This window comes from Chiloscyllium plagiosum, unplaced genomic scaffold (genome assembly GCF_037043375.1).
Source record: "Chiloscyllium plagiosum isolate Xiang-an unplaced genomic scaffold, Cpla_swu_hap1 HiC_scaffold_33, whole genome shotgun sequence".
Taxonomy (NCBI): Eukaryota; Metazoa; Chordata; class Chondrichthyes; order Orectolobiformes; family Hemiscylliidae; genus Chiloscyllium; species Chiloscyllium plagiosum.
The window spans coordinates 13875351-14019529 of record NW_028270171.1 but is presented as its reverse complement, the minus strand read 5'-3'; the positions used below and the strand labels follow the sequence as shown (position 1 = coordinate 14019529).

The 144179-nt window shown below is 42.6% G+C and overlaps 3 protein-coding genes across 4 annotated transcripts in view; 2 read left to right on the top strand and 1 right to left on the bottom strand.

Annotated features, from left to right (window-relative positions):
* Window positions 1–47369: 47369 nt before the first annotated feature.
* Window positions 47370–107153, top strand: LOC148141229 (uncharacterized). Of its 2 annotated transcripts, XM_087978297.1 has the most exons (4): window positions 47370–47500; window positions 51619–51801; window positions 92440–93657; window positions 95652–107153. In XM_087978297.1, the coding sequence occupies exons 3-4, from the start codon at window positions 93234–93236 to the stop codon at window positions 96539–96541; spliced, it is 1314 nt and encodes a 437-aa protein (XP_087834423.1). In that variant the 5' UTR covers window positions 47370–47500; window positions 51619–51801; window positions 92440–93233; the 3' UTR covers window positions 96542–107153. The 2 variants fall into 2 exon arrangements, with proteins under 2 accessions (XP_087834423.1, XP_087834421.1); XM_087978295.1 differs by lacking the exons at window positions 47370–47500; window positions 51619–51801 and adding an exon at window positions 74058–74222.
* Window positions 107154–112181: 5028 nt separating this feature from the next.
* Window positions 112182–129752, bottom strand: LOC122542236 (galectin-2-like). Its single transcript, XM_043679763.2, has 4 exons — window positions 129674–129752; window positions 114719–114795; window positions 113827–113998; window positions 112182–113177 (listed from the first exon to the last, which is right to left on the bottom strand). The coding sequence occupies exons 1-4, from the start codon at window positions 129677–129679 to the stop codon at window positions 113031–113033; spliced, it is 402 nt and encodes a 133-aa protein (XP_043535698.1). The 5' UTR covers window positions 129680–129752; the 3' UTR covers window positions 112182–113030.
* Window positions 129753–142202: 12450 nt separating this feature from the next.
* LOC122542235 (ADP-ribosylation factor-binding protein GGA1) overlaps window positions 142203–144179 on the top strand; it is a 58423-nt gene continuing 56446 nt past the window's right edge. Inside the window, exon 1 of the mRNA XM_043679761.2 lies at window positions 142203–142251. Coding sequence (XP_043535696.2) covers window positions 142209–142251 — 43 coding nt within the window. The 5' untranslated portion in view covers window positions 142203–142208. The remainder of the gene's footprint in view (window positions 142252–144179) is intronic.

The window sequence follows — 144179 nt, the reverse complement described above, 5'->3', positions numbered from 1 at the left end:
GTGAAAGAAAGTGAGTTTTTTTTTAAACCAAACAGGTTGAGTCCCATTCTGCTAATCCTCCCAACACAAACTAATAGCAGGAGATAAAATATTCCTGACCCGCTGTGTGCTGGAAACAAAACTGGTGCCTCTATCATCATTATCCATCACTCAATGCCTGCAACATGCGCATAAAAACGTACGTTGCTACAGCAATTCAGATTCCTTGTTGGGGGTGGGGGCTGATTGACTCAGTTGCCTAGCACATTGGAGTTGTTTCCCTGTTCTGGCCAAGGGAAGGATTCAGGAGCTGCCTTCTTGCTTTACTCCTAGTGGAAATCAGCAGACTCTGAGTTGGACTTCCCTTCAGGCAGAGTCGCACTAAATATAATCATGAAAGCTCTGAACATTAAAGCTAGCAAAAACAAAAATCATCACAAATTTTCAACTGATTCAAGAATACTTGTTACAATTGGGTGAGGAGGAGATGGACCATCTCCCGTCTTTTTAACCTCCTTGGTCTGCTGCAACAATAATTTTTAAATTCTTTTAACACGCAGCTATACTTGCTTCAATGAAACCTTGTTTATTTTTGCAAAAGTAAAGAAGCCAATTACAAGGTTTTCTTAAAGAAAAGAAAGCTAAATTTCAATATTTATTAATCCTAACAAAAATTTTACATCGAATATACGCACGAGCATAGGTATGATGTTTAAAAAGGGGAATGTCTAGTCTAAATCTGAAGATCAAGAAAAAGTTTAAACAAAGTATTTAGAATCCTGTAGTGGTAAATTTAATCTGAGACTAGAGTTGTTTAACCAAAGACTTCTGTACTCAGCAGGAGTGAAACTAGTGGTGATCTTGGGGTCCTGGATAAATACATGTTTCTCTGATTTGCTTTACAATGGATTTTGTCTTACAAGATGCTGAGCGATAAAAAAAAGGACAGAGAGCACGAGAGACAGAGACAACCAGTCTTCCAGTTCTACTGTTTTGAATTCACCATCCTTCTCTCTGCCCTGCCCAAAAACAGTTGCCTGAAATACAATTCATTCTATTCCCATGTCTGTTTTCATTGGGCATTTTCCCCAGCTGAATAATCTGCAGGCCACTTTTATCTCAATATGTGGATCCACCAGAAAGTTGTAAATTAAACAGGCGATACCAATGTGAGTCACTGGTTTAGTTAGTTCTAATGACATAGGAACAGGCAAATTAAGAGCAGAAGGAAACCATTTGAACACCATTCAATGACATCATGGCTGATTTTGGAATTCTAAATTCCCATCTAGCTCCAATAATCTTTGATCCCCCTCCCAATAAGAATCGATCTCGCTCCGCCTTAAAAGTATTCAATAACCCTGCGTCCACTGCCTTCTTAAGCAGGGAGTTGCAAAATCACACACTCCACAATAGAAAGAATGTCTCCTCATCTCTGATCTATAGGGTGACCTCGAATTTTTAATTCTAGTCCTGAGTCTTGATATTAATAGTTTCATGAAGTGGCTCAACTTGGTGTCAGGTGATCACTCCAGCCACCTTCGTCAGTATCTTTCCTTTTTGAAACAACATTTTACCCCATAAAAGGTCTCTAAGTGTTAAAAATCAGATGACTTGTGATAACCCAGACAAGGCCCTAATTAATCACTAATTAATCTCTCTTGTGAAGGTCAGGGGAGCCTGAGTTCCCTTTGTAACAGGGCAACAGCCTGCCCAGCTAAAACTCATCAACTAAGCCCTTTATAAAGCAGACCCAAGACTCCTGTGACATAGTGGTCATGACCCTGCTTCTGGACTAGGAGTCTGGGTTCAAGTTCCACCTGCTTCAGAGGTGTGTAATAATATTTCTGAACAGGTTGATTAGAAAAAGTCAAACATTGCAGGCCCAGGTGATTTTGGTGGTGGCAGAGTTGCCCATTTGTGTGTGATAGCACACTGGAGTATAAGAAAAGAAATAAAGCAGATCCAGAGATGGGTCTGCAGAACTCACTGTCCTGGGTAGGGCCTGGCCTATGTAGCCCTCAGGTAGTGGCTCTATTTTGGTATTCAACAATGAATGGTGTTCATTTCCAGTCAGCTCTCCTGAGTTATTACTTGACTCTAAATGTTGGTTTCTCAAGTTTGAGAAAAATTCTACAGGGTTACCATGACAAATCAACATTACTTGCAGGAGATTTGCTCTCTGTGAGATTCCATAATTACCTTTTACAATTAATGTCAGACTCTATTGCTAGAGAGGGGAATGGAAACTAGTATTAATGTTTTACATTGGCACTCTGTTGAGATTCCATGGTAAGAAAGGGTGTAATTCTGCCACGAAAATTATTGCTAGCTTCCACACAACTTTGCTGATCACTGTGTGCCAAGGTATGCATGGCTTAGATGTTTAAATTGGAATTGTCTTTGGTTTGAAGTTCAATATTCTGTTAGCCAAAACCACCAGAAATGATAGAGTTTGAAATAATCCTGTGGTTAACGAGTGAGTAAATATTTTAGAGAATTTGTTCTTGACATTGGGCGTTGCTAACAAGGTCAGCATTTATCACCCATCCAAGTTATACTTGAGAATTTCAATACTAGGCCATTTCAGACAGGAGTTGAAAATTACCATAAATCATAGCATATACGTTGACCCTGTGTTAAGAACTGTTCTGGCCCCAAAAATCACATTCATGCATAGACTTAGTAAATAAGTCAGCCCCTCTTTTCAGCCATAATGTGTTATCTACTCTTAAGAGTAGTCAGCTCAAACTTCTCATTCCAAAAATGAAGGTTCTCCTTTCTGGTACCTTATAACAGGGTACAATGCAAGGCTGTGTTGCAAAGGCATTTAAAGCACACCCACTCTTTGTACAGGTCAGGGATAACAACCGCTATCAGTCAGGTCAAAGGAACATAGGAGCAGGAGTAGGCCATTCAGCCCCTCAAGCCTGTCGCGGCTCGTTTTTATACTGTTTGTAAGTCGCACACCACTCCTCCATTTTCGAAGGGGATTTTTGGGTCCTTGAAGGCTAACTTATCCGTAGTTATTTGTAGTAATCACACTGGCATGAGACTGAAAACATACATAAAGTTAGTGAGGATAATACAAGTGTACCAGTTGTGAGTTTCTGAGAATCTTCTGATGCCAGCATTTGCTTTCAGCCATTTTAAAATCAAAACACATTCAAATATCTCGAATGCTGCTGGGAATGTGAATTCACATTTACAGGTTATTGGTCAATGATCATCGCCACTACACTTTCGTAAGCTCCCATCCAATTTTCTTCTTCTAGTTCAATCCATTAAGTACTAAATTGAATCCTGCTTTAGAATGACCTCACATAAAAGCTTCACTGTGATAGAAGCCTTTCAATTCATTAGTCTGGGCTGCACTGGAACTCAAATCCTGAAAGTGAAAGGTTTTTCTGTTAATCCATTCTGTGAAGGACAATTGCAACTGCTTGATGAATGAATTTGAAGTCCTCATCAGTAGAAAACAAAGCTGATCAAGATGAGCTGCACAAACGGCAGTTAAGTCATACACAACTTGAGTATTGCTGAATAAAGACACATTTTATCCAAGCTCTTCATAGAGTCATCCAGCATGGAAACAGACCCTTCAGTCCAACCAGTCCATGCCGAACATAATCCCAAACTAAACTAGTCCCACCTGCCTGCTCCTGGCCCATATCCCTCCAAACCTTTCCTTAATTAAATTAATTAAAATACATTCTAAACATTGTAATTGTACCCACATCCACCACTTCCTCAGGAAGTTCATTCCACGTGCGAACCACCCTCTGTGTAAAAAAAAAAAATTGCTTGTCATGTCTTTTTCAAAATCTCTCTCCTCTCACCTTAATAATGTGCTCCTGGTCTTCAAGGTTTGAACTGGCGAAATCAAATCTAGTGGATCTTCATCTGAATCTCTCTTGCCCATAGTCCAATACTACAAGCATGAAAAGGGGGTGCTTTAACTTCTAGTAGTCAGTAGAGTAAAGATTGTATGCACAAGACAATTGAAATTTAGCATTTGTAAATGTTCCACAGGTATTTCTTGTTTCTTCACTAGTGTAGACAAGATGGCTTGAATGGCCTCTTTCTTTGCCACTGTATTTCTACAGGTTTTAATATATTGTGAGTAGGGAAGGAACTAAATCTGTCTTGGACATATGCAGTCCTGGCCAGTTTTGAGAAGATTGGTAGCTCAGGTTGAGGTCGGGATGTAGGTTTGCTCTCTGAGTTGGAAGGTTTGTTTTCAGATGTTTCGTCACCATACTAGGTAACATCTTCAGTGAGCTTCTGTATGAGGCACTGGTGGTGTAGCCCGTTTTCTATTTATATGTTTGGGCTACACCACCAGTGCCTCATGCAGAGGCTCACTGAAGATGTTACCTAGTATGGTGACGAAACGTCTGAAAATGAACCCTCCAGCTCAGCAAGTAAACCTACATCCAATATACAGTTTTGATTTTACTCCATGACACACTTGTAACAGCTCACCCAATTTTATTCTCCATTGTCTTGAGGGTTAGTAGTATATAGAGGACAGAGAAACAGGAAGACAAAAAGTTTTAAATGGCCACTTGGCAGGACAAAACTTGAATATTACTGAAAAAGCAGAGACATGCTTTCCCAACAACTTCTTTGGCAATCATATTCGGATTGATGACCAATCAGCCCTTTCCTCCTGCAGTATAAGTTGTTGTGATGGTCTGAAGTTTGGAGTTCTTGCAAAGCTCATGATGATGGGAGGACAAAATGCTTTGGCAACTTTCTCCTTCAGAAAAATGAAACCCTCGGAGGATTGCATTATTTGAGTAAGGGTGGGGGATATCTGTGTGAAGTCTCCTGCATTCTGACATGATCGATGCGGGTGAGAATAAACATGGTAATTGAGGTACTTGGTGTAGAAGGATGAATGCATATTTAGCTTCTTATCTTGTTGTTAATGCTCTGATTTTTGTTCCTCACTCAGTAAAGGGACTCCATGACCCAATCGAATGGTTTCAAGAATTTGATGAAGTCACTTTCGTGATGACTGAAGTTGTTTGTAAACACACCCATTACATCTAAAAAAAATCAAGAAAGCAAATTTTAAGAAAAGAAAATGAGTGACATACTTTGCAAGCTAATAAATTGTATTTATGACCCAACCCAATTCACAGCCAGTGAATCCCTCATGAAATATTACAATGTTGGCTAACACTGCAGCGAATTTCCGTACATCAAGCTCCCACAAAGAAATGACCTGATAATCATTTCTTTACTGATGATGGTTGAGAAATAGTGTTGGAGGATCTTTGAATATTGTCCTTTGAAATATTTTGCATCCACCTGAGAGGGCAAATAGGGACCCAGGTTTAACATCTTAGCTAAAAGATGACACCTGTCATTATGCTGCACTCTCCTCGTAACGGCATTGATGTGTCTGTCCTGTGTTACACTCTTGAGTTTCTAAAGTGGTGCTTGAACCACAACCTTGTGGCCTAGAAGTGTGAGTTTCATCACTAAGTCAAGCTGACACCTACACAGCTCACTGGGCACAGAAAGTCCGCCCATAACACACGTAAGGAATGAGAGTGCCTCCTTCAGTGTTATCTGATAAGCATAGCACTGTTCAAAGTACTTTTCCTGTCAGTTATCAGATAACCAAAATGTCTAGCTACATTCAACACATTCACTGTTAACTTACAATGACCCTTAAATGCTGAGAACTTTTAAAGACAATAATATCCAACTATTGAATATTATTGGTGGAATGAACTAACTCATGAGTTAAGCTCAGTTAGGTTAAAATAAATGAAAACTTATCATAGTCTATAAACTCTCCTACAGACTCTGCGCATATGTATCTATCTGTATGTATATGTGTATGTCTTTGTACATCTGTGCATCTGTGTGTATATGTATGCATGTCTGTATGCATGTGTGTGTATTTGTATTTGGCTGTGTGCATGTGTGTAATGTGTATAGATGTGTGGTGTGTATATGTGTGTGAGTACATGTTTATGACCATGTGCATAGGTATGCATTTGCATGTCTGTCATTCTGTCTTTGTACAATTGTGTGCATGCATGTCATATGTATGTTTGTGTGTGTGTAAATGTGTATGTGTGCATGTTTGTGTGAGGTGCGTGTGTAAATGTATGTGTCTGTGTGCATATGTGTGTGTGTGTCTTATCTGTTAATGTGAATGTTTGTGTGCATGTATGTGTGTCTCTGGTCAGCTGATTTACATATTATTATGAAGGACACAACCTGATCAAAAATCTTTAGCATCATTGACATTATTTTATAATCTGGATTGTGACCAATTACTGTCTAGTTGTTTGGCAGGAATTTTGAATGAGGAATGTATATTGCAGGGTCGGATTGAGTATACCTTTAATCTAAGCATGGAAATCTATTCTTCACTTTGTTTATGGCTCCCACGTTTTGACAGAGATGTCATCAGCCAATCCCAGCGTACGAAAAGGAGACCAGCCTCCAGCAAAGAGATGAGGTGGACAGGGAGGAATACAGAGAGAGGCAGAAGGATACAATTCCCACAGGCTGAGGTTACTTCGAAAGTCCCACCTTCTCACCCCTCACCTGAGAGATGGTGACTCTCAGGTTAATACCACCAACAGTCTGATGAGAGAGCAGCCATCTAGGATGATGGTGCCTTTACCTTTACCTATTTAAATCACTACAATGGGTGTCCCCAACATTGCTGCTTGATGCTGAGTTGCAGAACTTTGACCCTGTTGCAAGGGAGGAACAGCAGTGATACATTTCTGACTGAGGAGGATATCCTGTGCAATTTTTTTTTAAAGTATATTCATTCACAGAATGTGGATGTCAGCATTTATTACCAACCCCTAATTGTCCAGAGCCAACCATATTGCTGTGGGTCTGGAGTCACATGTAGGCCAAATCAAGTATGGACAGCAGTTTCTTTCCCTCAAAGACATTCGTGAACCAGTTGGGTTTTCCAATAATTGATGATTGCTACACGGTCATCACTAGATTTCCAATTACAGATTTTTTGATTTACTAAATTCATACACCACTATTTGCCAGGTGGGATTTGAACACGTGCCCCCAGAACATTACCTCTGAACATTACGCCCAGAACATTATACTCTGGCTTAATAGTCGAGCAATAGGGCATTGCCTGCCCCACCTGCAACTACATTGATTCCTGGTTCATCACCATCTTCAGTTTGAAATGTTTTTGCTTGCATTTGAATCCATCTATAGCCTGGCCCCTCTCTATTCTGGCGCCTGACCCTCTGAAGTATCTGAGCTTCTCATATTGTGCCCTTGTGAGTGGCATTCCCAAAAACCTGTGCAGTCACTTGGAGGTTGCATACATGCTGATTGGCATGCCAACATATTGGTGGCCAGTTCCCATCAACTAGGGCCACACCATTAGATATCAAGAGCATAAACTCAGTAATCCCCTCTGTTACTACTTTATTTTCCTCCTTTAGTTATTCTTTATAATCTAGCTCTTTGACCAGGATTTTGACTGTATACTCTGATATCATCTTTTATGATTTAGTGTCTTTTTTTTACCATACTCCTATCAACAGCTTTGGGTTATTTTGCTACACTAAAGGTGATATATTAATAATCATTGTTATTGGGGAACTAGCAGGTGATGATGCTCCTACATGTATCCACAGCCCTTGTCATTCAAGATGGTTAAGGTCACAGGTTTGGAAGGTGCTGTCAATTGAGCCTTGGTGAGTAGGTGGTACACAATGCAATCACGGCATGGAGGGAATGATTACTTAAGGTGGTGGATGGGGTGTCGATCAAACTGACTGCTTGGTTCTGGATGTCGTTAAGCTTTCTGAATGTTGATGAGAGCACCACAGGCCATTGTAGGCAATTGCAGAGTGTTCTGTGACACTCTAGACTTGTATCTTGCAGGTGGTGGACAGGCTTTGAGGAGTCTCAAGGGGTGAGCCCAACATTGCAGAATTTCCGGTTTGCTCCAATAGCCTTGCTACTTATAAAGTTTAAATTCTGCCTAACTACAATGTCTGATTGTCATGATTTGGAGGTGCCAGTGTTGGACTGGGGTGTACAAAGTTAAAAATCACATAACACCAGGTTATAGTCCAACAAGTTTGATTGGAAGCACTAGCTTTTGGAGTGCTGTTCCTTCATCAGGTGGTTGTGGAGTATAAGACCGTAGGACACAGAATTTATAGCATAAGTTTACAGTGTGATGTAACTGAAATTATATATCCCAGAAATCCCAGAACTTAAAGTCACATTCTCAAGTGAACTTTAACAACAGGTGCGATGTTTACCCAGATAATGCAATGAAGGTGTGAGGTGCCCTGTGTGAGGCTGTCTGTGCTTCAATGTTCAGACTGATTCTAATCTAAAAAAGGGGTTTACAGAATCTTACATGGATTCATGCAGTTTTTGAGCAAAATAAAACGTTAATTCTGCAAGTGCAAATTCACCCCACAAACTTATATGTGTGTGTGTGTGTTGGAGGGAGGTGGGAGGGGAGGGGGAATTGGAGGCCAGAACTGAAACCAACATGCCCATTCTAAAAGATGAGAGACTTCACAAACAATCCAGGTATTTTCAATATATAATTTCAGTTGTAACTTTATTATCACTGTGAGCTTTTTGTTAATAAATCTGGCAATAGAACCTAAATAACAATAAAACGAATATTTTTCTATTTCCTTCCAAAACTTTAAAAGAGTCCAGAACATAACTGAATTAACTCCACAGAGGACGTTATCCTGTCACCAGGTTACCCTTTATTTACACGTGGAGAGTACATAATACTGATCCAGCTCCATCAGAGCCAGCTCTCAGAGTGACACTCGGACACTCCTGTTTTTTTCAGGTTTCCCTCCAAAACACAGAAACCAAAAGCAGCAGTACACACTGGATGTGGGTAGATATGATTCCCTACAGTATGGAAACAGACCCTTCAGCCCAACAAGTCCACACTGACCCTCCAAAGAATAACCCATCCTGACCCCTACCTTATATTTACGCCTGAACGCTATGGGCAATTTAGCATGGCCAATTCACCTGTTTATGTCTGTCAGCTAGGGCCCCAATCTGAGAACTCATATTCAATGAGGCCCACCTGGCTGACCTCATTACAATCACTACAATAATAAGTGCAGAAATTAAATAGCAATGTTTTTCTGTTCAATTCTTGGTCCCACAAATAATGAGCATTGTCCAACATGGCCAAAGCCAAGAAAAGTATGTGCTGTGAAATTCTGTAAGATTTAACACAGGCACAGATCAATACTGCACCAGTCAGAATATGTATTACATTATTCCAAATGTATATTCAGGTTTCATTCCTTGATAGAGCATCCACCTCTTGCAAGTACCCCTCCAAGCCACTCACCTTCCTGACTTGGAAATATATCATCGTTCTTTCACTGTTTCTGGGTAAGAATCTGAGAACTCCCTTCCTAACATCATTTGTGGGTCAAACTACAGCACACAGACTGCAGTGGCGCAAAAAGGCAAATAGCAATAGACAATAAACATTGGCCCAGGCAGCAATGTCCACATCCTATGAGTGAATTTAAGAAAAGAGTTATCTAGTTTAGCTGCTGTTCACATAAAACATGAGGATATAATCTCAAAACATGACAATTGCTTTCAGCATAGAGTCATAGAGATGTACAGCAATAGACCAGTGAGCCTGACATTGGTGATGGGCAAGTTGTTGGAGGGAATTCTGAGGGACAGGATGTACATGTATTTGGAAAGGCAAGGTCTGATTAGGGATAGTCAACATGGCTTTGTGCGTGGGAAATCATGTCTCACAAACTTGATTGACTTTTTTGAGGAAGTAACAAAGAGGACTGATGGGTGCAGAGAGGTAGATGTGATCCATATGGACTTCAGTAAGGCGTTCGACAAGGTTCCCCATGGGAGACTGATTAGCAAGGTTAGATCTCACGGAATACGGGAGAACTAGCCAGTTGGATACAGAAATGTCTCAAAGGGAGAAGACAGAGGGTGGTGGTGGAGGGTTGTTTTTCAGACTGGAATCCTGTGATCAGTGAAGTGCCACAAGGATCGGTGCTGGGTCCTCTACTTTTTGTCATTTACATAAATGATTTGGGTGCGAGCATAAGAGGTACAGTTAGCAAGTTTGCAGATGACACCAAAATTGGAGGTGTAGTGGACAATGAAGAGGGTTACCTCAGATTATAACAGGATCTTGACCAGATGGGCCAATGGGCAGAGAAGTGGCAGATGGAGTTTTATTCAGATAAATGCGAGGTGCTGCATTTTGGGAAAGCAAACTTTAGCAGGACACTTAATGGTAAAGTCCTAGGGAGTGTTGCTGAACAAAGAGACCTTGGAATGCAGGTTCATAGCTCCTTGAAAGTGGAGCCGCAGGTAGATAGGATAGTGAAGAAGGCGATTGGTATGCTTTCTTTTATTGGTCAGAGTATTGAGTACAGGAGTTGGAAGGTCGTGTTGCAGCTGTACAGGACATTGGTTAGAATGTTGGAATATTGCGTGCAATTATGGTCTCCTTCCTATTGGAAAGATGTTGTGAAACATGAAAGCGTTCAGAAAAGATTTACAAGGATGTTGCCAGGGTTGGAGGATCTGAGCTATAGGGACAGGCTGAACAGGAAGGGGCTGTTTTCCCTGGAGCATCAGAGGCTGAGGGGTGACCTTATAGAGGTTTATAAAATCATGAGGGGCATCGATAGGGTAAATAGACAAAGTCTTTTCCCTGGGGTCGGGGAGTCCAGAACTAGAGGGCGTAGGTTTAGGGTGAGAGTGGAAAGATATAAAAGAGACCTAAGGGGCAACATTTTCATACAGAGGGTGGTACATGTATGGAATGAGCTGCCAGAGGAAGTGGTGGGGGCTGCTACAATTGCAACATTTCAAAGGCATTTGGATGGGTATATGAATAGGAAGGGTTTGGAGGGAGATGGGCTGTGTGCTGGCAGGTGGGACTAGATTGGGTTGGGATATCTGGTCGGCATGGACAGGTTGGACCAAAGGGTCTGTTTCCAAACTGTACATTAATGCATCTTTCTGAAGGACACATAGGGGTGGGGCAAGAGACATTGGTTGCGCTCAAATTCTAAGAACAAATTTGAAAACTGGTGCTTTTGGAAAGGACTCACTCAAACTTTCACCCAGCGACAATAACTGAGGAAACTGGTCACAGTTTCTGATCCCCATAGCTGTCCTAATGCAACAGTGTGACTCCACACAAAAACAGCAGGGTGTTTGGCTCTGATGGATCAGCATGCTATCCTGCCAAAGTTCAGGAAACAAGGCCACATTTGGAATAGTGCACACACTTCTTATCCGTCTATCAAAAAATGGACATAGACATGCTGGTGAAACTGCAAAAAAGATGTATCAAGGATGACACTGGGGCAGAGATACTTTGGCTGTCAGGAATAATTGAACAGGTTGGAGCTTCTTTACTTTGGAAAAAAGACTTCGAGTTAACCTGACAGCTTCCATTAAAACTATGACTGGATTGGCTGCTTTCAACATGAAGGGAATGGGCCCATTCGTTGGAGAATCTGAAACGAGGTGCTATATATACAAGATTGTCACTCCACAGGACTTTCTTTACTTGGAGAGCAGTTAGAATATAAAGCCACAAGAAGTGGTTGAGGTGAAATGGCATAGATGATTTCAAAAGAAAACCAGGCCAGCACATTAAGAAACAGGAACAATATGGGGGCAGTGAGCACTTGGGTGGAGTGCACAACACCATCACTGGTGAGTTGGGATAATTGGCCTCTTTCTGTGCCACATGTTCTGGGTACCTGGGCTGGAGATTCAAATGGCATGTGGAACCTATAAAATCATAACGCCATTATGGGCCATCTCATGTGATGTTGCTATGATACAGTCCATCCAGGCCAAGTCCAGGTTAGATGCAGAAAAATTGTTTCCTCTTGTAGGAGAATCTAGGATAAGAGGTCATAATCTCAGAATAACAGGTGCACATTTAAGACAAAGATGAGGAGCAATTTATTCTCTCAGAGGGGGGGTCAATCTGTGGAATTCTTTACTACAACGGTGTGTTAAGGCCAGCTCATTAAGTATATTCAAGAAGGCAGCCTAGTGGCTCATTGCTTCACACTGCTGCCTCACAGCGCTGGGGACCCGGGTTCGATTCCCACCTTGGGTGACCGCCTGGGTGGAGTTTGCACATGCTCCCCGGGTGGGTTTCCTCCGGGTGCTCCGGTTTCCTCCCATCATCCAAAGATGTGGGGGTTAGGTAGATTGGATACACTAAATTGCTCATGGTGTTCAGGGATGTGCAGGCTTGGTAGGTTAGCCATGGGAAATGCAGAGTTACGGGTTTTGGATGAGATGGTTTTCAGAGGGTCAGTTCTCAATAGGCTGAATGATCTGCTTCCACACTGTGGGGATTCTATAAATAAGACTGACAGATTTCCAATCGGTAAGGGAATCAAGGATTATGAGGAAAAGTCAGGAAAGTGGAGTTAAGGATTATCAGATCAGCCACGATCTCATTTGAATGGCAAAGCAGATTCGGTGGGTTGAATGGCCTGGTTCTACTCCTACGTCTTATGGTCTTAAGTTTCTGTGACAATGTACACTTTTACCTTCATGTGTAGTTTGGAGCAATGGAGAATGAAGATAGAGGCTCCAAAATCTTTTCCATCACGTGGCCAACCAAGACTCTATTATTCTTAGTAACCACCGCTGCTGTGTGTGGGAAGTATTTGCTTGTTGATATTCAACTTGTTTGGGTGCGTTATGAACACATCCTCCTTACCTGGTCTAGCCTTGTGTGACTCCAGAAATGGGCGATAAATACCGTCCTAGTCAGCAATGCCCACTTCCCGTGAACAAATATTTTAAAGAGGTCCTGGAATGGGACGTGAAGCTAGTGCTTTAGGCTCAGAGGTAGGATCACTACCCACTGCATCACAAGATGCAACAAGAGGGAAGGAGTGAATAAAAGGTATTGTCCACACAGAAAAAGTTTGCTTAGACTAAAAAAGGAATTCCTGCTTCACGGAACCGATGATAAAGGGTAACTATTCCTGGGAGAGTGTGAACCTTTGTATGCCTTGATAATTAAAAATAAGCCTAAAAGCTTAGCGGACGTGTACCAATGGAATGTAAGTCTCGACTGGACTGCATCAGCAGTGGTGCATGAATGAACAGGGACAGGCTGATTTAGGCCAGTGCTGATGCGTGTACTATGTAGCAGGATCTTCAACTGTACTCTTGTGACTTAGCAGTTGGATTGAAGGTCAACTGCTAAACATTCTTGAGGTAAGTATGTTTCTGGTTTTGCTCCTGTCATCAATTAAAAACTCTTTCTAGCATCCGTCAGCAGTGGCAGAATTGCGAGTTTCATGAGAACTCCTAACTTTAAATTAATCTGATGTGTCCAATTATTTACTTGCCAGGCTTGATGTTTACCAGCTTGAAGAATCAATGATGTAGAAGATCCCTCTAGTATGTCAGCCTCAGTGGCTGTTCCTCATGTGTGAGACAGTGAGAGTAAATGTACCATTAAACCATTGACTTGCTCAAGGCCGTAGAGATCTTTCCATTCACTTGAGGTGATGGGCATCCAGAAAATCCAATGTCAACAGGGGAGCTTCATATGGCGCATGTTTAGTTAATGAGTTGAGAAGCGGGGTCTGCCACAGTGTCACGTATGAAGTAGTTATCAAGAGTTGTCGTAGCCAAGATGTTATGCCTCTGCTTGTCATGGTGATCATAGAAATATAGAATCTGTCCAGCATGGAAACAGGCCATTTGGCCCAGACTGAGCCTCTGAAGAGGGTCAAACCCACCCAAACCCATTCTCCTAACCTATTATTCTACATTTACCCCTGATCAATTCACCTAATCTATACATCCCTGAACACTATGGGCAATTTAGCATGGCCAATTCACCCAATTTGCACATCTTTGGATTGTGAGAGGAAACTGGAGCACATGTGGGAAACCCACACAGAGATGGGCAGAATGTGCAAATGCCACACATTCACCGGAGGCTGGAATCAAACTCAGGTCCCTTGCGCAATGAGGCAGCAGTGCTAACCACCGAGCCACCGTGCCATCCCTGCAAGCCAGCCCATAGATGACGCCACCATTTGCTCCTCAAGCCTTTCAACTATGGATCTGAGTAACCTCCAGAGACTTTACTGGGCAACACACACACCAACCGAGTCTTAACAGAAGTGTGACATTCTGAAGAAGAGTCATATCAGACTTGAAACGTGAACTCTGTTTCTCTCTCCGAAGATGCTGCTGAGCTTTTACAGCTCTGTTTCAGGTTTCCAGTATTGCTGCAATTTGCCTTTGTTCTTCACATCTGAGTTACTCATGGAGAGGGCATGGAGGTGGGTCAAGTCAATGACTGGAAGAAGGGGAATTCAGAAAATGTTGGGAACTCTTATTCACATTCCCTGTGGCAGCTATTTACTGGACTTAGAGTGATAGAGGCATACAGTATGAAAGCAGCTCAATGCACTGCCTTCTCAATAACAGTCAGTGTTGAGCATCATCAAGAGGCTAAAGGTAAATGACAGTCACTAATAAATCCCACACAAAATTCAGAGAAATTTATTTACAATTAAATCTGGAATATGGAACGTACTTCCCCAGAGATTAGTTTTCCTTCACTCTTTCAGAGGATGTAAGATCACCTGTTTGTGCAGGCAATCCCAAATCCATGACAAAATTAAGAAATTTTGAAATTAAGAAAATTATGGCCTCTCGTTGATGCTCAACACTAATGGTTATTGAGAAAGCAGTGCACTGAGCTACTTCCTTTAACTGCTGTCTCATGGAATCATAGAATCCGACAGTGTGGAGGTAGGCTATTTGACTAGGCAGAAGTGGGTACTGCAGATGCTGGAGATTACAGTCAAGATTAGAGTGGTGCTGGAAAAGCACAGCAGGTCAGGCAGCATCTGAGGAGCAGGAAAAACGAAATTTTGGGCAAAAGTCCTTCATCAGGATGGTCATTCTCCGTAATTTCAATCTCCATCCATTGTTCCAGTAACCCCTTTATTGTGAGTGGGTTAACAATTCTTTATGGCAGCAGCAAGAAGACAGGAAGATGAATAAAACTAAATATTTGTCACGGCAATAAGTGGCTATGCTTAATATTTAGCTGACATGCAAACGTTCTTATAATTATTAATGCTTTATCCTGTTACGGAGACTTTGCCATTAACCTTCAGCTGCTTAAATTAACTTAAGGATAGTTTATATGTGTGTACAGTGCCCATAATGAAGCGAAGGGGGAAGCCTGCAATTTTTAATCATGCACTTTAGTAAGATTTATCAGTGAGGCTGCTCTATTAACGGTGAGAAATCGCAGCACTCCTGGGCTGGCTGAAGCCTTAAATCACTTTAATTGTAAATAGTGTGACAGGATCCAGAGTCTGTAGCTGCACAGGAACTGACTCTGGAGTGTGTTGCTCTCTTTCTCTCTTGTTCTCCGTGGGAACCAAGCTCTTCTCTGGGCAAACAACCACCTCGCAAACTTCTTTTTACAGTGCAGCTGCAAACCTTCAGAGGATTTTTGATAAACTTTCTGACTGGAGTTGTTGGCGTGTGATGCTGTCTCATCATTTTCCAAGTTCTGAACAGGCCTCTGGTATCGTGAGACAAAGCAGAAAAAAAAGGCCATTTGGCCTGTTGTGTCTATGCAATCCCTGGGTTGGGGGAGTCCAGAACTAGAGGGCATAGTTTAGGGTGAGAGGGGAAAGATATAAAAGGGACCTACGGGGCAACGTTTTCACACAGAGGGTGGTACGTGTATGGAATGAGCTGCCAGAAGATGTGATGGAGGCTGGTACAATTGCAACATTTAAAAGCCATTTAGATGGGTATATGAAAAGGAAGGGCTTGGAGGGATATGGGCCGGATGCTGGCAGGTGGGACTAGATTGGGTTGGGATATCTGATCGGCATGGACGGGTTGGACTGAAAGGTCTGTTTTCATGCTGTACATCTCTATGACTCTATGACTCCAAGAGCTCTCCAATCATTTTGTTTTTCCCTCATCGTTGACATGCAATTTTTTTTCTTCCTTCGTGTAGTTATCCAATACAGGTAATTCTCCTATAACGCCGTAGTTGCGTTCCAGCAAAGCTTTGCTTAATAGAAAATCATTTATTGGAAATAATGGGACCTATGGGAAAAGTGGGGTCAGGAGCAGACCTGCATAAAATATCACTCACAATCACTCAAAAGTCATGCAAACGTCTAATGCAGAGTGCAGCACAGCCTGAATGAAGGTTGAAATCATATTTATTAATGAAACAAAAGTAAATTTAACACAACACATTTTTAGAAATGTAAGAAAGCTGCTCTTTATGTAGCACCTCTCACAGAAAGCTGCCCTGATGGCAGCTGACTTTGGTGCATTGGCATGAAGACAGGTACTGACATCGCCCATGGACAGAATGGTGTGAAGACTTTGGTGCGGATGTTGGTGCATGCGCAGAATGGCACAAAGACTGGCACCAACATTGCCCATGTGCAGAACAGGGCGGGCACCGGCTCATGCGCTGAAGGAAGCCCGCAAACCAATCCCTGCTGGAATCGGGCTGTTGTGAACGGAGGTAAGCATTCTTGAAAATACCATTTCTGAATTCTTATAGCTAAATCATGCAGCTGAAAAGCGCTTTATCCCAGAACAACCTGTATCGTTTGGAAAATTACTAATGAATCTGCTTGCTACACCCTTTCAAGTGCTGTAGCCGAAAGTGCCTTCCAAACCTCCAGTGAGGTACTTGATTGGCAGACCATCCAGTGCCTTCAACGTTCACTTACACCATCACCGACACTCAGTGGTAGCAGTTGTACATCTACAAGATGCACTGAAACAATTCACTGGCAGCACCTTCCAAACCCACAAGCTCAAAGGCAGCAGATATACAGGAACATCACCAGCGACAGGTTTTCCTTCAAGCCACTCACGATCCTGATTTAGAAATATATCACCACTCCTTCAGTGTCACCGGGTCAAAATCCCAAAACTCCTTCTTTTCAAGCACTATGTGATAAAGTTCAAAAGGACAGCTCACTACAACGTTCTCAAAAGAATGAGAAATGCGTCATGAATGCTGGGCTTGCGAGCCATACTCATAACCCAAGAATGTATTAAAAATTCCACAATTGTGGCAGCAAGGTTCATGAAAAAAAAATCTTTCCTCATTTCCCCATTGGTTCCTTTGCCAATTATCTCTAATCCGTGTCCTCTGGTTATCTTCCTGTCTGCCAGTGTATATAATTCCTTCTTATTTAAAGTTTGTGAGAAGATTTGTAACTCGGGTGTTCGTTGTTGTGTTCTTTTCGCCGAGCTGGGAATTTGTGTTGCAGACGTTTCATCCCCTGTCTAGGTGACATCCTCAGTGCTTGGGAGCCTCCTGTGAAGCGCTTCTGTGATGTTCCCTCCGGCATTTATAATGGTTTGTCTCTGCCGCTTCTGGTTGTCAGTTCCAGCTGTCCGCTGCAGTGGCCGGTACATTGGGTTCAGGTCGATGTGTTTGTTGATAGAATCTGTGGATGAGTGCCATGCCTCTAGGAATTCCCTGGCTGTTCTCTGTTTGGCTTGTCCTATAATAGTAGTGTTGTCCCAGTCGAACTCATGTTGCTTGTTATCTGCGTGTGTGGTTATTAAGGATAGCTGGTCCTTTTTATTTACTCTACCAAAACCGTGCATTACTTTGAACTCTTTGATCAAAAGCAATTCTTAAACAGCTCTGCCCTAAAGAGAAAAACCTTAGCTTCAGTAATGACCCTAATTACCCATCCAGTCTCCACTGTCTCCAGAAAGCAGCCCATTGGTGTTGCTTTGGAGATGAATGTCAGCAGCGTGGTCTCCACTGGTTGCACACTCTGGTGCTGGTGGCTGCAAATTGTAAGCATATCGCCTTCCCCCTGCAGGGATATCTTGGAGTGTTTAGAAGATGAAGAGGTTCAGGCATCAGATCAGAGAGTTAAAAGAGAGCAAACATTCTCACTGCAGAAACAAGGGCAGATGTAAGTCTCAAGCCTGGGTTGCCATTCAGTAAGACCATTGCTGATCAACCATTAACCAGGTTCCGACACTATGCAATATCCCATTCGCCTCCTGTCCAAAAATTCAATGATCTTAGACAATGACTGGACATCTACAATCCTCTGGGGTGAAAAATTCCAAACTTTCACAAGTTCACTTTTGAGTGAACGAGAAGATTTTAGATTTTTAGGAGATTTCTGCAACAAAGGGGCTGAACAGACAAGATACAGGGAGGATGTTCCCACTGAGTCATAGAGATGTACATTACTGAAATTCATCCATGCCGAGCAGATATCCTAAATTAATCTAGTCCCATTTGCCAGCATTTGGCCCATATCCCTCTCAACCCATTGTTTCATGTACCCATACAGATGCCTTTTAAACGCTGTAATTGCGCCAGCCTCCACCACCTCCTCTGGCAGCTCATTCCATACACTCACCATCCTCTGTGTGATAAAGTTGTTCCAGTCCAGAAAGAGGGGCCACAGTCTTAGGATATAGGGAAGGCTGCGATGAGGTAAGATTTCTTCACTCAAAAGGGAGTGAACATACAGATTTCTATACCACAGAAAGTTGTGGAGGCCAAGTCACTGAATGTATTTAAGAAAAGCATTGGTAGTTTTGTCAATTTTAAAGACATTAAAGGTGTGGGAAGAAAAATGAAATATGGCATTTAGTTAGTGGATCTGTCATGATCATGTTGAATGGAAGACCTGGCTTGATAGGCCAAATGGCATATACCTGCTCATAGGTTTACGTTTAAAAGATATGTAGATGGAGGACAAAGATATAGAGTCATACATCACGGAAGCAGACCCTTCGGTCAAACCAATCCATGCCAACCAGGTATCACAAACGTAACTAGCTCCCTTTGCCTGTGTTTGGAACCTTTCCTATCGACAGTCCTGTCCAACTGCTCTTTAAATGTTGTAATTCACTTGCGTCGATCCCTTCCTCTGGCAGCTCATTCCATACATGCACCACCCTCTGTGTGAAAATATTGCCGCTCAGGTCCCTTTCAAATATTTCCTCTACATTTGTATAGCTTCTTTCACATCCTCAGGAACATTGTAAAGGTGCTTCAAAGCCAGTAGTGGAGTTACTGTTGGGATGTAGACAAACATTATAGCTGAATCGTGCATAGCAAACTCCCACATGGAAGGTCAGTTGCCTGTGGCCATGTCAGTTGTCGGATAGATGTTTGCCCAAGAGAACTGTGCCGCACTTCACATAATACCATGGGATCCTTTACAACCAATGGAATTACACGCCCAAGTTTTAGAACTGTCATCGTAAAGGCAAGAACCTCCAATGGTGCAGATCAATCATCAACGGCAGAATTAAGAAGAATTTGATTCTCACAGATGATCGCAAGTTTTGGAACTCTCTTCCTTAAAGAACAGTGCAAGCAGAGTATTTGAGGGCAGAGGTCAATAGATCCTTGACATGGAATGGGGTGAAAGGTTATCAGAGGTGGATAGAGTAATCAGATCAGCCATGATCTTATTGAATGTGTGACAGGATCGCAAGGCCGAGTGGTCTATTCCTGCTCCTAATCTGCAGGCCCAAAAGCCCTTCATTGGCCGTAAAACATTTTGTGAGGCTGTGAAAGGTACGACATAAATGCAGCTTATTTTACTTGTCAGACAAATGAATTCCTTTCTCATCCATAATGTGGGGGTGCAGACTGCTGAATAAATTTAAATCACTCTGCTGATTCATTTACAAAATATATTCAATTGTGTGGGCTACAACTAATTTAGCCTCCATCGCTGCAAACTCTCCATACATTGTACCCTTGTCTCAGCATTTCTCTCTCTCTCTCTCTCTCTCTGAAAGGCACAGGTGCAAGAATCTGTGGCATTTTGAAGAAACATTCTTGTCAAATCTTGCTTGGGAATCTCTGCTTGAATGGACAGTGGCAGCAAGTTCAATAATAACTTAAAAAGTTGGAGGACTTCTAAAACTAAAATATTTACAGGACTGTGAGGAAGGGAGAGTGTGACTAATTGGAGACTTCCACTGAAGAGCCAGTACAAGCACAATGAACCAAATGGCTGCATTCCTGGCTGCATCATTCTATGGTCTGTTTATTTTTTGAAGATGTGGAGGAATTTCTTCAGCTGGAAGGTGGTGAACCTGTGGAACTCATTGCCACAGAGGGCTACGAAAGCCAAGTCATTAAGCGTATTTAAGACAGATCTTAATTAGTAATGGAATCAAATGTTACGGGGAGAAGGCAAGAGAACAAGATCGAGAAACGTATCAGCCATGATCAAATGGTGGAGCAGACTCGATGGGCTGAATGGCCTAACTCTGCTCCTCTATCATATGGTATTCTGGATGGAAGGCAGCTGGACAAAACATGAACATGATACAGAAAGATAGATTAAAAGACAAAATATTCAAGAAACACCAATTCATCAAGTCACAGCTGTGTGGTAACATCACCAGAGTAGGAATATGAATTCAAATCGCACGGCTAGCACCTGGTGGAATTTAAATTCAATTAATAAAATCTGCAAAAACTGAACTATTGTCAGTAAAAATGTCCACAAAATCATCATCCATTGTTGTTAAAAACCCATCTGGTTCACTAATGCCCTTCGGTTGAGGAAAGCTGCCGTCCTCACCCGGTCTGGGCTAAATGTGACTCCAGGCCTGCAGCAATGTGGCTGACTTTTTACTGCCTTCTGAAATAGCCAAAGCCACTGAGTTCAATTAGGTATGAGAAATAAAGTCTGGCCTCGCCAGTGACACCCACATCCCCTGAAAGAAATGGCTTGAGAAGGTGAGTGAGTTTGTGGGCGAGTCTAAGGAGGCACTGTTTTAAAATGGACAATTGCCCTTTTAGGGCAGACATGAAGTTTTTTTTAAATTTTCTGAAGGCTGTGTGATTCTGGAACTCTCTGCTTCAAAAGGCAAGGTTGTTAAAAAAGATAAAGTGAAAGTATGTAGTGAATAGTGCTGAACATCGTGCAATCATCAGCAAGCATCCTATTTCTGATGGACAGAAGGTCATTGGTGAAGCAACTGAAGATGTTGGGCCTAGGACACTGTCCTGAGGAACTCGTGCAGAGATGTCCTGGAGCTGAGATGACTGGCCTCCAACATTCACAACCATCTTTCTATTTCTGAGGAAATGTCACTGGACCCAAAATATCAATTCTGATTTCTCTCCATAATGTCACTGAGTTTTTCTAGCAATTTCTGTTTTTGTACTTTATTCCTACATGCCAGATATGACTGCAACCTGTGGAGAGTTGGCTTCTGATACCCATGGATTCCAACTTTGCGAGGGCTCCTTGATGTCACATTGGGTCAAACTCTCATCTCACCTCAGAATTCAGAACTTTTGACCACACTTAAACCAAGGCTGTAATGAGTTCAGAGGCTGAGTGGCCATGGCAGAACACAAACTGGGTTAGGGATGACAGTCTATATTCTTGATCCAAATAAAGGCAAAGGGAAGTGAGAGAGTGTGAAATGTGAGATATCTATTTTACGAATAAGATAAAAAGGTTGAGATAAAGAGAGGTGCATGCCTGAATAAATTCCTAAATTACATAAATGTATTCAGTGACTTGCATCCCACACAAGTGCTGTAATTATAATTTTCAATGTGTAATTCAGTAGTGAGAATGCATCTGTTCCCAGCAGTTAGTGCAGAGGCGGTTTGCCAGTATTATAATATTTATTCCTATTTGTGTAAATACTTCATCGTAAGAAGACAAAGACAAGAGCAATGTTAATAAAAAAGGAACAAGCATTTGAATGAGGCTCTAAGGGGGTTCTTAAAACTCTTACTTCAGTTGAATGAGTGATCACATCAATGAGGATTGCCATTTATACTATTGACTTCAAGCGCTGTGTATTCAGATTCTACTCCAAAGATATTATAGAATCCCTACAGTGTGGAAGCAGGCCATTCAGCCCATTGGGTTCACACCGACTCTCCGAACAGCATCACACCCAGAAACATGCCCCTACCCTGTCCCTGTAACCCTGCATTTCCAATGGCTAATGCAACTAATCTGTACATCCCTGGACATCATAGGCAATTTAGCATGGCCAATCCACCTAACCTGTACATCCCTGGACACCATCGGCAATTTAGCATGGACAATCCACCTAACCTGTACATCCCTGGACACCATCGGCAATTTAGCATGGCCAATCCACCTAACCTGTACATCCCTGGACACCATCGGCAATTTAGCATGGCCAATCCACCTAACCTGTACAACCCTGGACACCATGGGCAATTTAGCATGGCCAATCCACCTAACCTGTACATCCCTGGACACCATGGGCAATTTAGCATGGCCAATCCACCTAACCTGTACAACCCTGGACACCATCGGCAATTTAGCATGGACAATCCACCTAACCTGTACATCCCTGGACACCATCGGCAATTTAGCATGGCCAATCCACCTAACATGTACATCCCTGGACACCATCGGCAATTTAGCATGGCCAATCCACCTAACCTGTACAACCCTGGACACCATGGGCAATTTAGCATGGCCAATCCACCTAACCTGTACATCCCTGGACACCATGAGCAATTTAGCATGGCCAATCCACCTAACCTGTACATCCCTGGACACCATGGGCAATTTAGCATGGCCAATCCACCTAACCTGTACATCCCTGGACGCCATGAGCAATTTAGCATGGCCAATCCACCTAACCTGTACATCCCTGGACGCCATGGGCAATTTAGCATGGCCAATCCACCTAACCTGTACATCCCTGGACACCATGGGCAATTTAGCATGGCCAATCCACCTAACCTGTACATCCCTGGACACCATCGGCAATTTAGCATGGCCAATCCACCTAACCTGTACATCCCTGGACACCATCGGCAATTTAGCATAGCCAATCCACCTAACCTGTACATCCCTGGACACCATCAGCAATTTAGCATGGCCAATCCACCTAACCTGTACATCCCTGGACACCATGGGCAATTTAGCATGGCCAATCCACCTAACCTGTACATCCCTGGACACCATGGTCAATTTAGCATGGCCAATCCACCTAACCTGTACATCCCTGGACACCATCGGCAATTTAGCATAGCCAATCCACCTAACCTGTACATCCCTGGACACCATCAGCAATTTAGCATGGCCAATCCACCTAACCTGTACATCCCTGGACACCATCGGCAATTTAGCATGGCCAATCCACCTAACCTGTACATCCCTGGACACCATCGGCAATTTAGCATGGCCAATCCACCTAACCTGTACAACCCTGGACACCATGGGCAATTTAGCATGGCCAATCCACCTAACCTGTACATCCCTGGACACCATGGGCAATTTAGCATGGCCAATCCACCTAACCTGTACATCCCTGGACACCATGAGCAATTTAGCATGGCCAATCCACCTAACCTGTACATCCCTGGACACCATGGGCAATTTAGCATGGCCAATCCACCTAACCTGTACATCCCTGGACGCCATGAGCAATTTAGCATGGCCAATCCACCTAACCTGTACATCCCTGGACGCCATGGGCAATTTAGCATGGCCAATCCACCTAACCTGTACATCCCTGGACACCATGGGCAATTTAGCATGGCCAATCCACCTAACCTGTACATCCCTGGACACCATCGGCAATTTAGCATGGCCAATCCACCTAACCTGTACATCCCTGGAGACCATCGGCAATTTAGCATGGCCAATCCACCTAACCTGTACATCCCTGGACACCATGGTCAATTTAGCATGGCCAATCCACCTAACCTGTACATCCCTGGACACCATCGGCAATTTAGCATAGCCAATCCACCTAACCTGTACATCCCTGGACACCATCGGCAATTTAGCATAGCCAATCCACCTAACCTGTACATCCCTGGACACCATCGGCAATTTAGCATGGTCAATCCACCTAACCTGTACATCCCTGGACACCATCGGCAATTTAGCATGGCCAATCCACCTAACCTGTACATCCCTGGACACCATGGGCAATTTAGCATGGCCAATCCACCTAACCTGTACATCCCTGGACACCATAGGCAATTTAGCATGGCCAATCCACCTAACCTGTACATCCCTGGACACCATAGGCAATTTAGCATGGCCAATCCACCTAACATGTACATCCCTGGACACCATCAGCAATTTAGCATGGCCAACCCACCTAACCTGTACAACCCTGGACACCATGACCAATTTAGCATGGCCAATCCACCTAACCTGTACATCCCTGGACACCATCGGCAATTTAGCATGGCCAATCCACCTAACCTGTACATCCCTGGACACCATAGGCAATTTAGCATGGCCAATCCACCTAACCTGTACATCCCTGGACACCATGGGCAATTTAGCATGGCCAATCCACCTAACCTGTACATCCCTGGACACCATGAGCAATTTAGCATGGCCAATCCACCTAACCTGTACATCCCTGAACACCATGGGCAATTTAGCATGGCCAATCCACCTAACCTGTACATCCCTGGACGCCATGAGCAATTTAGCATGGCCAATCCACCTAACCTGTACATCCCTGGACGCCATGGGCAATTTAGCATGGCCAATCCACCTAACCTGTACATCCCTGGACACCATCGGCAATTTAGCATAGCCAATCCACCTAACCTGTACATCCCTGGACACCATCGGCAATTTAGCATGGCCAATCCACCTAACCTGTACATCCCTGGACACCATCGGCAATTTAGCATGGCCAATCCACCTAACCTGTACATCCCTGGACACCATCGGCAATTTAGCATGGCCAATCCACCTAACCTGTACATCCCTGGACACCATGGGCAATTTAGCATGGCCAATCCACCTAACCTGTACATCCCTGGACACCATAGGCAATTTAGCATGGCCAATCCACCTAACCTGTACATCCCTGGACACCATAGGCAATTTAGCATGGCCAATCCACCTAACATGTACATCCCTGGACACCATCAGCAATTTAGCATGGCCAACCCACCTAACCTGTACATCCCTGGACACCATGACCAATTTAGCATGGCCAATCCACCTAACCTGTACATCCCTGGACACCATCGGCAATTTAGCATGGCCAATCCACCTAACCTGTACATCCCTGGACACCATAGGCAATTTAGCATGGCCAATCCACCTAACCTGTACATCCCTGGACACGATGGGCAATTTAGCATGGCCAATCCACCTAACCTGTACATCCCTGGACACCATGGGCAATTTAGCATAGCCAATCCACCTAACCTGTACATCCCTGGACACCACAGGCAATTTAGCATGGCCAATCCACCTAACCTGTACATCCCTGGACACCACAGGCAATTTAGCATGGCCAATCCACCTAACATGTACATCCCTGGACACCATCGGCAATTTAGCATGGCCAATCCACCTAACCTGTACATCCCTGGACACCATGAGCAATTTAGCATGGCCAATCCACCTAACCTGTACATCCCTGGACACTATCGGCAATTTAGCATGGCCAATCCACCTAACCTGTACATCCCTGGACACCATGGGCAATTTAGCATGGCCAATCCACCTAACCTGTACATCCCTGGACACCTTGGGCAAATTAGCATGGCCAATCCACCCAACCTGTACATCCCTGGACACCATGAGCAATTTAGCATTGCCAATCCACCTAACCTGTACATCCCTGGACACCATGGGCAATTTAGCATGGCCAATCCACCTAACCTGTACATCCCTGGACACCATGGGCAAATTAGCATGGCCAATCCACCCAACCTGTACATCCCTGGACGCCATGGGCAATTTAGCATGGCCTATCCACCTAACCAGTACATCCCTGGACACCATAGGCAATTTAGCATGGCCAATCCCCCTACCCTGTACATCCCTGGACACCATAGGCAATTTAGCATGGCCAAATCACCTAACCCGTACATCCCTGGACACGATGGGCAATTTAGCATGGCCAATCCACCTAACCTGTACATCCCTGGACACCATAGGCAATTTAGCATGGCCAATCCACCTAACCTGTACATCCCTGGACACCATAGGCAATTTAGCATGGCCAATCCACCTAACATGTACATCCCTGGACACCATCAGCAATTTAGCATGGCCAACCCACCTAACCTGTACATCCCTGGACACCATGACCAATTTAGCATGGCCAATCCACCTAACCTGTACATCCCTGGACACCATCGGCAATTTAGCATGGCCAATCCACCTAACCTGTACATCCCTGGACACCATAGGCAATTTAGCATGGCCAATCCACCTAACCTGTACATCCCTGGACACGATGGGCAATTTAGCATGGCCAATCCACCTAACCTGTACATCCCTGGACACCATGGGCAATTTAGCATAGCCAATCCACCTAACCTGTACATCCCTGGACACCACAGGCAATTTAGCATGGCCAATCCACCTAACCTGTACATCCCTGGACACCACAGGCAATTTAGCATGGCCAATCCACCTAACATGTACATCCCTGGACACCATCGGCAATTTAGCATGGCCAATCCACCTAACCTGTACATCCCTGGACACCATGAGCAATTTAGCATGGCCAATCCACCTAACCTGTACATCCCTGGACACTATCGGCAATTTAGCATGGCCAATCCACCTAACCTGTACATCGCTGGACACCATGGGCAATTTAGCATGGCCAATCCACCTAACCTGTACATCCCTGGACACCTTGGGCAAATTAGCATGGCCAATCCACCCAACCTGTACATCCCTGGACACCATGAGCAATTTAGCATTGCCAATCCACCTAACCTGTACATCCCTGGACACCATGGGCAATTTAGCATGGCCAATCCACCTAACCTGTACATCCCTGGACACCATGGGCAAATTAGCATGGCCAATCCACCCAACCTGTACATCCCTGGACGCCATGGGCAATTTAGCATGGCCTATCCACCTAACCAGTACATCCCTGGACACCATAGGCAATTTAGCATGGCCAATCCCCCTACCCTGTACATCCCTGGACACCATAGGCAATTTAGCATGGCCAAATCACCTAACCCGTACATCCCTGGACACGATGGGCAATTTAGCATGGCCAATCCACCTAACCTGTACATCCCTGGACACCATGGGCAATTTAGCATGGCCAATCCACCTAACCTGTACATCCCTGGACACCATGGGCAATTTAACATGGCCAATCCACCCTAACCTGTACATCCCTGGACACCATGGGCAATTTAGCATGGCCAATCCACTAACCTGTACATCCCTGGACACCATGGGCAATTTAGCATGGCCAATTCACCTAACCTGTACAGCTTTAGACTTGGGAGGAAACCAGAGCACCGGGAGGAAACATCATGTACTTTGATTCATTTTGGCGACAGTTACGGCTAAGCAAGCCAATAAAGAATGAGCAACCATCCTTAGCCTCGTGAAATGCAGGGTTAAGGGATAGGGAAGGGGGATAGATCTGGGTGGGATGCCCTGAGGGTTGGTGTTGTCTTATTGGGGCGAATGGATTCTGTTCATTCTGTTCTATGTTGATGTTCTACGATGGCCCAACATTCTGTGAAAGAACAAAAACTAAATTAACCAATGGCATTTAGATGGTGACTTCACTTGAAAAGGAGAATTTAATTGGCTGTTTGTTGTTTTGAGTTCTCCCATTGCCCTGGTCAATACTTAACCAAAATCCCAGTGATTATCCAGGAGTTCACCTCATTTGCTACTTCTTGGCTCTTGCTGTGAATCATGACTGCTATCTTGTATTTGCTCTTTGAGGTATTTGCTCTGTAGTCATAAAGTCCTCCCTTGTATTTGATCTTTCATACTTAATTAGCATTTCACACTCCTAATGTAACTCCTTCCTGCCACTCTACTTTATGTAGGATATCTTGAGGATAGACAAGTCCCCCGGGCCTGACGGATATATCCTAGGATTATGTGGGAAGCAAGAGAGGAAATTGCAGTACCGTTGGCAATGATCTTTTCATCTTCACTGTCAACGGGGGTGGTACCAGAGTACTGGAGAGTGGCGAATATTGTGCCCCTGTTCAAAAAAGGGAATAGGGATAACCCCGGGAATTACAGGCCAGTTAGTCTTACTTCGGTGGTAGGCAAAGTAATGGAAAGGGTACTGAGGGATAGGATTTATGAATATCTGGAAAGACACTGCTTGATTAGGGACAGCCAGCACGGATTTGTGAAGGGTAGGTCTTGCCTTACAAGTCTTATTGAATTCTTTGAGGAGGTGACCAAGCACGTGGATGAGGGTAGAGCAGTGGATGTAGTATACATGGATTTTAGTAAGGCATTTGATAAGGTTCCCCATGGTAGGCTTATGCGGAAAGTCAGGAGGCATGGGATAGAGGGAAATTTGGCCAGTTGGATAGAAAACTGGCTAACCGGTCGAAGTCAGAGAGTGGTGGTAGATGGCAAATATTCAGCCTGGAGCCCAGTTACAATTGGAGTTCCGCAGGGATCAGTTCTGGGTCCTCTGCTGTTTGTAATTTTTTAAATGACTTGGATGAGGGAGTCGAAGGATGGGTCAGTAAATTTGCAGACAATACGAAGATTGGTGGAGTTGTGGATAGTGAGGAGGGCTGTTGTCGGCTGCAAAGGGACTAGGATATGATGCAGAGCTGGGCTGAGGAGTGGCAGATGGAGTTCAACCCTGCCAAGTGTGAGGTTGTCCATTTTGGAAAGACAAATAAGAATGCGGAATACAGGGTTCACGGTAGGGTTCTTAGTGAGGTGGAGGAACAGAGGGATCTTGGGGTCTATGTTCATAGATCTTTGAAAGTTGCCACTCAGGTGGATAGAGCTTGTAAGAAGGCCTATGGTGTATTAGCGTTCATTAGCAGAGGGATTGAATTCAAGAGTCGTGAAGTGATGTTGCAACTGTACAGGACTTTGGTTAGGCCACATTTGGAGTACTGTGTGCAGTTCTGGTCGCCTCACTTTAGGAAAGAGGTGGAAGCTTTGGAGAGGGTGCAGAGAAGATTTACCAGGATGTTGCCTGGAATGGAGAATAAGTCATACGAGGATAGGTTGAGAGTGCTAGGCCTTTTCTCGTTGGAACGGCAAAGAATGAGGGGTGACTTGATAGAGGTTTATAAGATGATCAGAGGAATAGATAGAGTAGACAGTCAGACACTTTTTCCCCGGGTGCAACAGAGTGTTACAAGGGGACATAAATTTAAGGTGAAGGGTGGAAGGTATAGGGGAGATGTCAGGGGTGGGTTCTTTACCCAGAGAGTGGTGGGGGCATGGAATGCGCTGCCTGTGGGAGTGGTAGAGTCAGAATCTTTGGTGACCTTTAAGCGGCAATTGGATAGGTACATGGATGGGTGCTTAAGCTAGGACAAATGTTTGGCACAACATCGTGGGCCGAAGGGCCTGTTCTGTGCTGTATTGTTCTATGTTCTATGTTCTATGTTCTATGTACTTCTCTACATACTTGTCCCTGACACAGAAACCATTCCATTGCTCTCGCAACATTTTACGTGGATGCTTTCTAACACTAGCATCTGTCTGAGAGAGAGAGCTTGGCCATGGCTAATAGAGTAAACTGTTTAGAGGATTCCTCCAGAAAGCATTATTAACACAGCACGAAAAGGTCCCATAAGGCATTTGGATCAAAAATGTTCGCTGTGTCTTTTTGTGTGAGCAGCCCCCTGAAGCCATTGAGTCGTTGGACAGAGCTTCACATTAGCCAGAAAAATGACTCCTTTCAACATTGCTGCCAGGGTTCAGTGTAACTTCACAGGCACAGATCCCCCAGGCAGAACTGTGCACAAGGTTAAGGAAAGTATTCATGAGCAAAGATCAATCAGAGAGATAACCTCTGGGGAACTTGCCCTATGAACTGAGGGGCACCTGTTGGTAGCTTAGTGCAGGAAAAGCCAATCCCTACCTTAGCCTGAGCCAAGCACCGAAAATCTGCATCATCTCAGGCCTGCTTCTTTTAAACAAAGGTTACTGTCCATTCGATGGACCCAGCACACATGCTGTTTTTGTAGTCAAGCTTTCCTTAATATAAGTCACTAGCAGCTATAGGTTAAGGGGTGCCATCCTTCAGCAAGAATGTCTGAGATTCATCAACTCTTGCTGCCTGCCACAGGCAAATAATTACAGGTTGACAATAAACCAGTTCTACTATGCCATACTGACACCCTCCTTGTCCATCAGAACCTGGAGTGGGTCTCAAACCTGAAGCCTCTGTCTCAGAAATGTACAATACTATCAGCCTTACCCCTCCTCTCTGGCTTTTCAACAGCATTGCAAAGAATTACCAGTAGGTGTTGACTGTGACTCCAATCTTACCTTTGAATCATGAGGTTGTAGGTTCAATATTAACTCCAGGGAAATGCAAAATTCTAGCCTGATACTCCAGTGTAATATTGAGGGAGTGCTGCATTGTTGGTAACATTTTTCTCTCTTGCTTGAGTTATTAAACTGAGGCCAATGTCCCTCCTCAGGTGGATGTAAATGATCCCAAGTCAATATTTCCAACAGGAACAGGAATGTTCTCACTGGAGTACTGATCTTTTCCAAACCAAATATTCTTACCCCTCAACCAACATCACTAAAACCATCTAGTCGGTATATTGTTATTGTTCATGGGAGCTTGCTATGTGTGAATGGCTCTCTTCAACATTAATTCATAAGCAGGAAAGGTTATTGGGATCCTAAATGATGCTATAAAAATGCAAGTCTTCCTTTTGTGTCAAGACACTCAGAATCTTTGCTGTATCAAGTGATACCAGGTACAAAGTTCTTGAAGGGCATACTGTGGCTTTCTGGTGACCACACAATTAGAAAATGTCCAAAAGGCTACCACTGGAATGTGATGCCTCCCATGGACAATTGGCTGAAAGACACTTACTGCCCCAGACTCCTACCAGAAAGATGGTAAAGTATCTGAAGCCTGAGCACCTGAAACAAAGCAATAAAAATACAAACAGCTTTTAAAGAATAACCCTCAATTTTCACCTAAAGGGGTTTTTGAATATATCAAGAATGAGAGAATAGCTAGGGAAACAGTAGGGCACATCAGGAACTGTGGATGTAATGTGTGTTTGTGTACCCAGTCAATCTGGAAACTGTTTTCAATGATTATTTTGTGTTGGTCTTCAATGAAAAAGGTGAATACAGGTGTAGACATCAGGTTAGAGAACTATGAAATATTGAAAGTTACCATAGAGAGAGAAAGAGAGAGAGGAGGTATTAGAGGGTTTAACAGCCTTAAAAGTGATTAAATCCGCAGACATTATAGAGAAGAGAAAAGAAGAGAAGAGAAGAGACATTTTCGGCTCTGACTGTAATTTTCAAGCTGCCTGAGGACTGGACGACCACTAATGTTGTCCCATTATTTAAAAAAGGGGGAAGATAGGATAGACCGGAAATCAGGGGTCAGTCAGTCTACCCCTCTGTTGGGGAAATTATTAGAAAGAATTCTAAAGGACAGAATATATCATTTGAGATACACAGATTAATCAGGGAGTTGTTAAGCGAAGGGCATGTTTGACAAATTTAGTCAAATGTTTTGAGCAGGTAGGCAGAAGTGTTGATGAATGTAATGTAATCAATATGGTCCACATGGACTTTAACAAGGCTCTTAATAAGATCCCTCATAGTAGACTGGTCAAAAAGGTAAGATTCCATAAGATCTAAAGTAAGGATGCACATTGGATCCAAAATTAGCTGAGAGGCAAAGGGCAATGGTAGAGGAATATCCATGTGACTGGGAGTCTATTTCCGGTGGAGTTCTGCAGGGCTTAGTGCTGGGGCCCTTGCTGTTTGTGGTGTAACATTAATGATTTGCAGATAAAACCAAAATTGAAAGGGTGGTAAATAATGAGGAGGATATCCATAAACTGCAGCAGGATGTCAACGGACTGGTCAGCTGGGCGAAGCAGTGGCAAATGGAATTCAACATGGAAACGTGTGAACATCTGGGGAGAGCTAAGAAGGCAAGGGATATACATCGTGAATGAAAGGACCCTGGAGAGTACTGAAGATCAGAGAGACAGTACCGTGCCTATCCACAGTACCCTATAGGTAGCAGGGCAGATCGATAAAGTGGTTAAGAAGGCACGCTTGCCTTTTTCAGCTGAAACATAGAATACGAGAGCAGGGAAGTTATGCTGGAACTGTATAAGATATACAGTTATGCTCTATAGTTCTGGTCACAACATTATAGGAAGGACGCAATTGAAGAAGATTTAACAGGATAATGCCTAGGCCTGAGCTATGAGGAAAGATTGCATAAGATGGAGTAGTTTCCCTTGGAGCAGCAGGGGTTGAGATGGGATGCGATAGAAGTCTAAAAGATTATGAGCAGCATTGATAGGGTGGATAGGAAGACACTTATTCCATTTGTAGAGGAGTCAAAAAAAACAGGTAGTATAGAGTTAAGGTAAGTAGAGGCCATCAGGAGAACAATCGGAGGGTGGTGGGAGTCTGGAACTCATTGCCTGAAATGATGGTGGGGTTAGAGATTCTTGCAGCATTGAAACAGTATTTAAAGATTAATTAGCATTGCCATGATGTCCGGGGCTGTGGAGCAAAAGCTGAAAAGTGAGATTCTTGGAGTCAGATCTTTGTTGACTAGCATAGGCATGATGGACTGAATGGACTTCTTCTCTGTTATAAACCCGTGAGAACACTGAAGTCAGGACAGGCAATCGTTAAAATTCATGCACATTGCTGGCAGTTGGAGGTGAACAGCCTTCACTGACGATAAATGACAGGCCTGCCTTTGGCCAAGGTTACTCTTTGACACCGGAACTCACTGCACAAACAAAAAAACGTCAGTGTAAGCCCAAAAGATAAATATTTAAAATAAATCTATTCCATACAGCAATGCAAATGCACTCCAGGCAGACTTGATTACACTCAGCACCTCCACTGTGTGTAAGCTAATGCCTACCTAGTAGGCCCAGGCTCATTTCAACTCAGCTTTGTTGATCATTTTTAGGTTTTTCTGTGGGAAATTTGAAGATTTATTATAGTTTTCTTTCTCAGCCCTTCCCTAGGGGCACTGACCTTTGCTAATTAGGTTTGTCAACTTCAGGTGGACATATTCCTGGAGGAGGTGTAAGGGCATGACTTGCTGTCTCTAATCTCCCCGCTGGGCCACAATCATGTCAATGGCCACCCAACATGACCATCTTCAAAGTGCCCTGTGTTCCCTGCCAATAGGAAATGGGGGGAGATAATGACCTAATGGTATTATCATTGGACTGTTAGTCCAGAGATCCAGGTAATGTTCTGGGGATCTGGGTTCGAATCCCGCCACAGCAGATGGTGGAGTTTGAATTCAACAAAAAAAAATCTGGAATCAAGAGTCTAATGATGACCATGAATCCATTGTTGGAAAAACCCATCTGATTCACTAATGTCCTTCAGGGAAAGAAACTGCCATCCTGACCTGGTGTGGCCTACATGTGACTCCAGACCCACAGCAATATGGTTGATTCTTAGCTGCCCTCTGGGCAATTAGGGATGGGCAATAAATGTGGGCATAGCCAGCGATGTCCTTATCCCATCAATGAATAAAAAATGGGAAAGCGAGGTAACGCTTACATTTTGATTGGATGATTCTTGATTGTCAATCAATTCGTCATTTGCCGACTCCCCAACACATTTAAGATCATTTAATCGACAGAAAGCTTTTTGATTTTGTTTCAGTTTAGCCTCTAATTTGTGAAGCCTACAGGGAAATTCTGAAGAGTTGGCAACTATAATGTTGAGGCTAATTCTTTAGTACCTTCTCTAAGTGACTATAATTGTAGTTAGAAGGGTGATCTCTCCAAAATCCCAGCATTCACAGAGCACCTTTCTAGGCATCCCAAGGTGCTTTACAAGAACAATATGAAAAATATTTTGACATCAAGCCATGATGAAGAAACCTTGGTAATGTTCTGGGGACTCACGCAGCATGCCACCTGTGCCTCGGTAGTCCACTGCAAATGGGAAGACAGGACCCAGGTTTAAATCTTGCTATTGCAGGTGGTGGAGTTTGAGTTTAATAAAAGTCTGGAATTAAGGGTCTAATATTAACCATGAAACCACTGCCAATTGTCAGAAAAACCCATCTGGCTCATTAATGTCCTTTAGGGAAAGAAAATATTATCCTTACCTGGTCTGGCCTACATCTGACTCCAAACTCACAGCAATGTGTTTGACTCTTAACTGCCCTCTGGGCAATTAGGGATGGGCAATAAATGTTGGCCTGCCAAAGTCACGCACATCCCATGAGTGATTTAAAAAAAGGTTGAAGGAGTGTTTACCCAAACCATTAACTTTGCTTTCTTTCTCCATAGATGCTGCCAGACCAGCTGAGTTTCTCCAGCAATTTATGCTTTTGTTTCAAAAAAAGGTTGGTTTGAAGGAGCATTTTTGAGGGTAGACGTCTGGATGGATATATAAATAAGAAGGATTTTGAGGGATTTGGGCCAAATGCTGGCAAATGGGACGAGATTAATTTAGGATATTTGGTTGGCATGAATGAGTTGGACTGAAGGGTCTGTTTCCCTGTTGTACATCTCTGTGACTCTATGGGGGTGGCATGGTGGCTAGCACTGCTGCCTTACAGCACCAAAGACCTAGATTCAAATCCAGCTTCAGATGTCTGTGTGGAGTTTGTACATTCTCCCGGTGTCTGCGTAGGTTTCCTCTGGGTGCTCCGTCTTCCTCCCAAAGATGTGCAGGTTAGGGTGAATTGGCCATGCTAAATTGCCCATAGTGTTCAGGGTTACTAGCTTTTGGAGTGCCGCTCCTTCATTAGGTGGACAACCACCTGGACAACCACCTGATGAAGGAGCGATGCTCCAAAAGCTAGTGTGCTTCCAATTAAACCTGTTGGACTATAACCCGGTGTTGTGTGATTTTTAACTTTGTACACCCCGTCGTATCTGGGTGGAGGGAGAAAGAGGGGGTGAGGGGGGAAGGTGAAGCTTGAGTGTGTCAAGGGGGGGGGGGGGGGGGTGGGAAGAGGAACCGATTACAATTTGGTTAATGGGAGAGTCTTCACTCTGCCTTCTGACACCAGGAAATATGGCGATTGACTGAAATAGATGAGTGCGCACAGTAACATTTTTTACAAAGTACTTTAAAAGAACGGTCACATTGGAACAGCCAGTTTCCAGCTGGAGGAACTGAAGGCCTGGCCACCTATGGAGAGACAAAATTCGGGATGTGTAAGTATTTGGAATTGGAGGAGCATGGAGAACTCCGAGGCTTGTAGGGCTAGAAGAGGTTGCAGGAATCTGGTGAGGGGGTGAATCATGATGGGATTCCAACACAAAAGCTGAAAACCTTAACATCTGGGCATTGCAGCACGGACTGAGAGCAGTCAGCCAAAGCCCGAATGATGGATGAAGAGGTCTGCAGTCTAACTATAATGATGAATTACGTCAAAGAAAAGTTTAAGCAGGGGGGACCAGCAAAAAAAAATACGTTCCTTAAAGACCTCACATCGCAAGCAAACGCCTTAAAAACAGCAGAACTTTCGCTGAGAATTCAACCCAGCAAAACAATTCTCTCAAACTCTGAACTTCAATTAGCAGAAAGTATTCAAACTATTTTTCTCCAGCCGAGTCCTGCTCCCATGGGATCACACGTAAATCTGTTTCTAATAATGCCAGGCCCCTCTGTCTCTAAAAAAAGTGATGGCCTTCAGCTGAGTGCAGATTGTTGTGACTGAGAACTCTGAATGTTCCCAGCCTAATGCAATTCACCCGAAGGGATTGGAGACTTAACAATTACAAAATGCTTCACCTAAATTGCTGTCCTCTCTAATGCAGCCCTTGTTTGGATACAACTGTAAATTTGGTCATACAAGGGTCGGCAGGCTGGGAGATTTGAGATAATTTGGAAAAAGAAAAGGGCTAGAGGAAGATGAGGAGGCTTTTGTTTTAGTGAGAATTACAACCTGGAAAGTCAATGTGACGCAGTCGGTAGCATTCCTACCTCTGAGCCAGGGGTTCCAGGTTGCTAAAGGAGATTGATAAAAAGGACAAAGTGCAGAAATTTCCTCATGTGGGGCAATCTAGAACAAGAGGTTATAGTTTTAGGATAAGGGATAATAGATTTAAAATAGAGATGAGGAAGACTTACTCATCTCAAACAGTCATGAGGCTGGGGAATTCACTACCCGAGATTGTGGTGAATGTTGGGGCGTTGAGTAAATTTAAGGAGGAGATAGATTTTTAATGAGTAATGAGTTAAAGGGTTATGGGTAGCAGACACGAAAAGGGAGTTGAGGCTGAGACAAGATCAGCCATGATTGTGTTAAATGGAGGAGCAAACTGGACAGGCTGAATGGTCTATTCCTGCACAAGTTCTTATGTTATATTCTTATGTTGAAATCCTGCCTCAAGGCCCAAGAAAGGTGTTCTGTAACATAACCAAATTGGACAGTAATCAATCTGTAAACCCGCATGATATACCTATGGCTGATGGCAACAGCAGGAGAATTTCCTGGTCAGCCAGAACCGTGCAATATATGCAACTTAACAACCTCATCCATGTTAAAAAAAACTGTGTAAAGATTTATGCCATAAGCATCATTCTCATTTCAAAGGGCTGTCTTACACACAGATACACACACACGTACACTCAAACACATACACAATTACACAGGTGTGCGCGTGAACACACACAAACAGGTACACTCAGGAACATACACAAACATACAGGTGTGCACGCGCACACACATACACAAACACATAGGTGCGTGCGCACACACACACACAGGTACACTCAGGCACATACACAAACACACAGGTGTGCGCACACACACAATCTCTCTTTCTCTGAGGATAATACAAGCAGATTCAGTACCATGCAGAATTTGAAAAAAAGTACCAGGACGCTGTCAGTCTGATTCTAAACCATCCCCTTGTACCAACATGACAAGTCCAAAATTTGGGAACAAAAGGCCATTGCAAAATAAGTACATTTTCATCAAGTGGAGGACTGTGCAGAGTTCAAAGCCTTACAAGCGTATCTGAAAGAATGATAGCCTGTGACACACAGTACCAGAACAGAGGGATAAACTAATCTGAAACAGACTGGAACTGGGTCAGGGCCTGTCGCAGGGTGACTGTTACAAATAATTTAATACGATTTGCCTGAATCCCAAGCATCTCAATAAAATTCCACCAGCTTTCCCATAAAAGGTGAGGAGCTCTATGGAATGAAGGGTTTGTTCTCATTAAAGACACAATTTCCTGCCTGCTTTCTTGGGCTGTGTTACAATTGGTCTCAACCCAATTCGATTCTGAATGGGATACCCACAACTTGCAACACCCCTCCCCCTCCAACCACCACCACCATTGCCCAACTAATTACATTCCCAGGTGAGGGGGGAGGTGGGGGGGGGGGGTGGGGGGGGGGGGGGGGGTGAAGACTGGCTCCCTTTAATTCAACCCTTTTCTCTGCTGCTCACAGGAAGTTAATTTTAAATTAAAGGACCCCTTTCCTGGTAGACACTGTTTCCCAAAGCAAATGTATTTATGTTTTAAAAGGAGCTAAATTAACCAGGTTTCCTTTGGTTAAGGGAGACATTGTTTGCTCCTAAATGTGATGAAAGATAATAAAATGTGACTCGTACACAAAATTTGAAATGTGAATTGAAACACGAAAACTAGTCTATCCAGCTCTTCAGTCCTGCTCCACCATTTATTATGATCATGGCTGATCCTCTCTTTTAATGCCATATTCCCATTTTCTCTCCACATCTCATGATGCTTTTAATATCTAAATAATTATCAGCCTCTTTTAGATTTGCCCAGCATCCCAACCTCCTTCTGTGATGGTGAATTTCATGACAGGCCACACTCTTGAGTGAAGAAATTCTTCCTCATCTCAGTCCTAAATGGTCTACTCCATATCCTGAGACTGCATTCTCTGGTTCTACAATCCCCAGTCAGGGGAAACATCATTCTAGCATTTGGTCTGTCCAGCCCTGTTAGAATTTTACATTTCAATCAGATTCCCTCTCATCCTCCCAAACTCTAGTGAATGCAGATCGAGTCAAACCAATATCTGCTCATAGAAGCAACCATGCCACCACCAATATCAAGTTAGTGAACCTCTGCTGCACTCCCTCTACGGCAAGGGTAGCCTGTCTTAGGGAGGGAGACCAAAGCTGCACATATGGCGGCTCAGTGGTCAGCACTGCTGCCTCACAACGCCAGGGACCCACATTCAGTTCCACCCTCGGGTGACTACGTGGGGTTTGGACATTCTCCATGTGTCTGTGGGGTTTCCTCAAGGTGCTTCAGTTTCCTCCTATGATCCAAAGATGTGCAAGTTGGGAGGATTGGCCATGCTAAATTGTCATATTGTCCAGGGATAGCCATGGGAAATAGATACAGTAGGCGGTAGGTTTGGGTGAGATGCTCTTTGTAGGGTCAGTTTAGACTCAAAGGGCCGAATGGCCTGCTTCCTCACTGTAGGGATTCTATGACAATCCTTCAGGTGTGGCCTCACCAAGGCCCTGTATAAATGTAGCAAGACTTCAGAATTTAAATCTTCTTACAATGAAGGCCAACATACCATTTGCCTTCTTAGTTGCTTCCTACACGTGTTTACTTTCATTGACTGGTGTACAAGGTACACCTAGACCCCTTTGTACATCCACACTTTCCAAATATATCTCAATTTAAATAATAATCTGCCTTTCTGTTTTTCACATGGAAGTATATAACTTTGCGTTTAGCACATCATACTGCATCTGCCATGTCTTTGCCCACACAATCATATTGTCTAGATCACCGTGAAGCTTCCTTACATCCTCCTCACAAATAATAATTCCAACAAGTTCTGTGACATCAGCAAAGTAAAAGGTGCAATGTAAATGCAATATACAAATGAGGGAGGGATTCTTATGGGCTTGCAGCCTATACAGCTGAAGGTCTGGTTCGCAATAGTGGAGTCTGACCTGCTCTTTTAGCCATTGTTTTTACTTGGCTGATCCAGTTCAATAACTGGTCAATAGTAATGCCCAAGGTGTTGACAGTGGGGCATTCAATGATAGTAATACTTTTGAATGTCAAGGGCCAATGGGAGGTCAGGATTCTCTCTCATTACCTGGCATTTGTCTGTTGTGAATGTTACTTGCCACTGGGTCACCCCAAGCCCGGACATTGTCTAGGCCTTGCTGTATTTGGACATGAATTGCTTCACTATCTGAGGAGTTAGTGTCAAGATAACCAGAGATGAACAAGAGGTTGAAGCTGGAGGAATACAAAGCCCTCAAAGGTTTCTAGACCTGGAGGAGATTCTCCCTCAAACTCTCTGACTCCATGTTACTCATTTCCTGGGGCAGTTGGAGGCTTTTCAAACCCAACTGCCTCCTAACTACAACTTGCTGATCCATTTCATTTTCTCTCATTCCCTCCTCATGGAAGATTATGTGGTGCATTACGGGGCTGTCTCTTCACCTGAATCTTTCAAAATGAAAAACACAAAGTAATCACATTGTATGGCCTCTATATTTCAGCATAACTGCTTCTGAGAGGCCTCCTGATAGTGGTCTCTTCCTTAGTGATGAGGATATTCTCCTTTTCATTGTGTTTATCTTTTCTTCCCATATCACAATATCCCTCTTCCAGACACTAAGACAGCCCAGGGTTTGGGAGTGACGTTGTGATCAATAATTATATGTTTGATTCTAACAGTCTGGCAATTGACTTACACTCACTGAGGGAACTCAAAGAAAAGTAAATAAAGCCATAGAGAGATGGAAGCCTGGCCTGAAGCATGGAGCAGACATTTTAAATAATTGTATAAAGTACTCTGAAATATCTACACAGAGGCCAAAATCCCTTCACTAAGTCACCCTTTATTTACATGTGCATGATACACTGGCTGTGGCCAGCCAGCTTGGAGTCAATCCCCTGAACTGAGGAGATTCTAAACTCCATTTATATGTATTTTTTTCTATTTTCTTTTTTCCAACCTTGACACTAATGCCAAACAGCAGTATTGCTTATTTTCCCCAGTACACGTGTCTGTGGAGGTGTAAGACAACCCCTGCTTATATATATATATATATATATAAATATATATTAACCCCCACACTACTGCCAAACAGTAGTAGTGCTTATTTTTCCCAGCACCCATGTTGTGTGTGTCCAGGTGTAGGACAGGGAAACAAATGAGTGCAGAAAATCTTATTCATTTTCCACCAGCAGGAAGAAAAGCACTCAAGTAGCCAGTGACTAGCAGTGCCCTGCTCATCAGAGGGCAATGTCTAAGTGATTAACAAAGTGAAGGAGGGTGGAGGGATTAAATCAAAATAGAGTTGGAGGGAGGGAAATAGACTACTCCACACTCCATCGTGCTCACTTCTCCCTGAAAACCTCGAGGATGTTGGTAGACACCACATGCTCCTTCTCCAGGGACACCTGAGCCCGAACATAACTGCAGAAGAGGGGCAGGCAATTAGCCGGCTGCATGGTCCTATTAATGGCCTAGGCAAAAGTGAGGACTGCAGATGCTGGTAACCAGAGTTTAGATCAGAGTGGTGCTGGAAAAGCACAGCAGGTCAGGCTATATCTGAGGAGCAGGAAAATCGGCGTTTTGGGCAAAAGCTCTTCATCAGGAATAGATAGCCAGCCTGACCAGGCCCAGGAGCAGACCCACGAGGAGATCCTCTGACCTACCCTCCCCCCCCCCCCCCCCCATCCACACCAGGTGCTCAAAGATCAGGAACTTGGGGCTGAAATGCAACCAAAAAAAAATTCTTAAGCAAACTAAAAAGAGAGTGCAAACACGCACCCCCATATATACATAGTGCACGGACTCCACAGCACCAGAGAACAAGCAGTTGGGATGGGAGTCTGTGAACCACCGCAATCTGTGGTTGCAGGGGACCACCGCGTGCTGCACCCACCACCCCAGATTCCCAAGACAGCCCGCTACTGGGGACCCCTGTTTATACATTTTTTTGTTTTTCTTTTCTCCATGTTGTGTGTGTGCAGATGTGAGATACAGTGAAAGACAACGGATATACAAATCTTTATTCATTTTCCACCCGCCAGGAGGAAAGGAAAAACCCGAATGGCCAGTGACAAGGTGTGCCCTTCTCATCAAAGGGCAATGCTGTATGATCAAACAGTGAAGGAGTGGGCAGGGATTAAATCAAAATAGAGTTGGAGGGGGTAGTAAAGCACTCCACTCCCTGTGGTGCACCACCTCTCCCTTAAATTCTCGAGGATGTTGGTAGACACCACGTGCTCCTTCTCCAGGGACACCCGGGCTCTGACATACCCGCGGAAGAGGGGCAGGCAATCAGCCGTAATGACCCCCTCTATGGCCCACTGTCTGGACCTGTTTATGGCAAGTTTGGCCAGGCCCAGGAGCAGACCCACGAGGAGATCCTCTGACCTACCCTCCCTCCTCCACACCAGGTGCCCAAAGATCAGGAGCGTGGGGCTGAAGTGCAACCAAAAACAAAGGAGAAGGTTCTCTAGAAAACTAAAAAAGGAGTGCAACCCACCACACCCCATATATACATGGTCCAAGGACTCCACAGCACCACAGAACAAGCAGTTGGGCTGGGAGTCCGTGAACCACCGCAGCCTGCGGTTGCAGGGGACTCCTGCATGCAGCACCCTCCACCCGCTGATCCCCGAGAGAAAGGGGGAGACGCCTACATCGAGAGCCTGCTATTGGGGACCCCTTATTTATTTTTTTCTTTTACGGTTCCTTACACTACTGCATGACAGAGGTAGTGCCTATTTTTCCACGTCGTGTGTGTGTGTGTGTGCAGGTGTCGGACACAGTGAGAAACAACAAGTGTGTAAAGTTTTATTTATATTCCACCACCAGGAAGAAAGGAAACACCCGAGTTGCCAGTGACAAGCAGCTGCATGACCGAACAGTGAAGGAGAGGGCAGGGATTAAATCAAACTAGAGTTGGAGGGGGAAATAATACACTTCACTCCCTGCAGTGCCCACCTCTCCCAGAAAACGTGAGGGTGTTGGTGGACACTGCATGTTCCTTCTCCAGGGACACCCAGTCTCAGACATAACCCCATGTAGAGAGCCTGATACCGGTGACCCCATTTATATTGTTTTTCTTTTTTTTTACTTCACCCATGTTGTGTGTGTGCAGGTGTGAGACACAGTGAAAGACACAAGGTGTACAAATCTTTATTCAATTTACACCACCAGGAAGAAAGAAAACATCAGGGTGGCCAGAGACAAGCAGCACCCTTCTCAGAGGGCAATGCTGAGTAACCAAACAGTGAAGGGGAGGGCAGGGATTAAATCAAAATAGAGTTGGAGTGAGAAATAAAGCACTCCACTCCCTGCGGTGCACCACCTCTCCCTAAAAATTTTGAGGGTGTTGGTGGACACCGCGTGCTCCCTCTCCAGGGACACCCGGGCTCTAATGTAACCGCGGAAGAGGGGCAGGCAATCGGCCCTAACGACCCCCTCTACAGCCCGCTGCCTGGACCTGTTTATGGCCAGTTTGGCCAGGCCCAGGAGCAGACCCACAAGGAGGACTCCCAGTTTATAATTTTTTTAGGGACCTCCGGTTTATATTATTTTTCTATTTTTTTCCTTAACCCCAACATTACCGCCTAGCTGCGGCAGTGCTTATATTTTCCCCAGCACCCATGTTGTGTGTGTGCAGGTGTGAGACACAGTGAAAGACAACAGGTGTACAAATCTTTATTCAATTTCCACCACCAAGAAGAAAGGAAACACCAGGGTGGCCAGTGATAAGCAATGTCCTTCTCATCAAAAGGCAATGTTGCATGATCAAAAAAGTGAGGGGCAGGGTAGGGATTAAGTCAGGGTAGAGTTAGGTGGGGGGGGGGGGGGGGGGGGGGAATAGAGCACTCCCCACTGTTTTATTTAAGGAAGAGAATATCCTAGACCAAGAGCACTTTTCCCCATCGTACAGTCACTGTGGACAGCCAGCTCAGAGTCAGTCCCCAGAACTGAGGAGATTCTAAATGTCCAGTTAATTTTTTTTTGCTTTTCTTCTTCTTTCATTTGTTACCCATGTTGCGTGTGTGCAGGTGTGAGACATGGTGAAAGACAACAGGTGTACAAATCTTTAGCCAATTTCCAATATCAGGAAGAAAGGAAACACCGGAGTGGTCAGTGACAAGCATTGCTCTTTTCATCAAAGGGCAGTGCTGTGTGATCAAAAAAGTGAGGGGAAGGGTAGGGATTAAGTCAGGGTAGAACTGGAGGGGGAAATAGAGCATGCCCCTCTGTTGATATTGGCCTGTCCGAGTTTCCTGACTTGCCCAGGTTAATAACCCCAATCAAGGATCTGATAGTCAACAAGGTCCACCTGATTCCAATCACTACATACTGATACACCTAGAAACTATTGTCATTTCTGCACAGTTCTCTGATGGGAATGATACAACAGTAGGGACATCTATGCCCATTCCTCCATCAAAAGACCTGAGGAGAATGGCCTTGGAGTAATTTTCCCTCCAATTCCATCTCTCTTTCTGTGCAAAGGAAGTAAATTCATGGCTTCTGTTAATCTCGTTATTGTAGAACTCACTCTGCTTAGTCTTAGCACCAATTACACAGCTGTTTTATTGAGGTTTCAAGGCAGCTTCCCTACTAACCTTATAACTGAGACATGGCTTCTTGATGTATGAATAGCTGTGTATTTCCCAGTGTGTGTTTCTGGCAGTCTGTTTGACCTCTGCCTACAATTTTTCATGTATTTTTCCTTATGCATATGTCTGTATGAATAAAAGATTCTCTCACAGAATGTAGGTGCCAATAGCAAGGTCAGCATTTGCTGCCCATCCCTAATTCCCCCTGCAAAATTAATTGCATTTTGTAATGGTTCACCAATGTCCCTTTAATGTCACCCTTATAGTGTGGCCTACATATGACTCCAGAACCACAGCAATGTGGCTGACACTTAACTGCTTCTGAGCAATTAGGGATGGGCAATAAATGCTGGCCTAGTCAGTAGCACCCGCATCCCATGAATGAATTTTTTAAAAATAGAGCTGAATATCTTACTTGGCTGTTTCTGGGGCAGTTAACAGTCAAACATAGTGGGCGGCACGGTGGCACAGCAGTTAGCACTGCTGCCTCACAGCGCCGGAGACCCGGGTTCAATTCCCGCCTCAGGTGACTGACTGTGTGGAGTTTGCACGTTCTCCCCGTGTCTGTGTGGGTTTCCTCCGGGTGCTCCGGTTTCCTCCCACAGTCCAAAGATGTGCAGGGTCAGGTGAATTGGCCATGCTAAATTGACCGTAGTGTTAGGTAAGGGGTAAATGTAGGGGTATGGGTGGGTTTCGCTTCGGCGGGTCGGTGTGGACTTGTTGGGCCAAAGGGCCTGTTTCCACACTGTAATCTAATCTAATATTGTTGTTAATATGGAGTAACATAGAGTTAAGGATAGATCTACTTCCCTAAAGATATGAGTGAACAAGATGTGTCTTTTTACAATAAACCAATGGTTTCAATATCACTATTACTGATATCATTATTTTTTGGATGTGTGCAGATTGGTTTAATCCTTTGAATTGAAATTCTTCAGCTGCTATGGTGGGATTTGAACTCATCTCTCTGGAGTCTAGATTAGTGTGATGCTGGGAAAGCACAACAGGTCAGGCAGCATCCAAGGAACAGGAAAATCGATGTTTCGGGCAAAAGCCCTTCATCGATTTTCCTGCTCCTCGGATGCTGCCTGACCTGCTGTGCTTTTCCAGCACCACTCTAATCTAGACTCTGATCTCCAGCATCTGCAGTCCTCACTTTTGCCTCATCTCTCTGGATCATTAGTCTCGACCTTTGGATGCTTCTGTTCCCAGAGGCTATGTGTTTTTGTGTGTGATTCTGTCAGTCCAATTATCGACTGGATGCCTGCTTTTCTCTTTTTTTATGCGTACATGTTTGCTTCTGAATTTTATGTATGTGTGTGAACTTGTATTTGTGTGTGAATCTAACTGTGTATGTGGCCTTTAGTCTGTCAATGGTCTCTACTGTTTTCTGTTTCTTTTTTCCTATCACTTTTCCTTTGACGCTTTTTTTGTTGTGTTTTTCTCTCTCTATCCCATTCTCTCTCCCTTTGAATCTCGCAATGTTTAACTTCTCCCAAAGTTTTCTCTGTAACCATCACCCTCTATTTCTCCTTTTACATATTTTTCTTTCTTTCTTCTTGTTTCTCATTTCCTTTCCTTCTTTCTATTACTATCTTTATGGAGCAGTGGATAGTGTCCCTAGCTCTGAACCAGAAGCTCTAAGTTCAAATCCCATCGGAGGACTTGATGACTATGGCAGTTGTGTCATAATATTGCATGTTTCTGACTTGTTCATGGGTTGTGGGAAACTCTGGTTGGGCCAGCATTTATTACCCATCCATGGTTGCCCTTGAGGAGGTGATGATGAGCTGCCTTCTGAACTGCTCAGTCTAGGTGCTGTAGGTTGACCCACAATGCTGTAAGGGATGGAGTTCCAGGATATTTAACCTAGCCAGATGTCACATGACACCAGGTTGTAGTCCAACAGGTTTATTTGAAATCATAAGCCTTCGGCGTGCTGGTCCTTCATCATGTGAAATCCAATGTCAGCACCTCCTCATTTTTACCCAGCAACAGCGAAGGTACAGCAATCTTTTTCTAAGTCAGGATGATGTGCAGCTTGGAGCAGATCTTGCAGGTGGTAATGTTCCCACATACCTGCTTCCCTTGTCCTTCTTGATGTGAGAGGTCCTGGGTGCTGCCAAAAGAGCCTTGTTGAGTTAAAACAGTATATCTTGTAGATGGTACACATTGCTGCCAATGTGCATCATTGATGAAGGGAGTAGGTGTTGAAAGGCCAGATGCCTTACCAATCCAGTGGGTTCTGGATGATATTGAGCTTTTTGAGTATTGTTGGAGCTGCATTCATCTAGGCAGGTGGGGAGTATTCTATCAACACTCCTGACTTGTGCCTTGTAGATTATGGACAGGCTTTGGTAAGTCAAGTGAGTTACTCACTGCAGTATTCCTAGGCTCTGACCTGCTCTTTCAGCCGTTCTATTTACTTGGCTGATCCAGTTCTGTTTCTGATCAATAGTAACCTCCAGGATGTTGACAGTGGGGCATTCAGTGATGGTTAGACCTCTGAATGTCAAGGGGCAATGGACGATCAGGATTCTCTCTCATTGCCTGACATTTGTCTGTTGTGAATGTTACTTGCCATATGTCACCTCAAAGCTGTCTATTGTCCATGTCGTGCTGCATTTGGGCATAGATTGCTTCAGTGTCTGAGGAGTTGCAAATGATGCATAACCTTGTGCGATCATTGGTGAACCATTCCCACTTCTGACCTAATGATGGATGGAAGGTCATTGATGAAGCAGTTGAAGATGGTCAAGCTTACGGCATTGATGATTTTGAGGTAATGACACTGGAAAAATAATCCAGAGGCACGAGCTAATGCTCTGTGAAAATTGGGTCAAATCCCACTCGGAGAGCTGGTGGAATTTGAATCAACTAATAAATTTGAAACTGAAAGCTAGACTCGATAATGATCACCATGAAACCAGCATTGATTCTTTAAAAACGCTTCTGGTTCAGTCATGCCCATTACAGAAGGAAGTTTGTCCTCCTTATCTGGTCTCCAGGCCCACTGCAATGAGATTGACCCGTAGCTGCCTTCTGGGCAATTAGGGATGGGCAATAAATGTTGGCATTGCCATTGGCGCCATGATCCTATGAAAGAATTAAAAAAAAAGGAAGTTTCAAAGGCAGTGTAGGAGGCAGCAATGATGGTAATTCAGATTCACTAAGACCACAAGACTCCCACATTGAAGAGCTGGTAAAAATAAATAATTCACCAGGATGTTATTGGCACTGAGACGGGTATGGAATCTGACTGCTGCTGTCTTCTGCCAATCTACAACCAGCCAGTCTGTGGCCTCCACATTGGCAACAGTCTGCTTCATGGAGCAAGTAGCAGACTCTACTTTGCTGCCCTTGTCAAGTTTCCAGCAGCTGTCAAGACAGATCTGTACCATTAACTGTTTTAGTTGGCAAGTTGAATTGGAACCTTCATCTGTGGTCTGAATATTAACTTTGTGCTTCTATCTGGCAGCCAGCAACATTCAGAAAGGACGATGCTGCCAGGCCTACCCTTCTGGACTTATCTTGACATGACATTCCAAACAAGTGTTGGAAATATCATTTGTAATGTATGCCAACTGCCAGTAACACTTTGATAACATTGCACATGACTGCCTGATGCAAAGGCTTTATTAAAAATTTGTTCTTGGGAAGTATACATTGCTGGCAAGGTCACTAGATATCACCCAACCCACCCTCAGTGCTGTAAGGGAGCGTGTTCCTGAATTTTGACCCAGTGACATTGAAGGAACAGTGATATAGTTCCAGGGACAGTCAATGGCTTAGAGGGAACTTTGCAGGCAGAAGTGTTCCCATGTATATGCTGCCCTTATCATTTTAGCAGGTGGAGGTCTCACACTTGGAAGGTGTTGTCTAAGGAGTCTGGTGAGTTGCTGAAGCACATCGTATAGATTGCCCACATTTCTGCCATGGTATGCTAGTTGTGGGGGGAATGTTTAAATTGTTGAATGGGGTACCAGTCTAGCAGGTTGCATTGTCTTTGATTGTGTCAGGTTTCTTGAGTGTTGTTAGAGCTGTTCTCATCTAGTCATGTGGGGAATATTCCATCACACTCCTGACTTGTGCCTTGTACACGGTGGACAGGATTTAGGGAGGCAGGAGTGGCTTTTTCAATTTACAGTCTACTGTTCAAATCTCTCTATGGTTTGCTCATCTCTATCTCTGAAACCTCCTCCATTCCCACAGCCATCCGAGATATCTGCACAACTCTGGTATCATTAGGATCCCTGATACTTCTTCACTCCATTAGCAATGCATTCATATGCCCATGCTCTAAACACTGGAGTTCTTTCTCTCTCTTCGAGACCCCATCCCTGCCTCTCCCTTTGACTTTATGATGACCCTAAATGTCTGCATCTTTGACCAAGCTTGATCAAGTTATGGGGGACTTCAAGTCCCATTCCAGAGACTTGGGTAGAGCTGACATCTCAGTGCAGGAGTGTGGGAGTGTTGTAGGTGTTGCCTTTGGATGTAACATTCAACCAATGTCATTTCTTGGGTGGCCATAAAAGTTCCAATTATACAATTCAAAGAATTGCAGTGGAGTTCACCTTTGCAATTAATGATTGTGACAGTACAGGAAGAGGCCACAGTGCCTGTGTCAACTCTATGCGTAAGCTAATCCCCACTCTTTCCCCATGTGTTAAGTTATTTTTTCCTGGGATCCTTATGCACTTGATGCAACTGCAATACGTCAACTTCTGTGAACAACAACCAAATTTTATTAACAAATACAGTACAAGCTGTGGAGAAACTCTTAACCCCCTTGTGAAGCACGCCGAGCGGTCTCCCAGAACAAAGGAAACATTCCTTCCTTTATACAAAATCTTTACATTACAGTCAATAATGCCCACAAGACAACCCCCAGCCAGTCCTTCACAGTCACATGCCACTCAAGACACAATGCAGTGACCTGACCATCTCCTGAAACAATATAATGTAAATCATCCCTTAATGGTCAAATCTGTTGCAAATCTTTTTTTTAACTACAGGGAGTAGTCAAAATTCCAACTGTAATGTTCTTATTGATTTTGAAAAGAATGATGATGCAATTGTAAATTATCTCTGAATAGTAGGAAATGGCCATGTAAACAGCTCTGAATGGCAAGGGGTGGGAATGTAAATTCCTTACAATCTAACTGTAATCAGAGGCACCCCACCATGGCCTCGGGACATCCAATTTCCTGCAGGTCAGCAGAGAAAATTAATACTTTAATATCTCACATGGCCCTGGGCAACAATCATCCTTTCACCAATATCCTGAAGAAAACATTGCCATCATTATGTAATTTCTGTTTATGGGATCCAACTCCATTCAAACTGTTAGCCACGTTTCCTGCCTCACAGCACAAAGAATAATTCATTGGTGATGAAACACTTTGGGATGTCCTGAAGCAAACGCCCAGTCTGCCTTTCTACCCATGGTCCAGCCATTCTATACCCATATCCTTACAAACAGTACTGAAACCGGTAACCAATGTCACTATTACTGATATTGAAAAAGGAAATGTTTGCATTTATATAGTGCCTTTTCCAAGCACCAGATGACTCAAAGCACTTTACAGGCAATTAATACTTTTGAGGTGGAGCCAGTGTTGTAATTAGGAAACACAGCAGCCACGTTGTGTACAGCAAGTTCTCACAAACAGCGTGCGATAATAACCAGATCACCTATAAGTTTGATTGATAGATACATATCTGCCAAAGAAGATTCCATTGAGCTAGATGATTATTCATGATCTAGAATAGAGCAGGCTCAAGGGGTTGAATGGCCTATTCCTATCCCTATGTACCCCTGCTCTTCTCCAAAATACTGCTGTATGGGAACATTTCTGTCTACCTGGCCTTCTGATTAATGTCTCACATAAAAGGCAGCGCCGTATTCTCTTTGGACCACACTGGAGTCACAGCCTTGCATTTCATAACTCTCGGCCTGGAGTGGAACTTGAATCCAGATCTTTCTGACAGGATTCCCGACAGAACCAGGGGCAATGTCCATCAGGGAGACAAGCCAGTAGAGCTGGAAAACTCCCTGCGTCAGTGTCAGCCTAGACAATAGTCAGTACTATTCCAAAATATCATCATCTTTGCCACTCCATACCTCATTGCGGTTATTCCAGACAAAACATACATCCTCCACAAAAGGAGCCACACTACCAATTTAATGAGGTGTTACATAACTGGGAAGATTGTTTTCTTGGCTGCTCCATGGTTTCAGATAGCATCATAAATCACCAAAGCTTTTCTCTTGCAGTTTATGATAATCCTGCGATTAGATTACAGCTTTCAACCCTCTCCCTAGTGGCTATTGTAAAGTAATAAATACCTCATTGCGTTTCATGAGTGAAAAAGTAAAACTGCCTCAGCAGTATAGGCAGCTTTAAAGCAAAGGCAGGTTGGTGGGGTGTCTGATGTGTGTGTGTGTGTGTGTGTGGAAGTTGAATTGGTTTCATGCCCAATCAGATCTCTAACACAGGTCTTCCGGGTATTGTATTTCCATTTATTTTTATTGCTGCATTTATCTTGTGGAGGTCTGACCCTCCTGTGAAATGTGAGCTTCTGACCCTGTGGACAGCGGATCTGTGAGTCTGCTGTGATCTAAACTTCCCTTGATGCTCAGAGGATAGGTTTTAGCTTCCATCATGCCATCATGACTGTCATATTGTCAGAAAGTAGTTCCTGGCCGATTGTAGAAATGCCAAAACTCCCATCCCTCTATTCTGATTCCACCAAAACCCTGTCCCGCTCCCAATCTCTGCGACATGCACCAGACCTTTGACCTTCCATGATCTCTGCATTCCTGAAATTCTGTCTTTGTTGTGCAATCCCCTATTTCCTTCTCTCCATCATTGCCAGCTGTGCCTTCAGATGCCTTGGCCCTAATCTATGGAATTTTCTCCCTAAACCTCTCTCCTTCTGAGATCATTCTCTTAGATGTCCCTTCAAACTAACCTCTTTGGCCAAGATTTGCTCACTTGTCTTAACATCTCCCTAATGTAGCTCAGCACCAAAGTCTGTATGATCATACCCTCAAGAAGTGTGTAGGTTTTATACAATTGGCAGATTTTGTCTCCATGATCAACTGTGGCTTAACTGGCAGCCCTTTTATTACCAAACACTAATATACTGTACAAACGTACAAGAAATAAGAGTACGCCACCTGCCATTCAATAAAATCATGAGTGATCTGCTCTTAACCTCAACTCTTTATTCCTGCATATTCCCAGATAATCTTACATTCTCTTGGCAATCAAGTATCTATCTACCTCTGCTCTAAAAATCTTTAGAGATTCTGCATCAACTGCCTTATGAGGAAGAGAATTCTAAAAACTCACAATCCTCTGAGAGAAAAACTTTTCCTCAACTCTGTCTTAAATAGCTGTCCCCTTATTTTTCAACCCCAGTTTAGATCCCTAACTCTAGATTCTCCTACAAGAGGAAACATGCTTTGCACATCCACCCAGTCGGAACCCCTTTAGGATCTTCGATGTTTCAACTAAGTCACATCTAACACTTCTAAACTCCAGAGGATGCAGACCTAACCTGTCTATAGCCTTTCCACGTAAGACAACCTGCTTTCAGGACTGGAGTGTAACAATCAGGGTTGAAGCGCCAGCGCAGCATGGAGGGAGTGCTATATTGTTGGAGGTACCGTCTTTCAGATAAGGCACTGAATTGTGGCCTGCCTTGATTGAGTAGACATGAAGATTCCATGGCATTATTTTGAAGAAAACAAGAGGATTCTAACTAGAATCCCAGCCTATAATTCTTTCTCAATCAACATTGCAAAACATTGGGTTATCTGTTCAGCATCATTTGCTGTTTGTGGGAGCTTGCTGTCCATTAATTGGCGACTGCACTTCCTACATTACAACTGTGACTACAATTCAAAAAGCACTTCAGTATCTGTAAAGTAGTCATTTGAGATGCCCAGTGGTCCTGAAGAGTGTTTTCTAAATGCAAGTCTTTCTTTTCTTATTTAGAATTAGAAAATTGATGGATATGAGGACTGGATGGTAAAGTGGATTCGAAATCCAACATTGTTGCATTATGATAAAAGCAAACACCGCGGATGCTGGACATTTGAAATGAGCACAGAGAATACTGGAGAAACTCAGCGGGTCTGGCAGCATCCATGGAGACAGAAAGATCATTAACGTTTCAAGGTCTAATCTAACTCCCTCAGAATTTATTTTATGTCTCACAGTCAGTGTGCAGTACATATTTAACAGGCATTTTTTGTTTAATTCAGTAAGAAGATTTGGGGCTCCTCTGGTTAGGCCACTTCTTTCCCATCCTTAATTGTTCACAGGGCAGTTAAGAATCAAAATCATTGCTATGAGTCTGAAGTTACATGTAGGCCAGGTAGGGATGGCAGTTTCCTTCCCTAAAAGGTATGACTGAATCAGGAGGAATTTTCTGGCAAGTGACAATGGTTTCATTGACTCCCAATTCCAAATTTCTTTTACTGAATTCAAATTCTACCATCTGCCATGGCAGGATTCAAACCTAGGTTCCCAGAGCATTACCTGGGTCTCTGGCTTAATAATCTAGTTATAATATCATTAAGGCCATCACATGCTCCCATGTTCTGACATCCTATCTGATTGGCCATGCTTCATACCCATATCCTTACAGTACCCCAGTTCATGATATTATCTCTGCATCATTGCATATGGCCTGAAAGTATAAAAGTCTCGGAGTCCACCTTACATCAGGCCACTTGAAACATGGCATGCTACTTTTTGTAACTGAATGTCCTAGTGTTAACCCAATCACTGAAATGCCTGTGCAGATGTATTAGCATATATTAGTAATAAAGGTTGTTGTGTTTTTCAATGCTACATTATCTATATCCTGGTTCTTATGTTATGAGGGATAATGCAATCATTGCTATATTGGGTAAAAATGCCGTACTAGAGGCAAAACCGACATCAAAGTTCAGCCATGATCATATTGAAAGGGAAGCAGCCTCAACAGGCCGAATAGTCTATTCCTGCTCCCATTTCTCATGTTCTCAAAAAGGCTCTGTCAGACTATCAACAACTCAGTTTCTGGTCAATGGTGAATAAACCACATACTTTCATGTTAAATGGCTACAACTGAGCTCAGGGTTGCTTGTCCATGAATGGAGACTCAAATGTTATGGTGACTCCCAGTAAATGTTCAATGGGTCTGACCCGAAGTTAAAAATGACAGACGGGGAAGGCATGGTGAAGCCACTACAATTGGTTATCAGACATGTGTATGAGGCATGGCCAATCAGGGAACATGGCTCCGTATGGCCATTAGCCATACAAGTCTCCTCATTCCGAAATGACAAGAGACAAAAGTGAGAGCAGCGGGATCAAAGAAAGATCAGAAGGTATATTCCACAGAGAATTTACACAGTCCTTAAAATGAACTTATTATGCAATTTCAAAAGGACAAATATTACTCGGAGATCTAATTACTGTCTAAAGAAACAACTGCCATGACACACAATGGATTTATTCATCATACTGTGGGACCAGTAACAGTCATAAAAATAAAGTATTGCAAATGCTGGGGGTTTGAAATAAAAACAGAAAGTGCTGGAGAAACTCAGCAGGTCTGGTAGCATCTGTGGAGAGAGAAACATAGATTTAACACATTGCGTCCCATTTGTTCAAAGGTCACCCTTTATTTTTGAACAGGGACAACTGCTTCAAGATTCTCCTGCAAGAGGAAACCTCCTCTTTATATCCCCGCTGTTAAGACTTCTCAGGAATCTGACATCAAATCACCTCTCCAAAACATCCATTTTCATTCTGAGACTTGACTTTTGCATAGAGACAGGAGGCACCAAAGACATGCCCAAAAAAACTGTACAGGAGGCCATTCAGCCCATTATGCTTATACCAGCTTTTTAGGGAAGTATCTAATTTGTCCTTCACACCTGCTCTTTGATCTTATTGTAGGATAGAAGATTGCTCATGGTATGGATAAAATTAATCCAAAACAATCCATTTTAACTGGAAGACTAAGTAAACTTGCATTTATACAGCACCTTTCACAACGGCAGGACTTTCGAAAGCACCGCACAGTCCAAGAAGTACTTTCTAAAGTGTAGTCACTTTTGCACCAGAGGAAAGTTTGGAAATAGAACAATGGGATGTGGATTCAAATGAGTGAAAAGGGAATTTTCTAGACTATTAATTCAGCATAGTGAATAATGCATTGAGTGCAACTCCAGGAGATGTAACAGAAGCAAACACTCAACAACCATATAAGAAATAACTGAATGTTGAACTTATGGAGAGAGTAGAGTAATATTTAATGAATTGGTCAAATGCCACAGAAGGAGGTCATTTGGCCGATCATGTCTCCAAGTGGGCATTGCCTAGTGCCATTCCCCACATTCTTACTGTCCATCATTATTCCTGTGCTGATTATGATCAAATTCAATGCCTCAATTGAACCTATCTCTATCATGCCCACATGCATTTGATTCCAGATCCCAAGCTGCATGAAAATCTGTCTCCTCCCTAATAGGTCCCTTGCTATTTAGTCCTCAGTAGGCACAATAACTCATTAGAAATCCCAAAAGCTTGGCTCCAGAAACTGCATCACAGTGCGGGTACAGAGTACATTTGTTTGATGTCTTGTGTTTGAAAACAATTCCTTTCCTTCATAATATTTCCTATTTCCAAAGGTGGAGCTTGTACATTTGAGGAATACTTGGCTGGTGAGTCAGGAAGGGAGGACAAAAGGAGGTTGGGGCTGAGGAAAAGCCAATTCCTTGATGAATTTTCAGCCAGAACAATTAACTTTTGCTGCCCTCTGACCTCTAACTGCAACTTGCATGGCCATCATCAATCCTCTCCCTTGCACATGGGTAGATGGTTTATAAACAGCCCGTGAGTAGGAATGCTCCTGTAAAAGTAATATTTACTTTGGCAAAGATTGTGCCTCTATAAAATCTAATGGAAAACTACTAATTTATGACAATATTGAGGCTGGGGATCCTTCATTACAGCTGCTATTTTTGGAAGGTGCGGTATTGATTTTCCTGCTTTGTCTGCCTCTTGCAATCTCCTGGATGACTGCTGTGAAACAGATTTAGCCTTCAGGCACATAGCTTTACAAGCTAATTTGGGGCTCATCAAGGGAAGTAATTGGTGGCAACAAGAGCAGGTCAGAGGTTGGGAAATCTGCGGCATGTAACTTACCTCCTTTACTCCCTAAAGCCTGTCCATCATTAATAAAGCACAAGTCAGGAATGCGATGGAATACTCCCCACTTGCCTGAATGAGCGCTGCTGCAAAAACATTCAAAAACTTGACACCCTCCAGGATGAAGCAGCCCAATTGGCACCCCATCCACCACTTCAACCTTTGCTTTATTCACCAGGGAAGCACAGTGGCAGCAATGTGTACCATCTACAAGATGCACAGCAGCAACTCGTTAGATGGCATCTTCCAAATTGATAGCCTCAGCATCAAGAAGGACAAGGGCAGCAAATACATGGGAACAATAGCTTGACATCATCCAGGATTTTGAATCATCCATGACAAAGCAGCCCATTTGTTTGGCACCATACAACATCCACCACCGATGCTTGGGAGCAGCAGTGTATATTATCTATATAGAGTCATAGAAGTGTACAGCATGGAAACAGACCCTTTGGTCTGACTCGTCCATGCCGACCATATATCCTAAATTAATCTAGTCCCATTTGCCAGCACTTGGCCATATCCCTCTAAACCCTTCTATTCATATACCCACCCAGATGCCTTTTAAATGTTGTATTTGTACCAGCCTCCACCACTTCCTCTGGCAGCTCATTCCATACACGCACCACCCTATGTGTGAAAATGTTGCCCCTTTCAAATCTTTCCCCTGTGACCCTAAACTTATACCCTCTAGTTCTGGACTCCCCCAAATCAGGGAAAAGACTTTGTCTATTTACTCTATCCATGATGCACGACAGAAATTCTCCAAGGCTGCTTTAGACAGCTCTTTCCAAATCCATAGAAGGACAGGGGCAGCAAATACACTTGAACATCATCACCTGTAAGTTCCCATCAAAGCCACTTACCATCCCAACTTTGAAATATAATGCCTTTCCTTCAATGTCACTGGGGCAAAATCCTGGAACTGGGGCCTTGGTGTGAAACAGGGCCTTAGCCTAAATACTTTATTTCTTGGAAAATTCACATTGCAGCAATTATTCAGGCTTCAGTATTTGTTCAGATGAGAGTTCAAGTCTGAATCTAAGCATTTGGAGTGCCCTCATTCCTGTTAGTTATAAAAGTTAAATATTTCAGGACATTTGGAGGAGGGAATCCACGAACTGTAATAATTTTAAGGTAACATCATGATCCAAATTTGCTGCCATGGGTCCTGACCACACAAATTGAGCAATGTAAATTCACATTGACTCCTGGAGCAATGTTGGTTGACATAGCTGCCTCTTTGGGTCAAGTGCCAATGCTCTTCTTCCTCATAGTGAATATTTTTCTTCTAAGTGGAATTTTCTCACACTCTGTGTTCCCTTTACTCTTCCTTTCCACCTTCATGGCCTCATAAACACGGACATGGATAAGTCAAGCAATTTTTGGCCCATTTTCAGAGATAGCATACCACAGTTATTTGCATGAATGCATTGTTACCCATTTTATAGTTTTCGACAAATATCAGTCACAGCTTTCCAGAGGAAACAGGAAACAGTCTCTGCTCGAGGAACAATAGATCATTTAACTTAATGGAGGAGCCTTCACATTGCTCTCTCTTCAAAGAGTCCATGAAATAAATCTGTAGCACGATGCAAGCATCCAAAAAGGAAACAACTGTAATACTGCAAGCTTGTGGAGACTGAACCAAAATTTCTGCACTGGCTTTTAGATTAGATTAGATTACTTACAGTGTGGAAACAGGCCCTTCGGCCCAACAAGTCCACACCGCCCCGCCGAAGCGCAACCCACCCATACCCCTACATTTACCCCTTACCTAACACTACGGGCAATTTAGCATGGCCAATTCACCTGACCTGCACATCTTTGTGACTGTGGGAGGAAACCGGAGCACCCGGAGGAAACCCACGCAGACACGGGGAGAACGTGCAAACTCCACACAGTCAGTCGCCTTAGGCGGGAATTGAACCCGGGTCTCTGGCGCTGTGAGGCAGCAGTGCTAACTACTGAGCCACCATGCCGCCCCGTTGTTGCTGTTAGTAACTCCCTTAAAGACAGAGTAGGCATATTATATCTAAGAAAATATTTGAAGGTGGAAACAGGATAGAACAGTCCTTTTGAGATAAGTGAGAGCTTCACCTTGAGGATAAAGAGATTGTAGATAGAGATAGATGGGTTGAGTGAGTTGATGGAAATCTGGTAGGTGGAGTATAATGTGGGAAAACATGAAGCAGGCTTCTTTATTCTGGATGGTATGGAGCTTCTTGTTGAAGCTGAATTCATCCAGGCCTGTGGAGAATATTCAATCATACTCCTGACTTGTACCTTGTAAATAATGGAGACACTTTGGGGTTGAGAACCTCTGACCTTCTCTGGAGTCGTGAAGATTCAGTGATAGTAATCCTTTGACTTCCACTTACCTGAATAATTGTAGGTGCTACAAAACTCAAAATGCTCAACACTGTCCAGGACCATGCAGACCTATTTGATCAGTACTCCAACTGTCATCTTAAACATGCACTCCATACCCAACATGGCAGCAGTGTGGACCACCTACAAAACGCTTATCAGTGACTTGCCACATCATCTTCCAACCCACAACCTTCACAAAACAGAAAGACAAAGGTAGAAAATACATTTAGAAGCCTCACGACCTAGAGGCATGCCCTCAAGCCACAAGACAGTTCCAACTTAGAAACTTATCTCCACACCTTCACCGTAGTTAACACTCCTGGAATCCCTCCGTAACAACACTATGGAAGAAGCTTTGTGCATACAGACTGCGGCGGTTCAAGAGGCAGCTCATTACCACCTGCTTTAGGGAAATTACGGATGAGCAAAATGCTCACCAAGCCAGTGATACCTATATCCCAAGAATGGAAGATAAAAGTGTCCTGCAGCATGATGTGCATGCCCATTGAGCTCCAGTAAATATCTATGCTACAGCAAGACAATTGGATAGCATCACTCCATCATATAATTAGATACACTTAGAATCATAAGAGATGTACAGCATGGAAACAGGCCTTTGTCCATGCCGACCAGGTATCTGAAATTAATCTAGTCCCATTTGCCAAAATTTGGCCCTTATCCCTCTAAAACCTTTAGGTCCCTTTTAAATCTTTCCCCTCTCACCTTAAGCCTATGGCCTCTAGTTTTGGACTTCCCTACCCTGGGGAAAAGACCTTGACTATTCACCTTATCCATGCTCCATAAATTAGCATGCATAAACTGGAATCAAACAGGATGCAAGATGCAAAACCTGGCCATTCAGCTCAACCAATCCATGCTGGTTAAGTTCCACTCATGCCTTCTCCAATGTTTTCTCATCTCAATCTAGGATTGAAATCCTCTATTCCCTTCTCCCTCCTAGGTTTGGCAAGTTTCCTTCTAAATGTATCCATACTTCAGTTCACAGACAGGCCCCAGGTTGAGAACAGGTTCCATTCTGGACTCCGATCGCAAGTTGATTTGTATGCAAGTCAGAACACAATGCAGAACAATGTAAAGCAGCTGTTCATAAGTATGAGAACTGTTCCTATGTCAGGTCTTTAAAATTACAAGCACACATGGGATTGCGTTTGTAAGTATGGACACTTTTAAGACGGACATTCGTAAATCAGGGACCCGCTGTTGCTACATTTCTACCACTCCCTGTGCTAACGGGTTCAACCCAAAGAGTGCTGAGAATGTAAGAAACATTTCTTTCTCATTCTCTGTCAGATTTCTTGATTACTAATTTATGTATCAGTTCTGAAGAAGAGTCATGTTGGACTTGAAACATTAAATCCATTCTCTCTCCACAGAAGCAGCCAGACCTGTTGACTTTCTCCAAAGCTTATTGCTTTCATTTCAGATCTCCAGCATCCACAGTATTTTGCTTTCATATCATTACATTATCTTATACTCTCACAAATGATGTGGTTCAGTATGTCAGCCCTCACTTACATAGAGAGAAAGAAGGAATTGACAGATCAAAGTTGTTCTTTTACCTAGAAAAGAAATCTCGAGATGTAAGCTGTCTTGGGGGTGCCTACTGGACATTCTTCAAGAAAGGCAAGCAGTGTAAGAATTGATTATGGGGATTCTGGGGGTTTCAGAGGAGGGCGTATAAGACAGATTCAGTACAGATAGCTGATAGTGAATGGGTCTTGTTAATTGAATCTCTCATGTTCAGAAGGAAAAGCTGTCTATCTGTGACGCTGTTCAGTCAAATCAAACACATGGCATATGTCTAACTGCAGCCAGATGGAAGACAAGAAGGAGGCAAATCCCAAAACTAACTACACTTGGTCCATCAGTAAGGGAAAGGGGGCAGTGGGTGAGTTCTGTGCAGGTTGTAACTGTAGAACTACTACAGATCATAGAATTTGACAGCAACCTATTTTGCTAATCAACCTGTTAAGAGATGTTATTACATTCCTCTTGAACAGGTGGGACCTGAACCTCAGCCTCCTAACTCAAACGTAAGAATATTACCATTGCATCACAAGAGCCCCAATTTGACAGCAATTAAGAAATAGGCCATTAGACCAAATGATCTAAAATCAGTAACTTGTTTATCATTCAGATAACTCCATTATCTAACTCAATCAATTTATTTCTTTATCCCTCATGTAACTAACTGGCCTGAATTATTTTACTGAGCACAGTTTGGATGAACAATTAAATCAGCATTGTTAATTGAGGTGGGTCATGATTATTGAAGTTATGCAGACCCACAGCCGCCCTGAGCTGCCTCATCGAGATCTATTGCCAAGTTGAGTAACTTAGTTCAGGAATGGGAATATATCTCTGGGCGCAAGTTGTGACATTTCCAAGAACTTATGATACTATAAACAGAAACAGTGATTAACCGAACCTGTAAAATGAACCCTGTCAAAAGCCTGTGCACTTTCCAAGTCTGCTGAAACTCAGAGATACTCCCAGACAGGATACACGAAAATGCTCATGAATTAGGCTATCCCAGCTGTCTTTTATCTACTCTCTCTCTCTCACACACACACACACATTCCCTTTCTCTGTCACAGCCTTTCCTGTATCTTCCCTAACTTTTGAAACTACTGGTCACTGATCCTCTGAAGTTTACTCCTTGATCCTCTATAGTACCAAATACACCGTCTCACGTATGATTCTGCCAATCTGCATGCTCACCATGTAAAGTAACTTGAAAAACAATTCATGTTTATGTAGAGCTTTTAATGGGATAAAGCTTCTCAAGGTGCTTTGCAGGCACATTACAAAATTAAATTTAACTTTCTTTTATTCAGTCATGGGACACGGATACCACTGGTTAAGCCAATCCCAATTGCCCAAAGGGCAGTTAAGATCACCAACTTTGGAGCCACATGTAGAGTAGCAGATTTCCCTTCCCAATGTGGAGGTGGTGGTGTAGTGGTAATGGCACTGGGACAGTATTCCAGGCTAGTGCTGATGGATTTGTAATCCTACCATGGCAGATGGTGATTTTTGAATTTAGTTAAAATAAATGCTCGTCTAATGGTGACCATGTAACCGTCACATTATTTAACAATGTCCTTTAGAGAAGGAAATCTCCCATACTCACCCAGTCTGGCCAATAAGTGACTCCAGACTCACAGCAATATGGTTCCGTCTTAACTGCCTTCTGAAATGAATAGCAGGCCAAGAACAATTAGGGATGGGCAACAAATGTCAGCCTTATCAGTGACACCCACATCCCATGTAAGAATAAAGAAATTAATTCTTCTTCAGAGCCTTATTAAATTTGAAACAATAATGTGGCTTAATTTCATTGTACAATTATTTAACTCTTTGATTCCTGCTCCTTTTGAGCTGGGAGATGCGCTAAAACCAGTTCACAGTATTAATCCTTTTGGGGTGCGAAAACAAGTTAAAATCCAAAGAGTTATGTCATGGACAGTGACCACAGTCCAGAAATTTGCTGCCATTTGAAGCCTGCATCCATTCACATTAGTCAGAGATGCTTGACCTTTGACCTATTCAGATGATTATCAGGTGCCAGCATTATCTGAGGGAGAGCTCCACATTCAAACATTAAGCACTGGTGTCTGACATTCCATGTAGATCTCATAGGCTGATAATGAGGGTTGACTGGTTTGAATCAGTGGACTCTGAATATTTGACACTAACAGTCCTTTAAATCCACGTGGTGTAATGCTGTCCCTATTCTGAAGAAGATTGTTCATTTCAACAGAGATGAACATGTTGGATCATGCACCTTTCCAAGAATGTGCAGCCAAGCTAATCTTGCAAAACACCTTTATCGTGTTCCTCCCTCCCCACCTTCCCAGGCCCACCCTTTGCCAGTTTTACATGAAGTCATTGAACACATAAAATCCTCGCTAGAACAGTTTTACTGGTAGTTGGCATCCTCTGACATCTCACCCAAATGAACATTCATAAATGGAAGAGACAGTAGTAATGTTAGCAGGCCATTGTATCTTGGGGTGGTGAGGGAACGGAAGTTATTCTGCTCAAATCTACCTTCACTGTAGAGATTGCTGGCTAGTGATCATAAGTGGGAGCTTTGATTCATCACATTTTTTCTTGGCTGATTTCATGTTTTTTTTCATCTTAAATCAGTATCGCCAGTTGGATACTTCTTCAGTTCAACCCACAACACTATGAGTATGGCAAGGAGGCCAAATCCACCCCCAATGAGAATTGGGTTCAAACTCCACTGACATCAATCTGTTCCTCTGTGCCTACCTGGTCAACTGTGCTGCATGCACTCCCTCCCCAGGGATTTGCTTTGGTAACATACAAATTAACCTATATTTTGTAATCTGGAATTATGATTAGTGATGGGAGAAGCTCCAATTTCTTCTCAAATTATGGCTGACCAGAAATCTCTCCTGCTCTCATCACCTGTCATTGGTGTGTGATGGAAGGATTAGCAGGTTGAAACTCAAGTTGTTTGGCTGCTTGGGAATCAAATTGTAGGGCAGGATTAGAAACCAGAGCCACGTGTTCAGAGGCAGGAACAGTACCCACTGCACCTCAAGACCACCCCTAGTTGGATTATAGTAAAATCCCAACAAAGATCTGAGCAAGGTGGTCACATCTGAACACAGATTATTAAATATTCAATATCTGAACTATTAAATAATTTTATAAAACTCTTCTCTATATATGCTAAACTATTATTATACTATATAAAACACTGTTTTATATCATTCCTGTGTATTAGTTATGATATTTTAGATACAGGAACAAAAGGGAGGCAAGAACATAGAACATAGAAGGAGGGGGAGTGACGTTTTTGATAAGGGATAGCATTACAGCTGTACTGAGGGAGTTTATTCCTGGAAATACATCCAGGGAAATTATTTGGGTGGAACTGAGAAATAAGAAAGGGATGATCACCTTATTGGGATTGTATTATAGACCCCCCAGAGGGAATTTGAGAAACAAATCTGTCAGGAGATCTCAGTTATCTGTAAGAATAATAGGGTGGTTATGGTAGGGGATTTTAACTTTCCAAGCATAGACTGGGACTGCCATTGTGTTAAGAATTTAGATGGAGAGGAATTTGTTAAGAGTGTACAAGAAAATTTTCTGATTCAGTATGCGGGTGTAACTACTAGAAAAGGTGCAAAACTTGACCTACTCTTGGGAAATAAGGCAGGTGTGACTGAGGTGTCAGTTGGGGAGCACTTTGGGGCCAGCAACCATATTCTATTAGTTTCAAAATAGTGATGGAAAAGGATAGACAAGATCTAAAACTTGAAGTTCTAAATTGGAGGAAGGCCAATTTTGATGGTATTAAGACAAGAACTTTCAAAAGCTGATTGGGGGCAGATGTTCACAGGTAAAGGGATGGCTAGAAAAATGGGAAGCCTTCAGAAATGAGGTAACAGCAGTCTAGAGAAAGTATATTCCTGTTAGGGTGAAAGGAAAGGCTGGTAGGTATAGGGAATGCTGGATGACCAAGGAAATTTAGGGTTTGGTTAAAAAAAAGAAGGAAGCATATGTCAGGTATAGACAGGACAGATCGAGTGAATCCTTAGAAGAGTATGAAAGCAATAGGAGTATACTTAAGAGAGAAATCAGGAGGGCAAAAAGGGGACATGAGATAGCTTTGGCAAATAGAGTCAAGGAGAATCTGAAGGGTTTTTACAAATACATTAAGGACAAAAGGGTAACAAGGGAGAGAATAGGGCCCATCAAAGATCAGCAAGGCGGCCTTTGTGTGGAACCGCAGGAGATGGCGGAGAAACTAAACGAGTATTTTGCATCAGTGTTTACTGTGGAGAAGGACATGGAAGATATAGAATGTAGAGAAATAGATGGTGATATCCTGAAAAATGTCCATATTACAGAGGAGGAATTGCTGGATGTCTTGAAACGCATAAAAGTGGATAAATCCCCAGGACCTGATCAAGTGTATCCGAGAACTCTGTGGAAAGCTAGGAAGTGATTGCTGGGCCTCTTACTGAGATATTTGTATCATCAATAGTCACAGGTGAGGTGCCAGAAGAATGGAGGTTGACTAACGTAGTGCCACTGTTGAAGAAAGGTGGTAAGGACAAGCTAGGGAACTAGACCAGTGAGTCTGACATCGGTGGTGGGCAAGTTGTTGGAGGGAATCCTGAGGGACAGGATGTACATGTATTTGGAAAGGCAAGGACTGATTATGGACAGTCAACATGGCTTTGTGCATGGGACATCATGTCTCACAAACTTGAAGAAGTAACAAAGAGGATTGATGAGGGCAGAGCAGTATATGTGATCTATATGGACTTCAGTAAGGCATTTGACAAGGTTCCCCATGAGGGACTGGTTAGCAAGGTTTGATCTCATGGAATACAGGGAGAACTAACCATTTGGATACAGAACTGGCTCAAAGGTAGAAGACAGAGGGTGGTGGTGGAGGGTTGTTTTTCAGACTGGAGGCCTGTGACCAGTGGAGTGCCACAAGGTTCGGTGCTGGGTCCACTACATTTTGTCATTTTTATAAATGATTTGGATGTGATTGAAGGAGGTATAGTTCATTAGTTTGCAGACGATACCAAAATTGGAGGTATAGTGGAGAGCAAAGAAGGTTACCTCGGATTACAATGAGATCTTGATCAGATGGGCCAATGGGCTGAGAAGTGGCAGATGGAGAATAATGTAGATAAATGTGAGGTGCTGCATTTTGGGAAAGCAAATCTTAGCAGGACTTATACACTTAATGGTGAGGTCCTAGGGAGCGTTGCTGAACAAAGAGACCTTGGAGTGCAGGTTCATTGCTCCTTGAAAGTGGAGTCGCAGGTAGATAGGTTAGTGAAGAAGACGTTTGGTATGCTTTCCTTTATTGGTCAGAGTATTGAGTACAGGGGTTGGGAGGTCATGTTGCGGCTGTACAGGACATTGGTTAGGCCACTATTGGAATATTGCATGCAATTCTGGTCTCCTTCCTGTCGGAAAGATGTTATGAAACATAAAAGGGTTCAGAAAAGATTTACAAGGATGTTGCCAGGGTTGGAGGATTTGAGCTATAGGGAGAGGTTGAATAGGCTAGGGCTGTTTTCCCTGGAGCATCGGAGGCTGAGGGATGACCTTATAGAGGTTTATAAAATCATGAGGGACAAAGTCTTCTCCTTGGGGTGGGGAGGTCCAGAACTAGAGGTCATAGATTTAGGGTGAGAGGGGAAAGATATAAAAGAGACATAAGGGGCAACTTTTTCATGCAGAGGATGGTATGTGTATGGAATGAGCTGCCAGAGGAAGTCGTGGAGGCTAATACAACTGCAACATTTAAAAGGCATCTGGATGGATATATGAATAGGAAGGGTTTTTAGGGATATGGGTCAGGTGCTGGCAGGTGGGACCAGATTGGGTTGGGATAGCTGGTCGGTTTGGACAAGTTGAACTGAAAGGTCTGTTTCCGTGCTGTACATCTCTATGGCTCTATGCCACTTTGCATTTGTCTTAACATCAACATTGAGTAAAAACGAAGTCACTGGGGTACATTGAACTCTTCATGCTGTGGTATTCAATACAAGATATTGCAGACGGGGAATAATTTAAAATTGAGCAGCAAGTACAGTTCAGGCAATAGCTGTACAGAGAATAAAGCTGAGAGGGTTAACTTTTCAGATCTTTCATCAGAATGTAGCAGAGATTTTAACTTTGTTTACCTTCCAATAGATTATCTCAATACCAGTCACATACAGGAATCTTCATTAACTTCTTTCTCTTTCCCCTGGTCATTGTAATTCCTCTTTGACCACCCAAGGCAGTTAACTCACGTAAATGTTCCTCACCTAGCACTCAATATAGGATGGTTAAAAAATTTAGAACTAGTGTATTAGAGAATCTACGTAATGTGTTAATTTGTTGAAACCAATAAGGAAAGGAATCTTTAGTGCTGAACAAAAAGGGAAATGTTGAAGGTATTTGCCATGCACTCATCAGGACAGAATCACAAGACTGCCACATTTCGACGGGAACATCAATTTATATTGCGTGAGAAGTCAAGGTACATATGTAGGACCCTTTACAAACAGAAAGAACATGTTTTATCTTTTTCAACTAAAGAAATGCTTGGGGGAAAAGCATTCGCTGTTGCTTTTACCATGACAGCATCTTGATAATCAGGGTCAACCTGCCTGGTATAAATTTAAACAAGTCTTGCAGTTCACAGTTCCGTGATACATTCTCCACAGTAGTGCCTCTACCAAACAGTGCCCTCTTCTCACGCAGTATAAATTGTTGTTCACTTTGAGATTCTGTACTTTTGTGATTCTGTCCTGACGAGCAATGGGCCGAGGAGTGCATTTATATGAGGTACTGCATTTTGGAAAGGCAAATCAGGACAGCACTTATACACTTAATGGTAAAGTCTTGAGGAGTGTTGCTGAACAAAGAGACCTTGGAGTGCACATCATAATTCCTTGAAAATGAGTCGCAGTTAGATAGGATAGTGAAGAAGGCGTTTGAGATGCGTGCCTTTATTGGTCAGTACATTGAGTATTGGATTTGGGAGATCATGTTGTGGCTGTAAGACGTTAGGTCACTTTGGAAGTCTAGGTTCAGTTCTGGTCTCCCTACTATAGGAAGGATGTTGTGAAACTTGAAAGGGTTTAGAAAAGATTGACAATGATCCTGCCAGGGTTGGTGGGTTTGAGCTATAGGGAAAGGCTGAGTAGGCTGGGGCTATTAGGGGTGACCTTATAGAGGTTTATAAAACCATGAGGGGCATAGATAGGGTAAATAGACAAGGTCTTTTCCCTGGGGTGGGGAGTCCAAAACTAGAGGGCATAGGTTTAAGGTGAGAGGGGAAAGATTTAAAAGGGACCTAAGGGACAACTTTTTTCACACAGAGGTGTTGTGTGTATGGAATGAGTTGCCAGAGGAAGTGGTGGAGCCTGGTACAACTAAACAGTTAAAAGGCAGCTGGATGGGGAAATAATTAGGAAAGGTTTAGAAGGATATGAGCCAAATTCTGGCAAATGGGACTAAATTTATTTAAGGTATCTGGTCGGCATGGACGAGTTGGACCGAAGAGTCTGTTTCCGTGTTGTACATCTCTATGACTCTGAGTGCAGGACAAAAAATTTCAACAACATGTCCCTTTTGACAGTAACACTTAAGTTGTGTACCACCAGGAATTTTAAAAAAATAATTTACAGGATGTGAACATCTCTGGTAAAGCCAAGATTTATTGCCAGTCTCTAATTGTACTTCAAAAGGGGCTCTGCTTTCTTGAGGCACTGCTGTACCTATAATGTGGATACACCCATTCTACCGAAAGGGAGTAAATTCCAGGATTTTGACCCAGTGATATTGAAAGAACATTGATATAATTCCAAGTAAGGATTGTGAATGGATTGGAAGAAAACTTGCAGACAGTGGCGTTCTTATGGGTGAGTTGCTTTTTGATCTTCTAAATGATAGACATAATTGGTGCGAAAGGTACTGGCAAAGGAGCAAAATGTGGCAGCGTGTCTTGTATTCAGTTCATAGTGTAGCCATCTTACCCCTATGGTGGAGGGAATAAATGTTCAAAGTGGTGGATAAAGAGCCAAATAAGTGGACTGCTTGTTCTTGATGTGTTTTGGTATATCGGGCTTTGGATTCCAGTCAATGGTGGCTTGTGTCACCAAACCTGATTTCTATTCTGAGTCTAATGGCTTGTCTAATTATTAGTGGTACAGGATAAACCACTGTTGATTTGTAACAAGAGGCACTTATCAAATTGTGGTTTAGCTTTTTCTAATCAACCTGTTCAGGATTACTATTACACACCTCTGGAGCATTTGGGCCTTGAACCCATGTTCCAGTGTCTCGGTTGCAGGGATACTACCACTGCACTGCGTGAGCCACCAAGTTGGTGGTTTATTGTTTGATATCAATAGGTACAATTAACTTTGACTGGTTAAGCATCAATACAACAATCAAGAGTTAAAGATGACACATCCCTGTCCATCAGGATGTCATGCAAGACAGCCCAAATCTCCATTCCAAAACTGTGTTATATCATTAGATTGGGTGGAACTAATGCATTAAATCCAACAGTTTTGGGCCTTTTCCATGTTTTGGAACTGAGAAGTATACCATCATGCTTCTGACTTGTGCCATGTAGATGATGAACAGCTTTTAAGGACTCAGGAGGTGAGTGACGTGCCTCAGAGTTCCCAGCTTCTGACATGCTGTTTTAGTCCCAGCATTTATGTGCTTAGTCTAATTTAGTTTCCAGTTGAGGTTAATCCTCATGATGTTAGTGATGGGGCATTTAGAAAAAGTAATGCTGTTGAATGTCAAGGGAAGATGGTCAGATTCTCTCTTGTCGCAGATGCTCGTTGCTGGCTTTGTGTGATGTAAAGGTTACTTAAATAGAATTGAAAAGTAGGAAGGTTATGTTAGACTTCTCCAGCAGCTGAGGTAAACTACTCTGTGATCAGTCTTGGTCTCAACATTATGTAAAAGACAAAGAGGCACTGAAGAAGTTGTAAAAAGATATTAATATGGACCATACCAAAACTGAGAAGATATCTCTATAAGGAAATTTAAACTAAGCTGGGCAGGAGGGTCATCTAAATTAGTAATGATTTGGAGATGCCGGTGTTGGACTGGGGTGTACAAAGTTAAAACTCACACAACCACCTGATGAAGGAGCAGCACTCCAAAAGCTAGTGCTTCCAAATAAACCTATAGCATTATAACCTGGTATTGGGTGAGTTTTAACTAAATTAGTAAGTAATTGATAAGGTAGTCATACAGAAAGTGCTTCCACTTGTGGGGAAGACCAAGATTAGGGGTCATAATCATAAAAAAATCTACTGACAAAACCAATAAGGAAATCAAGAGAATCTTACTTACCCAGAGAATGATTAGAATTGTTGAATACACCATGCTACAAAGTAGTTGAAGTGTGTGGCAGAAACGCATTTAGGGGAAACTAGATAAACACATGACGGAGAAGAGAATAGAAAGCTTGCTTTGAAGGATTTGATTAAGGGGAAGGTTTGTGGGAAATTTAAACATGTAAGAATCCATCTAGTTCACTAAAGTCTTTTAGGGAAGGAAATCTGCCATCCTTACCTGGTCTGGCCTACTTACGACTCCAGGCACACAGCAATAGAATTGACTCTTAACTGTTCTCTGAAATGGCAAAGCAGACCACTTGGGTCAAGGGTAGTTAGCGTTGGGTAACAAATGCTGGACTTGCCAGCGAAATTCACATGCCAGGAAAACAGTTTTAAAACTCTCTAGGTCAGTATTTTAGATTATTGACCCACTTTATGGATTTGCTAACCTGGAAATACCATTCTTTCCCGAATCAGTCATTTCTTTCTCTAAGCATAAATCTGTTGTGGCAGGTGGGATTAAACCCCACCAAAAGGGTTCAGTGGAAAATAATCATCTCCCATTAGAGGAGAACTGACAATCACTGACCAAAATTGCACCACACTTTGCAGCAATATCTGAAGTGGGAAACAAGAAATTAATAACTACAAGGCTTGAATTATGTTGTTTTGATTGTATCAGCATGTTGAAGTTTGAAGATGTGTCTGAGCTGGCCAGTCACTGAGTGGGTGTGTTCAGTGATTGGAGAGAAGGGGAGAGACAGAAAATCTCAGTCGACCTGACACTACCTGTAAATTCTAATTGCTTGCCTAATGTTTTCCAGATATGGAACAGGGGATTCCTTGCAGGGGTTAGAATAGGAGAAACTCCCTGGCCAAATATTTTCTCTACCTATTTATCTTAGCCTCTCCCAAAAGAAGTGTCTCTTGCCAGGAATGTAGCTTGTTTTTTAACAGATACAATTATTAAGGGGCGACCCCACCACCCCAAACCCAACATCACCGTGCCCCTCAAACACCCAACATACATTTAATCAAAATGTGCGATGCGGATTATGTGGTTGTGAAATCAGGTTTTATTTTTGCTTAAATAAAACAAAGAACAGCAGATGCTGGAGCTTTGAAGCAAGAACTGAAATTGCTGGAGAAGCAAAGCAGGTATGTGTTTATCTAGTTTTTGAGTCCATTGAATCTTCATCAGAACTGTTGACATGGTGACAGGATACCAGCCTCTGTGGAGTTATTTCAATATTAGGTGAGGGGTGAGAAATGTGTGTTTTTAATCAAAGCAAGTGGATGCATTCGGTATTTTTGCCTCTAAAACAAAATGTCCTGGGTTCAATTTCCACTCCGGAAACACCGGCACAGTAGCTCAGTGGTTAGCCTGCTGCTCACAGCACCAGGGATCCAGGTTTGATTCCTGCCTTGGGTGACTGTCTGTATGGAGTTTGCACATTCTCCCTGTAGCTGCATGGGTTTCCTCCAGGTGTTCTGGTTTCCTCCCACTCTAACTCAGCACCGCCTTCCTAACCTGCAATCTTCTTCCTGACCTCTCCGCCCCCACCCCAGTCTGACCTATCACCCTCACCTTGACCTCTTTCCACCTATCACATTTCCGACGCCCCTCCCCCAAGTCCCTCCTCCCTACCTTTTATCTTAGCCTGCTGGACAAACTTTCCTCATTCCTGAAGAAGGGCTTATGCCCGAAACGTCGATTTTCCTGTTCCCTGGATGCTGCCTGACCTGCTGCGATTTTCCAGCAACACATTTTCAGCTCTGATCTCCAGCATCTGCAGACCTCACTTTCTTCCCACTGTCTAGGCAGGCTAGGTGAATTGGCCATGCTAAATTGCCCATAGTGTTAGGTGCATTAATAAGGGATAAGTGTAGGGAAATGGGTCTGGGTGGGTTACTCTTCGGTTTGTATCTTCGGTTTGATTAAGTTGTATCTACACCCAGTGCTATACTGTCAGAGGTGTCATTTTTTGAATGAAATCTTTAATTAAATGCCTTTCTTGTCTGCTCTTCTGGGTGAACATAAAAGGTTTTTATGAAATAAAAACAGAAATTGCTGGAAAATCTCAGCAGGCCTGGCAGCATCTGTGGTGAGAAATCAGTGTTAATGTTTCAGTTCCAGTGACCCTTCTTCCGAAAAGATTTTTAAGGACAGACTTGTGAGTTTTTCTGTGCATTCTGCCAATACCTATCCCTCAATGATCAATGCCGACTGTCTGCTTGTTGTCCCATTGCTGTTTGTGGGAGCTTGCTGTGCACAAATTACAGGAAGGGTATCCCAGAATTTCACACAGCCAATGAAATCCATTTGCAAGTGACATCACTATTGCCATATAGGAAACATGACAATCTCTCCATTGAAATAATGCCACCGAGAGGGTAAAAACAGCTTAACAACTCATCCAAAAACAATTAGCACCAACAACAACAAAACACTTCTTCAGTACTGCACTGGATTATCAGCTTGGATTTTATTAAGTGAAGTTTCCGCCTTCCAACCCGGAAGCAGGAATGCTGTGAAGATACAATTTAAAGTAATAGGCCATTCAGCCCCTTGAGTCTGCTCCTCCATTTTGTTTTTTATTCATTAATGGGATGTGGGTTTCACTGGCTAGGCCAGCATTTATTGCCCAGCCCTAATAGCCAATAGGGCAGTTAAGAGTCTGGCATCACACGTATGCCAGACTAGGTAAGGATGGTAGATTTCCTTCCCTGAAAAACATCAGTGAACCATAGATTGTTACACAATTGATGATACTTTAGTTTTGATGATACCAGACTGGGACCGACTCTATGATTTAGATTTAACAACTGGGTTTGACAACCATAATGAGGTCTGAACTCATGCTGCCAGCATCAGCTTGGTCTTCAAACCTAGTCCAGTGACATTATCACTAAACCACCACCAGCCCACTTACTGATCAATTGATGGAAATGTGTTGCTGGAAAAGCGCAGCAGGTCAGGCAGCATCTAGGGAACAGGAGAATCGACGTTTCGGGCATTAGCCCTTCCTCAGGATTCCTGAGGAAGGGCTAATGCCCGAAACGTCGATTCTCCTGTTCCCTAGATGCTGCCTGACCTGCTGCGCTTTTCCAGCAACACATTTCCATCTCTGATCTCCAGCATCTGCAGACCTCACTTTCTCCTACTGATCAATTGAGACCAGTACAAGGAGTCCATAACAAATACCTGACTTAAAAATGCTCATATTTACCAACGTGATCCCATTCAGGGGTATAATTTCAAAGATCCAATGTATGAACAGTTCCCGTATTGAAAAATGGATGTTTTATATTGTGCTATATTCAATTCTGATTTGCGGACAAATTGATTTGTGAACAGAGACCAGAATGGAATGGAACCAGTTCACAACCTGGGAACTGACACACTGGAAGGTCTTCTGGTGGAGTGAATAATGTCCTTAACTCTGGGACTGAAGCTGCAAATTCAAGGCCCACTTCAGGACTTTGTAGAATAAGGGTACGGTCTGACTGTGTCATATAGAAAGGAGACATCATTATAGGAGGTGATGCAACATAATGTAATGTAATGTTGCACCCTTGACGATATCACAGTAGGATGCTTTGGAAATAAAGATGTTTTCCTTACCTTAGCAGGCACTGTAAATATTCTGTAACAGCGCAGTAATATTATAGATATTTTTAATCAATCTGTTCAGACATGTCATGATACAGCTCTAGAACTTGAACCCAGCTGCCATGGCCTAGAGGCCAGGACACCACCATCCGACTGTAAGGTAGACTTTAAGTCCATGGAAGTTCAGTTCATAGTATGGCTATACATGTTGATTCTCAGACTTTAAATCCTTCCAAAATACCACAATAGGCAGTAAGAGCAGGGTGTCTCCTTGGCAGCCATCTTGAAGAAGGCAATGCAGATATTTTGCACATAAGTGTGGATTAATCAAATGGGAATCCATGGACACCAACACCTACTAAGGGGTAGGTACCTGAGAAGTGAAAGAGAAATAAATTGAACCATTAGCAATGGCTTGGCATGCCAGTAAGATCATAAGAAATAGGAACAGGAGTAAGCTGTTCAACCTCTCGAGCCTGCTCCACTATTCACTATTCATGGCTGAACCAACATTTCTTGCGTCCACGTTCCTGCCCTTTTCCCATAACACTTTATTTCCCCTTCTGATCAAGAATCTATATCCACCTTAAACATATACGAAGGCACTGCCCTCACAACTCTCTATGGCAAGGAGTTTCAAAGACTTAGAACCCTTTGAAAAGGTGACGAAGGAGGTTGATGAGGGGAAAGCGGTAGATGTGGTATATATGGATTTTAGTAAGGCGTTTGATAAGGTTCCCCATGGTAGGCTACTGCAGAAAATACGGAGATATGGCATTGACGGTGAGTTGGAGGTTTGGATTAGGAATTGGCTGGATGGAAGAAGACAGAGGGTAGTAGTTGATGGCAAAGTTTCTTCATGGAGTGCCGTCACTAGCGGTGTTCCGCAAGGATCTGTTTTGGGACCATTGCTGTTTGTCATTTTTATAAATGACCTGGAAGAGGGGTTAGAAGGTTGGGTGAGCAAGTTTGCGGATGATACGAAAGTCGGAGGAGTTGTTGACAGTGAGGAAGGATGTGGCAGGTTACAGCAGGATATAGAGAAGCTGCAGAGCTGGGCAGAAAGGTGGCAAGTGGAATTCAATGTAGCTAAGTGTGAGGTGATTCACTTTGGGAGGAATAACAAAAAGATGGGGTACTGGGCTAATGGTCGGATACTTGGTAGTGTGGATGAGCAGAGGGATCTTGGTGTCCATGTACACAGATCTCTGAAAGTTGCCACCCAGGTAAATAGTGCGGTGAGGAAGGCATATGGCGTACTGGCTTTTATTGGTAGAGGAATTGAGTTCTGGAGTCCTGAGGTCATGATGCAGTTGTATAAGACTCTGGTGCGGCCGCATCTGGAATATTGTGTGCAGTTTTGGTCGCCATACTATAGGAAGGATGTGGAGGCACTGGAACGGGTGCAGAGGAGGTTTACCAGGATGTTGCCTGGTATGGAAGGAAGATCGTATGAGGAAAGACTGAGACACTTGGGGCTGTTTTCATTAGAGAAAAGAAGGTTTAGGGGTGACTTGATTGAGGTGTACAAGATGATTAGGGGGTTAGATAGGGTTGACAGTGTGAACCTTTTCCCGCGTATGGAGTCGGGTATTACAAGGGGGCATAGCTTTAAATTAAGGGGGGGTAGATATAGGACTAAAGTTAGGGGTAGGTTCTTCACTCAGCGAGTCGTAAGTTCATGGAATGCCCTGCCAGTAGCAGTGGTGGACTCTCCCTCTTTATGGGCATTTAAGCGGGCATTGGATAGGTATATGGAGGATAGTGGGTTAGTATAGGTTAGGTGGGCTTGGATCGGCGCAACATCGAGGGCCAAAGGGCCTGTACTGCGCTGTATTCTTCTATGTTCTATGTTCTATGTTGACAGGAAAAAATTCTTATCTTTTTCTTTGATTGGTGCCCCTTTATTCTGACACTATGCCGTCTGGTCCTAGACTCTGCCTCAGAAAAACATCCTCTAGCATTCACCCTGTCAACTTCCTTAAGCGTCCTATATACTTCAATGAGATCATCTCTCGTTCTTCTAAACTCCAATGAGTCCCAACCTGTTTGGACTTTGCTCATCAGAAAATCTCTCCCTATCAGGGACCAACCTAGTGAATCTTCTTTGTACTGCCTCCAATGAAATTATCTTTCCTTAAATAATAGTCAACTCCTTCTGTTTTAACATTTGATGAATTATGAAATTAGTGTAATTTCTGTTTTATTTTTGGAAAATAAAATGATTGCAAATGACAAACATTGATCCACTGCAAGGGAGCGAGAACCACTCTAGTCGTTTCCCATTGGGCAATATTGCTATCAATCAAGAGTCGTCTGTTGCTCTTCCCCCTTCTCTCTCCCTCTCGCTGCTGTAACAAGTAAACGTCAAGTGAAGTTCCAGCAGCGAAACGAGGTCAGTTTCAAAGGAGCAACAAAAAGTTTAGGTCTCGCAGGGAGACTGGAGACAGATAGCTGAAGATAAGTTCACGTCTTTCAATAAAGATGTGTAGCTGTTAACGCAAGCTGCAACAGACTAATTGGTAAGTTATTTGCTGTACCGTATATAAAATTCATGGTGATGAATTTTAGCTCAGTGCCAAATTGTAGACTCTTGTCAATCTTTCGAGAGTGAAAATCGAACAAAACAGTTGTTTAACATGTTTGAAGCATAAAAAGAGACGCCAAAGTTGTTGGAAGTTTTTATCTTTTAATACATGTAGTAACAGAGGTGTTTCAGCAACAAATTGAAATGTCTGAACAGCATTTCATAATCATTATTAAAATGTGCTATTGCTTTCCCCAATCTAAACATGCTCTGTTAAATGGCTTTTAAATTCCTGGAGTGAGAATGAGAGGCTGCAATTTGAATCTCAAGCCTGGCATTGTTCACTCCGCAAGCAAATTCCTAATGTGAGGAATTCCAGTGTGAAACCCTCATCAGACCTGACTAAAGCGACCTGTTCACACATCTCTGCTGCAGATTTCGGCTCTTCCTGTTTTTAAGTATCTTTTTGGTTTCAAAAACAAAGCCTTCTGAACAGAAGTTTGAATTATTTTGCACTCGTATTTGTGTCCCTTGATGGATCAAATTTGCGACACAGCCGGTGAATTAGTTCTTTGAACAAAGTAAGTCCCCTCAATTATCGCTTTTTTTTTAAAAAAAGGGGGAAATTAATCCTCCCTCCCTAACGGTAATAGATCGAACTCTTGAAAGAATCATTTGGGTTGCCTTTATAAACCAGTTTAATATGAACCGGCCGCTCTGTTATATTTATTTGCTGTTTCAACAGTCTCTTAAACTGATTTTCTTTTAAAAATATATAATTTATTTCACTAGCTTTGTGAAAGGAAGGGACTTGAGAACTATAATAGTATATTCTCCTATTAGCAGGTATTTTGAGAGTTTGGTTACTTTGTCATATGGAAAATAATAAATTTCCTTTGTTCAAAATGAAATGTGATGACAGAGATGAATGAATGACTGTTGGTGATTTAGAAATTGATAGTTTATTCAGCAGGTCACAACCCATGGGCTATGATCATTATTAACTCTGAAATTAGATTTGAGCACAAACATTGCCTGAAGTACTCATTATAGAATATAATTGTCAACTGTGGGTCAGTTAGGAGCCTTTGATCCAGTTGTGGCTTCAAGTCCCATTCCACAGTCTGGAGCATGTCTAGACTGATGCACCAGTGTAATACTGAGGGAGTGCTGCACTGTCAGAGGGGACCACTTTCCAGTGAGTCTAAAAGGTCTTCTACACCAATTCCGTTCTGTGAAAACTGACATTGTCTGTTTTGTAGATAAAAGATCTTGTGATGCTTCTTTTGAAGCAGATGGTCTCCCTCCTGTCCTGGCATTGTTTGCCATTCAATCAACATCATTCAAAATCACATGATCAATTTGTGTCTGTGTGTGTGTAAGTGAGATCTTGCTGTGTATAAATTGATTGCTGTCTGACCTACAGTGTGGCAATAATTTAATTAATTAGCTAATAAAGTGGGTTGGGATGTCCTGTATATTTGGAAGGCTTCTATATAGATGCAATTTCATTTTTGCGATCTAAACCCTTATAATTACTCTAATGTTTCCATATGGCAGCCATGTAGTGAGTTTGCCTGTTTATGGATGTATGGAAAGAGTTAATTAATTGTGGAGTCATTAATGTCGATTTATAATGTAGCAGTCAGTAGTTAAGTCAAATTGAAGGTTGCTGCCCAGTGGTTAATTGCATACAAATGTCATGTACTGTGCAGCCTTATTTGAATATTGGTTCAGTCCAAACAGAGATCTGGCATTTAGGAGTCTGACTGTGAGGAATCAGGCTGGAGAGGTTGCATTAATCTGATTAGCCATTTCTATTCTGTGTAGGTTTATGCAAGTGAAGCTTTCTGTCTGTGTTGCATTAAGTTGTGCAGGATTGCTTTGCAGCAGGACAACTTTGGGCTCCTTACTGGTAAATCTAGTTCAAATCCTAGTCTGGACTCATATTTCTGCAGCTCCTTCCCCTAGAGTGTATGTGTATTGGAGGTTTTTTTGGTCAGATTGACAGAAAGGAAACTCTATGTCAGAAGGGCTGGGGTTAGGTAGGCTCTTCCTGTCCTGCTCGATGTGCCTCCTGGTGGAGCAACAGTGGAACAGCCTAGAAAGCAGCTGCTGGTTTAACCATCTTCTAAAGTAAAGAAATGATATGCATGCAGTTACCAGACACAGGAAGAAGTAAAATTGAAGGGAAAAAAAACTAGCATCAGAAATTCGAAATGACGATTTTACTGGCATTTTCTGCTGAAATATTATACTATCTGTTTTATGAGCATATAGATCAAGTCTGGCCCGCTGCTCACCATGTTGTATAAAGAATCCTTACCACAGACATCTTGCTGAAAGATAACACCAGGGATTTTGCTGCCATTATCCTCCATTTAGGTTGGGATCTTCAGGATGCCCGAAACGTCGATTCTCCTGCTCCTTGGATGCTGCCTGACCTGCTGCGATTTTCCAGCAACACATTTTCAGCTCTGATCTCCAGCATCTGCAGTCCTCACTTTCTCCATCTTCAGGCTATGACTAGTATAATGTGGTAAAAGAAACCTTCTCAAAGAGGCTTTTGTTTTAAACAAGATTTTGTTTGTTGCATGATAACAACTAGGTACAAGTTTGGTGTGGAAGGTTGGTTATCTCAGTTAGCTGGACAGCTGGTTTGTGATGTCAAGTGATTCCAACAGTTCCTGCACCAGCTGAGGTCACCATAAAGATCCTGCCTTCTCAACTTTGCCTGGTGATCCTCAGGCTAAACCATCACTAGTCAGTTTGCTCTAATAAGAGTACAACCCTATGGTCCTCTGGGACCATGGCAACTTTACCTTACGATTTGGTGTAGATTGTGTTACTAAGACTATAAGGAGAGCTTGATAGTCGGTCTTGTCTCCTTCGGGATCCAGAGCTGTCTTCTCACTAAAGTCTGTTTGCACACTCCATACTGGCCATGCTTAATGCGCTCCTCAGTATTAACTCTTACTGAGCTGAACCCACCTTATACAATATGCCAGTTGGCAGCTTTAAAACCTAAGATGTACCCATTTTTGTTAGGCAGGAGCATTAAGTGTAAATAGATGTAGATACAGATCATCAACAGTTCGTTGAATGTCAGAACAGTCCAAAGGTCTGAACTGCCTTCTCCATTTTCTATCTCTGTTTTTGCTCCTTAACACCCAGCTATTTGACCAAGCTTTTTGTCATCTACTCATTGTCAGTTCATTGTCAAGCCTTATTTGATAAAGGTAAAGTTGCCATAGTCTTACCAAACCATAGGGCTGTGCTCTCAATAGAGAGACAATTGGTGATGGTTTAACCTGAGGGTCACCATGTCTCAGATGAGGGGAAGATGCTGAGAAGGAGGGTCCTTCATGGTAACCTCCGCTAGTACAGGAATTGAACCCACATTGTTGGCATCACTGTGCATTGCAAACAAGCCATCCAGCCAACTAAGCTAACCATAACCCCCATCCTCCACTTCTTGGCTGGTAATGATCCCATGAAGTACTGTTGGAGCATTTGTCTATATTGTACATAAAGGTCACTAGTCAGGGGCACAGATTTAATGTAATTGGTAGTAAGGTTCGAAGAAAATTTCAGTAATTTGGTTATTCAGAGGGTAAAGGCTGGACCTCACTCCCTAACGGAGCTGTCGAGGCAAAACTTCTCATCAGTTTATTTAAAAATAACACTTAGGTACGCACTTAAAGCACCATAAACCTCAGGGCTATGGACCAAAACGTAAAATAGGATTCAGGTGAATTGCTTTTGCAATGAGTATGAACACAGTAGCCGAAGAGTGTGGCACTAGAAAAACACAGTAAATCAGGCAGCATCTGAGGAGCAGAAGAATCGATGTTTCAGGCCTATGCCCTTCATCAGGAATTCCTGACTCTGGCTCTTCAGCATCTGCAGTCCTCGCTTTCTCCATGGACACAATAGGCCAAATAGCCTCCATGCATGTCATAAATCTTTATATGTTCCTGTGGCTGTTCCTATTTTAAAGGTGCTGCATAAATGCAACTGCCTATTATCATTCCTGTTCTGCTGAATCAATGTTTTTTCAACAACCTGTACGATGATGAAAGTCTTGCATGTGGCATACACACTCTTACTTCCAGCACCATAATTTTCTGTCAGCATTTCTAATGCAAGAACTCCATGTTGACATTCACAATTGCAAAATTGCCACATCAACATTTGCCTTTCATGTTGTAATGTCAGGTTTCCTGACATTGGATGGCACTGCTGTATCTCTTGTTTGCCACATTCGTGAATAACATGCACCAGGGTTAGAAAACCTTTTTGTTTTGGATCTGACTAATATGAAGTCATTAAGTAGAGGAGAGTAGGTTTTATTTATCATTTCTACCATATACAACAAATACAGTGAAAACTGACACAGCGTTCTTCCAGGACTAAGGTGCTACATGGACAGCACAAACTACACGATCATACAAAGGGTGGCATAGAGTGCATAAGAAGAGCAAAACATGAATATTACAGTGTAATAAAACATTGTTCCAGCAGCAATTCAAAGTTGTGCAAAGAATTTCAGATGGAAAAGAGTCCGATCATGCAGTGGTGTAAAGGAATGGGTCCCTTCACTATGACAATACTCCGAGTGGCTACCTTCACTGCACTGACAATTCTTCTCCTTTGACTACCACTCATTGCCATTTATGTTTGCTGCGTGAGCTGCTGGCACAATATAGTAAATCTCCTTTGATTCCATACAATATCTCATCATCCCACCTTGGATTGATAGGCAGGGTTTTAATTGCTCCCCAACATCACAAGCCATCTGCCTCTCTCTCTCTGCACGAAACAGCAAATGAAACTGCAGAGGCTGTCAGCCTGTAACTCTGTGTCCAAATCAGTGCTCTCTAAGAAAACAATATGAAGCAGACAGAAGCTGACAGCCTCCAAGTAAGCACGAAAGTGAATGAATGCTAAGAAAGCAAGTTAAGAGCCATAAGATGACTTGAGGCTGATGCTCTATCAACGCAAAGGTGTGTGGATGAGAGGTCAAGGAGGATTGTAGCCATGGAGCATGCTAGAAGAAGCAATGATGTGATAGCCGGGGCAGGTTTTCGGTGAGCTGCAGCTGCTGGCTACCATCGATTTAAACTTGTCTGGAATTTGCGCCATCTCATTCCTTAGTGAGGAAGAGAAGAGTTGGAAGTGGGGTGTAAATGGTCCAAGCTAGGGTTTTAATGGGTTGCAAATGCATGGAAATAAGGCTTTCACCATTCTTTGGCAAGATTCTAAAGTTGCCATTTAAGGTTTGATGGGAAAAATGAGGAACATTTTGTCGTTGTCAAGAATCTGATTTAATATTTTCATTCTCATTGTTGTTGTCACCATGGCTCTGGCCACACCAGAGAGGGGAATAATGCAAACTCGCACTGCAAATCTTGGTTGCTTAATGCATGATAATGTTCTTCCTCATGTTACCTCTGGTACTTTTACTCATCACCCTAAATCTGTGCCCTCTAGTTAGAGATTCCAACCATTAGATGCCACTTTTCTAAATATAATTAATCCTTTAAAGACTATCAAGTAGCTTTTTGTTTATTGCTGCTCAAAGGCAAACAGTCTCAGTTCTGTCCCCGTAACTGTAGTCTCTCATCATTGGAACCATTCTGATAAATATTTGGACCACTCTGGCAGTGTTGACGTGTTCACTCAACGAGGAGTGAATATCAAATAATGTTTGACACCAAACCATATAAGGCAGTGTTTCGACAGCTACCCAAAAGCTTGGTCATAGAGCACAGTTTTCATGGATGCATCTTAAGGAGGGAGCAAGAACTTAAGACACAGAGGACTCAGGAGTTTCTCAGAAATAGACTTCAGAATGTGGAGTTGCCAGTGATGGAGACATTAAAATGAGGGGGGAGCACAAAAGAATTGGCTGGAACAATTGCAACATTTAAGAGGCATTTGGATGGGTATATGAATAGGAAGGGTTTGGAGGGATATGGGCCGGGTGCTGGCAGGTGGGACTAAATTGGGTTGGGATATCTGGTTGGCATGAACAGGTTGGACCGAAGGATCTGTTTCCATGCTGTACATCTCTGACTCTATGTAGGCATGCAGAGACCACAACAGTTGTGAAGGCCCAAGGAGGTTACAGAAATAGAGAGGGGCAGGGAATTGTGCAGGTTGGGGAGAAGGTTGAAATGTAGACAAGCATTTTAAATTTGCCAGCGTAGGTCAGAGCATACAGGAGTCAAGGGAGGTGGACATTTTTGTATCAGAGGCATGTTAACTAAATGAGAAATCTGATACAGCATGCTCGGCAATCCCTTGAGGTCTGTGAACTCATGATCGACTTCTAAACGATGGACTGCCCTGTGAAATGGCAATATGAATGATCCAGAGAGTTTTATTCAGCTCCCACATTATAATGCTGAACTGACTGCTAACATGCTGATCACAGAACTGATATTATAAAAGAAACAAATATTGGGCTGTAAATCTACAATCAGTGAGGTAATTCTTTAGACAATTTTCATTAAATCAGCTTAAACCCATGATCACGAACACTGTTAAGGACACCTGCTGAATGCATATGGAGATTCCCGTTTACGACCGAATATCTTTTTCTTTATTCACTTATGGGACATGGGCAGCACTGGCTGGCCAGCATTTATTGCCCAGCCCTAATTGCCTTTGAAATGAGTGGCTTGCTAGGCCATTTCAACGGGCAGTTGAGAGTCAACCACATTGCTGTGAATCTGGAGTCACATGGAGGCCAGACCAGGTGTGGATGGCAGATTTCCATCCCTGAAAAGGACATTAGTGAACCAAATGGACTTTTCTGACAATGGTTTTGTGATCATCGGTAATTCCAGATTATTATTGAATTCAAATTCCACCAACTGCCAGTGGCAGGAATCTAACCCTGGACCCCTTAACATTAGCTGGATTAATGTTTCTGGATTAATAGTCCAGCAACAATACCACTAGGCCATCACCTCCCCCTTTTAGCTCGGCAGTTTAAATCTCTGCACTTGAAAGGTTAGCTGTTTTATCCTATCTGAACACTAGGAAGAACAAGGTGAGGACCATAAGAAATAGGAACAGGCCCCTCAAATGTGCTCCACCATTGAATAGGATCATGACTGATCCAACATGCCTCATGTTCAATTTCCTGCCTTTTCCTGATAACCCATGATTCCCCTACTGATTAAAAATCTACCCATCTCAACCTTAAATATACCCAAGGTCTCTGCTCCCACATATCTCTGTGGCAAGGTGTTCCAATGACTCTCCACCATCCAAGAGAAGAAATTCCTCCTTGTCTCAGTTTTAAATTGGTGTCTCTTTATTCTGAGACTATGCCCTCTGGTCCTAGACTCTGCTATGAGGGGAAACGTGCTATCAGCATTTACCCTGTCAAGCCCTTTAAGAATTGTATATGTTTCAATGAGATCACCTCTCATTCTTCTAAACTCCAGTGAGTGCTAATTTGTTTAGCTTCTGCTCATAAGTCAGTCCCACCCTACCAGTGATCATCCTAGTGATCTTTTCCTGAACTGCCTCCAATGAAATTATACTTTCCCCTTAAATAAGGGGTCCAAAACTGCTCACAATACTCCAGATGTGATCTGGTACAGTTGCAGTAAGACTTCCCAATTCTATACTCTAAAACATTTGAAATAAGAGTCAACATTCCATTAGCCTTCCTGATTACTTTTTAACCCATGTGCTAGGTTTCTGTGTTTCATGCACAAGAGCATCGTAGGCGAGTGATGACCTTTCTAGAGGTTTATAAAATCATGAGCGGCATGGTTAGTGTAAATAGACAAGGTCTTTTCTCCAGGGTGGGGGATTCCAAAACTAGAGGGCACAGGTTTATGGTGAGAGGGGGAAAGATTTAAAGAGGGACCAGAGGGTAACGTTTTCACACAGAAGGTGGTCCATATATGGAATGAGCTGCCAGAGGAAGTGGTGGAGGCTGGTACAATTGCAACATTTAAGAGGCATCTTATTGTATATATGAATAGGGAGGGTTTAGAGGGGTATGGGCAAATGGGTGGCAGATGGGACTAGATTTATCTAGGATATCTGGTAGGCATGGGTGAGTTGGACCGAAGGGTCTGTTTCTGTGCTGCCTATCTCTTTGACTAAGTCCTCCCAAGTCCATTTGCGTTGCAGCTTTCTTCAGCTTTTCTCCATTTGTACATTTATATGGTTTCAAGCACTTCACGTTTTATTCAATGAATACTAATGCAATTCTCAGCAACCTCCCATATTCTATCCTCTAAACTTGAAGTCATCCAAAACTCTGCTTTCCTGTGTCCTTCTTCCCATTGAGGTGCATTCATCTATCACCCCTGTGTTCTATGACCTACAACAGGCAATGTTTCAATTTCAAAACTCTATTTCCAATTCCCTCCATGTCTTCACCCTATCCTATAAACATAATCCCTCCAGCCTTAGGGAAATCTGTGATCCTAGAATTCTGGCATCTTGAGCGTCCCCACTTTTGAGCTGTCCAACACTGGTCGCGCCTTCAGCTGCCTGAGGGTATTTGTTCAGGAATTTGTTCTTCAGGTCACCCCTGTCGATGAAAAGTGAAGTAAGAGAGTAAAGCTGTTCCCATTATTTGACATTACAAGGGAAAGGGTTGTCAATTAGGGATACCTGACGACGAGCCTAATCTTCCTGGTGCTAATGCCCTGGAATTTGCTGCATACAAGTGTGTGGGAAACAGTGATAATCAGTTGAAAACATAATTAGATTTATGCCTGAGAGAATCTGCAAGGCTAAGGGAGTGAAGCAGGGGAATGAGACTGATTTATTGGATTGCTCCACAGAGAGCTAGCATAGACTTGAAAGGCCAAATGGCCTCCTTCTGTGCGGGAATGACTCTATGAAATAAAGAGGCCTGTAACCTGGACCACCAATCTAATTCTGTCTATTTTACTTCAAGTTACAAACCCAAATCCTTCCCACTGTGTTTAAGTTTGAACAATGCTTCAACTGTACATTCACATCTGACACAGAATGGAAAAGTAACTTTGACAATATAAACATTTCACTTCCACTCATTGTGTCATCCATCTCCTTCTCCATCATCCCATTATCTTATTTCTCTTCTCAGCTTGAGTCCTCATTTTTCTTCCAATTAATCTGGCCAATTGACCTGCCCCAAAATCTTGCATCAAAAATGTTGTTCTCCATGTTTTTCCTGTCCTCTTTCTGTCCCTGGTTAAGAACTGAATTGCAAAACAAATTGAAATTAGTGACTCTTTTGAAAGCAAACATTAGTGAGAGTCCATGGAAATGAGATTCCAGGTCTGTGATGGATATTCATATCCGTCATGGGTCAAAGGTCACCTGCCACATTGCATGACCTCATTCCTGAAACCTTCAAGGCATGAACATTCTGATGGCCTGTTATTCTCCAACAAACCCCCTGCCCCCAGCTCCCTAAAATAAAATTCAATCTGAGAATGTGTCCCCATCTGGAAAGGTTTATTTTGTCTGAGTTAGTGTATAAGACTGTAAAACTCAGTCAGAGTTCCTGTCAAGGCTGCAGAACAACGGAGTTTGTTCTCATGATCTCACCAACCACTAAAGTTTGAGTTGGATGATGACTAATTTTTTTATGGCTTTGACAATTCCATTCTAGACTGCAGTTCACCTCACTCCCCCTGTAACCATTTCCTTTATAACCAGGACTCCAACTCCTCTCTGCATTATTTTACAGGACATTGGTGAGGCCTCTTCTGCAGTACTGTGTCCAGTTTTGGTTGCCCTGATAAGAGGATATTGTTAAGTTAGAGGGAGTTCAGAAAAGATTTATCAGGATATTGCTGGGAATGGAAGGTTTGAGTTATAAGGAGACTGGGACTTTTTTCACTGAAGCGTAGGAAGTTGAGGGGTGACCTTATTGAGGTTTATAAAATCATGAGGGGCATAGATAAGGTGAATGACAGGTGTCTTTTCCCTAGAGATGGGGATTTCAAGACTAGGGGGTATATTTCTAAGGTGAGAAGAGAAAGATTTTATAAAGACATGAGGGGTAACGTCTTTACACTATGGGTTGTTCATGTGTAGAATGAACTTCCAGAGGAAGTGGTGGATGTGGGTACCCTTATAACATTTGGATAAGTAATGAATAAGAAATATTTTGAGAGATATAGGCCAAGTGCAGGCAGGTGGGACTGGTTTAGTTTGGGATTATGGTTGGCATGGACTGAGTAGACCTAAGATTCTGGGTCCACGTTAAGTCCTACAATGATATTAGGAGAGTTGGACACGCTGCTGCATGGCTGTCATGATTCCTGGCCTCATCTTTTTTTAGTCCTTCCTTTTCTTGTTGCGGTCAATGGACAAATTAGCATCTTGGTCAGCATCTGTTGTCAATATGACCAGGACAATCTTGTCCACAGGCAGTGCTGTAAACAGCGGTTTAACTACAATTGGGTAGCTATTATAATGCATAGAAGGAAAAGGTTCCATTTGAGATGGCATATTTCACAACCATCAAATGTCCCGAAGTGCTTTAGTCGAGGACGTGTAGTCACTGTCGTAACGCAAGAAGTGCAGCCACCAGTTTGCACGCAGTAAGCTCCCACCAGTGAATGATGACCAACTCAGTTTGGTTTTTTGTGATGTTGATTGAGAGATAAATATTATCCAGGACACTGGAAAAGGAGTAGTGGTGGGGGTGCACTGCTCTTCTCTAGAAATAGTTCCACGTAAATCTTCTGCAACATTCCCGAGCAGGTAGAGGTGCATCAGTTCAATGTCTCACCTTTAAGATGACACCCCACCAACAATGCAGCACTCCCATAGTACTGCATTGTGGCCTTCATTATTTTGTCTTCACACCATGGAACCTTGTAACTCAGAGTTAAGAGTGCAGCCCACTGAGTCGCACTCCAGGGGGTTGAATTGGAATTACGTTATTATCATTGAGGTTTCAATAAAGTTTAATGGCAGTTATGAAGGACCGAATGGCTGTCTTCTCCTATATTTTCTGTGTTTTTCTTCTATGTGAGAGGGTTTGATAGAATGGATAGAGAGGGAATGTTTCCATTTGTGGAATGAAAGCATAACAAGAGGTCACTGATATGTTATTCACCAAGAAATCTATTCTTATTCATTCTTAAGATATGTGTAATATTATTCTTGTGTTATCAAAATGTAACACAAACAAGGTACATGGATTCTTTTATGTGAAGATCTCTGGACTCATTTACAGTTGAACAAATATATATTATTTATTATATATATGTAGCCTATGCCTTAAGAGCTGCATGCAGAGAACCTGTAACTGTGGAATAACATCCAGGCATTTGGCTCATTTGCAAGTTGAGCTTTCAAAAACAACATTCACTCAATACTTTAGGGAGAGATGGGCACTGTAAGGGATACAGAGCTTTACCTCCCCCTCCAACTTCATTTTCGTTTAGTCCCTTCCCTCTCTCCCTACCTCCCCTTCACTTTTCATGGTTTGTATTGTCCTTAATGGACTTGGCATATAAATATCTAATTGGCTACATGTTTTTTTTTATTGGTGGTAGTTAGCTTTTAAGAAGAGAAACAAAAAAAAGAGTCCCAGTGACTTTGGTGTCAGCAAAGTCACTCCGTTGTGTGTGATAACTTCTGGGTATAAAAAGTGGGGAAAAAATGCAAAGCAAATGAAGCATTAAAGGCAACATCACTCTTAAGGTAACATCATGAATATGAGTGTCACTGGTGGGGCTAGTATTTTTTGTCTATCTCTAATTGCCCCTGAAAAGATCGTGGTGAGCAGTCCATGTTATGGTGATGCGCACGCTGCTGTTGGAGATGCGGTTCCAGGATTTGACACTGAAGGAATGGTGATGTTTCCACCTAAGGATGATGTGTGGTCTGGAGGGAAACTTGCAGATGGTGCTGTTCCGATCTATCTGCTTCCCTCTTCCTCTATGTGATGAAGGTCACAGGTTTGGAAGATGCTGTTGAAGGAGCCTTGGTGAGATGCTACAGTGCACCTTGTAGGTAGTATACATCGCTGTAACTGAGCATCAAGGATGGAGGGAGTGAATGGTTAAAAGTTGGTAGACAATGTGCCAATCAAGTGGGCTGCTTCGCCCCTAGATGAACTCCTTCTTGAGTGTTGTTGGAGCTGTGCCCATCAGACAAGTGGCGAGTATCCTGTCACATACCTGAATTGTACAAATAAGGAATTCAGATGAAATGTTTTTACCCTAGGAGCAGTGAGATCATGGAACTCATTATTGAAGAGAGTGGTTGAAAGCAATAACACGCATTTAAGCTGATGGCTGATAAGCCAATGACAGTTCATCTATAACATGATGGTTGTGTTCTTGCGCAATCCTGTGTTATAGAAAAATCACACTTTAGAAACAGCGCTTGAAATGTTGGCAGTAATCGCATTACAGCCAACACACATTTTACACATTTGTGTTATAGAAAGAGCAACCCCAATCCATCAATCACATTACAGTGAATTCGCATTGATAAAGCATGCTTTATAACAGAATGCCCTGTAGTGGGTTGTGTTACTAGATTTGGTTGAGAAAGACAGGATGAGGTTTGAGTGGAGAATGAAGGCCATCATGGACTGGTTGGGTCAAATGGCCTTGTTTCTGAGCCAGCTCTCCTACATATGAACTGATTGGAGTGTGAAATCACAGTACAGTTATAACTTTTGCCTATCCCAACCTGGTTTCTGAGTAAAGAAATAACTCCAGCCATTTACACAACTTATAGATGTTCCATAATAAAATCTAGTAGTTATATGAAGGAGACATTGAGCCAGAATAAAGAGTTATCCATGTTAATTAACAGTGTGGGAGAGAAAATAGCTTTCAAAGAGTAGAGATGGACAAGGCTCCAGGGAGAGTTGGATAGTGATCTTGAGACTGCATTCAATCAGCAAGATCTAGTTGGCAAAAAACTCTTATCATTAATGGAATGGAGGCATATTAGAGTTCTGAAGTCTGCAGCTTTGGTGTGGGCCATGAATATTGACCTCTAAGACCCCATGGTGAACAAAATTAGGAGAAAGGTCATTGACACATCGAAAAAAATTGTGCCTTTTTCATTTTCCTGGAAATGAAAGTTTGTTTAACCGGATGAGGATGGTTGTAGGTGGGAGGCTGTGTAAGAAAACCTCCAGGTAATATCCAACCATACTGGGCATAGGGGAGGAGGTGAATGGTACTGGTGGTTGTAGCTGAAAGGTGAAGGACATGTTGTTACAAGTCCTGCAATGCTGGGAATAACCTGACTGCAGTGAGATCATTGTACATAATAGCATTATAGAATGTTTTCCCACAGCAAATTGGTGTCAATAGGCACCTTAAAGTAATAGTCACAGTATGAGGAAAGCATAACACAAGGGAATATTACAGCAATGTAATTACTTTTTTAATATGGAATATGTATATTTTATACAGTGTGATAGTTTCTGGGCAGAACAGTGTCATAGAGCTGTTAAGCACAGAAACAGACCAATTGGTCCAACTTGTCCATGCCAACCCCAGATATCCTCAATTAATCCAGTCCCATTTGCCAGCATTTGGCCCATATCTCTCTAAACGCTTCCGATTCATGTATCAATCTAGATGCCTTTTAAATGTTGTAATTGTACTAGGCTCCACCATTTCCTCTGGCAGCTTATTCTATACACACACCACCCTCTGCGCTAAAACGTTGCCCCTTAGGACTCTTTTATATCTTTCCCTTCTCACCTTAAACCTATGCCCTCTAGTTTTGGACTCCCCTCTCCTGGGAAAAATACCTTGGTTATTCACTCTATCCATGCCCCTCATGATTTTATAAACCAGTATAAAGTCACCCTCAGCCTCCAACGCTCCAGGGAAAATAGCCCCAGCCTATTCAGCTTCTCCCTACAGCTTAAACCTTCCAACCCGGGCAGCATCCTAAGTCTTTTCTGCACTTTTCAAGTTTCACAACCTATAGCTGGGAGATCAGAATTGAACGTGGTATTCCAAAATGCCCCATGCAGCCGCAGCATGACATTCCAATTCGTATACTCAATTCACTGACCAATAAGGGCAAACAAATCAAACCATGAGGAGATATTTCTTCATCCAGACAGTGGTGAGCTGGTGGAATTCTCTGCCACAGAAACCAGTTGAGGCCAAATCATTTAACGTTTTCAGGAACAAGTTAGATGTACTTCTTACAACTAAAGGGATTAAAGGTTATGGGGAGAAAGTGGGAACAGGGGACTGACTTGGATGACCAGCCATGATCATATTGAATGGCCTTCTCCTGCTCCTATTTTCTATGTTTTTAGTTTAGTGAAACAATCCTAATTTAATTATTAAATGTTGCACAGGCAGTATTTTATTACTGCCAGCAGAATTTGATGGTTGAATTGAAGTCTTCAGGTCACTGTCATCCCTCTGCTAGTTCAGAATAACAAGGTGTCGACTGTTTTCTGCTTTTCTTATGATGCAGCCAGGATGGTGAGGTCAGGGCTGATGTGATTATCAGTGAATAAAGGTGATTGATGTAGAATGATAAATTGCATTGCATTGGATTTGTTAATGCGTTGTGGGTGTTACTGACTAGGTTCAGCATTTTTCTTTTTGGTCACAGCTTTATCAGGTGCATCAGAAGGCTAATGAACCATGGAAGTTGAAATAACTGTACAGAGGCCAGTCTTATTTATTTCCACATCCATAATTAACCTGGAAAGTGCAATGGTGAGCTGCCTTCTCCAGTTGCTACAGTCCTCAGGGTGTAGGAGTACTTATAGTGCTGTGAGAAATGGAGTTTCAGGAATTTGACCCAGCAACAATGAGGAAGTGAAGATATAGTCTGAAGTCAAGATAGCGTGTGACTTGGAGGAGGACTTGAAGCTATTAGTGTTCCTATATATCTGCTGGTCTTGTTCTTCTAGATGGTAGTGGTCGTGGGTTGGAAAGCGCTGTAGAAGGAATGGGCGGAAACTAGACATCTGGTAGCCATAAACCCAAAGTCATTAACGGATGCAGGATTGAGCTTGACTGTGTCACTTCCTTACCATGTGATAGCCTAGTTTCAGCTGTGGTTCAATGGGGATTATTCTCACCTCTACATTCTGCGTTCAAGCCCCATTTCCAGGGCTTGAGTACAAAGGAGAAATGCTGGTGCTTCTAATGTAGGATTGAGAGAGTGCAGCTCTATCAAAGGGGTTATCTTCCAGATGCGATGTTAAACAGAGGTTTTCTCTGTTTGTTCAGAAGGGTGTAAAATATTTCATGCCACTATTTCAAAGATGAGCAGGGATTTAATTTCTTGGTGTCTTGGTCCTCAATCAACTTGATGAGAACAGATTATCTGGTGCTTACCATAGAAATGTGTGATCTGCACTCTTAGGAATGCACAGCAATTGAACATAACTATATATGGAGGATAGTAAAAGAGGACAGCTTGGAGCACTGTCATTCTGGCTCCATGCGAATAAAGGAAGAATACAAAAGATTCTGGAGATCTGAAATATAACAGAAAATTGCTGGAGAAACTCAGCAGGTCTGGCAGCATATGTAGAGTAAAACAGAGTTAATGTTTCAAGTCTAAAGAAGATTCCTATAGATGTGAAATGTTAATCCTGCTTTCTCTGCCGATGCTGCCAGATCTGCTGAGTTTCTCCAACAATTTTCTGTTTCCATTCAAGCTGCTTGTGATCTGACATCATTATGTCATAACTCCATACTCCGCACGTACTGAGTAGTGATACTTACCATAACGATATATTCAACCTTTTCTTCTACAATGACCGCATTGCTAATCATGGGAGCTTACTGGTTCCTGCATTTCCTACATGAAAACCATGACCACGTTTTGGAGTTGCTCTGTTGTCTGCAAAGTGGACTTCAGATGTCCAGCGGTCAAGGTAATCACAAAAATGTTTTTGTGTTCCCTTCCAAAAACCTCCAGATGTGTCCAAGTGAGTGGCACTCTCACTTTGTGAGTCAGAGTGTTCAGGGACGACAGTTCCTTCTGCAGGAAGTTGAGTACAAAATCTCAAATGAAATGTTTCCTAAGACCAGGCTAAAATTTTTCACAAGTTTGAACCTGTCTGAAGAGCAAGGGTGGTGCCTTGAAAGGCAGAGGTGAGAAAGGTACAACTTTGGCTCCTTCACAACTTCCCTATTTCAAGAGTCGAGTTAGGTTGTTATCCTTGGGTTTCTCTTTTTTGCTTTCTGTTGCAACAACCTGCATTTATATAGCACATTTAACAAGGTAAGTCATCCACATGATCCATATAGGAATGACATTTGACCAAGTCACATGAGGAAATATAAGGACAGATGACCAAATCGTTTGGTCAACTGACAGATTTAAGGAGCATCGTAATTCACACGTGAGGGCCTTGGCAACTAAAGGCAGGGCCACCACTGATGTGATTAAAATCAGTTTGAAACACTGAGAACAGCTTGCATATTCATGTTTATCAGTTCCTGCTCATCAGGCTTGGGAACTTTTCCAGTCCCCTGCTTAATGCCAGCAGTCTTGTCAATCATCCCAGGAGAAGGCTTGCCAAACAGCCAGAGTAGGGATGAGGCCTTAATCAGAACTCAAGTCCCCACTAATACATGAACCTCTTTTTAAAAAAAAATTGACTTGGCAGACGTATTTTCAGAATCCCCACACTCCTCCTTATATCATTGGCTCTTTTTCATGAACTTTCAAGATTGCAATTTTGTGTTTTCCTCTTTGAGGAATAGTGGAGAGGTTAGGGATTGATTCTCAGATTGATTATCAGCCTAAAGTGTACCACATTGTGACCCCTTCCATCCTGGGATAGGACTTGAACCTGGACTTTCTCACCTTGATGTAGGGATGCTACCACTGTACTGCAAGACTTCCCACGTTACTGGCTCTGAAAGCATTTAAAATAAGCAAAACTCAAACCCTCAGTGTTAATGAATATTCTCTGATCACAGACACAATTCAGAGAAGACGGACGGTTTTGTCTCTCTCCATTCTGGAGCTATAGATAGAGACGCTGGAGGCTCCAACATTCTTCTCAACACACGGCTGATTCAGGAACCTCTTCTGCCCTTACTGCCTGTCGTCGATGTGTTGGGAAGAATTTACAGATTGACCAAAATAGGGTTATGTATCATTTTATGAACTTCCTTTGTCCATCAAGTCCTGCAATGAGGCTCAAACTCAACATCTGGCTCAAATGCAGTGATGTTGCACACTGCACCACAATGTTACTTCCCATTTACTTGTCCTCTCCCATCCATTTTATTTATACCATCGTTTTTCCCTCTGACTTTCCTTTACTCTTCTGTCACAATCTTCCTCGTTGCAGGGTCCACAAGTTGGTACAGTGCCCTCTAACCAGCAGCCGTCATTGTTCTCTTGTACGGGATCAGTCAGTGAATGCTGATGTCTGAGATAAGAAAGCGTTTCAGGTAACACTGCCAATCCAAATACCCATCTCGCCCCTCAAGTGGGCATTAAAGACCCTATTTCCCTAATTAAGTAACTCACACTGAATGTTCTGCCCAGTGGCCGGGATAAATCTTTATCCCTCAAGCAACATCACTAAAACAGATTTATTACCTGATGGTGATTTGTGGGACTTTGCTGTGCACTAGTCATCTGCCATGTTTCAAAAACAAAATAAGAATTAGGACCCCTGGAACTTGCCAGACTATTCCTAAGTTTACAGCAGTTAGAATATTTAAACATTCTTCATTAGATGTCAAGTGATATTGAGGGGGTGGTGAGAGTAGGGAAGGACCTTATGGTTGTGAAACGTCTTCAAGTTTAAAAAGGGCTTTAAAACCTTTATTTCAGACAAGAAAGAAAATTACTTTGAATATTGCTGAAAAAGGATACTGGTTACCAAAAGGCCTTGCATTCACCAGGACATTTATAAGAATGCCAAGTTTCACATCAATCAAAACAATTTATACAACAGAAGGACAGGTGCTGACTCGTTGGCAGATCAACTCTGGCCAAGGCAATGTCATGGAGAAAGCAACACGAAACTAATGGCACCCCAAGCTCCCATGTAATTCAGAAAAAAAAGATCAGGCTTGAACGTATTCCTTTTGTTTGCGGAGAATGGGCTCCTGTATGTGAATGTGTGTCGCTTGTAAATGTAAATGCATTAGGAAATTCAGGTACTTAATACCCCAGAGGTGATTTGCATTTAATTTTCTAGTTTGTTGATAGTGATAGTGAGCCCATGTTTTCTGTTTCATTTCCAGGCCCTTTGAAGTCTAAAGTCGGAGCTGCCCAAAGATTTGCCTCTTTAATTGATGATTGCTTCCTTCAGTGCACACTGACAGCTTAAATTGACTGAATCTCCATCTTTACGCTGACAACTTCTGAATCTCCTAACAATGAAATATTACTCTTTGCAGTTCCTGCCTAAACCTCCATCCAGGAAGTTGTGTCCTGCAGAACAGCCCTAGACAGTAAACTATCTTCTGAAAATCCAATGGTGAATTTAATTTTTAATTAATGCAAGAGTCAGATAACAGACTATTACGTCACACCCCTCCACAAGCCACAAGGCCAAAAGTGTTAACAGCCAACCCAGACCATATTTAACATCAGAAACTATGTGAAGTTAGGAGAGAAAATAAAATCTCTGTATGACCACCCTGATGATCACATGCTTTTTTATATTAAAAGTAAACCACTTCAAAAATATATAGAAAATATTTTCTGTCGAACTGCGTATTCCTGCTCACGGAATCAGTCTTCAAGTCAAGAATAGTGTAAAATTCTTTTGTTTTTAAAAAAAACAGTACAAATGATTTGAATTTTAAAAAATTTTCATGCCTATTTCTGTGCCAAAAAAAAAATAATGGGAAAATTAGTTAATGTGCAGTTTTATTTGCCATCCTTGTATTACATTCCTGTATTAAGGTTCAGGTTGTACTGATGTATCTGATTTTGTACAAGTCCATCTGTTGTGCAACAAACTCCATCAGCCTTCTATCTCCACACTTTTCTTCAAGTCGATTAAAGTTGTAGGGATACCAAGGATTCAAAAATGAGTTTAGGGAAGTTGCCGGTCCTCAAGAACCTGGTCTCCAACTCTCATAGCAAGCGTAGGTTCAAGTCCGAGCTGACCCCTGACATGATTAGCTCGCCATTGGGCGACTTCCGTCACACAATGCACGTAGGCCGAGGTGGAGATGTGTTTGGTGACACTTCCTTCCTCAGTGACCATGGAGGGGAGAAGGCGCGAGAGACTGCTAAGTCCAACCCGCTCGTCCGAGCACTGAGGAATGTCAGGAAGTCACCGATGAGGAGCCGCAATAGTAGCCGAGAGATGTCGCCTCCACCAGCAGTGTCCCCAATCATTAAGAATGCTGTCTCCCTGCCACATCTGTTAGAGACAAAGAATGGGTCAGTGGAGCGACTGAATTTCAAAAGCGTGGTGTCAAGTCCAGGAGTGATGGATGGATCATATGGTAAATTCCAATTAACTATTTATTCTTCCTTAGTTTTCTTCCATTCTCTTTTCTTTCTTCTATGATAAATACCAGAGGTTAAAATATTGGATTGACAAAATTCACTCAGATACAGTCAGTTTTATCTTTCGTTCACACATCAAAAATTCTCACCACATTTGTTCCCTCATCCACTCAAGTGCTCTCCAATTATATATATTCTCTAATTAACCTATTCAGCCATATTGCTACAGACCTCTGTAGCAGGTGGGACTTGAACCCGGGTTTCCTGTCTAAGAGGCATGGATGCTACCATTGCACCACAAGAGCCCTTATTGTCCCCCAATTATTTTTATTTATATTTGAAACTATTATCACATCACCAAACAGCTTTTTCCCACCTCTAACTCACCCATGGTATTTTTCATCTATTAACCACCAACAGTATAATTACCCATGTTTTCCAATTGTTCCCAAATTATCCTTAGATAAACAGAACCTACAGGATAATAACACTTAACTTGCTCAATGCTCTCTCTTCAACCTCTTCTGTGTCCTCTCAAGCTCTCCTTTTATCATTTGTATTTCCCTGATCCTTTACCCTCCACCTCTAATCGCTTTTCCCTTCTCTGTATTCCACCTGACCCTCTACCCGCTTCCCCTCCCTCTTAACCTCTATCACTCCCTCTTCCTTCTGCACTTTTTAAAAAACTTATATTTTCATTAGACTGGGCCTTTGGATTGTTATAATAAAAGTAAGAACAGTAGATGCTGGAAATCCAAAACAAAAATAATTGCTAGAGAGCTCAGCAGGACTGGCAGCATCCGTGGAGACAGAATTATTGTTTCGAGTCCAGTGGCCCTCCTTCAGAACAGTTCTGAACGTATACCACATTGCCATCTCTCCTGACCACCCTATACTGCCAGAAATACCCTCTCCCCTCTGCTGTTCCATCATTTAAAATCAGTGAAACACATACTGGCATTTTAACAGTCCAACTCACTTGTACGTTTCAAAATGAAGGTGCCATGTGACCAGTACCTTCATTTCCAAGTATACTGTTTTTTATTCCCCATTTGTTCCCATTTTAGCTCCATTGACTCCTCTTCATCTCTTGGTCAGAAGATTATCTCACTGGCTTGGCTGACACCCCATGTCACATCAGCAGAATTGTTGACCTCTTGAGATAGCTTTAAGCCAGAGCTAGATAAGTTTGTGATTATTAAGGGGATCAAGGGTTACAGGGAGAGGGCTGAAGAAGTGGGAGTTAAGAAACATATCAGTAATGATCGAATGGTGGAGCAGACTCAGTGGACCGAATGCACTGCAAAAACTCACCAAGCATCCTCCAACAGCATCTTCCAAGCTCCCGATCCATCTAGAAGGACAAGGGCAGCAGATATATGGGAACACCGCCAACTTCAAGTTTCCCTCCAAGTCACTCACCAACCTGACTTGGAAACATAGTGTCGTTCCTTTACTGTCACTGGGTCAATATCCTAGAATTCCCTCCCTAATGGTATTGTGGATTAATCCTCAGCCGGTGGACTGTAGTGGTTCAAGAAGGCAGAACACCACCACCTTCTTAAGGGCAACTAGGGATGGGCAATAAATGCTGCCCAGCCAGCGATGCCCACATACCATAAATGATTTTTTTTAAAAAAAAGGGTTAATTCTGCTCCTATACCATATGGTAATCGTTTCCCATTTTCGGGCCAGTTTTAGCGTATTGCACCCATAGGTCTTAGCGAGTTTTGAGAATACTTGTAGCTCAGATTGAGGTTCTGGGTGTAGGTTTGCTCGCTGTATGAAGGAAATGAACCTTCCAACTCAGCGAGCAAACCTACATCCAATACCTTACGGTGTAATCTCAACTCCAGTCTGCCTCTACACCCTTCTCAGCTGTTGCAAACAAGGTTGGGCACATGTTGACCCTAACCAACTCTTTAAAGTTAGCATGTGTTTGTATTCTGGATAAGTCTTCCTGACCAAACTCTTGCCTGTTCTTGTTCAGGATTGGAATCGGGATTCTGCACCCTTCCGAGGTGGTCCAGGTTGGACAAGCCGAAGGAGAGCCCCGCCGCAGCAAAATCGGAGAGACGGATGGACAACTTGGACGCGGCGGACTTCGAGCTTCCCCGCAATGACTCCTTGCTGTCCTTCAGCCTGGACCTGGGGCCCTCCCTGATGGCCGAGGTGCTGGGGGTCATGGTCAAGGAGAGCCCCGGGAGCTCGGCAAAGGCCGCGTCTCCGGTGAGATTTGACCTGGGAGGTTCTTTCGGACAGGCAGCACCTCAGGGAAACGACAGCGCTCACGGGAAGGGGGAGAGGGGCTTGTCAGTCGCGGCACGGAAGGGCACTTACCAGCAGAAGGGCGGTGCGGACCTGCACCCCGAGGATCTGAACGGCTTGGGGGGGCCGCAGGACTTTACTTCGGAGCGCCATGTTCTCCGGCATTGCGGCGGCGGAGGCGCCATCGGTTATCCGGATTCAAACGACGCTCGTGGCACGAGGGGCGGCGCCGGCGGCAGCCTGCGAGCGGGCACGCGGCAGCTCGCGCCGCGGGAGGCGGTTGGCGCTCGCGAGGGCAGCCCGCCAACGGACAGCGGCGCCCCCGGCCGCCATTTTGTCGCCGCGCCGTCGACGGAATCGTGGCGGTACCGGGCCGCCGAGGAGGCGGACAGCATTGACAGCAGCAGCAGCAGCAGTAGCAGCCCGGGCAGCTGGAGGAAGCCGTCGCCGTCGACCGGGCAACGTGTGCCAGCGGACGGCGAGGAGAGAGGTGAGGTGTACGGGGAGGAGTACAGGGAGAGGCGCCTGTCCCCGGCACAGGGAATGGCCTTCAGCCCCCTGAAGACTGAGGCCTTTGCCTTTGCGGATGAAGATGATGAGATCCGGGTTTAATTTCTCAGCCCCGACAATAGAGACTCTATGTTATCCATTCATTATTACTGTAGATGGACATATTTTTAAACGGGCATATTTCCTTGTTGTCTTTACAGATGATGCGGAGGCGCGGTGTTGGAGTGGGGTGGACAAGGTCAGAAGTCACAGGACTCAAGGTTACAGTCCAATAGGTTTATTTGAAATCACAAGCTATGTCAGTTGAAGGAGCAACGCTTGGAAAGCTTGTGATTTCAAATAAACCTGTTGGACTATAACCTGGTGTCGTGTGACCTCTGCCTTTACACATAATTCAGAGAAGGCACCTGAAAAGCCATTCTCAAATTGCAAGGAGCCCCAATGGGTGATGGCATACCTGACATAATGGGAGAGTTCTTGGATTGTGCAAAATTAGTTGTCCACAATGCCAAACTCAGTATTGTTGGAGGGAGGTGGGGGGGAAGTGAAGAAGGTACGAGGATGAGATAGGAATTGCTTTAGGTGACTCACCACAAGATGTATCAGTGTTGACTGGGCGGGTTATTCAGGACCAATGTCCCAACACTTGGTCAAACGTTCCAGTCTCACGTGGCCACTCTGCCATGTGGGTCAGCTGGCACAGTGTGGCCCACCCAGTGTTCTGCACACAGGAGAGTTCGAATGCGGGGGATCGGAGCAGAGTGAGAAAGAACCAGATTCACACAAAAACGATGCTGCGGATGCTGGGAATCTGAAACAAACTGAGAAAGTGCGGGAGAAACTCAGCAGGTCTGTCAACATCCGTGGAGAGAGTTAATTGTTCAAGGCCAGTATGACTTTTCATCAGAAATTGCTGGAGAAATTCAGCGGGTCTGGCAGCATCTGTGGAGAGAAAGCAGAATTAAATGTTTCTGGTCCAGTGACCCTTCTACAAAACAGGGTCTTCTGAAGAAGGGTCATTAGATCCAAAACATTAACTCTACTTTCTCTCCACAGATACTACCAGTCTGGCTGTGGTTTTCCAACAATTTCTGATTTCCAACATCCGTGGGGTTTTTTTCACTTTTCATCAGAATGCAACATTCAAGATTCTGTTCTGAGGGCTCGGTGAATAGAAAGCAGATGTTCCCCCAAGCTGAAAGTTCAGTAACAAGGGGGTACAAACTTAGGTGAAAAGTAAGAAGGTTTACAGGAGATTTGAGGAAAAACTTCAATGTAGAGGATTGTGTGAATCTGGAATGCACTGCCTAGGAAGGTTGTAGAGGCGGGAAACCTCGCAATTTTTAAAAGTACTTGAATGAGCACTTGTAACACCATAACATTCAAGATGATGGGTCTAGTGTGGGAAAAGGGATTAGTATAAATTTAGTGCATTTTTGGCGATAACAAATTTAATGGCCTCTTCTGTACCATATGATTCCATGAATGCCAAAACAATCATTAAACATGCATATATCACAGTATGTTGGCTGTTGGGACGATTTTCAGGTGCAATAAATGAGTTTGCCATTGACCAGAAAGTGAACTGAAACATTCATTTAAATACTGTAGCTACAAGAGCAGATCATAGACTGGGAATTCTGCAGTGGATAACCCACCTCCTATCTTCCCAAAGCCTGTCTACAAGGCACAATTCAGAGGGTGATGGAATAATCTCCACTTGCATGGATGAGTGCAGCTCCAACATCCACCATCCAGGACAAAAGCAGCTTGCTTGATTGATACCACATTTATCACTTTCCGCATTAACTCCCTTCACCATCGATGATCAGTAGTAGTGTATACTATCTACAAGATGCACTGCAACAATTCAGCAAGATCCTTAGATAGAACTTTCCAAAGCCACGACCATTTCCATATAGAGGGACAAGAACAACAGAGACAAGGGAACACCACCACTTGCAAGTTCCCGTCCAAGCCACTCACTATCTTGACTTCGAAATATATTGCTGTTCCTTCACTGTCGCTGAGTTAAAATCCTGGAATTCCCTCTAAGGACATTGTGGGTGTACCTACAGCACATAGACTGCAGTGGTTCATTCACCGAGTCCATTCATTGTTGGAAACACCTCAATAAGCTCATCCCTTAATCACTGATGAGGAAATACAGCCTTTGGCAATGTAACTTACCCTTTCTATTCTGACTCTTCTAATCACAGTATCTATCCGTCTATGCCGCTCCTGCCGACCCGGAGTCTATTACTTTTCTTGGACCAATGTAATTACCTGCGGCACCACTACCTGTGACTTGATGTAACCAGTATAAAGTTAGAGCCATCTAGTGACCAAAACCAGCAACCACTCTGTGACAGTTGACATGGAAAAACTGAAAGGATGATATTGGCAGTGTGTAATCAAAAACCTAGTAAGGTTTATGGAAAAGAAATTTGGCCCCGACACGAGATGTTCCATTAGTTATGTGTTTTTCTTTTTTTTTAGTTTGAATGTCATTCTTCCATGATCGAGATTGGTAAGAATATTCTAATAATTGTTTACAGGGCTCCTCCCAACAGCAGGAACTTGTCTCCTCTTGGTCCTGTAACTTTTTATATCAATGATCCATACAGCCTGATAACCAGGGACAGTAAGGGCTAACAGTCTGCCAGTTCAATTTGCTATCTTCCATCAAGCATAACAAGATCCCTATCAGCTCGATGTCTAATATATGTAATTCTCTGTGTCTGACTATATTGCAGTATCTGGATGCATTGCATGTCTGATCTAGTCTCTAAACATTTTTCTCTCTCTCCTACCTCTTTTATGTCTCCTCTGTCCCTCTCTTCCTTCACCCTCCTTGCTCACACTCCATATTTATTTCTCTCCCATCTCCTTGTTTTTCTCTATTCTCCCTTTCTTGCTGTCTCTCTTTCTCTCTGTCTCCTTTTCCCACTCCTTTCTCCCCAATCCCACTCTCTCTCCTCTTCCCTCACACACCCCCCCTTCCCCAAGGCGCACTCTCTCTTTCTCTCTCTCTCTCTCCAACATGCTGCTCCTCTCCGACTGCCCTTGCCCTCTAACTCCTCCCCCTCCCTTTGGCCCCTCTCTCCACTTGCCCCTTGTCTCTCTCCTTTTTTTTCCCCCCCCTTGCCCTCCTGTCCCTCTCTGCCTCCTCCCTTCCCTCATGCTTTTCTTTGCCACCCTTTCATGGATACTGTGGCAAATTTGACTATTTCAACCCTGCCACCCCCACACTGCAGCCAAGAAGGAGTGGTGAGGTGAGTGTTACCCAAACTGAAATTATCAGTTTATTCTCTCTAAGCTATTCACAGTCGCCTGCATACACCAAAAATGTCCTTTTATCTGTTGCCTTGTCTGTCTGCCAACAACACTTCTTGCTACAATCACTATCTCATCATCAAGTCTCTATCTGCATGAGAGAATGGAGGAGATTTTTTTGAGTGGATCTTGATACTCAACTGAGGTCATTCCTGCCTTTGAGATCATTGTTCTGAAAATGTATCAAAACAACAAAAAAATTACTTTGGCAAGATCAAGGGAATAAAATCCTGGAACTATGAAGTGGAAACAGGGAGAGTGGATTCATCAGCATCTGGAGGGCAAGAACAAGAATTCGGGTGCTTTGGGTGACTAACACACTTTGAAACAAAGTGCTTGTAATTATCAGATTCCCATTCGATTTGTCTGTTTTCAAATTCGCCATTGGGTCAAAGAAAATCGAGATTTGTATTGTGATTCAGCGCAAAAAGAGACCAGTCAGCCCATCATAGCCATTCTAGCTGTTCATTCAGTGTGTTGAAGTTCACTCAGGGCATCTGAGTTACTGTGGCAACGATGGTGGCAAAGTGATGGCAAAGGCTTCAGTTTTCTCTCTGTCACTTGGCCAACCGAGAATCCCTCCCTTCTTGCTGCCTGCTCATGGCAGGTGTTTGAAGGATCTTCGGGTTGACACTAAATCTAGTTTGGCTGTATTTCCTTGAAACTTAAGTTCCGGAGTGGGGCATGAAATTGGAGCTGTTGGTCCAGAGGCCTTCTCAACAAGATCTTCCTTGCTCTTTGGTAAAACTAAGCCTTTTTTCCTACTGATTCTCTATAGTACTGTCAACCTTGCCCTTCAAGAGTTTTTCCATATCCTTTTTTTTTATTTTATTGAATTTGCTTCCTGTACTTTCGTTGTCTGCACATTCTGGATTTTCTATTCATTCATGGGATGTTGGTGTTGCTGGCTAAACCAGCATTCATTACCCATACCTAATTGCTGTACTCTCAATTGCTATAAAATTCAGTTGGTTTATTAATGTCCTTTTAGAGAAGGAAATCTGACATCCTGCCTGGTCTGGCCTACATGTAACTCCAGACAACAATGTACTTGACTCTTAACCACCCTCTCAAATGACTATCAAGATGATAAGATCAGGGCCATTAGGGATGGGGAAAAAATTATGGCCTTGCCATTGATGCCCATATACCTTAAGCAAATTGACTGTAGGGTGCGTTAGGATGTGTTGAAGATGAATGATGCTGTATAAATTCCAGTTCTCCTTTACTGGTTAAGTAAGAAATTGAAACACTGATAGGAAAGCTTAATTTCAACCTCACTAAAGGTCAGTTTTCGCGAATTACAGTTACACTGAACTGTGTATAAAAGCTGTATCAGAACTTACTGAGTGAGCTCTTTGATTGTCATGAGGAGTTGGCTTAATGTTGAGCTATTAATAACTAATTACATACCATTCCTCTCTGTGCTATTGTCTCCTTAAAAACTGTTTGTGGGGAACCTCGGTTATCCAGACAAGGTGGGTGGGCATTCAGTTAATCAATTAAATGCCTTTCCTCTGGAGCTCGGAGTTTTTAAAAGTCTGCACCCCATTCAGGAGATTGCAGCAGCACAAAGCGCGCGAGCCCACGGCCAACACCTCTGCCGCCCGCAAGCAGTCGAACACCTCTCCCTGGCCCCCGCCTCCCGCCCTCCAACACCGACCCCTGCCCGCCCCATCCCCGTCCAGCACTGCCCCCGCCCCCTCATCCCCATCCAGCACTGCCCCCTCCCCCTCTCCAGGGCAGCCGGACTGGTCACCTACAATAAGACTGCTGTTGCTGCCTTTGTGGGGTAAGTCTCCAAATAGTGCATGCGCGCACACACTTTTTACTGCAACTTTCTGACAGGTTCCACCTCTGCCCTGTACAGGACAATGATGGAGAGATTATCTTGGTAGGGGGGATTTAGGGTACATTCTCTGTAGGACTCCAGGGAAATTATGGAGAGAGAGAGAAAGGGCGGGCAGTCAGTCATTTAATCACTGTAAACAAACGACGCAATCACGGCTGGAAACACATTTTTGATGGAATGTCTCTATCAGGACCGCAAGATCTTCGCATAATCCAATTTTCAGATAATTGGTATGTGGATAATTGAGGTGTCCCCGTGTACAATGGAACCTCAAGTATCTTTGAAACATCAAAAAGTGCTTTGCAGGAGTGCTCCAGAGGCCTGAGCTCTAGAAATGAGTTCAAATCTTAGTACAACTGATGAAATTTAAATTTAATGTAATAAATTTAGAATTGAGGTAAATTTCAGAGTTGGAGTAACCATTAAACAAGTACATTTTTGTACAAACTCCCTCTAGTTCACTTTTGATGTCTTTCAAGGGAGGAAATCTGTCAATCTTAACTGGTCTGACTACCTGTAACACCAAAAGCCACAACAACATTTAACTGCCCTCTGTAGTGGCCTAGCTGGCCACTCAGTTTCATTAACATCTACAGGGACACTGTACCTACACCACATGGATTCCACAACTTCAAGAAATGGCTCCTTTTTGAGGGGCAGTTAGGGATGGACAACAAATGCCTGGCATGCTAGTGTTGCTTACATCCCTTAAATGAATAAAGATGAAGCATTAGAACAAGTTAGTCCAAGGGGTGGTTTTTAAGGAGGCTAACAAGTTTGAGAGTGAATTCTGAAGGTGTGGACACCAATGGGAGACACTAGCTGATTTTTGTTTACATGAGAACCTAAAAAGAACATTGCCTAATCGGTCCTTCAAGCCTACTCTGCCGTTCGGTAAGGTCACGGTAGATGTGATTGTATCCTCTGACTGCACTTTCTTGCTTGGTCCCACATCCTGCACTGCTTTGTCAATCCAGCTCAGCCCTAGATTCAACAGCCTTAAATATAATCAATGACCAGCCTTCTGTGCTTTCTGGGGCAGGGAATTCCAAATACCAATAATCCTTTGGAACAAAATTCTTCCTCATCTCTGACCTAAATGGGAGACCCCTTACGTCGAGATTCTCTCCCCTAATTTGTGACTCTCCCACAACATCTCTTCACACCTCCCCTGAAGACCTCTCAGAATCTTTACACGTTCAATAAGATCACCTCTGATTGGTCTAAATTCCAATGTAGATCCAACCTTTTGTCATGAGGCATCATGTCTGTTAAAATTGCTTATCTGCTGGTATTCTGTGAATTATTCATCAAAGGTTAGTGATGAGTTGATACACAATCTCTTGTAGATATTTTCTTATTAGCCTGTTCAAGCATCTCTTGAGCAGGTGCTGCACAATGCTGGCTAACCTACTTGGTCTTTTCCTGCATTTGCTGTACCACCCCTCTTTGTGGGTTTGATTAGTTAAATATGGAGTGCCAGCACCACCTGGAGTTCTAATGAAGTAACTACAGGGGAGGAACCCTGGCTTTAAATATTTAAACAAGAACTGAGGATACTTAAGATCTGAAATAAAAACAAGTTGATGGAGAAACTCAGCAGGTCTGGTAGCATCCGTGAATTCAGAAACAAAGTTAAGATTTGGAGTCCAGTGGCCCAGATGCTATCAGACCTGGTGAATTTTTCCAACAATTTCAGTTATTGTTCTTGGATTAAATATCCCTGATTATCAACATCACTGTCATAGTAAAGCCACTTTTTTGCAATTATTAATTTTATTCTCATATTCCACCATGTCACTCATCCATGCCATTTTCAAAAACTCAATATGTAAATTCCAGCACCAAGATTTTGTGGGTGGGGTTGATGTGTGTTGATTATGGCAAGGACCAGAGCACATTTCGTCATTTACCGCGGGGGATGATGTTGCACTGTAGCAATCACAAGGTTCAAGCTGACCAGGAACCCCCCCAACTCTTATAACCTACCTGTGGTGTATCAAAACAAATTGCAGATTGATACCCAACCTGTTTGGCTCCATTGTGACACACGTTCCATGAACACGGACCATCTGGCCCAGAAATACAGGTGCTACCCACTGCCACAAGACCTTCATTATTCCAGTTGCAGACAGAATACATATTCTCCATGAAATTAGTTCTCCTTTATTTTATTAGTAATTCTACTTCTACACAGTGTGTTGGAATAGTTGAATGCTACTTCTGTGGAAATGACATCCATTTGAACAACAGTGGTTCCTAATCTCAGGGTTGTTATACAGAAAGTGAAAGGGATGAACTGTATGGTTGCAACGCTTAATTAATCTCCCATATCCCTGCACTCATCAAATTCTGGACTCTTGATTATTCTATGGTAATGCCTACAGCTGTCTGAGTGTCAAAATGTGGAATCCCTTCCCGCCGCCTAGACTTGTTTACCTCCTTTAAGGTACTCCTTATAACCCACATCATTAACCATATTTTTGGTCACCTGTCCAAGTATCACCTCTTGTGCCATGGTGAGAACCTTTTGATAAATCAAGTCTTTTTGAAGCGCCTTGGAGAGATTTGGCTACATGAACAGTGCTACAAGAAGGGCTAATGCCCGAAACGTCGATTCTCCTGTTCCCTAGATGCTGCCTGACCTGCGCTTTTCCAGCAACACATTTCCATCTCTGATCTCCAGCATCTGCAGACCTCACTTTCTCTACATAGATGCAGCTTGTTGTTGCCTGTGATTTGGGCTTTGAATGGAACTGGGGCAAGAGGTGTTGAAGGATCTACACAGGAGCTGAATTTCATTGCCACAGTGTGATACAGCACAGAAAGAGACCATTTGGTCCAAATAGTCCACACTGACTATATTCTCAAACCAAACTAGTCCCATTTACCTGTGTTTGGTCCATATCTCTCTAAACCTTTTCTACCCACGTACTTATCAAAATGTGTTTTTTTTAATGTTGTAATGTACCTGCATCCACCACTTCCTCTGGCAGTTCATTCCACATTCCACCCATTCTCTGTGTAAAAACGTTGCCACCCTTTTTTTCACCTCTCACCTTAAAAACATGCCCCCTAATTTTGAATTCCCCCACCGTAGGGAAAAGATCCTTGTTATTCATCTTATCTATGCCCCATATGATTTCATAAATTTCTGTAAGGTCACCTCAACCTCTTGCATTCTAGTGAAAAAGGTCCTAGCCTATCTTTAACTCAAACCTTGCATTCCCAGCAACTTCCTAGTAAACCTTTTCCGAACCCTCTTCAATATAATAGTATCCTTCCTATAACAGGGCAATCAGAACTGGACACTATACTGTAGAATCTCGACATGACATCCCAACTCTTATACTTGAGGCTCTCAGCAATGGAGGCAAGCATCTAAATGCTTTCTTAACCACCTGTGACACAAATATCCAAAAATAATGTATTTGAACTCCTTGGTGTCTGTTCTTCAACACTATCCACCACCCTACCATTGATTGTATAAGTCCTTGTTTGTTTTACCAAAATGCAACACCCCGCATTTAGCCAAATTGAGCTCCATTTGCTGCTACTCAGCCCATTCACCCAATTGATCAAGATCTTTTTGTAATCTTTGATAGCCTGTTCACTGTACCACCGATTTTTGCCTCCTAACCATGTCGCCTAAATTCTCATCCTGATTTTTTATATAAATGACAAACAAATGTGGACCCAGTATCGATCCCTGTGGAACACTGCTGGTTACAGGCCTCCAGTCCAAAAAAAACAACCCTCCACCACCACCCTCTGTCTCCTACCATCAAGTTAATTTTGTATCCAGTTGGCAAGTTTTCCCTGAACCCCATGTGATCTAACTTTTCTAGTTAGTCTACCATATGGAACCTTGTCAAAGACTTTACTAAATTCTATGTAAACGATGTCTACTGCTCTGCCCTCATCTATCTTTTTGGGTTACTACTTCAAAATACTCAGGTTTGTGAGACACTATTTCCCTCACATAAAGCCATCTGACAATCCTTAATCAGTGCTTGCCTCTCTAAATGCATGTACATACTATCTATTAGAATCACCTCCAACAACTTACCCACCACTGAAGTCAGACTCTCTGGTCTGAAGTTCCCATACTTCTCCTTAAGTCCTTCTTAAATAAAGGCACAACCTTAGCAAACCTTCAGTCCTATAGCATCTCATTCCGGTTTCAATGAGCCGAATGACCTAATTCTACTCCAATGTCTTATCGCCTCATAGACTGAGCATCAGTGTTGAGTTTGTTGTATTGATGGAAGCAGTCTTGTATCCAAAGAGGGGCTGCTGAAAGGATAGTCCTTCCCAAGAAGTAGACACTATAACATGTTTCTTCATGTCCAGGACTGTGTGTATGGCTTTATGGAGACCATTTAATGCCTAAGAATTTCCAATACCAATGTGTTCTGCTGTCCATTTTCTTTTCCTCCTTGCTACTTGTTCTAGCACAAAGATTCCTCTGCCTAGTAAAGATAAACTTCAATCTTGACTAAAGGGGCCTGAGCCATGGAGGTGTTGCATGACTAATTCTCTCATCCCTCATTGCTGTTCCAAGATAGGTTTTAGGCAAACCCTATTGTTCCCTCAGCATGCACAATTGCTCCAGTGCAATTGTTGTGGTTTTGATCACTTTGGCTTTCAGTGCATTAAGCATAGAAGGTGCTCAAAGGACTTCATGGTGAGGGTGGTAAAAGTGATAGAATCTAGGTGATTATGAGGAGTGGTCAGAGCATATTTGAAAGCAGGACTTCAAAAAGGGATGGGATTTGTAGGCTAGTTTTATAGCGTGTGGTTCTGGATGTCTGCAGAAGCATGGATTGAGGCTAAAAGAACATTTTGGGGAAAACATCCCAGCATAACAACTCCACTACCATTTCTAGGTTTTTATAATGTGGCAAGTAGTACGCCTTGGGTCAACTTACTTTGAAACATTTTGCAAAAGGTGAAGTGATGGATTTCACAACAACTCAAAATAGAATTCATACATTTGTGGGTCTCAGACCCTTCTACCTAACATTCAAACATCCCACATTTGTATAGATTTGCATTAGACTAAATCAAACTCAGCTCAGCAATGGGGACATGAGAAATGAAGAGCATTTTAGAAGTATAAAATGGATCTACTTCAGACTGGGATTCACCTCCGGATCTTCTGATCAGATGCCAAATACTCTAAATTAGGTGAAGGAAGGACCACTGCCTTTCTCATTAGCTTTGCAAAGCTCCAGTTAGATACCACTTCATGTCTACACTATAGTTGCAAAGAACAACACTACAATCTGCCATTCCCAGTAATCTACTTAGCAACCTTATTTTGATCTAATTGTGTACAATGTATTCTTAACTGTGTGTGATATGTATGTTTTAATAACGGGTCTGATTGATGTGATATTGGCTATGATTATTGATATGTGAATACAACCAGTATCCTGTAAACAAACCAATACAGGTCTATATTTAAATCTTTTACCTTGTGCATTTATTACTCTTCATCTATAATAAAACTTTTATTCTTTCTTTTGTGTGTTAGTGCTTTTGTTTGTATTTTTGCCCCAAAGATTCCACCTTAGAAAACAATATTCAGCCTTAGTTTTTTGGTTCACAGAGAGAGGTAGTCATCCAGTTGCTGAACCATTCCACCATTCATAGAATATAAAACATAGGTAGAGATGGTCAAGAGCATTAAGTTCCTAGGAGTGATAATCATCAACAATCTGTTCTGGTTCACCCACATTAAGGCAATGGTAAAGAAAGCACAACACGATCTCTGCTTCCTCAGGAGGCTAAGGAAATTTGGTATGTCCACAAGGACTGTTACCAATTTTGATAGAATACTTTCAATAAATACATCTATCTGGATGTATCACAGCATAGTATGGCCACTGATCTGCCCAAGACCACAAGAAACGACAAGAGAGTTGTGAACACAGCCCACTCTATCAGGCAATCTGGCCTTCCATTCATCTATACTCCCTGCTGCCGCAGGAAAGCAGCCAACATTGTCAAAGACCCCTCCCATTCCGGTTATACTGTCTTCCATCAGGCAGAAGATAGAGAAGTTTGAAAGCACATGAATAGATTCAGGAACACCTTCCCCACTATTATTAGACTTTTGAATGGACCTCTCAAATGTCGTCCTCTGCACCTTCTCTGTGGCTGTAACACTGCATTTGGCACTCTGTTCTGCTACCCTGATGCACTTTGTATACGATCTGCCAGGATAGCATGCAAAGCAACACTTTTTGCTGAATCTCAGTACACATGACAGCAGTAAATCAGTCAATCATAGGAACAGCCCCATCGACCCACCATGTCTCAGCTGACCATTATGCCATTCTATTCCAATCTTTCAGCCTGCACATGGTCTGTATCCCCTTATTCCCTGCTTGTTCATGTGTCTGTCTAAATGGCTTGAAAACATCACTATCACATCTGCTTTTACCATCTCCACCATCAATGCATTTCCAGGCATCTCCGCTGTCAGTGCGTTTCCAAGTACCTCCCATCTGTGTAAAGAAGTTGCTTCACACATTTGCTTTAAACTTGCCCCCACTCACTTAAACCTTTATCCTGTAGTGTTTGAGATTTCCACCAGGGATTTAAAAAAAACTCCTGACTATTTGCCCTATCCATACCTGTCATAATTTTATATACTTCTATCAAGTCATCCCTCAGCCTCCAGAGTTCTAGCAAAAACAATCCAAGTTTCTCCAACCTCTCCTTATAGCTAATACGCTCCAATCCAGGCACCATGCTGATAAACCTCTTTTGTACTCTATCCAAAGTCTCCACATCCTTCCTATAGTTTGGGGACCAGATCTGAACGTAATATTCCAAATGTGGCATCAGTAAAATTTTATGCAGGTGCAACATGACTTTCCAACTTTTGTACGCAATGCCCTGCAGAGGTTGTCAAGAACGCCATACACCTTTTTTCCCACCTTATCCAGTTGCGTTGTCACTTTCAGGAAGCTATGGACTTGCACCCCATGATCCCTCTATATATCAATTCAATATTGTAGTACCCTGGGGAGTGTTGAACAGAGAGACCCAGAGGTTTAAGTACATAGTTCCTTGAAAGCGACATCACACGTAGACAGGGCGATGAAGAAGATATTTGGCATGCTTGCCTTCATTGGTCAGGGCATTGAGTATAGGAGTTGGGATGTTGTGTCATAGCTGTACAAGACATTGGTGAGGCCACTTTTGGTTAGTACTGCACACTCATTAAATTGGAAAGTGCACAAACAATTTACGAGGATGTTACCAGGACTGAAGGGTTTGAGTTACAAAGATAGGTTGCGACTTTGTTCCCTGGGGTGTAGGAAGTTGAGGGGTGACCTTATAGAGATTTCTAAAATCAGGTGAGGCACAGATCAGGTGAATAGCAAAAGTCTTTTCCACAGGGTAGGGGACTTCAAAATTAGAGGGGATAGCTTTAAAGTGAAAGGAGAAAAATTTAGAAGGAACTGTGGGGCAATCTTTCCTGTGGCAGTTTATTCCACATACAAACCATCTTCTGTGTGAAAGTGACAGAGGTGGGTATAATTACAACATTTAAAAGATATTTCGACAGGTACATAAATAGGAAAGGTTGAGAGGGATATGAGATTAGTTTAGTTTGTGAAACCTGGTCAGTATGGATGAGTTGGACCGAAGGGTCTATTTCCTTGCTGTATGACTAACACAGTTTTAAAAACATATGCCCCTCTGAGAGAAAAAAAAATCATCTCTGGTTTAAATGGGTGATCCTTGATTTTTAAACACTCTCCTAGTTCTAGATTCTCCCACATCCTCCCCACGATCAAGTCACCTCTTATTCTTCTGATCTCTAGCAAGGACAAGATTAGCCTGTCCAACCTTTTCTATTATGACAACCCACCCATTCCAGATATTACTCTGGTAAAATAAAACAAACTGCCGATGCTGAAAATTTGAAAACAAAACAAATTGCTGGACAAAGTGACCAAACAGGTAGATGAGAGTAAACCGGTTGATGTGGTGTATATGGATTTCAGCAAAGCTTTCGAAAAGGTTCCCCACAGTAGGCTATTATACAAAATGCGGAGGAATGGGATTGTGGGAGACATAGCAGTTTGGATCAGTAATTGGCTTGCTGAAAGAAAACAGATGTTGTAGTTGATGGAACATGTTCATCTTGGTGTCCAGTTACTAGCGGCGTACCGCAAGGGTCGGTGTTGGGTCCACTGCTGTTCGTCATTTTTATAAATGACCTGGATGAGGGCTTAGAAGGGTGGGTTAGTAAATTTGCGGACGACACTAAGGTCGGTGGAGTTGTGGATAATGACGAAGGATGTAATAGGTTGCAGAGAGACATAAATAGGATGCAGAGCTGGGCTGAGAGGTGGCAAATGGAGTTTAATGTGGACGAGTGTGAGGTGATACACTTTGGACGGAGTAATCGGAATGCAAAGTACTGGGCTAATGGTAAGATTCTTGGGAGTGCAGATGAGCAGAGAGGTCTCAGTGTCCATGTACACAGATCCATGAAAGTTGCCACCCAGATTGACAGGGTTGTTAAGAAGGCATACAGTGTTTTGGCCTTTATTAATAGAGGGATTGAGTTCCGGAACCAGGAGGTTGTGCTGCAGCTGTACAAAGCTCTGGTACGGCCACACTTGGAGTATTGTGTACAGTTCTGGTCACCACATTATAAGAAGGATGTGGAAGCTTTGGAAAGGGTGCAGAGGAGATTTACTAGGATGTTGACTGATATAGAAGGAATGTCTTACGAGGAAAGGCTGAGGGCCTTGAGGCTGTTCTCATTAGAGAGAAGAAGGTTGAGAGGTGACTTAATAGAGACACACAAGATAATCAGAGGGTTAGATAGGGTGGACAGGGAGAGCCTTTTTCCAAGTATGGGAACAGCAAACACGAGGGGACACAACTTTAAAGTGAGGGGAGATAGGTATAAGAGATGTCAGAGGTAATTTCTTTACTTAAAGAGTAGAAAGGGTATGGAATGCTTTGCCTGCAACGGTAGTAGATTCGCCAAGTTTAAGTGCATTAAAGTCGTTATTGGACAGGCATATGGACGTACATGGAATAGTGTAGGTGGGATGGGCTTCAGATTAGTGTGACAGGGCAGCGTAACATCGAGGGCTGAAGGGCCTGTACTGCACTGTAATGTTCTACGTTCTATATGTTCTATGTTTTATGAAACTCAAGTTTGGCAGCATTTGTGGAGAGGAAGCAGGGTTAACATTTTTCTGAAGAAGGGTTACTGGACTTGAAATGTTAACTCATCTCTCTCCACAAGTGCTGATAGACCTGCTGAGTTTCTCCAGCAATTTCTGTTTATGTTTTATTAACTCTGGTAAACTTTCTCAGAATAGCCTCTAAAGCATTGACATTCTGCCTTAAATAAGGTTTGTAAAGGACTATATATTTGCTGTGACACTGATTTGCACTTCCTCCAACAGTGATTATTAATGTTGATTCATGAATATATAACACCCTTGAAAGGGACAGGGACAACTTCCAAAACAAAAGGCACAACTGATCTGTTCAGCAAATATGGGGCACAGGAAAGATATCTGGGTGCTCCAATGTTGGGTGAGGGAGTGATCTGTAGATTGAAAAGGAATGATAAAATTAAGCTAAAGTGGGACAAGGAATTTATACCATCTAGAAAGATAAAGGTAGCAGATTCACAGGAAAACTACCAGCTGCAAATTCTTCTCCAAGACACATCATCCTGATTTGAATATATATCAACATTCCTTCACTGTTTCTAGAACAGCATTGACAAGATTCCTACAAGCACCGACTGCAGCAGTTCAAGAAGGATGCCCTCCTTCCCCATCTCCCCCACAAAGTAGAAATGGGCGACAAGTCAGGGAAACCTCTGATCTATATCCATCTTGACATGCTCTGTAAAAACTCTTAAGTTTCAACAAAGTTATCCCTCATTCTTTGTTCTCTTAAAAGGTAGTGAATCTTTGGAATTCTTTACCACAGAGGGCTGTCGAGGTGGGGTCATTAAGTATAACCAAAGCTGATAAAGATTTTTTAATCAGCGAGGGGATCAAGGGTTTGGGAAAAAGTAGGAAAGTGAAGTTGAAAATTATCAGATCAACCATGATCTCATTGAATGGTGGAGCAGGCTCAATGAGCTGAATACAGCTTCTCCTATGTCACATTGTTTAAGAAATACAGATGCAGTCTCCTCAATCTCTCCTAATAAAACAATTCCAGGAATTAACCTGGTGAATCTCCATTGTATTCCCTGTGTACCCCTCTTTCAATAAAGACGCCTAACCTATCCATCCACACCCTAATGTATTGCAGCATTCCTCCAGCAGTTGTCAGAGACACATTCAATCTTATATAATCACATTTTATATATACTATACCTCGGTATTATAAACCCATATGTTCTGATATACCCAAACCTCACGTCCGATAAACCAGGCGCCTCTAACATTCCTTGGCAGAACCAGGGGAAAAGAAAGTGAACATATACAATTTTGCTTCTCCTGCTGTTAACCCTTAATAGAATGAGAATCATCATCAAGGAACTGATTAGTCTCACAAGAAGAGGTTTTATTTATGGATGGCTTACAGTAGTTGCATTTCTATCAATAAGAAAAATATAGGTTGCTCAGAAGGAAAAAGCCAAATTGATGATGCGAGTCAATCACTTAGATTGGAACAGATTCAAAGAGGTTGGATGAGGTCTTCTCTCCCTGAATATTTATGTTCTGTGGTCCTTGTGCTGAGTAATAGGAATATTTTTCTACATTGTGCGATGGGTGTTACTCCCAATTCAAGTGTACAAAAGCCAGAGGCTAAGTAATCTAGAAAATAGGAATAGGAGCTAAATAGATTTTTAATTAATAATGTGTTCTGGAGAGAGGGCAGGAAAGTGGGGTTGAGGCCAAGCTGAGATCAACCATGATTGTATTAAATGATGGAGCAGGCTCGAGGGGCTGAATTGCCCACTCTGGTCCTAGTTCTTTGTTCTCATGAACCTTTCGGCCCTTAAAACCTGCTCTGCTAATCCATTCCATACATGGACCATCTTTAAGCCTTTCCTAAGAAGGGGAATTGTCACTAATGGGTCCGTATGAATAGAACTAAGATTGCCCGGACTAATTTTACGCAGCGCCTTTGAGACCAGTGGCAAGGGAAGATCTTCATCTAAGAAATCTAGACTGGATTTGAATCTATAACTCTGGGAGAGGAAAGCTCAGTGTTGAACCATGTCATCATCCACTAAGTTTGGTAGAGGCTCTCATGAAATCAAATCTTTTGCATCCAGACACTTGACAGAACTGCATGTTTCCAATATTTACTACATTTCCTAATTTCCAGCACTCATTGGTTGCTCCTTTTTTTGTGTGTGGGAGCTGGTATGGTGTTGCAGACATTTTAAATGAACTTGAAGGAAGCCATTTTGAAGCCTCCCCACACAGACATGTAGTCGATTTTATCCAAGGATAATCTGTTGGGGAACTCCAACACATGATCATTCGGGAGCTTTATTTCAAAGCTGTCTCCCTTGAAAGTGACATATAGCTGTGGAAATAAAGAAAAGAAAGGTTTGAATAAGAGTAAAACGAAGCAAAAAAAAGACAAACTGGGCCTGCATCCTACTTTAAGAAGTAGGAATAGGCCATTTGGCCCATCATACTGGTTTGCCATTCAGTAAGACCATGCACCAGAATCCAGGGAAGTCTTGACATTGTTACTTTGGGGCAAGATCTCAGCCAGGTTGATTGATTTTGCTGACTCCATCCTTGCTAATGGTTGCCTATCATCTTGGCAACCTGACTTCCCATAACAATTGGAAAGCAAATAGATTCTTGATGCCAAGAGGATGACTTTTGCAAGACAACCATACAAAATATTTTCCCTGCACCATTAGTTTTAAAATTAATTATTGAAAGTGTTGACACATAAAAATATTGCCTCTATGATTTGACTTGCAATCTTTCAACTATTTATCATTCATAGAGACAGCACAGCTGTAAGCAACCTGTGTGGGCTTTATTCGGCAAACTTGTGTGATGTAACTATTCCTCCTGCATTTGCTGCAATAAAACTCCCTGCTTTGATCAGGAGATGCTACTGCACAGTTGGTAATGCGTTATAATTTTACCGCTTCACTATTTGCGAAGGGAAGCAAGGTTACCTTGGCAATGCTTAATATTCAGGCTGCCCTTACCTTGATTTCAGACCCTTTGGTGAAGGGGAACTCCATATCCCTCTGCTCACTGCCCCAGCAGTCATCGCACTTCGAGTTGCAGACAATTACAGCACCATCAACATCATCGTGGAAACGAGGGTTGAAGTGAAGCCCAAGATGACCTTCACTGCTCCCCAAGTTCACAGCAAATCTGTGGCCAGAAAGGAGTTGGAGAATCAACCATTTTCCCCATTGGTTGTGGTCAGTCTGGGAGGGTGCTGCGTATTTCTGCATGTATGAGGCAGAAGAACAGCAACGAGGAAATAACCAGATAAACTGTCCAATTGGTGAAGGGGTAAATATTATCAAGAACTCTGGGAGAACTCTGTTCTCCACTGGAGACGAAAAAAAAGGTCTCCTCAGTTGACCATCTCATCTGAAAGTTGATGCAGTGTTCAATTTTTTATGCTTTATTATATGTGCCTGCTAACCAATCTATGCCACTGTGCTTGATTGGTCAAGCCTCGGTGTTAAGGAGAGAAAGATAAATAGACAAGTAGGAAGCTACTTGAAGCTGAAAGTTGAAATACTGTATGGTGGACACATTTTAAGGCATTAATTCTGTAAATAATCTTCATGAAAATTAATTGACATCTTTGCATAACTCGAGAGATATGAAATATTTAAAAGTTTGCATATTTGACAGTGTAGCTTGCCCTCAGTTCTATGCTCACATTTATGGAATGAGGTTAAAACCACAATGTCCTTGTACTCTGAGCTTTATCAGTACACTTTCCTTGTTTATGTGGACTATACACAAATTTATGCATACTTTTGTACATTGATGTTATATCTGTTTGCAGTTAGAATTTTCTTTGCAGGCATTTGGTCAAGAAACAGGGCAAAGAGAAGAAAGAAAATTAAATCTTACCTGTCTGCATCATCGGTAATCTTTCCTTTAATCTTCAGAGTTTCTCCGCTCTTCAAATTAATGTTATGCATTTCAAACTATTTTCAAAATTGGAAAGGAAACAATGTCAATACTACCACACATAATGACTTTCCTTTGCAAAAATCCCCACAGATTACCACTATGAACAGATTTGAATTTGTCCGCATATTCTCACAAAGGTACTGAGTCATGGAGTTACACATCTGGGATGAAAGAGGTAAGGATGAACTGGTTAGGCCTATATTCGTTTGAGTTTAGAAGAATATAATGTAAAATTGCCACAGTCCTCCAAGTCCACCGTGCTGCTGTCTCACTGGAGATAGACAACTAATGATAATTCAACCTGAGAGTGACCATGCCACAGGTGAGGGAAAAGGTTGAGGTGGAAAGTCCTTCATAACATCAGCCCCAGTGCAGGAATTGAACCACACTGTTGGCATCACTCTGCATTGCAAATCAGTTCTTCAGTCAACTGACCCCCAGTTAGAAAAATTCAGACAGTGCTTGACAGATTACATACTGAGAAGATGTTTCCCTTTTTGAGGGAACACAGAATTAGGGGACACATTATCGAAATAAGGGTCCCCCAAGATCATTAGTATTTGCTGGAATTCTGTTCCCAGCAAACAGCAGATGTCTTGAAGTTTCTGATCATCATTAACAATTTACTTGGCTACAAATCACAGACTAACGCAATATAATCTGGTTGCTGTGCTAACTGCAGACTGATTTAAGTAAACATTCTATCCTGACTCCAATTTACATAGAGAGAGTGACTGCAGTTGAGTTGGGTACCTTTACATTGACTCGTCATATGCCATGTCATAAAGGTACAAGTCTGTTAATCTAGGATCTATGCAGTATTAAATCCACCTTTTCCTTTGAAAAAAACTTTTTTATTTATTTGTGGGATGTGGGCATTGCTGCCTGGCCAGTATTTATTGTCCATCCCTTGGGAATATGGTGGTGAACTACCTTCTTTAAATATTGCAGTCCACCTGCTCTATATTGATCTGCAATACTGTTAGGGAGGGAATTCCAGGATTTTGATCCAGTGACAGTGAAGGAACAGTGATACATTTCCAAGTCAGGATGGTGAATGGCTTGGAGAGGGACATGCAGGTGGTAGTGTTCCCATGTATCTACTGCCCTTACCCTTCTAAATGGAAGTAACCTTGGATTTGAAGGGTGCTGTCTGAGATGTTAATTTTTGCATTCCATCTTGTAGAAGGTACACATTGCTGCTATTGAGCGTTATTGGTGAAGGCAATCGAAGATTGTGGATGTGGTACCAATCAAGCAAGCTGCTTTGTCCTAGACAGTGTCAAGCTTCTTGTTGGAGCTGCACTCATCCAGGCAATTGGAGAATATTCCATCACATTCCTGACTTTACTTTGGAGATGGAGACAGGCTTTGGAGTATGAGAAGTAGAGTTACTCGCCACAGCACTCATAGCCTCTGGCCTGCTATTGTAGCCACTGTATTTATATGGCAAGTCTAATTAAGTTTCTGGTCAATTATAAGCCCCCCAGATCTTGATAGTGCTGAATTCAGTGATGGTAACACCATTGCCTGTCAAGGGGTGGTGGTTAGATTATCTCTTATTAGAGATGATCATTGTCTGACATTTGTGTGGCACAAATGCTACTTGCCAGTTGTCAATACAAGCCTGGATATTGTCCAGATCTTGTTGTATTTGGACATGGACTGCTTCAGTATCTGAGGAGTCGCTACTGGTGCTGAACATTGTGCAATCACTAGTGAACATTTCTATTTATGACTTTATGATGGAGGGACGGTCAATGATGAAGCAGGTGAAGATGGTTGGGAGTAGGATATGACACTGAGGATCTCACAGAGATGTTCTGGAGCTGAAAGGACTGGCCTTCAGCAACCACAACCATCTTCCTATGTGCTAGCAATGACTCAAACCAGTGGAGAGTTTACCTCCTGATTCCCATTGATTCCAGTTTTGCTAGGCCTCCTTGATACCATCCTTGGTCTAATATGGCCTTGATATCAAAGGCTGTTACTCTCACCTCACCTCTGGAATTCAGCTCTTTTTTCTATGTTTGACCTCAGGCTGTAATGAGGTCAGGAGTTGAGTGCCCATGGCAAGGTAATAAGACTTTTTCAGTAAATGTGTACAAGGATGTACACAGGTATTTTGGACTGAATCTTACCTTTTTCTGGCTAAGTCCAAGGTTTTTGTGGAAGGTTTTCCACTGTGAGACCTAGTAGGTTTTCCTGCAGTACCTTGCCAAACTTGACTCGTTAACTACCTACCCTGCCTTGATCGTGTCAATTATTCCCAGTTACAGAGTACAGCATGGAAACAGACCCTTTGGTCCAACTTGTCCATGCCAACCAGAAATCTTAAATTAATCAAATCCCATTTGCCAGCATGTGGCCCATATTCCTCCAAATCCTTTCTATTCATATATCTATCCAGATGCCTTTCAAATGTTGTTATTGTATCAGCCTCCATCATTTCCTGTGGCAGCTCATTCTATGTACACACCACTCTCTGCATGAAAAGTTGCCTCATAAGACCCTTTTAAATCTTTCTCCTCTCACCTTAAACTTATGTTCTCTAGTTTTGGACTCCCCTAAACCAGGGAAAAGACTTTGGCTATTCACCTTAGCCATGTCCCTCATGTTTTTATAAACCTCTATAAGGTCACCCCTCAGCCTCCGATGCTCCAGGGAGACAAGCCCAGCTTATTCAGCCTCTCCCACAAACTCTCCAACCCTGGCAACATCTTTAGAAATCTTTTCTGGACTCTTTCAAATTTCAAACATCCCAGAGCAGGAACAGCTGAATTAGATGCAGTATTCCAAAAGTGGCCTGTCCCATGTCCTGTACAGCTGTAATATGACCTCCCAACTCCTATTCGCAATGCACTGTTCAATAAAGGCAAGCATACCTAACGCCTTCCTAATATCCTATCTACCTGCGGCTCCACTTTCAACTAACTATGAATTTGCGGTCCAAGATCTCTTTGTCCAACAACACTCCCCAGGACTATTAAGTGTATAAGTCCCTGATTTCCCTTTCCAAAATGCAGCATGTCACATTTATCTAAATTAAACTTCATCTGCCACTCCTCAGCTCATTAACCCACCTGATCAAGATCCCGTTGTACTCTGAGTTAATCTTCTTTACTGTCCACTACACCTCCAATTTTGGTGTTATCTACAAACTTACTCGCTATACCTCCTATGTTAACATCCAAATCATTTATATAAATAGCAAAGTGTAGTGGATCTAGCACCAATCCTTGTGACACACCACTAGTCACAGGTCTCCAGTCTGGAAAACAACCCTCCACCATCACCCTATGTCTTCTACCTTTGAGCCAGTTCGGTATCCAAATGGCTAGTTCGCCCTGTATTCCATGTGATCTAACCTTGTAACCAGTCTACCATAAGGAACTTTGTTGAATGCCTTACTGAAGTCCATATAGATTACATCCAACACATTATCCTCATCAATCCTCTTTGTTATTTCTTTAAAAACTTCAATCAGGTTAAGGAAACTCCATTTCCCATGCACAAAGCCATGTTGACTATCCCTAATCAGTCCTTGCCTTTCCAAATACATGTAAATCCTGTCCCTCAGGATTCCTTCCAACAACGTGCCCACCACAGTGTCAGGCTCACCGGTCTATAGTTCCCTGACTTTTCCTTACCACCTTTCTTAAATACTGGCACAATGTTAGCCAACTTCCAGTCTTCTGGCACGTCATCTATGGTTATTGATGATCCAGATAACTTAGCAAGGGGCCCAGCAATCAATTCACTAGCTTCCCACAAAGCTTTAGGTCCTGATTAGGTCCCAGAGATTTATCCACCTTTATGTGTTTTAAGACACCCAGCACCTGCTTCTTTGTAATATGGATATTTTTCAAGATGTCACTATTTATTTCCCTATGTTCATTACATTGAACATAGAACATAGAACAGTACAGCACAGAACAGGCCCTTCAGCCCATGATGTTGTGCCGACCACTGATCCTCATGTGTGCACCCTCAAATTTCTGTGACCATATGCATGTCCAGTAGTCTCTTAAATGTCCCCAGTGACCTTGCTTCTACAACTGCTGCTGGCAACGCATTCCATGCTCTCACAACTCTCTGTGTAAAGAACCGGCCTCTGACATCCCCTCTATACTTTCCTCCAACCAGCTTAAAACTATGACCCCTTGTGTTAGTCATTTCTGCCCTGGGAAATAGTCTCTGGCTATCGACTCTATCTATGCCTCTCATTATCTTGTATACCTCAATTAGGTCCCCTCTCCTCCTCTTTTTCTCCAATGAAAAAAGTCCGAGCTCAGTCAACCTCTCTTCATAAGATAAGCCCTCCAGTCCAGGCAGCATCCTGGTAAACCTCCTCTGAACCCTCTCCAAAGCATCCACATCTTTCCTATAATAGGGTGACCAGACCTGGACGCAGTATTCAAGTGCGGTCTAACTAAAGTTTTATAGAGTTGCAACAAGATCTCACGACTCTTAAACCCAATCCCCCTGTTAATGAAAGCCAAAACACCATATGCTTTCTTAACAACCCTGTCCACTTGGGTGGCCATTTTAAGGGATCTATGTACCTGCACACCAAGATCCCTCTGTTCCTCCACACTGCCAAGAATTCTATCCTTAATCTTGTACTCAGCTTTGAAATTCGACCTTCCAAAATGCATCACCTCGCATTTATCCAGGTTGAACTCCATCCATTACCTTCTAAATCTTTCTCCACAGCAAACATTGATGCAAAATACTCATTTCGTATATCCCCCATCTCTTGCAGTTCCACACATAGACGCCCTTGCTGATCTTTAAGGGGCCCTACTTTCTCCCTGGCTACCCTTATGATCTTAATATATTTGTAGAATCACTTTGGATTCTCCTTAACCCTACTTCATGTCCCATTTTTGCACTCCTGATTTCCCTTTTAAGATATACTGCTACTGCCTTTATACTCTTCACTCGATTCACTCGATCTCTTCTACCTGTAGCTGACATTTGCTTCCTTCTTATTCCTGACCAAACCTCAATTTCTCTCATCATCTGGCATTCCCTACACCTACCAGCCTTGCCGTTCACCCTAATAGGTACATATTGTCCCTTTACCAGCGAACATCCACCCTCAGTCAATTTTTGAAATTTCATGCCTAATACTGTCAAAATTGTCCTTAATCCAATTTAGAAGCTTAACTTTTAGATCCAGTCTATCCTTTTCCATTATTATTTGAAAGCAAATAGAATTATGGTCACTGGCCCCAAAATACTTCCCCACTGACACCTCAGTCACCTGCCCTGCCTTATTTCCCAAGAGTCGGTAAACGTTTGTACCTTCTTTAGTAGGTACATCTATATACTGAATCAGAAAACTTTCTTGTACACATTGAACAAATTCCTGTCCATTTAAGCCCTTAACACTATAATAGTCCCAGTCTGTGTTTGGAAAGTAAAAATGCCATACCATAACCACCCTATTATTCTTACAAATAACTGAGATCTCCTTACAAATTTGTTTCTGAATTTCCTGCTGATTACTGGGGGGTCTGTAGTAGAGTCCCAATAACATTATCATCCCTTTCTTATTTCTCAGTTCCACTCAAATAACTTCCCTGAACATATTCCCAGGAGTAACCTCCCTAAGTACAGCCATAATGTTACACCTAATTAAAAATGCCACTCCCCCTTTCTCTTGCCCCCTTTTTATCCTTCCTGTAGCATCTATACCCCAGAACATTAAGCTGCCAGTCCTGTCCATCCCTGAGCCATGTCACTGAAAGGGCTGTTTCCAAGTCCCATGTTCCCAACCATGCCTAGAGTTCATCTGCCTTCCCTGTTAGGCCTCCTGCAATGAAATAAATGCAGTTTTTCCTGCCTGACCTGACTGACGTGCCCCTTTTCCCAACCGTACTAGTCTCAGACTGATCTCTTTCCTCACTATCACCCTGGATTGCAACCCCCCCTTCACGTTACAAGTTTAAATTCTTCTGAGCAGCTCTAACAAATCTCCCTGCCAGTACATTAGTCCCCTTCCAATTCAGGTGCAATTTATCCTTCTTATTCAAATCATTTCTACCCAGAGTAGAGACCAATGATCCAAAAATGTGAATCCTTCTCCACTGCATCAGCTCGTCAACAATGCATTCATCTGCTTTATCCTCCTATTCCTATCTTCACTACTTGTGGTATCAGGAGTAATCCAGATATTACTAACCTCGATGAACTCCTTTTTAAATTCTTGCCTAACTTCCTATATTGTCTCCTCAGAATTTCATCCTTTTCTCATCATGAGTCATTAGTTCCAATGTGTACAACGACCTCCTACTTGTCCCTCTCTCCTTTGAGAATATCTGCACCGTCTGAGATATCCTTATCCTGGCACCAGAGAGGCAGCACACCATTGTGGTATCTCACTGTCAGCCACAGAAATGTCTGTCTGTGCTTCTGACTAGAGAGTCCCCTATCACAATTGGTCACTTGGAACCTGGCATACCCCTTGTTACATTAGGACCAGTCTCGGTACCAGAAACCTGGCTGTCAATGCTGCATTTCCCTGAGAGTCCATCACCCCCTACATTTTCCAAAACAGCATATTTGTTTGAGATGGGGATAGCCATAGGAGACTCCTGCACTACCTGCATCCCTCTCCTCTCTTTCCTGGAGGTAACCCATCTACCTGACTGTATCTTTGTTTTATCTCCCTTCCTGCAACTGCCATCCTTCACACCCCAGCTCCTATACATTCCTCATTGTCTCTAACTGCCCCCTAACCAATCCATGCTATCCAATAGGATTTGCAACCAAACACACTTCCTGCAGACATAATCATCAGTAACATGAAAACTGTCCCTAATCTCCCACATCCAACAGGAAGAGCACATCACTCTATTAAAAACTGTCTTTGCACCTTAACAATTTACAGACCCAGAAAATAGCACAGTCTTACTGCTCTGTAAACACTGCTCCAGCCTAACTTAGTACCTTTTTAAAATATTTTTAGTGTGTAATCAAGAGACAGATCGCAATAAAAACATATAATCAAAAAAGAACTGATTCTACTCACTATTGAAGGTTTACAGAAGAACAGTAAGGTTACACTTAAAAACTAGCAATTAGCTGCTCTTCTGTGTGAGCGACCTCCCCCGCACCCCCCACCCCACCCCCTGACATAGGTTTCTCCAAGATCAGCTGTAAATTTAGTTGTTTGTTAATTTTACTTAGATGAATTCCAATGTCCATAGATACTTGAAATAAAACAGCAGGGGCAGTTAGCTATGCAGCTTACTGGCTGGGTTAGACAGCTGTGCAGGTTTTACTACTCCGTGTGATTTACTTCCCATATGGTCACTGTCTTTGTTTCTCTTCTTCCTTTTTAAAGTGTCATTGTTTTCGTCTTTTTCCCCAGATTTACAAAACAATGCAACAACTTGTAAAACTGTAATTACTGCTCCTATAATTCGAGCAAATCAGCTCCAACACTCAAAATACCTCAAAAAAGAGAGCAGCTCTTACAGCCTCAATTTTTAGCCCATCCTCCATCTTAGATGTCTGATTCAGAATCACCAAAGAGAAAAGAGAGAGAAATGATGCAATCAAAGTCAGCTGATTCAACCACCACTAGTGGGCACTGACTTGCTGAAAGTGTTGCATGGTGATCAACACATTACAATTGAAAGGAAGTGCCTGCTGCCAGTGAGTAAACTTGTTCATTGCCTGAACATAAACCTTAGACAATTCTGCTATTTGTATTATTGAACCCGTATTGATCCAGTGTAGTACAAAGACCTTACAATACAAACATCAGAGGACAATTGTTCAGCCATAATTGTTGAGAGAGATGATGACGTTTTGAAAAGGTTATGCTTCCTTCCTTTGGAACAGAGGTGACCAAGGGACATCTAATTCAGGTATACATGCCCAGTAAGAATAGGTAGGAAGAAGCTTAAGTAGAGACGTCAATAGCCAGGGAACATCAATTTAAAGTTTGATAGAAAGATTATAGGAGAGTTGAAGAGAACACTTTTCAATGAGGAGGTCACAGAATCATAGAGATGTACAGCATGGAAAAAGACCCTTCGGTCCAACTTGTCCATGCCGATAGATAGCCCAACCCAATCTAGTCCTACCTGCCAGCACCCGGCCCATATCTTTCCAAACTCTTCCTATTCATATACCCATCTCGATGCCTTTTAGATGTTGCAATTGTACTAACCTCCACCACTTCCTCTGGCAGCTCCATCTGCTACTTCTCAGCCTATTGGCCCATCTGGTCAAGATCCTGTTGTAATCAAAGGTAACCCTCTTCGCTGTCCACTACACCTCCAATTTTGGTGTGATCTGCAAACTTACTAACTATTCTTCTTATGCTCACATCCAAATCATTTATATAAATGATGAAAAGTAGTGGACCCAGCACTGATCCTTGTGGCATTCCACTGGTCACAGGCCTCCAGTCTGAAAAACAACCCTCCACCACCACCCTCTGTCTTCTACCTTCGAGCCAGTTCTGTATCCAAATGGCTAGTTTTCCCTGTATTCCATTAGATCAAACCTTGCTAACCAGTCTCCCATGGGGAACCTTGTTGAACACTTTACAGAAGTCCATATAGATCACATCTACCGCTATGCCCTCATCAATCCTCTTTGTAACTTCTTCAAAAAACTCAATCAAGTTTGTGAGACATGATTTCCCATGCACAAAGCCATGTTGACTGTCCCAAATCAGTCCTTGCCTTCCAAATACATGTACATCCTGTCCTTCAGGATTCCCTCCAACAACTTGCCCACCATCGACGTCAGGCTCACTGGTCTATTGTTCCCTGACTTGTCCTTACCACCTTTCTTAAACAGTGGCACCACGTTAGCCAACCTCCAGTCTTCCAGCACCTCAGCTGTGACTATTGATGATATAAATATCTTAGTAAGAGGCCCAGCAGTCACTTCCCGAGGTTCCCACAGAGCTCTAGGATCTCCCTGTCAGTATATTAGTCCCCTTCCATTTTAGGTGCATTCCGTCCTTCTTGTACTTTCACTTCTACCCTAAAAGAGCTTCCAATGATTCAAAGATTTTAATCCTTCTCCTGTACATCAGCTCCTCAGCCATGCATTCATCTGCTCTATCCTCCTATTTCTGCCCTCACTAGCTCATAGCATCGTAAGTAATCCAGATATTACTACTCTCGAGGACCTCTTTTTTAAATTCCTGCCTAACTCTGTTATTTCCATTCAGAATCTGAACCTTTTCCCATCATATGTCGTTGGTTCCAGTGTGTACAATGACCTCCTGCTGGCCCCTCCCACCCTTGAGAACATTCTGCACCCTCTATGAGACATCCTTGATCCTGGCACCAAGGAAGCAACACACCATTCTGATTTTTCGCTGCTGGCCACAGAAACATCTGTCTGTACCTCAGACTAGAGAGCTCCCTAACACAATCAATCTCTTAGAACCCGATGTACCCCTCATTGTTTTAGAGCCAGTCTCAATACCAGAAACCTGGCTGTTCGTGCTACGTTCCCCTGAGTATCCATCAACCCCTACATTTTCCGAAACAGCATACTTGTTTGAAATGGTGATAGCCACAGAAAGATCCTGCACTAATTGCCTATCTCTCTTACCTTTCCTGTAGTTAACCCACTTATGTTACTGTATCTGTGGCTTTTCCCCCTTCCTATAACTGCCAACAATCACATCCCCTTGCTCTTATAAATTCCTCATTGCCTCTAACTGTCTTCAACTGATCCATTCGATCTGATAGGATTCACAACTAATGGCATTTATTGCAGATATAATCCTCAGTAACCTGTAAACTCTCCCTAAATGCCCACATCCGACAAGAAGAACATATCACTCTACTAAAGGCCATTTTTGCTTCTTTCAATCTACAGACCCAGAAAATAGCACTGTCTTATTCCTGTACAAAATACTGCTCCAGGTTAAATTAATACTTATGGCTTATATTTTAAGTTTAATCGAGACATACCTCAATAAAACATAGAATCAGGGAAGAATCCACTCTACTCACTACTGCAGACTTACTGTAAGGCCACGTTTAAAATATCCACTTATCTGTTTCTGTGCTGTGACCTCTCCCAAACAGGTTCCTCCAAGATTAGTTGTGAATTTCACTGCTTGTTAATTTTCCCAGACGCACTCAGATGTCCAGCGTGGGCGGCACGGTGGCACAGTGGTTAGCACTGCTGCCTCACAGCGCCTGAGACCCGGGTTCAATTCCCGCCTCAGGCGACTCTCTGTGTGGAGTTTGCACATTCTCCCCGTGTCTGCGTGGGTTTCTTCCTGGTGCTCTGGTTTCCTCCCACAATCTAAAAATGGGCAGGTTAGGTGAATTGGCCATGCTAAATTGCCCGTAGTGTTAGGTGAAGGGGTAAATGTAGGCAAATGGGTCTGGGTGGGTTACGCTTCGGTGGGTCGGTGTGGACTTGTTGGGCCGAAGGGCCTGTTTCCACACTGTAATCAATCTAATCTAATCTTTGTGATACATGAATTCAAACAGTAACTGTGCAGGCATTTCAAGACATCCAGCACTTCCTCCTCTGTAACATGAACTATTTCCCTACATTCTATATCTTCCATGTCCTTTTCCACAGTAAATACTGATGCAAAATACTTGTTTAGTATCTCCGCCATCTCCTGCGGCTCCACACAATGGCTGCCTTGCTGATCTTTGAGGGGCCCTATTCTCTCCCTAGTTACCCTTTTGTCCTTTATGTATTTATAAAAACCCTTTGGATTCTCCTTAACCTTATATGCCAAAGCTATCTCATGTCCCCTTTTGCCCTCCCGATTTCTCTCTTAAGTATACTCCTTCTGCCTTTATACTCTTCTAAGGATTCACTTGATCTATCCTGTCTATACCTGACAAATGCTTCCTTCTTTTTCTTAACCAAACTCTCAATTTCTTTAGTCATCCAGCATTCCCTATACCTACCAGCCTTTCCTTTCACCCTGACAGGAATATACTTTCTCTGGATTCTCATTATCTCATTTCTGAAGGCTTCCCATTTTCCAGTCATTCCTTTACCTGCAAACATCTGCTCCCAATCAGCTTTTGAAAGTTCTTGCCTATTACCGTCAAAATTGGCCTTTATCCAATTTAGAAATTCAACTTTTAGTTCTGGTCTATCCTTTTCCATCACTATTTTAAAACTAATAGAAATTGAGAGTTTGGTTTAGAAAAAGAAGGAAACGTATGTCAGGTATAGACAGGATAGATTGAGTGAATCCTTAGAAGAGTATAAAGGCAGAAGGAGTATACTTAAGAGGGAAATCAGGAGGGCAAAAAGGGGACATGTGATAGCTTTGGCAAATAGAGTTAAGGACAATTCAAAAGGTTTTTACAAATACATCAAGGATAAAAGAGTAACTAGGGAGAAAATAGGGCCCCTCAAAGATCATCAAGGCGGACTTTGTGTGGAGCCGTAGGAGACAGGGGAGATACTAAACGAGTGTTTTGCATCAGTATTTACTGTGGAAAAGGACATGGAAGATATCGAATGCAGGGAAATAGATGGTGACATCTTGAAAAATGGCCATATTACAGAGGAGGAAGTGCTGGATGTCTTGAACACATAAAAGTGAATAAATCTCTCACTGCATGAAAAGATGGCACAGACAGAAATTCTCAATGTATTTCAAAAAAACTTGGGCAAGCCAAACAAAACTGTAGGAATTGGAAAGTCAGTACAGACAATTGCCACAAACATGACCTCCTGTTTTGTTGTGAATTTATATGAATCTATAAATACAATACTTCCTTTTAAATGATTAGTAGTGTCACATTACACCATGTCCCTTCTATTCATATGGTCCCCTATCTATATTGCTTTCCTGATAAGGCCCACCCACTTATGGTTTATGTCTTAATAATACTTTTAATTGCTATTTCCTGCTGAGCTGTTACTCATTGCCACTTACTAAATGTATTTTTGAGAGAGCGAGAGAGAGAGAGATGATGCAATCCAAGTAAGCTAATTCAACCGCCGTCAGTAAACGGAGCATTGTATCCTCTTGGAATTCACTTACAAAATCTTGGTTTTCCCCGAAGGAGCGAAGGAATATAGAGTTATTATGATGGACCTGACCACTCCCATCTTGCTTCTTGAAAATTCTTTTTAAATTATTGGCAAATCTAGCTGAAGGATCAAAGTCTGCAGCAGTTGGGTTGGAAAGAGTGGTAGAGAAGATTGAACTTAAGAAGATAAGAAATAGGAGTAGGCTATTTGGCGCCTCGGGTCTCTACCACCATTTAATAAGTTTATGGCTGATTTGATTTGGCCTCATCTTCACTTTCCTGAATGTTCCTCCATGGCCCTTGACTCCATTGTGGAGGGGGAGAAATGTCTTCACCCAGAGAGTGGGTAAGCCTGGGCAATTCTCTGCTCAGAAAGTGGTTGAGGCCAAAACATTGAATATTTTCAAAAAGGAGTTAGATCTGATTATTTGGGCTAAAGGAATCAATGGGTCTGGGGAGAAAGCAGGAACAGGGTATTGAGTTGAATGATCAGCCATGATCATATTGAAAGATAGAACAGGCTCGAGACCTGACTGGTCTACCCCTGTTCCCATTTTCTACATTTCTGTTTTTCTCAATACGAAATCTGTCTGTAGCTCAGCCTTGAATATTTTCTATGGCTGACAATGCAGAGGGTAAACCCTGGTGCTTCCAAATTTCAAATAGCCCAACATAGCTTAGTGTTGAAGTGACTGGACAAAGTAACAACATGCATTTTGACACCTTTCACAGGAAAACCTAAGGCCCTTCATAGGGTTAGAATCTGACAAAATAAAATTTACACCCAAGGTGAAGGGATGACCTGAAACACCATTAATGATATAGGGTTTTAACGGAGTTGTGAAGTAGAAATGGTGGGAAGGAACTCAGAGCATGGGCCAGAAAATCTACTTCAACATGAACACTAATGATAAAGTACATGCTTATATTGATGGTCAACTTCAAATATGATGAAGTGACTTTAAGAAGCACTTGTAGCACATCAACTAAATCAAGAGAAGCTATACTCAAAATAATTTGTACTTCCCCAGTCTATATGTACGCTGCTTGATGCCCTGCAGACCATTTAACATCCCCAGTGTGGAATCAACCGATGAAAAAGAGGCAACAACTACCCTCAAAAGTCTTGAGTGGGAGAAATTTGGATAAAAACAATGACTTTTAATTGTATAACATCTTTAACATGAGAGGGAGTGCCAAGGCACATCACAGGATTATTCTACGAAATTGTACTACATAGCATTGAGATATTGGGTCCAATGAACAAAACTTGAACAATGAACAAAGAGCCAAGTTTTGAAGAGTGTCTTAAAGGAGGAAAGTGAGATAAAAGACAGAAACATCTAAGGAGATAATTCCAGAATTTAGGCTCAGGGAACTGAAAGCACAGTCACTAATGATGGAGAGATTAAAACCATGAATGCACAAGACACCAGAATTAAGAACGGTCAACATTTGCCAACCATTCGCCTTGATCCAATAAACACTTAACGGCAAAATACTACGGATGCTGGAAATCCGAAATAAATACAGAAAATTATGGAGAAACCCAGCAAGTCTGGCAGTATCTATGGGTAGAGAGAAACAGTTAAAGTTTTGAGTCTAGTGTGACACCTTAGAACTGAAAGGTGTTGAAAATTGTTTTTTACTTTGCACAGGTTCAGAGGGGGAGAAAGAAGAGAGATGGAATAGAGACCCAGTGTAAAAAACAAAGGGGTTGTTGATAATGGAGAAAAGAAAGATGTAAAATGGGTGTAAATTAAGAAATGAAAGGGAGAGAATTAGTGTTGTCTCCTATATGCAAAGTAATCAAGACACCAAAACGACATGGCTCTGAGGCAAGAATAGAACAAGATGTTTCTTTCCCCAAATAATAAAATTTAAACAGCAAGAATGAAATCAGTTTTACATTGATGTCTCCGACTTGTAAGCATCCTGTATACTGAATTACAGCTGATCTCGGCCTCATCTGTATTTATCCATCGCAATTCAATGACTCGATTTCCTTGACTAACAGGGATATTACTATTCTCAGGTTTCAAACTGCAGTTGTTCCCCTCTATGATCACAATCCTTTCTGAAAGATTCTACACTCCTTGATGTGGAGGTGAAAAAGCTTGAATTTTAAGATTGTGTCACTTCGCTATTGAATATCTCAGAAGTAGATTTTCCAAACCAACCTGTCGGACCGTAAAATTGTACCACACAGAGGAGGCCATTTGTTCAATCAAGACTGGGCTGGCTATTTCCTGGTATTTCCCCATATTGCTTGAACCTTTACTCCTTCTTCAATAACAGTCAAATTTGTTCAACGTGATTTTAAGCATTTGTATAAAGTTTCCTCTTTGCCTTCTCTGCTCCAAGAAATCAAACCCAACTCCTTCACATTGCTCATTCATTGTGATCCCTCAATCCAAATAAATCTTTTCCGTGCCCTTTGCAAAGCCTTCACCTCATTCCAAAATACTGGTGCCAAGAATTGGAAGCAATACTTCAAGTAACTTGAATCCTTTTAAATGCTGAAATCTTATTGGCACTCAGGCTTCCCATATTCTAACCTAATTTTATCTTCCTTGCATTGCATTTGCATTCCTGCAAAAAATTAAGGTCTGGCTTGTATGAATTAGTGTGACTGAAACCAGTTCTGTATCTGAGCGGAGTCAAATTATAAACGAAACATCACTTCCATGTTTTGAAATGAGCCAGAGATTAGCTTTTTGTTTAATGGCATTCCAAGTAAGACATAACATTAATTTGAGTATGCTTCCTCTTTAAACTTTTGACAATTTTGCAGTACTCTACTGAAAAGGGTCTTGGTCCCTTCTCCTTGATAAACACAAAGACAAAATGATAAACAACTTGACAGTCCATGTACTCTACTCACCGACATCTTGTATCTACAGAGGAAGCTTAAGTACGTGAGGGAAGTTGTGACAGTCTTGTGAAGAGACAAACGTTAGCAGAACTGAGTGCATATATCAGCCAAAGTGTGTTAATCATTGATCATGTTGCGTATCAGTTTTAAGTCCACTTGCAAATGATTTATAACAGTAATACAAATACAAAGCACTTTCCACTATAATGAAATGTCACACTTTGCAGCACATTAAATGCTTTTGATATGTAGTCACTGCTATAATGGAGGAAATGTGACAGTCAATTTATACAGCAATATAATATAATTAAGAACTATGGCTGTTGGAAATCTGAAACAAACAAATGCTGGAGAAACTCAGCAGGTCTGGCAGTATACATGGAGAGAATTTATGGCGGAACAGTGGCACAGTGGTTAGCACTGCTGCCTCACGGTGCTAGAGACCCGGGTTCAATTCCCGCCTCAGGCGACTGACTGTGTAGAGTTTGCACTTTCTCCCCATGTCTGCGTGGGTTTCCTCCGGGTGCTCCGGTTTCCTCCCACAGTCCGAAGATATGCAGGTCAGGTGAATTGGCCATGCTAAATTGCCCGTAGTGTTAGGTAAAAGGGGTAAATGTATGGGTGGGTGGCGGGTCGGTGTGGGCTTGTTGGGCCGAAGGGCCTGTTTCCACACTGTAAGTAATCTAAAAAAAAAACAGTAAGTTCTTGCAGACTGTAATGTTGTTTGCAATGAGTTGAAATATATTGGCTAGGACTGTGAGGATAACTTCCTTGTTCTTCTTAAAAAGAATGTGGTGGGGTGTTTTGCATTTATCTGAGAAGTGCCTCATTTTAACATTTCATTTGAAAGCTGGCTGTGCAGTACATCCTGATAACCATTCTGGAGTAAGTGAGGGCTGCAGATGCTGGAAATCAGAGTCAAAAAGTGTGACGCTGGAAAAGCCCCACATTCCTAATGAGGCGTTTACACCTGAATCGTTGACTCTCCTGCTCCTCAGACTCTGCCTGACCTGTTGTGCTAAACCATTCTGGAGTGTCAACCTTGATTTTTGTGCTGAAGCCCTGGAGTGGAACTTGAACATTGTGACTCAGGCTAAGGAGTCCCATGTACTGATGCATAGCAGACACTTAGATGACACATGCCCTGAAAATGATCTACATTTTCAGTATCGAGTTCGATAATTTTAAGGCCTGAACTCTCCCATGTTCTATCCCCCAAACCCACACACCACGCCTTGTTATAACATAGTCTGCCATTACACACTACTTATTGTTAGCCACTAACAGTCTCCATTAACAGCTATGCACTCTCCTCATCAGATCGTTATCCACTCCTTTATCTGTCCAACTGTTCTCTCTATTTGGGCTCAATTCCCATTTATCGTTTACTCCTTACCCACTGTTCCCACCATATCCTCTGCATATAGAGTGACATTTTCCTAGCTGCCATCAGTTCTGAGGAAGGGTCACCGGACGTGAAACATGAACTTTGATTTCTCTTCTTAGATGCTGCCAGACCTGCTGAGCTTTTCCAGCAACTTCTGTTTTTGTACACTTATCCACTTTCAGTCCATCCATTTTCTCCAAATGGCAACACAGTAGGTCCAGTAATGGAAGAAATTTCATGGACACCATCCATTTGTCAAAGGCAACACTGGAACTAATGGCTTCACTTTGACACATATTACTCACACATTTAGTCAGTGATGGGCAGTGTACATTGAATGCCATATAGACTCACAGACTCAGATATTTACAGCACAAATGAGGTCATTCAGCCCGCTGTATTTACAGAGTCAACAAAGATCTGACTACATTACTCCCATTTTCCAGCTCTTGGCCCAAAGCTGTGGAGGCTATGGCAACACAAGTGGATATCTAAATTTAACCTAAATGTTACAAGAGTCTTTGACTCACCCAGTGAAGTTCCAGAATCCCACCATCCTGAGTGAAAACATTTCTCCTCGACTCTCTTCTTAGCCTTCTATCTCTTACCATGAATTTATGTCTCTTGGTTATTGACTTGGTTAAGTGCCTTCCTATCCATTCTATTTATAATCTTGTACATCTCTATCAGGTCCCTTTTCAATCTTGGTCAGGTTGTGCTGTAGTTTCCAGTACTCCCACCTGGGCCCATTTATTATATAAACCTCTTTTGTCAAAGCGCTGTGCAGTGTGTGCTATAGTCAGGTTTCTCAGGTATACGTGGAATTTTGGCATTTATTGCTTAATAAATGGAGTCTAAAAATTGGGAAGTATTGTTGCAACTGTACAAGGCATCGGTGAAATTCCATCTGGGGTAATGTGTATAGTTTTCATCACCTTTCTTGAGAAAGGATACAGTTGCAATTCAGAGGAGGTTCACCAGATCAAATCCAGAGGTGAAAGGCTTGTCTTCTCAGGAGACATTGAGCAGTTTAGGCCTATACTCACGAGAGTTTACAAGAATGAGAGATCTAGTTAGGGTATATAAGATGCTAATGGAGATTGACAAAGTAGATGAAGAGTTTATGGGGCAATCTAGAACAAGAGGTTATAGTTTTAGAATAAGGGATGGCAAATTTAAAACAGAAATAAGGAGGAATTAGGAGGAATTACTTCTCTCAGAAGGTTGTGAATCTGTTGGAATTCACTGCCCCACAGTGTGTTGGATTTCAGAACACTGAATAAATTTAAGTAAGAAATCGATTTTTAATTAGTAATAGATTAAAGAGTAATGGCGAGTGGGCAAAACAGTGGAATTGAGACCAGCCATGATTGTATTGAATGGTGGAGCAGGCTCAACAGGCTGAATTTCTAAGTTCTTATGTTCTTGAAGTGCAAGTCCTTAAAGGAAGTAAGTCTACAAAAAGTAAGTCTACCTACTTTAAATTGGAGCCAAGAGACACAGAATTGTCTTAAATGGATCCCAAGCTAGGAAATCAGGTAAATATGAATGAAACAAGATGCAAATTATTTTCTTGATATTTGGTTGACCTACCAGAGTGCAGCATTATATACCTGTGCCTCCTATTTACTCACCCACTGTCCTATAAGTCTTTCTTTCATGGTGTTATGGCCAATGGCAAGCAGACGTGGAATATAATATGGGAAAATCTGAAGTTACTTTGGTAGGAAAACAGAAATGCAGACCTGGGTGTTCTTATTCACAGGTCACAGAAAGCTTACATGCAATTGTAGCAACCAATTAAGAAGGTAAATCTAATGCTGACCTTTATCACAAGAAGATTTGAGTACAAGGATTAGTAGTATGGCTACAGTTGTATAGAGCCTTGGTGAGACTGTACCTGTAATACAATGTGCAGTTTTGATCTCCTTACCTAATCCAGGACATACATGCCACAGATGGAGTACAATAAAGGTTAACCAGACTGATTCCTGGGATAGCAAGATTATCCTATGAGGAGAAATTGAAGAATCTGGCTTCTGCATACTCTAGAGTTTTGAGGAATGTGAGTTGATGACATTGAAACATACAATATTCTTACAGGGTGTAAGAGTAGATGCAGGAAGGATGTTTCACCTGGCTGGAGTGGGGGAGGTGTCAAGAATTGGGTCAGAATCTCAGAATAAGGAGAGTGAGAAGAAGACAAATTTCTTCACTCAGAGGGTAGTGAATCTTTGGAATTTTGTTCTCTAGAAGGCTGTGGACGCTCAGATAATGAGAAACGTCAAGAGAAAGGTGGATAGATGTTAGATATTAAATTATCAAGAGAAATGGAGTGGAAATTGACAGAGGAGATGATCAGATATGATCTGCTTGAAGTTCATGCTCATGGGATCAGCTGGCATACTCCTGCTCCTATGAGGTCTTCTGCAATTACCAAGAAAAGCAGATAGGGCCAGGGTTTATTGTCTCATCAAAAAGACAAGACCTTGACCATTTGACACTCCTTCAAACTCACACTGGAGTGTCAGCTTTCACTTCCATGCTCAAACCTCTAAAGCTACAACCTGATTTTTCTATTTTGGTCTTTTGAGAAAATTAAAAGCAATTAATCAAATTAATAAATGAACAGCCCCTATTTTAATATAATTTCTTTAAACTTTCTGTGCTAATGAATTTATAGGCACTTGGTTAAAGTTAGGAACAATCAGAAGCATAGTCAGCAGGGGACTTCAACTATCCAATTATTGACTGGGATCACTACAGTATGAGTACTATAGATGGGTCAGTTTTTGTCCAGTGTGTGCAGGAGGGCTTCCTGACACAGTATGTAGACAGGCCGACAAGGGGCGAAGCCACTTTAGATTTAGTACTGTGTAACGAGCCTGGCCAGGTGTTAGATTTGGAAGTAGGTGAGAACTTTGGAGACAGCGATCACAATTCTGTCAGGTTTATTTTAGTGATGGAAAGGGATAGGTGTACTCCACCGAACAAGAGTTACAGCTGGGGCAAGGGAAATTACGATGCAATTAGAAAAGATTTAGGAAGCATAGAATGGGGAAGGAAACTGCAAGGGATGAGCACATTAAAAATGTGGAGCTTTTTCAAGGAAAAGCTCCTGTGTGTCCTAGATAAGTAGGTACCTGTCAGGCAGGGAGGAAGATATAGAATGCGTGAGCTGTGGTTTACTAAGGAAGTGGAATCCTTGGTCAAGAAGAAGAAGAAGGCTTATGTTAGGACAAAATGTGAAAACTCAGTTAGGGCGCTTGAGGGTTACAATGAAGTCAGGAAAGACCTAAAAAGAGAGCTCAGAAGAGCCAGGAGGAGACATGAGAAGATGTTGGCAGATAGGATCAGAGTTAACCCTAAGGCTTTCCATAGGTATGTCAGGAATAAAAGAATGACAGGAGTTAAATTAGGGTCAATCAAGGATAATAGTGGGAAGTTGTGTGTGGAGTCAGAGGAGATAGGGGAAGCACTAAATAAATATTTTTTGACAGTGTTCACTATAGAAAATGAAAATGTTGGCGAGGAAGATACAGAGATACTTGCATCTAGACTAGACGAGATTGAGGTTCACAAGGAAGAGGTATTAGAAATAATGCAGAGTGTGAAAATAGACAAGTCCCCTGGGCCGGATGGGATTTATCCTAGGATCCTCTGGGAGGCAAAGGAAGAGATTGCTGAGCCTTTGGCATTGATCGTCAAATCATCATTGTCCACAGGAATAGTGCCTGAGGACTGTAAGATAGCAAATGTGGTTCCCTTGTTCAAAGAAGGTAGTAGAGACAACACTGGTAATTACAGACCAGTGAATCTCACTTCAGTTGTTGGTAAAGTGTTGGAAAAGATTATAAGAGATAGGATTTATAACCATCTAGAAAATAATAATCTGATCAGCGACAGTCAGTACGGTTTTGTGAAGGGTAGGTCGTGCCTAACAAATCTTATTGAGTTTTTTGACAAAGTGACCAAACAGATGAGAGTAAATCGGTTGATGTGGTGTATATGGATTTCAGCAAGGCGTTCAATAAGGCTCCCCACAGTAGGCTTTTATACAAAATGCGGAGGAATGGGATTGTGGGAGACATAGCAGTTTGGATCAGTAATTGGTTTGCTGAAAGAAAACAGAGGGTTGTAGTTGATGGAACATGTTCATCTTGGTGTCCAGTTACTAGCGGCGTAATGCAAGGATCAGTGTTGGGTCCACTGCTGTTCGTCATTTTTATAAATTACCTGGATAAGGGCTTAGAAGGGTGGGTTAGTAAATTTGCGGACAACACTAAGGTCGGTGGAGTTGTGTGTAATGACGAAGGATGTAGTAGGTTGCAGAGAGACATAGATAGGATGCAGAGCTGGGCTGAGAGGTGGCAAATGGAGTTTAATGTGGACAAGTGTGAGGTGATATACTTTGGACGGAGTAATCGGAATGCAAAGTACTGGGCTAATGGTAAGATTCTTGGGAGTGCAGATGAGCAGAGAGATCTCGGTGTCCATGTACACAGATCTCTGAAAGTTGCCACCCAGATTGACAGGGTTGTTAAGAAGGCATACAGTGTTTTGGCCTTTATTAATAGAGGGATTGAGTTCTGGAACCAGGAGGTTATGCTGCAGCTGTACAAAGCTCTGGTACGGCCACACTTGGTGTATTGTGTACAGTTCTGGTCACCACATTATAAGACGGATGTGGAAGCTTTGGAAAGGGTGCAGAGGAGATTTACTAGGATGTTGCCTGGTATGGAAGGAATGTCTTACAAGGAAAGGCTCAGGGCCTTGAGGCTGTTCTCGTTAGAGAGAAGAAGATTGAAAGGTGACTTAATAGAGACATACAAGATAATCAGAGGGTTAGATAGGGTGGACAGGGAGAGCCTTTTTCCGAGTATGGGAACAGCAAACACGAGGGGACACAACTTTAAAGTGAGGGGAGATAGGTTAAGACAGATGTCAGAGGTAGTTTCTTTACTCAGAGAGTAGAAATGGTATGGAATGTTTTGCCTGCAACGGTAGTAGATTTGCCAAGTTTAAGTGCATTTAAGTTGCTATTGGACAGGCATATGGACATACATGGAATAATGTAGGTGGGATGGGCTTCAGATTAGTGTGACAGGGCGGCGCAACATCGAGGGCTGAAGGGGCTGTATTGCACTGTAATGTTCTATGTTCTATGTAATTCAAGCCTGCACTGAATCACACCAATGGATTCCAAATCCATTACCTTAACCACTCGGCCATAACTACAGGTTAGTCCTGTTGTTGTATTCTTTTGAATAACCAAATAAGAAATCAAACCAGATTAGACAACATTAATAGGAAATAGTCTCTTAAAGAAACACTGGACAAAGCCAACTCCACAAACTAAACTTAAAATTTAAAACTAGTTGTAGGAGGAGCACCCGAATTGCCTGTCAGTCAGGAAAGACTCAAGTGTATCAACAGAAATTACACACCCCCTCTCCAGGGGCAAATCCCTAACTGTTAGTGCTTGAATTTGTGTATTAATTGCAGTTTGAAACACTATTAAACATTTACTTAGCATGTCTCACAACCTCCAAGTATTTCACTACTGAATGAATGATGAAGAACTAGTTTTGAAAAAAGTAGTTTTGAAGTGTAGCTGTAAGGTAGGGAACAACAGAGGCCAAATTGGTCACCTCAAGCTCCCACAAACAGCATTGTGACAATGCTTTTCTTTGAAGTGGTGCCATGGGAACTTTTATGACCAAGTATGAGGGCAGACAGGTCCTCAGTTTAACAGACAACAGCATCTCCAACAGAACTATAGTTAAGCCTCAGCTTTGTCTGAATGTAGCATCTGGATCAGGAGGTGAACCAACAGCTTTCATACTAAAAAGTAAGGTGGTAAAACACGGTGCCTTGTACATCTAACACTCATGATGTATGTTTATTCCTAATTACTATTCCTATTACTCATGAACAGAAATAATTATTAATGGGGAATAAATGGTATCAACGTGTGAATGAGATTGCTAATATTAAAAGTACGGCCAACACTGAGTTATAAGACACAGGATATAAACAAATATGGTACTAACAGAAGCTGGCCCTTCATGGTTTCAGAAGAACTGACTTCAGATATGCTGTTTCTCACATGTTCCCATTATTTCTGTCCAGATCTGGCTGCTGTAAATTAGTAATAGATTAACTCAAATTTGCAATATTTGCTACAGTTGCCTGTAACCATAGTTATTGCTAAAGTGCTATCGCTGTGATATCAAAGATAGGAAATAATTGCATGTCATTGCTTGTCAATGACTCAACTTATTTTAGTACCGGTCTGTGATTGGCACATACAAACATTATTCTGTTACAAAAGGAAGTAAGGTCAAATGCCAAACTTCCAACAGAGTTAGAAAAGAGAAATTAGAAATATGCTACATCTTACAAAGTGTAATAGAAGTTTTGAACTCTCTTCCATAAATGACAGTTGATGCACGATCACTTATTAATTTTAAATCTGAGATAGATAATCTTTTGTTAAGCAAAGATATTAAAATATATGGAGTTAGGCCACGGATCAGCCATGATCTCATTGAATGATAGAACAGGCTTAGTGGCTGAATGGTCTACTCCTGTTCTTATGTCCAATGATTCTATGTCAACAGCACCTCCAACATAGTAACAAAAAAAAATACCCCTCCCTGACTCATGGCAGTATAATCTGACAAACTACAGAAGATTAAATTAGGACAGGTGATTAAAAGCTCACCACAGGGTAGCTGTACCATCTACAAATGCACTACAGCAAATAACCAAGACCTCTTTAATAACACCTCCTAAATCTGCAATCTCTACCACAGGAGATGTGTGGTAACGCCAACACTTGCAAGTTCCCTTCCAGGTTGCACATCTGATTTGGAACTATATGGCTGTTCCTTCACTGTGGTGGGTCAAAATGCTGAAATTCCCTAACAGCACCATGGGTGAATTTACACCCCAAGGATGGTAGCAGTTCAAGAAAGCAGTTGAAAAGATTTACAAAGATGTTGCCAGGGTTGGAGGATTTGAACTATAGGGAGAGGCTGAATAGACTGGGATGTTTACCCTGGAGCGTTGGAAGCTGAGGGGTGACCTCATAGAAGTTTATAAAATCATGAGGGGCATGGATAGGATAAATACATAAAGTCTTTTCCCTGGGGTGGGTCAGTCCAGAACTAGAGGGCATAGGTTTAGGGTGAGAAAGGAAAGATACAAAAGTGACTTAAGGGGCAACTTTTTCATGCAGAAGTGCTGGCAAATGAGACTAGATTAGGTTAGGATATCTGGTCAGCATGGATTAGTTGGACCGAAGGGTCTGTTTCTATGCTGTACTTCTCTATGACTCTCCGACCTCCAGGGCAATTAGAGATGAGCACAGATGTTACCTCAACTTAGAGATGTCCACATCTCCTAAAAGAATGTTTTAGAAATATGATGAACAGGTGTAAATATATCTGGCTAGGTTGTCTAAATCATTGCATGCCATCAGTTGGGATGATGAGCAGTCATGCTGTAAGCCCTGGTACAGCTCCTTATATGACCTTGCTTGTCCTGTTTTAGTTAATGTGATAGAAAGTCTGTAGGTCATAGTTCACCCCAGTAAAAGAGGTAATGAAATTTGACAAAATAATCCCCTTTGTTTATTAAAGGTTCTTACAGATTAAGCGCACAAATAGATAAATGACATAGCAGATGTCAATCACTTCCAACCAGAGGACAGCAAATATTTGCAGTGGTGAAACTGTAAAATAAGATTTGTCATCTCTTTGTTACACACAGTCAGCAGTGACATTATCCTCACCTTTAGAGAGAAAAAAGCATTTTTTTAAAAATCCCAAACTTCATTGCATATTAAGTTTGATAGATTAGCAACCATTCAGCTGAAATGTTAAAGCAAGGTCTCTACTACCTATCTGCTAAATCAGATGTTAAAATGATTCCATGATATACATTTGAAGGAGAACAAAGATGTTTCTCCCTAGTGTCCTGGTCAAGATGTTTTCCCTCAACCAATGCTATTAAAACAGTCTAACTAGTCATTTCATGTAATAATATTTGTGGACTTTGCTGTGTGCAAATTGGCTGTAAAGCTGAAGTTCAATTAAACAACAATGAAGTTCATTAGGTTTGAAATAATTTAGGGTATCCTAATGACATAAACAACTATTTGGTTGCAAATCTTTTGATGGAAGAATAATTTAGAAATAGATGAGCATAGAAACCATAACAGAGAAAGGCTTTTTGGCCCATCAGTTTCAATGAAATTGGTGCTACATTTTCAATGCATCTGAACATAAGGAATGGGAGCAGAGAAGGCAGTTTGGTCCTTCGAGCCTGCTGTGCCCTTTCAATATGATCATCTGCTTTGACCCCGACTTCCTGTACTATCCCAATATCTTGTACATTATTGATCTGTGTGTGTGTGTATATTGATATAAGAATTTTACTGAGGTTCAAGGTCTGAAATAACTTTGCTTAAGTAAGGAAGCTGTCACTGAACTATGCAAGGCTCAAACTATGGATAATGCAAGTGGACACAACCTTAATGTTGCTTCTCCAGAAAGGCAATGCTGCATGACCTGAGCGCTGTACCAACATGATAAACTTGATAATTGATTCAACTCTGACACTGACTGCTTGAATTTCTCAGAGGGGAGAGTGCATCACTCTGCTAAGCTGTCACTCTGACAATGATATTACCTAATTAACAAATAATTACTTGTTAGGACAGAACTGAAACATTGCTCAAAAGAGACATAGTTTCTGTTCATTCCCATTTGCCCTTGAGAAGGTGATGATGAGTCGCTTTCTTAACCTGCTGCAGTCCATGTGGGACAGATTGACCCATAGTGACATGTAGGAGCGAGGTTTGGATTTGGATGCTGCAGCACTTAAGGACAGCGATATTGTTTTCAATCAGGACAGTGTGTGGTTTGGAGGAGAATGTGCAGATCTCGATCTTACTAATATGTCTCTTGTCCTTGTGCTCTAGATAGTGGGTTTGGGAAGGTGCTGCTAGAGGCAGATGGGAAGAGTTGCTGAGTTTGTTCAGTGTTTGCATGTGTTTTCATTCTTTCATGGGACATGATCATCACTGAATGGCCAATATTTGTTGCCCATCTGTAAATGTTCTTGAACTGAGTGGTTCACTAAACCACTTCAGGTGTGTGTGGATCCATTACTGTGGATCTGGAGTTACACATGGGCCACACCAAGCAAGGATACCATTGAACTACATCATTAACAATCAGTGGCAGATTATGAAATTCCAGATTCTTTTTAGGAATCACTAGGTTTATTAAGGACTTAAATAAAAGGTGTGGATGCTTGAAATCTGAACTAAAAACAGAAAGCCCTGGTTATACTGAGCAGATCTGGCAGCAGCGTCTGTGCAAAGAGAAACAGAGTTAATGTTTTCAGAGCAGGGACTCTGCTTTTCTGAACAGTCACATTGGACACGAAATGTCAACTCGGTCTCTCTCTTCACAGATGCTGCTATCAGACCTGATGAGTTTCTCCAGCAACTTTTTGAACAAATCAATGAATTGCATTTTTAAAAACTCTTTCACAGGATGTGGGGGTTGCCAACTAGGTGAGCATTTATTGCCCAGAAGGAAAAACCAGGAAAGTTTGTTTTGTATACCTTACAACAGTGCCCCAGCGTGACTGGTGTGTTCATTTCCAAATATTACTGCTTAATCCTTCTGGGTGCACACTCCTAGCTGCCCTTGAGAAGATGATGGTAAGCAATGTTCTCCCTTAGCTACACTGCACACACGATGATTGGCGTCATTCACAGCATTGAACTTCAGAGGTTTCTGCTACACGCCAGACTTCGACGTCAGTAGAAGAAAAAATAATTGCAGGAACTTAGGTGGTGAGCTACCTTCTTCGAATTCAGCAGTCCATTTTTTTTACTGTTCATTGAAATGGCGAAACCTCTCAGATCGTTAGCATGAACTTCTGGAAGGCTCATCTGGTGACGTTAGCCCTGTGCCTCCATCTATATTTATGCTCAAAACATCAATCCTTCTGCTCCTTGGTTGCTCCCTGACCTGCTGTGTTTTTCCAGCCACACACTCTCAACACTGTAGTCAATCATCCCCAGGATAGTCATTGCTAGTATAAAAGGAGTAGTGAGATGCCTACCTCTTTCAGAGCAGCATTGAGGGTGCCACTTCCTTTAAGAGTAGCAGTAAGGGTGCCTGTCCCTTTAAGAGCAGCAGCCACAGTGCCTACTGTGCAAGACAAGTGAGAGTACCTGCCTCTTTAAGAACTGTCATGAAGATGCCTACTCCTGACAGGATTTAGAGATGCCGGTGTTGGACTGGGGTGTACAAAGTTAAAAATCACACAACACCGGGTTAAAGTCCAACAGGTTTAATTGGAAGCACACTAGCTTTCGGGTGAAGGAGCGTCGCTCCGAAACCTAGTGTGCTTCCAATTAAACCTAAAAATCACACAACTTTGTACACCCCTGTCCAACACCGGCATCATCAATCATGTCCAATTAAACCTGTTGGACTATAACCTGGTGTTGTGTGATTTTTAACTTTGTACTCCTGACAGAGCAGCTGTGAAGCTGTCTACTTCTTTAAGAGCAGCAATGAGGCGATGACACTAAATGTGGCGTGAAGATGCCTACTCTTTAAGATGACTGTCCCATTAACAGTAGCAGTGAAGGTCCCTACTCCTCTAAGAACAGTGAGGGCATCTGCTCCTTTAAGAGCAGCAGTAGTGCCGGGCCTTTTTATAACAATGAAGGTGCTTACTCCTTTTACAGCAGCAGTGAAGGTGTCTGCCTCGTTCAGAGTTAAAAATCACACAACACCAGGTTATAGTCCAACAGGTTTAATTGCTCTGCCTCGGTCAGAGCAGCATTGAGAGTGCGTAGCCCTTTAACAGCAACAGTGAGAGTGCCTGCTCCTTTAAGTGCAGCAATGGTGCCTGATCTTTGCAGAACAGTAGCGAGCGTGCCTGGTCCTTTAACAGCTGCAGAGAAGGTGTATATTTCTTTAAGAGCAGAAGCGTGAGCGCCTGGTCGTTTCAGAGCATCAGTGAGGGTGCCTGGCCCTTTAACAGCAGCAGAGAAGGTGGCTGCCCCTTTAAGAGCCAGCGCCACCTGTCGGCGGGAGGAGAGAAGTTGAAGTCAGATCCAAGATGGCGGCGCCGCCGGAGGAGGAGAGTTTGGAGTCGAGACTGAGTGAGTGTGAGCGGCAGAAAATAAAACACCCGCCGCACAGACTGACAATAAATAAACACGTTTATTTTCGGGGGATGGGGTAGGACACAGACTGGCATTGGGCCGCTTTTATATTTTTCTCGTGAAAATTAAACGCGGGGCCCACAACCTTGTAGAACTCGCCTCAGAACATTCTAGAAGGCAGATTTCGGCTCATGGAGGGTGGGTACATCTCCAGGAGCGGACATTTAAAACGTGCTTTGAAGCTTCACTCTTTTAAAAATGTCCTTTTTATTTTCGTGCCCGCGGCGGCAATTGTTGGTTGTTTTATGTGGATTTGGAAGGACTAGGGGGTGTGGAAATGGGCAGGAAGTGGTGATGATTGACATGTTCATCGACCAATAGCCGGCCAGTTTGCTTTGCGTCATTCGCCAATCAAGGAGGCCCTGGGCGGGACTTCCGCTCCTGTCTCTTTATGAATGAATCTGGCTTCAGTAGCACTTTACGTCTAGTATCTGGAGCTGGCTTTAATTCTGTCTTTATATTGACACCCATGAGCTTGGGTTCAAGACAGGCTGTCACCAGACTTCAGCTTCTTTGTACTGCTTCAAGACTCAACATTATGTTTTATCAGGCGAAAGTGAGGACTGTAGATGTTGGAGAGTCAGAGTCAAAAAATGTGATGTTGGAAAAACGCAGCAGGTCACAAGCATCTGTGGAATATGAGAGTTGACGTTTCAGGCATATATCCTTCATCAGGAATGTCGACTCTCCTGTCCTTGGATGCTGCCTGACCTGCTGTGCTTTTCCAGAGTGACAATTTTTGACTATATTTTGCCACACTTCCAGAATGATGTGGATGCTTTTGGAGTAGATATAAAGAAGGTTTACCAGGATTTTGCTTGGTATGTGGGATTTTACCTATGAAGAAAAGTTGGAAAGACTGGGTTTGTTTTCACTGGTATGCAGGAGGTTGAGGGGTGACCTGATGGAAGTTTATAGGATTGTGAATGGCATGGTTGGAGTGGAAAGTATGAGTTGTTTTCCCAGGGTCAAGGGGTCAATTACAAGATGATACACGTTCAAGATGCTGGGTATGGGGTTTAAAAGAGATGTGCGAGTCAAGTTTTTCACTCAAAGCGTGGTAAGTGCCTGGAATGTGCTGCCAAAGGTGGAAGCAGACCCAACAGCAATATTCAAGAAGCACCTTGACAAATACATGAATAGGAAGGGAATAAAGGGATACAGATTCCATAAGTGAAGACAATTTTAGTATGGAAGGGCAAAATGTGTCAATGTAGGCTTGGAAGACCTATTCCTGTGCTGCATTGTACCTGGTTTGTTTGTATATGATCAGGCATCCTTACAGTTACATGATAGCTTTAGTGTTATAATGTCGTACGGCATAGAAACAGCTCCTTTGGCCCATATGTCTCTGCTGACCCGCAAGCACCAAGCTATGTTATTCCCATTTACCTCCACTTGGTTCATAGTCTACTACACCTTGGGGATTGGCCAGGAAAGTAGGCTTGAGTTTTTGGATGAGCCACAATCCTGTAAAGTGGCAGAACAGGCTCAAGGGGCTGAAGGGCCTACTTCTGTCTCTCATGGTCACATGCTCTTGTGTTTTTGGAAGACTGCACTTTACCAGCCCTTTGAGAGAAGCAATTTTTCCTCATCTCTGTTTTAAATTTATCAGCCCTTGAAGTATGACCTCATTCTAGGTTGTCCCACAAGGGGAAATCTCCCCTCTACATCTACTTTGTTAATTCCTTTCAGCACCTTGTATTCTTCAATTAGATCTGCTCTCATTCTTCTAAACTCTAGTGAGTATAGGCCTAAACTGTTCAATCTCTCATCATAAAATAAATCCCTCACCTCTATAATTAATCTCGTGAATCACCTTTGAACTCCCTTGAATTCAACTACATCCTTCCTGAAGGGGACCA

Bases quoted from the DNA above. Each gene is read 5' to 3' on its own strand.
- LOC148141229 (XM_087978297.1), top strand. From the start codon at position 93,234: ATGAGTTTAGGGAAGTTGCCGGTCCTCAAGAACCTGGTCTCCAACTCT. The intron at 93,658-95,651 runs GTAAATTCCAAT...GTTCTTGTTCAG, and splicing joins AGTGATGGATGGATCATATG to GATTGGAATCGGGATTCTGC.
- LOC122542236 (XM_043679763.2), bottom strand. The intron at 113,999-114,718 runs GTAAGATTTAAT...TTCTGGCCACAG, and splicing joins ATTACCGATGATGCAGACAG to ATTTGCTGTGAACTTGGGGA. The intron at 113,178-113,826 runs GTAAGGGCAGCC...TTATTTCCACAG, and splicing joins CCAAAGGGTCTGAAATCAAG to CTATATGTCACTTTCAAGGG.